Below are 144179 nucleotides of genomic sequence, written 5' to 3' on the forward strand. Positions count from 1 at the left end.
GACACTATGGCCTATTTACTACCTTACCTCCCTTATCCTACCTAATTTGCACACACTGTATATTGACTTTTTCTATTGTATTATTGACTGTATGTTTGTTTATTCCATGTGTAACTCTGTGTTGTTGTTTGTGTCTCACTGCTTTGCTTTATCTTGGCCAGGTCGCATTTGTAAATGAGAACTTGTTCTCAACTAGCTTACCTGTTTAAATAAAGGTGAAATAAATAAAATAAAAAGTGCTTGTCAAATTATGAATGAGAGACTGATGAAGTGTGTGCAGCCTGCACAAAAAAACCAGAGCTCATGCCTTTCATGAGACTTTTTTCAAATCATCATTAGAGTCGCATCATGAAGCCTGAATGTAGAAAAAATCTAAACATATAGCCCAACGTTTGTATCACAACTAAAGTTGCATAAATAACTCTAAAATAAGCATATAGGAGGACCTGTTACTTTGTTAACCACTCAACACAGAACAGCCGCATGCGAGAATTCCCTCAAATCGTTTGGAGAAAATATCCTTTCTATTTTATTCAGCTATGTTCAATTGTATTCTTCACACTATAAAATAATGCCACGGAATTCTAAGCAAATCTTGTCTGTTAAATGAACTAGTGTAACCAACAGCCATATGGCATAGCCAGATCAGGGCCTAACATAAGGACAAGTCAGAGTATGCTATTCTGTTCATCTGAAATAGACTACATTTTCTTCATATAATGTTTCTTTAGACCTGTCAAAAATAAACAATGGACTTATTGGGATGGTGTAGGCTATATTAAATGGATTTATTAGACTTTTTTAAATGTAGATGTGCCAAAGGTCTGCATCAGTGTCTTGTAGTCTATGCATAGAAGCCAGGAGATGCATAAAGTGTTTATGTTAATCAACGGACAATTACAGTGAGACCGGCAGTTATTTGCTTGACACTTACCGGCTGACAAAATGTTATGACCACCACAGCCCTAGGTGTGTTGGACACAGTCACTCATATATAGAGGTCTATGTCTGCATTCATGATTTCTGTAACTGTTAGCTTACCTGTGTAATATTGACATCAGCTCAGAAACATTTGTTTCGCAAACATGGTCCTGTTTTATCAATTGCTGTGCTGATCAATGGGCAGTTAATATATATCTTAAAGTTATATGTGTGTTTGTATTTATTTTTGCAATAAACATGGTGACACTACAATAATACACATTTACAATAGGCCTGTATCTAAAAATACATACAGCCTAATGATATATAGTGCCAGTCAAAAGTTTGGACACACCTACTCATTCAATGGTTTTGCTTTATTTTTACTATTTTCTACATTGTAGAATAATAGTGAATTCATCAAAACTATGAAATAACACATATGTAATCATGTAGTAACCAGAAAAGTGTTAAATAAATCAAAAAATATTTTAGATTCTTCAAAGTAGCCACCCATTTGCCTTGTTGACAGCTTTGCACACTCTTGGCATTTCAGCCACACCTGTTGCTGACAGGCAGGGGCACAACTTTCACTGGGGATGGGGGGACATGACCCCCACACATTCTGAATTGCATTTTTGTCACCCCCAGATGTATTTATTGAAGAAAAAAATATTTAACCTTTATTTAACCAGGTAGGCTAGTTGAACAAGTTCTCATTTACAACTGCGATCTGGCCAAGAATAAAGCAAAGCAGTTTGACACATACAACAACACAGAGTTACACATGGAATAAACAAAACATACAGTCAATAATACAGTTGAAGAAAATCTATATTCAGTGTGTGCAAATGAGGTAAGATAAGGGAGGTAAGGCAATAAATAGGCCATGGTGGCGAAGTAATTACAATATACCAATTAGACACTGGAGTGATTGATGTACAGAAGATGAATGTGCAAGTGGAGATACTGGGGTGCAAAGGACCAAGATAAATAAATAAATACAGTATGGGGATGCGGCAGTTGGATGGGCCATTTGCAGATGGGCTATGTACAGGTGCAGTGATCTGTGAGCTGCTCTGACAGCTGGTGCTTAAAGCTAGTGAGGGAGATATGAGTCTCCAGCTTCAGTGATTTTTGCAGTTCGTTCCAGTCATTGGCAGCAGAGAACTGGAAGGCAAGGCGGCCAAATGAGGAATTGGCTTTGGGGGTGACCAGTGAAATATACAGTGGGGGGAAAAAGTATTTGATCCCCTGCTGATTTTGTACGTTTGCCCACTGATAAAGAAATGATCAGTCTATAATTTTAATGGTAGGTTTATTTGAACAGTGAGAGACAGATTAACAACAAAAATATCCAGAAAAACGCATGTCTTCACCACGCTGTCTGTGTGGGTGGACCATTTCAGTTTGTTCATGATGTGTACGCCAAGGAACTTAAAACTTTCCACCTTCTCCACTACTGTCCCGTCGATGTGGATAGAGGGCTGCTCCTCTGCTGTTTCCTGAAGTCCACAATCATCTCCTTTGTTTAGTTGACATTGAGTGTGAGGTTATTTTCCTGACACCAGACTCCGCGGGCTCTCACCTCCTCCCTGTAGGCCGTCTCGTCGTTGTTGGTAATCAAGCTTGATGATTGAGTTGGAGGCGTGCATGGCCACGCAGTCATAGGTGAACAGGGAGTATAGGAGAGGGCTGAGAATGCACCCTTGTGGGGCCCCAGTGTTGAGCATCAGCGGGGTGGAGATGTTGTTACCTACCCTCACCACCTGGGGGCAGCCCGTCATGAAGTCCAGGACCCAGTTGCACAGGGCGGGGTCGAGACCCAGGGTCTCGAGCTTCATGACGAGTTTGGAGGGTACTATGGTGTTAAATGGTGAGCTGTAGTCGATGAACAGCATTCTTACATAGGTATTCCTCTTGTCCAGATGGGTTAGGGCAGTGTGCAGTGTGACTGCGTCGTCTGTGGACATATTGGGGCGGTAAGCAAATTAGAGTGGGTCTAGGGTGTCAGGTAGAGTGGAGGTGATATTGTCCTTGACGAGTCTCTCAAAGCACTTCATGATGACGAACGTGAGTGCTACGGGGCGATAGTCATTTTGCTGAAATCTGACAAGCCGAATTACCTTAGCTTTCTTGGGAACAGGAACAATGGTGGTCGGGCAAGAAATTGTCATTTTTTCCTAATGCTAACGACCCTGTTCAAAATCCTGTTCAATAATCTGGTATATGGTTCTCGGTAACTGCTGGATGGCTTATGGCGAGAGGCGGGTGTGTTGTGTACCTCCAGTCTAGTTGATTTGCAAATCTTCATCAACATTGTTGTCATATTGGCTTAGGTATGATGGTAGGGAGATTTGAATTTAACATTGAGTTTCAACCAATGCACATACTATTGTGGAGTCTATTGTCCCCACAGTGATGACCAGTACATGACCAGTTAGTTAGACATACTGCTCTGATCCTGCTCCTTGGACCTGTCTTTCTAGTCCAGAGGAGAAAGGAGGGCAGAGGCTGATCAGAGTGACAGAGACAGGGACATATTACATCTCTGTTAGATGATCCATGAACAGAGGTAAGTTAAACACACCTGAAACAACCTGTTCAAGCTCCTCCATGGCGCCACTTCATAAACACACATCTCAGTTACAGCTGACAGAGTAGCACTTATATATTTCACAGATATCACTGATTTGACAGCAAGGAAAAATAAAAAAAATATCTGACTGATAGTCTTTCAAATTAACAAGAGTATTACAGTATACAGTGCCAAGCAGCGTACTTTACACAAATATTTAGTTCTGTGTAAAACAACATTGCTCTCTTTCTTTGAAAAACTTAACAGTAAGTTAAGTGACCATAGCATGATTTCATTTGGCCCCTCATATATAGATTTATGAGTCTGGGAAGTATTGCATCATGTAGCTACGCTGCCTAGCTAACTGAATCTAATAATGTTTATGAATGGTCCATCCTTCTCATCCTGCAGTGAGTGATAGGAAAATAGAGAGTTTATGAACCGAAGCAACAATAGAGTGGTGAATGAAGCAAAATCCTCTCGCTCTTTCTCTGAATTACGTAAATGCAAACCTCAAAGTAATGTTGACCCTGACAGGGGAATCAAAGCCCTGAGTCATGACCATGGCAGTGTTAATTTAGGGTTAGAGGAGGTCTGTCAACACTTCTCTCAGGTCTGAAGAAAAACCACAGAGACAGCCAGAGTGAAATCTGAGCCCTGAGAAAAAGGTGTGGAGAATCTACTGAGTAGGAACTCTGAGTATACGCCAGATATTCTCCATAGTTCTGCCAATCACACTATGTTGTATCAGCCCGACTGGTCCTGAAAGCGTGTATCTTGCAATTGTACTGTATGTATGCATGTTTGTGCATACATTCATGTGTATGTGCTCGAGCTTGACTGTGTGCCTGTGTGGATGCTACTGTACAGTAACTGCATGATCTGTCGGCCTCTGTCCTTGTTTATAGCCTTTTGATACACTCCCATAATGAAGATAAGACCTGCCAGGCTGAGGGAAGTCTGTGGGTGATGTGCCCTGATGTGGTGAAGGGTTCTGAGGTAAATGTTAAGGTGGTGAAAGGTAGGCAGGCGAGAGGCTCTGAGATCAGTCCTTTAGGAGTCAGAGGTTTGTGTGGACCAGGACATGGTGCTACTGGGTCACAATGTGGTGAGAGATCTCTGAGGAACAGAGGAAATGTGCCTAGTCAACAACACGAGGAGCAACAGGTGACAGTGTTGACCTGGTGGTCTAAGCTCAAAATACTTATAGTTGAGAACTCCAATGTTCAGGTTATCCACATAAATACCCTACATGTAGGCCTACATATCTGCCTCAGCACCCCAATTGTGATTGAAGTTGCTCCCTTCCCTTGATCTAGTCATGTCGAACAGCTCCATCTAGTGATAAATTAGCTAATGTCATTCAATCATAGAGTGAACATCTAGAGTTGAACTCTATATTTATACCAGAGTTGTGGACTTGAATCACATGACTTGGACTGGAGTCTGACTCCAGTCATGACTTTTATGACGAGACTGGACTTGATAGACAATAACATAACTTGAGACTTGATTTGGACTTGGAGCCTCAAGATTTGGGACTCAACTTTGACTTGAGACTGATTACTTTATTTTATTTGTCCAGGTTTTGTAATGTTTTATCACTCATTTTGTTGCACAGAGTCTACGTGGATTACTCTACATGCTGCCAAAGACAGTAGCCGCAGCAACGCCCTTGCAAAAAAACTGAAACAGATTGGCTAGTGAAACTTACACTCTGCACTCTGATTGGACCAATAAACTGTCAATCAACACAGGTAGGGCGGTAAACTAGCAAACAGATTGCCGATTTTCTGTACCGATATAGGATCGGATGCAGCAAAAACTTCAAATTATAGGAAGAGAGGATTGCCATAATAAATGAATATGCAGCGCCAAAAAACTGTTTGGTGATCAAGAATACTTTGCAAGCTCATCAGCAATAGGGCAACAATTACTAGCATAGGTCTACTGGTATTTTGGTACGTAACAACTGCTTGAAATGTATAATTTAATGCATTTGGAATTTGTTTAAAATGAATTATTACTGTGCCAAAGATGCACCACAGGCGCGGCTTTTCACCTGCGCTCTACAAACTCCCGCCAGTGGAGAGTGCTTTTTTTTATTGTGCTCATGAATATTCACCAGACTCATGAGGTAGAAGTTCTGTTTATTTAATTCAATGTATGGTTTCCTTTGTTCCATTGGAGGTTCCTCAGAGGAGGAAGGGGAGGACCATCCTCCTCTGTGAATAATTTATTACCAGTGACTCGCTCAATACGGAAGTGGTCAGATGATGCGGATGCTACGCTACAGGACAGTTTTGCTAGCACAGACTGGAATATGTTCCGGGATTCATCCAATGGCACTGAGGAGTATATCACCTCGGTCATCGGCTTCATCAATAAGTGCATCGACGACATAGTCCACACAGTGACCGTACATACATATCCCGAACAAGAAGCCATGGATTACAGGCAACATCTGCATCGAGCTAAAGGCTAGACCTGCCGCTTTCAAGGAGCGGGACGCTTATAGGAAATCCCGCTATGCCCTCAGACGAACCATCAAACGAGCAAAGCGTCAATAAAGGATTACGATTGAATCCTACTGCACCGGCTCTGAAGCTCATCGGATGTGGCAGGGCTTGAAAACGATTACGGACTACAAAGGGAAACCCAGTGACGCGAGCCTACCAGACGAGCTAAATACTTTTTATGCTCGCTTCGAGGCAAGCAACACTGAAGCATGCACGAGAGCACCAGCTGTTCTGGAAGACTGTGTGACAACGCTCTCTTTGAGCAAGAACTTTAAACAGGTCAATGTTCACAAAGCCGCGGGGCCAGACGAATTACCAGCACGTGTACTCAAAGCATGCGCGGACCAACTGGCAAGTGTCTTCAATGACCGAGTCTGTAATACCTACAGTTTCAAGCAGACCACCATAGTTCTTGTGCCCAAGGAAGCAAAGGTAACCTGCCTAAATTATTACCGCCCTGTGGCACTCACGTCGGTAGCCATGAAGTGCTTTGAAAGGCTGGTCATGGCTCACACCAACAGCATCCTCCCGGATACCCTAGACCACTCCAATTCGCATACCGCTCCAACAGATCCACAGATGACACAATCTCAATTGCACTCCACACTGCCCTTTCCCACCTGGACAAAAGGAAGACCTATGAGAGAATGCTATTCATTGACTACAGCTCAGCGTTCAACACCATGGTGCCCATGAAGCTCATCACTAAGCTAAGGACCCTGGGACTAAACACCTCTCTCTGCAACTGGATCCTGGACTTCCTGATGTGCTGCCCCCAGATGGTAAGGGTAGGCAACAACACGTCTGCCACGCTGATCCTCAATACTGGGGCCCCTCAGGGGTGTGTACTTAGTCCCCTCCTGTACTCCCTGTTCACCCACGACTGCATGGCCAAACATGACTGCAACACCATCATTAAGTTTGCTGACGACACAACAGTGGTAGGACTTATCACCGACAACGATGAGACAGCCTATAGGGAGGAGGTCAGAGACCTGGCAGTGTGGTGCCAGGACAACAACCTCTCCCTCAATGTGAGCAAGACAAAGAAGCTGATCGTGTATTACAGAAAAAGGCAGGCTGAACAGGCCCCCATTAACATCGACGGGGCTGCAGTGGAGCGGGTCGAGAGTGTCTACATCACCAACAAACTATCATGGTCCAAACACACCAAGACAGTCATGAAGAGGGCACTGCAACACCTTTTCCCCCTCAGGAGACTGAAAAGATTTGGCAGGGGTCACTAGATCCTCAAAAAGTTCTAAAGCTGCACCATCGAGAGTATGCTGACCGGTTGAATCACCACCTGGTATGGCAACTGCTCGGCATCTGACCATAAGGAGCTACAGAGGGTAGTGCGTACGGCCCAGTACATCACTGGGGCCGAGCTTCCTGCCATCCAGGACCTAGATACTAGGCGGTGTCAGAGGAAATCCCCAAAAATTGTCAGAGACTCCATTCACCAAAGTCATAGACTGTTTTCTTTCCTACTGCATGGCAAGTGGTACCGGAGCGCCAACTCTAGGACCAAAAGGCTCCTTAATAGCTTCTACCCCCAAGCCATAACACTGCTGAACAATTGTTCAAATGGCCACCAGACTATTTATATCCCCCCCCATTTGTTAAGTACAGTGCTGCTACTCGCTGTTTATTATCACTTCACCCCTAACTAACCTCGACTAATCTGCACCCCCTCACATTGACTCGGTACCAGTACCCCCTGTATATAGCCTCGTTATTGTTATTTTATTGTGTTACTTTTTATTATTTTTTACTTTAGTTTATTTGGTAAATATTTTCTTAACTCTTTCTTGAATTGCACTGTTGGCTAAGGGCTTGTAAGTAAGCATTTCACGGTAAGGTCTACAGTTGTTGTATTCGGCGGATGTGACAAATAAAGTTTGATTTGATCTGATGAGAGGAGAGCGCATAGCTGCGAGAAGGAATATAACGATCAAAGGGATCATTCAAACTGTTTGTATGTGGCTGCTATGAAAGTGAACTGTGTTTGCGTGTGAACAGGGGTGTATTCATTCCGCCGATTCTGCTAAAGTTTTTGAAATACAAGCAAACATAACGAAACGGGGATAAACTTACCTGAATTTGTCCAGTAGAAACTCTTGTTTCCAACTGTTGGACTACTGATTACACCCAGATCAGCTATATGCAGGCAAGAGTGTGCAAGGCAGTATTGAATGTGTCAATGTCTGTCATCTTGATTACTCAAATTTCTATCAACCTATGTTGTAAACTTCCATTCATAGGCTAAGTTGTAGCTAGCAACCTCATGATGGGCATAGGGAACATTTTAGTATCATGTAGTACCTTAAACCTATCGATGTTATGTTAACCTGGGTGAATGGAATATGAATGACAGTCATCCAGTATGCTGTAATTGAAATAAGGCCATGCTCATGATCATCCTCCCACATCTTAAATGCCAAACACCGCCACTGCTTTGTTCATATTTCACAGGTTATGTCGGAGTTCCGTGTGTCTTTTGCCACGTTCAAAACAAATGGGAACTCGGAAAATTACGAAATCAAATCATGACGTCAGTGATCTTCAGGTCGGAAAGTCGGAGCTCTAGAAAGAGGCCCGAGTTCCCGAGTTGGAATCCCGAGTTGGATGACCGTTCCAAATGGTTTTTCCCAGTCGGAGCATGTTTTTTCAGTTTCCAGTTGTTTTGAGCGCACTGAAGTCAGAAGTCGAAAATGTCCGAATTCCCAGTTCCGAGTTTCCAGTTGTTTTGAACGTGGCATATGTCTCTGTCATTCTGGTTGTGCGTAATAAAGGAGCGCGCGCGCCTTAGGGCGCAGAGAAATGGGCTACGTGGCCTGCGCTCCACGCTTTGGAGTCAGAACGTTGAATAAGAGAAAATGATTGTTCCATGGTGTTGAAATATCATTAATAATGATTAAGTCTGAATATGACGAATGTAACAATGGATGTGGAAATGGCCTTTTACATTGTAGTACCAGGTTATTGGTTGTAATTGCCAATTGGGTAATTGTATGGTCCTGGGGGCCACGAGCTTATATTATTTAGGCCTACCTGTTTGCCGGCTTCGATTTGGTTTTTCAAGAGGAGGTTAAAGTCTTGCCCTCTACTTGTCTGCTCAGATAGAACAGGTTAAGCCTGATACAGAGGCTATTTCTTTCGGTCTATTGGCTCTGTATATTTGGTAAATCTACGTGTATATTCTGTACTATAAAGTGGGTTGTTCGAGACATGAATGTTGATTGGCTGACAGCTGTGGTATATCAGACCGTATACCACGGGTATGACCATTTTTACTGCTCTAATTACATTGGTAACCAGTTTGCAATAGCAGTAAGGCACCTCGGGGGGTTGTGGTACAAGGCCATTGCTAAGGGCTGTGTCCAGGCACTCCACGTTGCGTCGTGGCTAAGAACAGCCCTTAGACATTGTATTTTGGGCATATAGCACACCCCCTCAGGCCTTATTGCTTAATTAAATATAACCCGCTTTCAGCATTGGATCAGCAAGACCTGTAAATAAATCTACACTGAGCATGTCAACCTGCCTTGCCTTCTGCTGATTTCATGCCCTTACAATTGCCACAAGGTCCCTATTTTACAATTACATAGGCAAATCAAAATGTGTTGTAGACAAAATAATGAAAAGGGCTGTCTGGTAGCCTCAATAAATAGACGACAATGATTTGTAGTTGAACAAGTTGTTGCATGTATATGTATTTTTTTACTTGACTTGAGACCCGACTTGAAAACTTGTGACTGGACTCTTAGAATGCACGACTTGGACTTGACTTGAGTTTTGACCCGTTCTACTTGGGACTCGAATTGAGACTTGGATCTTGTCACTTGAGATTTGCGTGTGACTCGAATAATAGTGACTTGGTGCCACCTCTGATTTATACTGTATTTTTATAAAACATTTGTGAATTCCAGTGGGATCAAATATTATGGTCCACGTATAGTAACAACCTTATCAATAGGCTAATAAATAAAATTGACCAAATTCACCATAAAATCATTTCACACTTGCACAATGTTATTCAAATTGTATTATCCATCACGCTGTGTAGTGTGCTCTTCATTGATCGAAGTGAGGTTTCTCATGCGTTGTATTTCCTGTAACCTGTCTGTGACTCCACTGTTAGCAACTTCACGTGTAGTGAAGAACCTCATCAAAGGATCTGCCGCTATGTCTGAAAAAACGGAGGTTGATTTAACCGGAACTAAGCAAAACACCGGTGTATGGCTAGTAAAGGTATGTTGCCTAAAATCTAATTAAACGGTAAGTCATATCCATACACATATTGGTCACACTGACGGGTTTGTTAAGGAATAGCCTAGCATTTAGCTAGCTAAATTACCACCTCCGGTCTCTTTTTAACTTTTGTTTGACCTGATCAGGTTCCCAAGTACTTGGCCCAGCAGTGGGCCAAAGCATCCGGAAAAGGAGAAATTGGAAAGCTCAAGATTGTAAAGTAAACACTGACCATTAGCTATAACTCCACATTGTTCATTACTGAAAACATATTTCTGCTTTTCAGAGGGGTTCAACACTACCAGACATAGAAATGTTGACTTTTGCAGTGGACATCATGCTCAATTTTGTAGTTGGTGATGCTAGTTATAAATGGTCCGAAATTCAGTAACATGGTTCTTCAGGAATCAGCTGTCTAATGAGAATTAGTGTAGCCTATATTGTAGTTTCCTGAAAGTAAATGCATTTCCCCTCCCCCCCATAGGAAACAAGGAAAAACAGATGTAAGTATGTTACTTGTTGCCACAAGGTGTCACTGTAAACCCATACACTGTTCCTTGTCCTCAGTAATACCTCAAACTTCTGGAAGCGTTCTAGAAAACAGTAGCTGTATTATTAGAACATAATTTTCATTATTGGAAGTCATGTTTATAGATTCATAAACTATGATTAGTTGAATCAGAGGTTTTACTGCTTGGTTTGAACAAAAGCCTGCATCCATGCTGGTATGTTAGCGGATCCAAAGGTCTGTGGTGTTTCCTTTAGGTGTCGTTCACCCTGAATGAGGACCTAACCAGCCTGTCTGCCCTGGGGGAGAAGGCAGCGTCTGTACGAGCTCCCCGGGACCACCCATTCTCCATGCATAGTGTGGGGGGGCAGACCCTGGCTGTGTTCACTGAGACCTCTGCAGGTAACAGTCTACTGTACTGCCCTGCTCTAGTACTGGTAAAACACCATGGAGATATGTTTCATTTTCAGTTGACGGTATATGGTGCCTTTTGAGTTGGTGAATCATAAATATTCAAGAGATGAGACTCTTTGAGATTAATCAGATTAGATTTGGGTCGTCATGCTCAAGCAATGGAGAGATTCATCATCAAGACTTCTCATTTGACTTGTCTTAAAAGATATAGCTGAAATGTCGACAAACTATTTTATACTCTCCTGATTTTGCCTTGCTCTATTGTAGACAGAGTTATTACGATTACTCTAATGCACAGATTTTTTTTTAACCCTTTAAAATGTTATATAAAACTATTGCCATCAAATAGATATACCCAACTTTATTTTAAACAGCCTACTATAGAGACACAGGAGAGGAGTGCTTCTTTGGTTTATAGTTAATCCATGAGGTTCTCTTTGATCATTGGATGAAATAATATAGAACAAAAATAAATTGATTAAGATCACTTTGTTGGTCAAACCGAAATTTGACTTCCACTTTTAACCCCTCAAAGACACAGATCCAGGTTTTTGTAAAGGTGCAGGGGGCTGCCACACTGGGCTCCCAGTGGGCTGTTGTTGTGTGGGGTTTGCTCAAGGACACAACAACAGGTAGTGGTATATAGGATTTGATATCAGCAACCCTTCCGCCTGCCAACTCACTTCCCGTCAGACCCGGGATTGGAACTGGCAACCCTTCGGTTGCTGGCTCGCCTCTCTAATTGCTAGGCCACCCACTGCCCTCATGAGCCATATGCTTGTTGTGCACCGATGCGTTGCGACTACAACGGCCTTTATCAGCTGGATAGTAAACAATGTAGTGAAAAAATTTGAAAGCCTTTATTGTTTTCCGCTTATGCAAGAATAAAAAAAACGCACCAATGTGTCGCGGCTACAACGGCCTTCATCAGGGTGACAAAGAATAGTGGTGGAAAAACAGGTGTGTATATATACCAACTCACACCAAACTTTTGACTGGTACTGTATGTAAAAAGGCGCATTGCTACGTTTTGTAGAAGAAAAAAATAACATTAAAAGGTTCTACCCAATGACATCGTCAAAAGTTAAAACTTTTTTTATTTACTTTTTTTCCCCTTCTTAATCCTACCCTGTGATGTCACAGAGAAGCATTTTTTTAGGACTTTTCTTATCTTTTTAACCACCGATCATAGAAACACATCGTTTTCACATAGTGCCTTCAGAAAGTATTCAGACCCCTTACATTACACCCTTCTAAAATGTATTACATTTTTTTTAAATCCTCAGCAATCTACACAGAATACCCCATAATGACAAAACGAAAATGGGTTTTTAGAATTTTTTTGCAAATATATTAAACAGATACCTTATTTACATAAGTATTCAGACCCTTTGCTATGAGATTATAAATTGAGCTCAAGTGCATCCTGTTTCCATTGATCATCCTTGAGATGTTTCTACAACTTGATTGGCATCCACCTGTGGTAAATTCAATTGATTGGACATGATTTGGAAAGGCACCCACCTGCCTATATAAGGTCCCACAGTTGACTGTGCATGTCTGAGCAAAACCAAGCCAGGAGGTCAAAGGAATTGTCCGTAGAGCTCTGAGACAGAATTGTGTCAAGGCACAGATCTGGGGAAGAGTACCAAAACATTTCTGCATCATTGAAGGTCCCCAAGAACACAGAGGCCTCCATCATTCTAAATGGAAGAAGTTTGGAACCACCAAGACTCTTCCTAGAGCTGGCCAAACTGAGCCTTCAGGGGAGAAGGGCCTTGGTCAGGGAGGTGACCAAGAACCCGATGGTCCCTCTGGCAGAGCTCTAGATTTCCTCTGTGGAGATGGGAGAACCTTCCAGAAGGACAACCATCTCTGCAGCGCTCCATCTATCATGTCTTTATGGTAGAGTGGCCAGACACAAGCCACTCCTCAATAAAAGGAAGATGACAGCCCACTTTCATTTTGCCAAAAGGCACCTAAAGACTCTCCAGACCATACGAAACAGTATTCTCTGGTCTGATGAAACCAAGATTGAACTCTTTTGTCTGAATGCCAAGCGTCATGTCTGGAGGAAACCTGCCACCATCCCTACTGTAAAGTATGGTGGTGGAAGCATCATGCTGCGGGGGTGTTTTTCAGCGTCAGGGACTGGGAGATTAGTCAGGATCGAGGCAAAGATGAACGGAGCAAAGTACAGAGAGATCCATGATGAAAACCTGCTCCAGAGTGCTCAGGACCTCAGACTGGGACGAAGGTTCAACTTCCAACAGGACAACGACCCTAAGCACACAGCCAAGACAATGCAGGAGTAGCTTCGGGACAAGTCTCTGAATGTCCTTGAGTGGCCCAGCCAGAGACCGGACCTGAACCCGATCAAACATCTCTGTAGAGACCTGAAAATAGCTGTGCAGCGATGCTCCCATCCAACCTGACAGAGCTTGAGAGGATCTGCAGAGAAGAATGGGAGAAACACCCAAGTACAGATGTGCCAAGCTTGTAGTGTCATACCCAAGAAGATTCTGCTGTAATCGCTGCCAAAGGTGCTTCAACAAAGTACTGAGTAACGGGTCTGAATACTTATGTAAATGTGATACTTAAAAATAAATAAAAAAAATACATAAATGTATAACCAGTTTTTGCTTGTCATTATGGGGTATTGTGTGTAGATTGATAAAGAAAAAAAAAAACTATTTAATCAACTTTAGAATAAGGCTGTAACGTAACAAAATGTGGAGTAAATCAATTGATCTGAATACTTTCCAAAGGCACTGTATGTAGACACTGGTATGATTCTAGAGACAATGAATATGAGGTTGGAAAGTGGAGGAATTGCCCTTTAACCCTGGCCACCTCCTGGCTGTGTTGGGTCACAAAGTAGATTTGCTTGGGTTTTTTAGGCCTGTGGGTGTGTTTTGAGAAGACTTTCTCTTTCCAGAGATTTTGCTTTGGTGAGAGACTGGTTTAGCATTCTTGGTTGTATCCCCGTTGCTGAGACCTGGAATACATTTTCACAGCTTTTTCCTCAAAATCCTCCTTCCTGTCACAAATACGGCGTGGCGGGGTGAAAACTGTCCACACTGAGGATATTGCGGCCCGTACGTTTCCTGTAAATGGTGATGTGGAGTGAGCCATTCTGAGTTAAGATTTTCAAATCCAGAAAGTTAATTTGCGTTTGACTGTATTCTAAACTCACCTTCAAATTCTCATTGAGGGAATTGACAGATTTGAATTCTAACAATTCATTTTCTAATCTAGAGAGCGCTAAAAGGATGTCATCAATGTATCTGCCATACCATACCATACAATTAAAAAAAGGGTTAGGGATGGATCAATATTTACGGAATGGTTACCTGTAGGAAATGGGGGAGGGTCATGCTTTTTCAATTTCAGTCAAGGGAGGGTTTATTTTTTTATCTAGTCCAGCGGAGGGTCATGTAATTGAAATGTTTAATATTTGTCAGTGTTTTAGAAATAGTTGCTTATTTGGCTTTTTATCGATGTGTGCCCGATGCCGCACCTCATCTGTGATTCTCTGCTGGGCGCGCAATATCAAGTGCGCCTATTGGCTATTTAGTGTGGTCTCAATCAAATGATCCATAGGCAATAGCCTACGAAGTGCATGCTCAGAGAAGCATAGATCAAAGTTATATTTCTAAGAGAGCTGCTGGAATGGTGTCAATAAAACTAGGCTGCATTACACACTGCAATGGATATTCCAAACCTGAGCCCCGTCTTGCTTTGCTCTTGTTGATCAAACTTTTGTATGTGCTGCCTAATCAATGGCTGTGCTCATGGTGCTGAAAGTAGGCAAATTCGAGTAGGCATAATTAATTTCAACAGTCTTTATTTTAATTAGACTTTACTAACAACAAGAGGGCTTTGTGTTAGAGCCTGTTTCTTCCTATTTAAGAAATGAGATAGGCCTACCTGTTTTACAGACTAAATTAGGCTATAGGCTACTATATCCATAGGTCTGTTGGTCAACTCCTCCACCCACCATGCACTTTTTAAATAGCCTACCTCCATGTCAGTGAAGGGCTGTTAAGTTAAAACCAAGACTCAAACTGAGGGGGTATGCAAGGGTATGCCATAGGCCTGCCTTTTCTGAAAGAAAATGGCAAAAAGCACAGGCCTACCACTTGTTAGCTTAAGATTTTGACGAAATCTGTCACTATCAATTGATTAAACTATTCACTTTTTGTACAGTGGATGTTTAAACCCAGACAGCTTTACGGGGATTACTTGTGACCTTCTCTCGTTGGGTTAAGCCACGGAAGAAGAGTAGCCAGCAGTTAAAGTTTACAGTGTTCTGCGTTGGTAGGCCTACTCTGTCTGTAGGCCTACTCTGTCTGGGGTGGAAAGGTAGGCCTACTCTGTCGGTGGGGGGGTGGAAAGGTAGGCCTACTCTGTCTGGGGTGGAAAGGTAGGCCTACTCTGTCTGGGGTGGAAAGGTAGACCTACTCTGTCTGGGGTGGAAAGGTAGGCCTACTCTGTCTGGGGTGGAAAGGTAGACCTACTCTGTCTGGGGTGGAAAGGTAGACCTACTCTGTCTGGGGTGGAAAGGTAGACCTACTCTGTCTGGGGTGGAAAGGTAGGCCTACTCTGTCTGGGGTGGAAAGGTAGGCCTACTCTGTCTGGGGTGGAAAGGTAGGCCTACTCTGTCTGGGGTGGAAAGGTAGGCCTACTCTGTCTGGGGTGGAAAGGTAGGCCTACTCTGTCTGGGGTGGAAAGGTAGACCTACTCTGTCTGGGGTGGAAAGGTAGGCCTACTCTGTCTGGGGTGGAAAGGTAGACCTACTCTGTCTGGGGTGGAAAGGTAGGCCTACTCTGTCTGGGGTGGAAAGGTAGGCCTACTCTGTCTGGGGTGGAAAGGTAGACCTACTCTGTCTGGGGTGGAAAGGTAGGCCTACTCTGTCTGGGGTGGAAAGGTAGACCTACTCTGTCTGGGGTGGAAAGGTAGACCTACTCTGTCTGGGGTGGAAAGGTAGACCTACTCTGTCTGGGGTGGAAAGGTAGGCCTACTCTGTCTGGGGTGGAAAGGTAGGCCTACTCTGTCTGGGGTGGAAAGGTAGGCCTACTCTGTCTGGGGTGGAAAGGTAGACCTACTCTGTCTGGGGTGGAAAGGTAGGCCTAACTTTTGAAAGTGCCATGTTCAGATTCCTAATGACATCTCCGATTTAAATTATTTGCAAACAGGGACAGTTTCGTGAGCAAACAAGACAAATTGATTTGGCATTGGAGAAATATGATCAAATTCTTGGCCTGTAATTTCAGTAATTTGTGAGATACTAAAAAATATTCTGCTAAATCTACATAAAATGACGTAGAATTGCTTGACATTTTTATAGAAGGCAATATTTTTCCTCAGACCTGCAAATAGGATGATAGATTCATGCAATGCTTTTACTATAAAGGAGATCTCTCCAACCCTACTCTTGTCCACAGTGGTCTGCAATTCCACAACCTTCTGACCCGCAGCCCTGTGTGCTATCAAAATTCCTGTGTTGCCATGTAATGCTTACAGGACGAAGAACAGTTTCTGAAACTGCATACCTAAGGCTCAGGTCTGTGCAAGAAGTGAGCTTAAACGGTAGACATGTTCTCTGCTATCTACTTTGTTTTAATTATTATTTTAGGTACATGGGAGGTTCACTTGTTTTTTTTAAACGTTCAGGGAGGGTTTAGGTAAAATGTACTTTTTCATTTCAGAGAAGTCCGATTTTCTCCATGTAACCCTTGTATTATAAATAATGTTCACTCTCTTAGCAGAACAGAGAATAAACTTCTCTTCCCAAAGTCCCCATAATAAGTTTGGGTAGTTCAAAGCAAGCCCTCATAGCAGTCTCCTTCTCTTGTTTAGTTCCACTCTGTTAATTGAAGAAAGTCAGCAGGGAGCGTATTTTCCTCTGGCCTATGTTTGAGATAATGCTTTGAAGCCTCCAGACCTTCATTGTGTACAATATTGGTGTAAAGGGATTCAACATCCATCGTTACCAAGTAGGAAGATCCAACATCTTTGAGCTCAGATAGCTTGTTAAGAGTATGAGTGGTATCTTGAAGGAAAGAGGGAAGTTTGGCACAAAAGGCTTAATGTAGAAATCAATGTACTTGGAGGCAGGCTCTGATGTAGTTTCATTGTTGCTGATGGGCCTTCCAGGAGGTTTATGAGGATCCTTGTGGACTTTTGGTAACATGTAGCAGCACGTTAACCTAGGGTGGGCAGGGACTTTTTCCACATTTTGTTACGTTAGCCTTATTCTAAAATGGATTAAATAGTTTTTCCCCTCATCAATCTACACACAATACTCCATAGTGTCTAAGCAACTTATTTTTTTCTTAATTTTAGCAAATCTATAAAAAAAAATGTTTTTTAAAATGAAATCACATTTACATAAGTATTCAGACCCTTTACCCTGTACTTTGTTGAATCACCTTTGCCAGCGATTTACAGCCTGGAGTCTTCTTGGGTATGATGCTACATAGAGATGTTCGATCGGGTTCAAGTCTGGACTCTGGCTGGGCCACTCAAGGACATTCAGAGACTTATCCCGAAGCCACTTCTGCGTTTGTCTTGGCTGTGTGCTTAGGGTCGTTGTCCTGTTGGAAGGTAAACCTTCGTCCCAGTCTGAGGTCCTGAGCACTCTGGAGCAGGTTTCATCATGGATCTCTCTGTACTTTGATCTGTTCATCTTTCCCTCGATCCTGACTAGTCTTCCAGTCCCCGCTGCTGAAAAACATCCCCACAGCATGATGCTGACACTACCATGCTTCACCATAGGGATGGTGCCAGGTTTCCTCCAAATGTGACGCTTGGCATTCAGGCCAAAGAGTTCAATATTGGTTTCATCAGATCAGAGAATCTTGTTTCTCATGGTCAGAGTCCTTTTAGGTGCCTTTTAGGTGCCTGAATACTTACGTAAATAAGGTATTTCAGTTTTTTTATTGATAATACATTTTGCAAAGAATTCTAAAAACCTGTTTTCACTTTGTCATTATGGGTTAATGTGTGTAGCTTGAGCAAAATACATTTTGAATAGGGCTGTAACAAAATGTGGAAAAAGGGAAGGGGTCTGAATACTTTCAGAATGCATTGTATCACTAAACTCTTGTTTCATATTCTCCAAAGGGCTAGAAGACAAAGGCAGGTAATAGCCAATATTGTTGTACTGTCTATAGCCTTCCTGCTCATACAGTATTTGTCCCTCTCTTATACAATAACAGACCCTCCTTTGTCAGTACTGTGATTCTCAGAAAGCCATTTAATGGTTGAATTTTTTATTTGGTGAGATTACCTCTCTACACCTTTATTCTTGTTCACAAATCTACACCGTGAGACACGATATAACGGCATTTAAAGGGATACTTTTGGATTTTGGCAATGAGGCCTTTTTTCTACCAGAGTCAAGCAGATACAACTTTTATGTCTCTGTATGCTTGGCAAATTAAAATAGAGTTCTTACGTCTCAAAATACAGTTCTGTCAACGTCCTGTTTCAATTTGTTCTCAAAGGGGAGTTTTTTTCCCCCACAGAATCAATATGGGCAATTTCTGATTTGATCACCTCTGTCTTTGTTTAAGGAATCGATATCTTCGTTTAGCCTACTGTGGCACTTAACGCCGTCTCATGTGCATACACAGTATCAGCACACACACCCATGTATTAATGATCTATTGGATGATTCTCAAAAAACACAGAGAGGGCACATCCACAGGTCGATATAAGATGGCGCCGGTGTTCCTAACCAATTGTGTTTTTTTGTTTGTTTCTTTGCGTTGTTTGTAACTTCTGTGTGTACTTATTTTGTACATAATGTTGCTGCTGCTGTCTCTTATGACTGAAAATAACTTCTGGACATCAGAACAGTGATTACTCACCACGAACTGGAAGAATCCTTTTTTTCCTTTAACGGGTCCGACGAGCCCGACGTGAATACTGCTTTCCCGGGAACAGGCCCAGATCCCCCTCATTTGCGTGAAGAGAAGGTGGAGAAAAAGGGGCCGGAGGTCGAGCTGCCTTCTGAGAATTTGTTGGCGATCAAATCAAATCACATTTATTTTTATATAGCCCTTCGTACATCAGCTGATATCTCAAAGTGCTGTACAGAAACCCAGCCTAAAACCCCAAACAGCAAGCAAAGCATGTGAAAGAAGCATGGTGGCTAGGAAAAACTCCCTAGGAAAAACTCCCTAGAAAGGCCAAAAACCTAGGAAGAAACCTAGAGAGGAACCAGGCTATGAGGGGTGGCCAGTCCTCTTCTGGCTGTGCAGGGTGGATATTATAACAGAACATGGTCAAGATGTTAAAATGTTAAAATGTTCATAAATGACCAGCATGGTCAAATAATAATAATCATAGTAGTTGTCGAGGGTGCAACAAGCACGTCCGGTGAACAGGTCAGGGTTCCATAGCCGCAGGCAGAACAGTTGAAACTGGAGCAGCAGCACGGCCAGGTGGACTGGGGACAGCAAGGAGTCATCATACCAGGTAGTCCAGAGGCATGGTCCTAGGGCTCAGGTCCTCCGAGAGAAAGACAGAAAGAGAGAATTAGAGAGAGCATATTTAAATTCACACAGGACACCGGATAAGACGAGAAATACTCCAGATGTAACAGACTGACCCTAGCCCCCCGACACATAAACTACTGCAGCATAAATACTGGAGGCTGAGACAGGAGGGATCAGAAGACACTGTGGCCCCATCCGATGATACCCCCGGACAGGGCCAAACAGGCAGGATATAACCCCACCCACTTTGCCAAAGCACAGCCCCCACACCACTAGAGGGATGTCTCCAACCACCAACTTACCGTCCTAAGACAAGGCCGAGTATAGCCCACAACGATCTCCGCCATGGCACAACCCAAGGGGGGGGCGCCAACCCAGACAGGAAGACCACGTCAGTGACTCAACCCACTCAAGTGACGCACCCCTCCCATGGACGGCATGGAAGAACACCAGTAAGCCAGTGACTCAGCCCCTGTAAAAGGGTTAGAGGCAGAGAATCCCAGTGGAAAGAGGGGAACCGGCAAGGCAGAGACAGCAAGGGCGGTTCGTTGCTCCAGCCTTTCCGTTCACCTTCACACTCCTGGGCCAGACTATACTTAATCATAGGACCTACTGAAGAGATAAGTCTTCAGTAAAGACTTAAAGGTTGAGACTGAGTCTGCGTCTCTCACATTGGTAGGCAGACCATTCCATAAAAATTTAGCTCTATAGGAGAAAGCCCTACCTCCAGCTGTTTGCTTAGAAATTCTAGGGACAATTAGGAGGCCTGCGTCTTGTGACCGTAGCGTACGTGTAGGTATGTACGGCAGGACCAAATCGGAAAGATAGGTAGGAGCAAGCCCATGTAATGCTTTGTAGGATAGCAGTAAAACCTTGAAATCAGCCCTTGCCTTAACAGGAAGCCAGTGTAGGGAGGCTAGCACTGGAGTAATATGATCAAATTTTTTGGTTCTAGTCAGGATTCTAGCAGCCGTATTTAGCACTAACTGAAGTTTATTTAGTGCTTTATCCGGGTAGCCGGAAAGTAGAGCATTGCAGTAGTCCAGCCTAGAAGTAACAAAAGCATGGATTAATTTTTCTGCGTCATTTTTGGACAGAAAATTTCTGATTTTTGCAATGTTACGTAGATGGAAAAAAGCTGTCCTTGAAACAGTCTTAATATGTTCTTCAAAAGAGAGATCAGGGTCCAGAGTAACGCCGAGGTCCTTCACAGTTTTATTTGAGACGACTGTACAACCATCCAGATTAATTGTCAGATTCAACAGAAGATCTCTTTGTTTCTTGGGACCTAGAACAAGCATCTCTGTTTTGTCCGAGTTTAAAAGTAGAAAGTTTGCAGCCATCCACTTCTTTATGTCTGAAACACAGGCTTCTAGCGAGGGCAATTTTGGGGCTTCACCATGTTTCATTGAAATGTACAGCTGTGTGTCGTCCGCATAGCAGTGAAATTTAACATTATGTTTTCGAATGACATCCCCAAGAGGTAAAATATATAGTGAAAACAATAGTGGTCCTAAAACGGAACCTTGAGGAACACCGAAATTTACAATTGATTTGTCAGAGGACAAACCATTCACAGAGACAAACTGATATCTTTCTGACAGATAAGATCTAAACCAGGCCAGAACTTGTCCATGTAGACCAATTTGGGTTTCCAATCTCTCCAAAAGAATGTGGTGATCGATGGTATCAAAAGCGGCACTAAGATCTAGGAGCACGAGGACAGATGCAGAGCCTCGGTCTGACGTCATTAAAAGGTAATTTTCCACCTTCACAAGTGCAGTCTCAGTGCTATGATGGGGTCTAAAACCAGACTGAAGCGTTTCGTATACATTGTTTGTCTTCAGGAAGGCAGTGAGTTGCTGTGCAACAGCTTTTTCTAAAATTTTTGAGAGGAATGGAAGATACGATATAGGCCGATTAGTTTTTTATAATTTCTGGATCAAGATTCGGCTTTTTCAAGAGAGCCTTTATTACTGCCACTTTTAGTGAGCTTGGTACACATCCGGTGGATAGAGAGCCGTTTATTATGTTCAACATAGGAGGGCCAAGCACAGGAAGCAGCTCTTTCAGTAGTTTAGTTGGAATAGGGTCCAGTATGCAGCTTGAGGGTTTGGAGGCCATGATTATTTTCATCATTGTGTCAAGAGATATAGTACTAAAACACTTTAGTATCTCCCTTGATCCTAGGTTCTGGCAGAGTTGTGTAGACTCAGGACAATGGAGCTTTGGAGGAATACCCAGATTTAAAGAGGAGTCTGTAATTTGCTTTCTAATGATCATGATCTTTTCCTCAAAGAAGTTCATAAATTTATTACTGCTGAAGTGAAAGCCATCCTCCATTTGCGAAGGCTGCTTTTTAGTTAGCTTTGCGACAGTATCAAAAAGAAATTTCGGATTGTTCTTATTTTCCTCAATTAAGTTGTAAAAATAGGATGATCGAGCAGCAGTGAGGGCTCTTCGATACTGCACGGTACTGTCTTTCCAAGCTAGTCGGAAGACTTCCAGTTTGGTGTGGCGCCATTTCCGTTCCAATTTTCTGGAAGCTTGCTTCAGAGCTCGTGTATTTTCTGTATACCAGGGAGCTAGTTTCTTATGACAGATATTTTTTAGTTTTTAGGGGTGCAACTGCATCTAGGGTATTGTGCAAGGTTAAATTGAGTTCCTCGGTTAGGTGGTTAACTGATTTTTGTCCTCTGACGTCCTTGGGTAGGCAGAGGCAGTCTGGAAGGGCATCAAGGAATCTTTGGGTTGTCTGAGAATTTATAGCACGACTTTTAATGCTCCTTGGTTGGGGTCTGAGCAGATTATTTGTTGCAATTGCAAACGTAATAAAATGGTGGTCCGATAGTCCAGGATTATGAGGAAAAACATTAAGATCCACAACATTTATTCCATGGGACAAAACTAGGTCCAGAGTATGACTGTGGCAGTGAGTAGGTCCAGAGACATGTTGGACAAAACCCACTGAGTCGATGATGGCTCCGAAAGCCTTTTGGAGTGGGTCTGTGGACTTTTCCATGTGAATGTTAAAGTCACCAAAAATTAGAATATTATCTGCTATGACTACAAGATCCGATAGGAATTCAGGGAACTCAGTGAGGAACACTGCATATGGCCCAGGAGGCCTGTAAACTGTAGCTATAAAAAGTGATAAACCCCCAATTGCCTTCCGTTCTGCTAGCAAACGTGCAATCTTAAGAAAAGAAAATCGATGACCTACGCGGAAGATTAAACTACCAACGGGACAATAAAAACTGTAATATCTTGTTTCATGAAGTCGTGGCTGAACGAAGACATCAACATACAGCTGGCTGGTTATACGCTGTATCGGCAGGATAGAACAGCGGCATCTGGTAAGACATGGGGCGGCGGACTATGTATTTTTGTAAATAACAGCTGGTGCATGATATCTAAGGAAGTCTTGAGGTTTTGCTTGCCTGAGGTAGATTATCTCATGATAAGCTGTAGACCATACTATCTACCTAGAGAGTTTTCATCTGTATTTTTCGTAGCTGTCTACATACCACCACAGACCGATGCTGGCACTAAGACCGCACTCAATGAGCTGTATTCCGCCATAAGCAAACAGGAAAACACTCACCCAGGGGCTGCGCTCCTAGTGGCTGGGGATTTTAATGCAGGGAAACTTAAATCCGCCATACCAAATTTCTATCAGCATGTTAAATGTTCAACCAGAGGGAAATTAAACTCTAGACCACCTTTACTCCACACACAGAGACGCATACAAAGCTCTCCCTCACCCTCCATTTGGCAAATCTGACCGTAATTCTATCCTCCTGCTTACAAGCAAAAATGAAAGCAGGAAGCACCAGTGACTCAGTCAACAAAAAAGTAGTCAAATGAAGCAGATGCTAAACTACAGGACAGTTTTTCTAGCACAGACTGGAATATGTTCCAGGATTCTTCCAATGGCATTGAGGAGCACACCACACCAGTCACTGGCTTCATCAATAAGTGCATCGATGACGTAGTCCCCACAGTGACCGTACGTACATACCCCAACCAGAAGCCATGGATTACATGCAACATCTGCACTGAGCTAAAGGCTAGAGCTGCCACTTTCAAGGAGCGGGACTCTCACCCGGAAGCTTATAAGAAATCCCGCTATTCCCTCTGATGAACCATCAAACAGGCAAAGTGTCAATATAGGACTAAGATCGAATCGTACTACACCGGCTCTGACGCTCGTCGGATGTGGCAGGGCTTGCAAACCATTACAGACTACATAGGGAAGCACAGCCGACGAGCGTCAGAGCCGGTGACACGAGCCTACCAGACGAGCTAAACTACTTCTGTGCTCGATTCGAGGCAAATAGCACTGAAACATGCAAGAAAGCACCAGCTGTTCCAGAAGACTGTGTGATCATGCTCTCCGCAGCCGATGCGAGTAAGACCTTCAAACAATTAAACATTCACAAAGACTGCAGGGTCAGACGGATTACCAGGACGTGTACTGCGAGCATGCGCTGACCAACTGGCAAGTGTCATCACTGACATTTTAAACCTCTCCCTGTCCAAGTCTGTAATACCAACATGTTTTAAGCAGACCACCATAGTCTTTGTGCCCAAGAACACTAAGGTAACCTGCCTAAATGACTATCGACCTGTAGCACTCACATCTGTAGCCATGAAGTGCTTTGAAAGGCTGGTCATGGCTCACATCAACGCCATTATCCCAGAAACCCTAGACCCACTCCAATTTGCATACCGCCCTAACAGATCCACAGATGATGCAATCTCTATTGCACTCCATACTGCCCTTTCCTACCTGGACAAAAGGAACACCTATGTGAGAATGCTATTCATTGACTACAGCTCAGCGTTGGACACAATAGTGCCCTCAAAGCTCATCAATAAGCTAAGGACCCTGCCCTCAAAGCTCATCAATAAGCTAAGGACCCTGGGACTAAACACCTCCCTCTGCAACTGGATCCTGGACTTCCTGACGGGCCGGCCCCCAGGTGGTAAGGGAAGGTAACAACACATCCGCCACGCTGATACTCAACACAGGGGCCCCTCAGGGGTGCGTGCTCAGTCCCCTCCTGTACTCCCTGTTCACGCATGACTGTACGGCCAGGCACAACTACAACACCATCATTAAGTTTGCCGATGACACAACAGTGGTAGGCCTGATCACCGACAACGACGAGACAGCCTATAGGGAGGGCGTCAGAGACCTGGCCGTGTGGTGCCAGGACAACAACCTCTCCCTCAACGTGATCAAGACAAAAGAGATGATTGTGGACTACAGGAAAAAGAGGACCGAGTACACCGCCATTCTCATCGACGAGGCTGTAGTGGAGCAGGTTCAGCGCTTCAAGTTCCTTGGTGTCCACATCCCCATTAAAGTAACATGGTCCAAGCACACCAAGACAGTCGTGAAGAGGGCACAAAAAAACCTATTCCCCCCTCAGGAGACTGAAAAGATTTGGCATGGGTCCTCAGATCCTCAAAAGGTTCTACAGCTGCACCATCGAGAGCATCCTGACTGGCTGCATCACTTCCTGGTACGGCAACTGCTCGGCCTCCGACCTCAAGGCACTACACAGGGTAGTGCGTATGGCCCAGTACATCACTGGGGCCAAGCAACCTGCCATCCAGGACCTCTATACCATGTGGTGTCAGAAGGCCGTAAAATTGTCTGACTCCAGCCACCCTAGTCATAGACTGTTCTCTCTGCTACCGCATGGCAAGCAGTACCGGAGCGCCAAGTCTAGGTCCAAGAGGCTTCTAAACAGCTTCTACCCCCAAGCCATAAGACTCCTGAACATCTAATCAAATGACTACCCAGACTATTTGCATTGCCACCCCTCTTTACACCGCTGCTACTCTCTGTTGTTGTTGTCATCTATGCATAGTCACTTCAATAACTCTACCTACATGTACATAGTACCTCAACTAACCGGTGCCCCCGCACATTGACTCTGTACCGGTACCCCCCTGTATATAGTCTTGCTATTGTTGTTTAACTGCTGCTCTTTAATTACTTGTTACTTTTATCTCTTATTCTTGTCTGTATTTTTTGAAACTGCATTGTTGGTTGGTTGCTCTTAAGTAAGCATTTCACTGTGTCTACACCTGTTGTATTCGGCGCATGTGACTAATACAATTTGATTTGAAAAAGTGAAGGGGTCTGAATATTTTACGAATTCCCTGTATATGCTAAAGGGTATGTGTGCATTCCATCGAGGGCATAGTGGAACAGTAGGCAGGCAGTTATTCAGTCAGCTGACTGTCTGTGTGTGAACATTTCCTGCTGATTATTCCTGGCAACACGTGCCTCCTTTGTGAGAGAGCAGAGCAAAAGGTGACAACGTCTCTCTGAGAAACAATGACTTTTCCTGCCTGAACAATACGCTGCTGCCACTTCTGGCTGGATGGTGTCCATCTAGCTTTCACACCAACCTCGGCACATCCACCCAGCTTCTCACCCCATCAGACACTGCATATTTGTTATATTCCAGCAACAGCCCTTGCTTGATGAATTGAATGTCTTCTATCTAGAGTTGAGCCTGAGAGTAGAGACATGTCCAGTAGGAGAGGGCAGGGTAACTGTCTGCCATCCCTCCCACTCTGGACTTGGCTTCTCCTCTCATTACAGACAAGGACAGAACAGACAGAGAGACAGGAGCTCAGTTCTCTGCCTGGCAAAACTCACATGACAGCTCCAGTAGAGAGACTGGAGAGAGAGAACTGAGCAGGTCTGAGGGGGTTTGGCTCTCTTTGATCTTTGTAGTTAATATAAATGTGTTGACTGCAGAACTTCTGGTGAATGGAGCTAGATAAGACCTATTTCTAGTATACTGTAGGCTACTGTACACAACAGGCACGGTGATGAATCCGGTCCAAAATGAATACATTAAACTTTGGGCTTGAAATGGTATCACTTTATCAGGGATTTTTCACCTAAAGAAAAGCTAGACAGTCAGGGAGAATAGAAAAATCACAAAACAATACATTTAGCAGTGTTCATTTTGTTATTTTGTTTGAGCAAAAGAACACCGCATTATCCAAGGAAAAAATGCATAGAATTGCAGGAAACTAACTTTAAAACTGCCACATTTCCTCAGCTACATGGCAACATGTATAGAATTGTAGGAAATTTGCTTTAAAACTTCTAAATAAAATCTCATCTCCATGGAGAAAGGTGTATAATTGCAGGAAATTAGCTTAAGATTTCTCTATAGTGCCAAGATGGCTGCCTCTAAAATGTAACCTCTCTGATGGCCCGAACGTGCTCACTGCCTCGGATTCAGACTGCTACATTTCTTATAAGGTGCGTCTGATCCTACGAGAGAGAGAGGCAGCGAAGACAGACAGACCGACAAAGAACATGACAGCGGGGAATTTTTCTCAAAGCAATTAGATGCACTCAGGAGACAGCCTGGATTTGTGTACTGTATATCAGCATCACTCATCCACTCCAGAACAGGTGGGCTCTTTCTGCTGTGTGTAATGCAGTATGATTATCTCCAGACAAGAGTCAAAGAGGTCTTGGCTGACTGCGTGTCTGCAGTAATAGCAGAGTACTATTAGTGTTATTAAAAAATTCTCTTTCTCTCTCTCTACAGGGAGAATCTCTATGCTCTGCTCACCAGACCTGGCTGCTCTGTTTTACCGTAGCTTCTGAAACTACTGGAACATTAGATGGAAGTAGTTTCACCCCTGACCAATTGCAATTAAAAACTTACTGAGAAAACCACAACCCGTAGGAGTGGGAGAGATACAAAGGGAGAGGGCGGGAGGGATGGGAGAGAGCGGGAGGGAGGAGAGAGGGGGAGAGAAAGAGAGGAAAAAAAGAGCTGGTTGGGGGGTGAGAGAAAGAGAGCAAGAGGGAGGAATGGCTTTCTAACAGTACATACAGCTGAGCCTATTCACTGCCAGCTTCTGTAGCCTGTTGCTAAGCAACCTCTTAATCAATACCTGCTGCGTGCCAGAGCTGTGCAGAACGCAGAAAAAAATAAAACACTTAAAGACATAAAATTACATGAACCTACTACAACTGACATTCCGCGCTTGGCTTCTGTAGGAATGACATCATTAATGGACGCAATTAGCGCTGTCTGTGTTGATATACACTGAGTGTAGAAAACATTAGGAACAACTTCCTAATATTGAATTGCATCCTCTTTTTCCCTTAGAACAGCCTCAAGTAGCCAGGTCATGGACTACAAGGTGTCGAAAGCATTCCACAGGGATGCTGGACCATGCTGCCTCCAATGCTTCCCACAGTTGTGTCAAGTTGGCTGGATGTCTTTTGGGTGGTGGACCATTCTTGATACAAACGGGAAACTGTTGAGTGTGAAAAACCCAGCAGCGTTGCAGTTCTTGACACACTCAAACCGGTGCGCCTTGCACCTACTACCATACCCTGTTCAAAGGAAGGACTTAAATCTTTTGTCTTCCCCATTCACCCTCTGAATGGCACACACACACAATCCATGTCTCAAAAATCCTTCTTCAACCTGTCTCCATCCATTCGTCTACACTGATTTGAAGTGGATTTAACAGATGACATCAATAAGGGATCATAGCTTTCACGTAGATTCAAATGGTCAGTCTATGTCATGTAAAGAGCAGGTACAGTATATCCACCTATGGTATATCAAATCAAATTGTATTTGTCACATGCACCAAATACAACAGACCTTACAGTGAAATGCTTACTTAGGAGCCCCTAACCAATAATGCAGTTTAAAAAAAAATACAAATAAGAATAAGAAATTAAGTAACAAGTAATTAAAGAGCAGCAGTAAAATCACAATAACGAGACTATATACAGGGGGGTACCGGTACAGAGTCAATGTGCAGGGGCACCAGTTAGTCAAGGTTATTGAGATAATTTGTACATGTAGGTAGAGATAAGTGACTATGCATAGATGATAACAACAGAGTAGCAGTGGTGTAAAAGTGGGGGGGGGGGGCAATGCAAATAGTCTGGGTAGCCATTTGATTAGATGTTTAGAAGCCTCTTGGACCTAGACTTGGCGCTCCGGTACCGCTTGCCGTGCGGTAGCAGAGAGAACAGTCTATGACTAGGGTGGCTGGAGTCTTTGGCAATTTTTAGGGCCTTCCTCTGACACCACATGGTATAGAGGTCCTGGATGGCAGGAAGCTAGGCCCCAGTGATGTACTGGGCCGTTCGCACTACACTCTGTAGTGCCTTGAGGTCAGAGGCCGCGCAGTTCCATACCAGGCAGTGGTGCAACCAACCAGTCAGGGACTGAGCACGCACCCCCGAGGGGCCCCTGATTTGAGGATCAACGTGGCGGATGTGTTGTTTCCTACCCTTACCACCTGGGGGGTGGCCCGTCAGGAATCCAGGATCCAGTTGCGGAAGGAGGTGTTTAGTCCCAGGGTCCTTAGCTTATTGATGAGCTATGAGGGCACTATGGTGTAGTCATTTAGGCAGGTTACCTTAGTGTTCTTGGACACAAAGACTATGGTGGTCTGCTTAAAACGTGTTGGTATTACAGACTTGGGCAGGGAGAGGTTGAAAATGTCAGTAAAGACACTTGCCAGTTGGTCAGCGCATGCTCGCAGTACACGTCCTGGTAATCCGTCTGGCCCTGCGGCCTTGTGAATGTTTACCTGTTTAAAGGTCTTACTCACATCGGCTGCGGCGTCACACAGTCTTCCCGGAACAGCTGGTGCTCTCATGCATGTTTCAGTGTTATTCGCCTCAAAGCAAGCATAGAGGTAGTTTGGCAGGCTCATGTCACTGGGCAGCTCTAGGCTGTGCTTCCCTTTGTAGTCTGTAATGGTTTGCAAGCCCTGCCACGTCCGACCCGGTGTAGTACGATTCGATCTTAGTCCTGTATTGCCGCTTTGCCTGTTTGATGGTTTGTCGGAGGGCATAGCAGGATTTCTTATAAGCTTCCGGGTGAGAGTCCCACTCCTTGAAAGCGGCAGCTCTAGCATTTAGCTCAGTGCGGATGCTGCCTGTAATCCATGGCTTCTGGTTGGGGTATGTACGTACGGTCACTGTGGGGACGACGTCATCGATGTACTTATTGATGAAGCCAATGACTGATGTGGTGTGCTCCTCAATGCCATCGGAGGAATCCCGGAACATATTCCAGTCTGTGCTAGAAAAACTGTCCTGTAGTTTAGCATCTGCTTCATCTGACCACTTTTTTTACATTTTACATTTTAGTCATTTAGCAGACACTCTTATCCAGAGCGACTTACAGTAGTGAATGCATACATTTCATTTCATGCATTTGTTTTGTACTGGCCCCCTGTGGGAATCAAACCCACAACCCTGGCGTTGCACACAGACCATGCTGGCATTGCAAACACCATGCTCTACCAACTGAACCACAGGGAAGGCCGTTATTGGTGCTTCCTGCTTTATTTTTTGCTTGTAACCAGGAATCAGGAGGATAGAATTATGGTCAGATTTGCCAAGTGGAGGGTGAGGGAGAGCTTTGTATGCGTCTCTGTGTGTGGAGTATAGGTGGTCCAGAGTTTTTCTTCCTCTTTTTCCACATTTTGTTATGTTACAGCCTGATTCTAAAATTGATTAAATTGTTGAAAAAATCCTCATCAATCTATACTCATTACCCCATAATGACAAAGCGAAAACAGATTTTAGAAAATGTATTACAAATAAAAAACACCTTATTTATATAAGTATTCAGACCCTTTGCTATGAGACTCGAAATTGAGCTCAGGTGCATCCTATTTTCATTGATCATCCTTGATGTTTCTACAACTTAATTTGAGTTCACCTGTGGTTAATTCAATTGATTGGACAGGATTTGGAAAGGCACACACCTGTCTATATAAGGTCCCACATTTGACTACATGTCAGAGCAAAAACCAAGCCATGAGGTTGAAGGATTTGTCCGTAGAGCTCCGAGACAGGATTGTGTCGAGGCACAGATCTGGGGAAGGGTAGCAAAAAATGTCTGCAGCATGGAAGGTCCCCTAGAACGCAGTGGCCTCCATCATTCTTAAATGGAAGAAGTTTGGAACCACCAAAACTCTTCCTAGAGCTAGCCGCCCGGCCAAACTGTACAATCGGGGGAGAAGGGCCTCGGTTAGGGAGATGACCAAGAACCCGATGGTCACTCTGATAGAGCTTCAGAGTTCCTCTGTGGAGATGGGAGAACCTTCCATAAGGACAAGCATCTCTGCAGCACATGACCGCCTGCTTTGGGTTTGTCAATAGGCACCTAAAGGACACAGACCATGAAAAACAAGATTCTCCGGTCTGATGAAACCAAGATTAAACTCTTTGGCCTGAATGCCAAGTGTCACGTCTGGAGGAAACCTGGCATCATCCATACGGTGGAGCATGGTGGTGGCATTATCATGCTGTGGGGATTTTTTTCAGTGGCAGGGACTGGGAGACTAGTCAGGATCGAGGGAAAAGATGAACGGAGCACAGTACATAGAGGCCCTTGATGAAAACCTGCTCCAGAGCGCTCAGGACCTCAGACTGGGGCGAAGGTTCACCTTCCAACAAGACAACAACCCTAACCACATAGCCAAGACAATGCAGGAGTGGCTTCGGGACAAGTCTCTGAATGTCCTTGAGTGGCCCAGCCAGAGCCCTGAACTGAACCCGATCGAACATCTCTGGAGAGACCTGAAAATAGCTGTGCAGCGACGCTCCCAATTCAACCTGACAGAGCTTGAGAGGGTCTACAGAGAAGAATGGGAGATGCTCCCCAAATACAGGTGTGCCAAGCTTGTAGTGTTATACCCAAGCAGACTCGAGGATGTTATCGCTGCCAAAGGTGCTTCAACAAAGTACTGAGTAACGGGTCTGAATACATTTAGTAAAATGTCTAAAAACCTGATTTTGCTTTGTTATTATGAGGTACTGTGTGTAGATTGAGGGGAAAACAACTGCTAAATCCATTTTAGAATAAGGCTGTAGTGTAACAAAATGTGGATAAAGTTAAGGTGTCTGAATACTTTCCGAATGCACTGTACCTAGCCGCCACCCCCCCCCCCCCCCCCCCCCCCCCCCCCCCCAACCCATAGAAAGAAATCTTATGTATTTGGACAAATCTACCTATTGTGTATCAAATTAGTCAGAAGTTTTAAAGTATTTGTTCCCATATTACTTTTAGGAGCTTGTGACTCTACAGATTCATTTGAAGTTTGTTTTGGTTGTGTTTTGGGTTATGTTTTGTTCAATAGTAACTGAATGGGGAATGATGACTGGAGTAATTTTCTTTCTGAGTAGATGTTTCGAAAATACTTTCAAAATGAATCCTGATAATGACGTGATAAAAAAATCATGAATTATGATGAGCGAGATGCCGTTCAGCGGCGACAACAAAACATGCTATCCTCTCACCATTACCAATAACAGGGGAGGTCAAATCAAAATCCATTCAAAGTTTGTTGGCCATGCACACAGTTTAGAAGATGTTATAGAGGATGCAGAGAAATGCTTATGTAACTAGCTCCTAACATTGCAGTAAAATGTCAATCAAGTACACAAATAATCAACAATTTATAGGGAAAAAAACGTAGTAATTTTTGGAGGCGTATGTTCCTACACTATAAGTGAATTTGTCCAATTAGCTTACTTATGATTTCTTCAAATTGGAGGACTAGATACATAGTGCTTTATTTCTAAACGGTAAAACAGATATGTATAAAAACACCCTCAAATAAAAACATTCTGTACTGTCACCTATTATGAACAGTCATTTCTAAAATATGAAATGATTTGTAGAGACACATTTGCAAATGTAGCTTTACTGTCCAAATGCATGTGGAGGGGAGTGCATGTATTGGGTAGATAATGTACAAGTGTGTGTATATATTGGGCCTGTGTAGAACATAAAAATATTCTTTAGAATGTACAGATATTCTTTAGAATATCGAGGTTTAGAGGTTATTTAGTGCTTACTGAAGGCTGGTGATTTATTTGAGAGAGACCGCAGCATGTGGCTCAGCTCCACTACAAAGTGATTGATTCAGCTGTGTGTGTGTCTCTCTTTCTCTGCCTTTCTTTCTCTGCCATTCATATGACTCCTCTCTCCTTGCCTTTTTTCTCTCTCCCTTCTTTCTCTTCTCTCTCTCCTCTTTCTCTATGCCTCCCTCTCTCTGCCTCTTCCTCCTCTACCCTCTTTCTGCCTCTTCTCCCTCTGCCTCTTCCTCCTCTACCCTCTTTCTGCCTCTCTCCTCTTCCCTCTCTCTGCCTCCTCTCCTCTCTCTGCCTTTTCCTCCTCTTTCTCTCTGCCCTCTCTTTCTCTCTGCATCTTCCTCCTCATCTTTTTCTCTGCCTCTTATCCCTCTTCCCCCTCTAGCCTTGGCCTCTTGTCAGTCTAGGTTGGCTGTAGTTGACCCGTCCATTAGAATCATTCCAGGGGTAAGGATAGTTAGGAATGTTAGTTGTTTCCCTTAGTTACGCATAGCCATGGAGACACCTACTGCCATAAGGAACAGGCTCTGTGTGTGTGTGTGTGTGTGTGTGTGTGTGTGTGTGTGTGTGTGTGTGTGTGTGTGTGTGTGTGTGTGTGTGTGTGTATTAGAGGGAAGAAAGTCAGTGTGGAGACAAACAGTGAATATTAATCTGAATAATAATCAGCTAATGGGTTGCCTCTGTTTTTTAATAAGCTGTGTGCTCTCTGTATTTCTGTCTTTTTCTCTCTCTGTTGTTCTCTTGTTCTGTATTCACCCCCACCCCTCTCTCCCTGCTCCCACTGCTTCTTCCTCTCCCCCTCTTCCTCCATCTCTTTCTCACTCTCTCTGCCACCTGTGGCTGAGATGTTCACCAATCTGAGCTAACAGCTAATAGGCACAGTGGTACCTCATCAAATTTGGATGGGTCTCAAAGGCAATTAAAAAGCTCTTAGGTTTGATGTCCCCCTCAGCATACTGCTGGCTCCGGGAGCATCGTGTTGTCTCCAATGCCAGAAGAGAGAGTGTGCGTGCGTGGAGCTTGAGTCTGCTGTGGTGGATCAGAAGGGATGTGTTCAGTAGTATGAAACATAGAGACAGTGTTCACTGTGTGTGTCATGGGTAGGGGGCTGTAGGTCTGAAGAAAGAGCGTGCTGCAACAGATGGTTTCTGGGGTGTTTCGAGACGCAGGCTAAGTCGAGGTGGGCGTATTATGTGGTCAACACTACAGCTACTGTACTTAAAGCATAGATTGAGTTTGGTTATTTTAGTTCCTAATATTCTGTTCTCGCACCATCTGTTGCCTTGTGTCAGAAGGGTTCTGTCAGAGATGAATTACAAGATGGTAAAACAATTAGCACTGTGTGGCAGGGGAACTCTGTTTAAGACCAAACTAAAGGAAACGTGTCTGCTTAGTCAGAGTGCACCGAATCATACTCTACCACCAGTACTCAGTACAAACATTTCATGGAAAACTGGACCCACTGCTCAACAACAACCCCTTTAGCACAGTTTGGGGAAATAACTACACAATTATTGATTCAATATGTTTAGTCTTGTTGTGGAATGTAGAAATGGCCTAAATGCATAGTGAAATAATTGATAGTACTACACATTTTAAAGCTTGAGATATGGATGTAAAAAGAGGTACACCTTGAGGGAAGAGAGCAGCATTTATTGAAATGCCTTCCTGACCCACTTCTTAAAATATCAATAGTCTCCATGGTCTGGGGAGCATAAGTCTCAGAGGCCCTGGGATAAAGACACCAGCACAACTGTCAATCACTGACCTCACTCACCAGTGATCACTAACTATATGAAATGTTGGCTTATAACATTGGGCTCCCGAGTGGTGCAGCGGTCTAAAGCACTGCATCTCAGTGCAAGAGGCGTTATTACAGTCCCTGGTTCGAGTCCAGGCTGTATCACGTCCGGCCGTGATTGGGAGTCCCATAGGGCGGTGCACAATTGGCCCAGCGTCGTCCAGGTTTGGCCGGGTAGGCCGTCATTGTAAATAAGAATTTGTTCTTAACTGACTTGTCCAGTTAAATAAAGGTTAAATAAAAAAATTATAAACGTAGCGAAATGGGAAAAGAGATTTAATATAGGAATTCAGATTTGATTATGATCCTTTCAGGTAGGTTATTACATTAAAGATGTAGGATCTTAATTTGAGCCAGTTTGCTACAGCAGGATAATAATCCTTCAGAAACAGGAAATGTGAATTATTATATGGATTATAAATAATTTACATTTTAGTAGGGGTTGATACATTTTTCTTAAGGATAAATCAAGTCTGAAATTTCAAAGTGGAAATTATAAACGTCAGAAGCCTTTTTTAAGCCTCAAATACACTGCATGTTTTACCTTTCCTGAATTGAAGGAAAGTTCTGCAACGGTGATCAAATTAAGATCCTACATATGTACGTCAAAACACTGCATGTCTGTTGAGGGTTTGGTTTGAGGTTACTGCTCTGTGATGTTGGGCACTGATGCATGTTCCAGTACACTAAGCTGACTTTCTAGTTAATAAGGAGAGTTGAAGTTGCTAACTCTATTATAGTTCTACGTCTGATACATTAGTTCCCAGTCTATTCTATTAAAGCACTATGGTCAGCTCTATCTGCCTTAATGAACTGTCATTATGTTGATGCAATTTATTATGATATACAAGTCCCCTTGTACTGTATATAATAGAGTAGACACAAATGCCAGCATGACTTGTGGAAAATATTAGAAAATATAATCATGCCGATATTAATGACTTTTATTTTGTGTGAAACAAAACATTCACATATCCAAAAGAACACACATTGTCACTTACTCACTCACAGCACTTACAATCACAATGTTGGTGTCTGATTTGAAAATCTTCACTGCACATGCATCATGCTAGATTTGAACCTTTGGGTCTAAACTCTCTGTGCTTGTCTGCTGCAGGGCATTCACACTGACCTCCCTTTCATCTAGTCAGGCAAGTTGCTGCAATAAAATAATAGTTTTTTTGTCCAATGATCAGCAACAGTCAGTCAGTCAGTACAGTGTTCAACTGTACCTCTCCCCTCAGAATCCAGAGAAAGGCTTGGTCACACAACTCAACTCAAAACACAGCAACCAAAAACACACACTGTAATACCTCACGGTGCACACTAAGGCTGGTTTGAAGGGGAAAGCAGCCTGAATGGAAAATTCAGCTTATGTATGCGTAATTCAGTAGGAGGCTGGTCCTCTGAGAGGTTGTGTTCTGTCCTGCAGCAGTGAGGGTGGTCAAGGAGGTGGATGCTCTCTCTCGACTCTCTCTGAGGTTGGACTCCAGACAAAGTGCAGAGAAATGACTGTCCTGCATCAGTTTCAATCTAGGGGCTAGGGGTCAATCTGGAATCAGACACCTTTCTCCTTCCCTCATCCCTTCGTCTCCCTCTTGTTTCCCTCACTACCTACTGTACATGCCCCCTCTCTCCCAGTCTTCCCCTCTCTATCCACCTCCCTGTTCATTCCCTTCCTGATCCCTCTCCCCCATCTTTCCCTCTTCCCTGCCTCTCCATCCTCTCTTACTTGACAAAGTGCAGAGCCTCTGCGGCCACCACAGATCCCTTGCTGCTGTCCAGAGAGCTGATTAGAGAGAAGCCAGCCTTCAGGGCCAGCATCACCGTCTCTAGCTTCAGACACTCCAGGGTACACAGGAAGGTACTGTCCTGCTTCAGCACCAGCCTGGAGCCAGGGTCCGACTTGATGAAGTGGCGGAACTGGATCACGTTGGACGACACCTCAAACTCCTCTGGGAAGCCGTCCAGCCGGCTCTTTGAGATCTGAACCAGGCGCCCTTTGATCTTGTCGATGAAGGAGGGGTCGCTGCAGTACACCTTGAAGCCCTGCGACCTCTCGTCAGTCACCTCCAGGAAGGCGGGCTCCCGTTGCGCCGCCCGCATCCCCTCCCACTCTGAAATGGCCTCCACCAATCCGCTGAGGCGGTAGAACTCTGCTTCTCCTCTCAGAAGGCCCACCTCTCGGAAGTCGTCGGGCAGCTGCAGGTCTCCGGTCCGCAGGAAGTTGAGGATGTGTCTGAACACTGGGCCGTCGCGGTCGATGAAGGGGTTGCCCATGGAGTCAGTGTGCTGGATGGGCTTCCTGCCGCTGGCCAGCTCCTCCAACACTGACCCCTGGTGGCGGCTGAGGGTGGTGCGGTGCGCGGCATAGAGAAAGCCCCCCACGTTGAGAGTGATGGTGCCTGAGGAGGGCTTCTTGATGCTCTTGCTGGGCTGCAGCAGGTCTGGGTTGATCTGACTCAGGTCACTGTCCATCCTTCTGAGTTTCCATTCCATGCCGCTCCCGCTCAACAACTGCAGTCTTTTTTGTCTGTGTGTGTGTGTCCTCAGGATAAGTGTGTAGCGTGCAGTAACAAAGTGTGTGTGTGTTAGTGTATGGGAGCGTCACGGAGAGGTACTGACATAGAGAGGAGTGCAGAGCGCACTGGTAGCAGAATGAGTCTGCCTCTACTTGTCTCTCTCTCCTCCCTCTTACATCCCTCCCTCCCTCACTCTCGCGCTCTCTCTCTCTCTCTCTCTCTCTCTCTCTCTCTCTCTCTCTCTGTGTTGGAGGAAGAGAGGGGGCCAGTGTCATCCTCCATCATAAGGTGGGAGGAGAGAGTGTGTGCGCTTTAGAGAGAGAGAAAACAACAGAGTAGAAAGAGTGGCAGGTGCACTCGCCCCTCTCTCATCCTCTCTAAATCTCCCTGTCTTCTCTCTTTCCCCTCTCTCTTCTTCCTCTCATCCCCCTCTTTTCTTCCACCCTCTCTTTTTCTATTTCTCTCCATCTTCCCTCTTTCCCCCTCTCATCCAGCCCCCCTCTCTCTTTCTTCCATCTCTCTCTACTCCTCTCTCTCTCCTTGTCTTCGTAATTAGCCCTCTCCTAGCTGATGAAAAGGTTCCTCAGCTGTGCTTCTGCACGTGAGAGCAAAGGAGGCCGTGAACACACACACTCTATATACGCTTGCAGATACACGCCAACACACACACAGGACATTGTCATGGCTGGGAACTTGAATAACAAACCTCTCTCCCCAACCCCTAGACTGAGAGAGGGGAGGTGGCAGTATCTCTGTTATAGAGACTTGCTGCAGTCAGATATATGTTAGACTATGTTTACAGCTTTATTCAGGGTGGCATTACTGGCAGCATGGTTGGCACATTCGCTGGCAGTGTGATGGGGATAAATGGGCAGATTGTGTCTATTTACATAAATGGACTGATTTCTCTCTCCAAGATTGCGTACAGTTGGTTAAGATCTCCCTGTGTGCTTTTGTGGGAACAGCCCAATTACTGGTGAATGCAGGCAGGGTCTTTGATTTGTCCACATCTTCCTTGTATCCAGTTGACTGGAAGGTAATTGGGTCTAAACCTAGTGTCATGTCTCTGTTACTATGCCAACGGTCTCTGTTACTGCTCTATAAGGAAGACCGAGGCTTGTTTATTATTATGGTCATAGACTTGTAGTGTTAGCCTCCAGAGCATGGAGCAAGGGGCTTAATCAATATTGTACACACACATATACACACACATATATCTCAAAAGTATGTGGATTCGGCTATTTCAGCCACAATAATTGGCAGGGTTGCACATTTTGGGGAATAGGTGGAAGGTGGAAACTTTCCGTGGGAATATATGGGAATTAATGGAAATAATGCAAATTAATATTAATACCATTTAAATGTAATGTTTTTTTCATTGGATATATTTACCATATCATATGGAGACAAACATAAGGTAAAAGGTTTATCATAAGTACACATAATTGCAAATTATTAAATCCTTCCAATATAAATACATTTTAAAAAACAATTTAGTTACAAATTGAACTTTAATTAAATGAGTTGACTCTTCACATGGGTTGATTTCACTGAACAACAAAAGAAAGGGAATATTGAATAATCCCCAATGATCCATCGCATTTCCCAAAAATGTTTTCAACATCTGTAAAATGATAGTCTAGAAACTAAAGCTTTGGTTGTCTTCCTCTCAGGCTTCCATGTCTTCTCCCTGGACCTCCTCAATGTCCACCTCTTGAACATCAGACTCTGAGGCCTCATCTTCACTGTCACTTAACAACCTTGTTAAGGATGGCTCGTTCTCAGGCTCAAAAAGCCTAGAATTTGCCCATATGGCCACCAATTTTTCAACCCTTGTATTGGTCAGCCTGTTGCGTGCTTTGGTGTGTGTGTTCCCAAACAAGGACCAGTTGCGCTCTGAGGCGGCTGATGTTGGTGGGATTTGGAGGATGATGGAGGCAACAGGGGAAAGAGTCTCAGATCCACAAAGTCCCTTCCACCAGGTGGCTGATGAGATATGTTGGCACGACTGCCATATTGCATCTCCATCCCAAAGCCCTTGCTTGGAAGTGTACTTCACCAGACTGCCAAGAACCTTGCCCTCATCCAGGCCAAGGTGGTGAGACACGGTAGTGATGACACCATAGGCCTTGTTGATCTCAGCACCAGACAGGATGCTCTTGCCAGCATACTTGGGGTCCAACATGTACGCTGCAGCATGTATGGGCTTCAGGCAGAAGTCCTCACGCTTTTTGATGTATTTCAGAACTGCAGTTTCCTCTGCTTGGAGCAACAGTGAAGTGGGCAGCAAGGTACAGATTTCTTCGCTTACATATGCAAGCAGAATCGGAACATCAGACAGGATGGCATTGTCTCCCTCAATCCGTGCAATGGCTACTGCTATAGATTTCAGGCTGCTTACCACTCTCTCCCAAAATACATCATCCAGGATGATCCTCTTGATGAGGCTGTCCATATCAGCAGACTGTGTTATGGCCATTTCTTGGAGAGACTCCTTCCCCTCCAGGAGACTGTCAAACATGATGACAACACCATCCCAATAGGTGTTGCTGGGCAGCTTCAATGTGGTGCTCTTATTCTTCTCACTTTGCTTGGTGCGGTAGATTGCTGCTATAACTTGATGACCCTTCAACTACCTAACCATTTCCTTGGCTCTCTTGTAGAGTGTATCCATTGTTTTCAGTGCCATGATGTCCTTGAGGATGTCCTCGTTTTCAGTGCCATGATGTCAGTGTATGAGCAGCACAGCCAATGGGTGTGACGTGAGGGTAGGACTCCTCCACTTTAGACCAAGCAGCCTTCATGTTCGCAGCATTGTCTCTCACCAGTGCAAATACGTTCTGTGGTCCAAGGTCATTGATGACTGCCTTCAGCTCATCTGCAATGTAGAGACCGGTGTGTCTGTTGTCCCTTGTGTCTGTGCTCTTGTAGAATACTGGTTGAGGGCTGGAGATGATGTAGTTAATTATTCCCTGCCCACAAACGTTCGACCACCCATCAGAGATGACTGCAACACAGTCTGCTTTCTCTAGGATTTGCTTGACCTTCACTTGAACACTGTTGAACTCTACATCCAGCAAATTAGTAGATAAAGCATGTCTGGTTGGAGGGGTGTATGCTGGGCGAAGAACATTCAGAAATCTCTTCCAATACACACTGCCTGTGAGCATCAGAGGTGAACCAGTTGCGTACACAGCTCAAGCAAGACATTCATCAGCATTTCTCTGACTACGTTCCTTCAGTGAGTCAAAAAACCTTCTGATTCCAGGAGGACCATGAGCTGTTGCTATTGATAAGGTGTCTGATTCATCATTTTCACCTGGAATAGAAGTAGAGGGACTTTTGTCAGATGTTGCTTGTTGTGAGCGCTGAGGGAACTTTATGCACTTGGTCAGATGATTCTGCATTCTTCACATATGATTTGGCACAGTATTTGCAGATGTACACAGCTTTTCCTTCCACATTAGCTGCAGTGAAATGTCTCCACATATCAGATAGTGCCCGTTGCATTTTCCTATAAAGATTAGGGGAAAAAATGTAAAAAAAACAACAAATACAATTCCATTTAATAGCTAAGCAGTTAGATTAAACAACTACTTTGTAAGATAAATGTTTTAAAATGAAACATGTATGGAAACAGTTGAATTAACACTCCTCAGTTAGCAGGCTCAAGCAAGCTAAAACCCACATGGTATCAAAAACTAACTAGCAGAAATTAAGTTAAAAATTATTTAAACACACTTTGCTGTAGACTACTATTTACTAGTTAACAAAAAATAATGTATGCCATATAAAATATATTCACCCCACCCAGTATTGTAATCAAAATTTACCAGAAAGCATGCAGTCCTTGGCTCAGACAGTGTAGTAGTGTGGGCTCAAAAGCATCTCATTAGTGTGCAAGAGCTTGAGAATCAGCTGTACATGTGATGGAAGACCGCACTGTGCAGGCAGAGAGTTGCAATTCCATTGAATTGGGGATTGTTCAACCAAAATATGCCACAAGACCTAGAATTGCCTGATGTGTATCCCACAAAAAAGGTTCACTGTTATAAGCTAACTTTTTGGATGAATTTAAGCAAAATACCCCAAATTCCTGGGCTTAACTTCCCATAGAAAATTGCCGGAAAAATTCAGGAAATTTACCGGAAAGTTTCTGACCCTTTGCAACCCTACCCATTGGTGACAAGTGTATAAAATTGAGCACACCGCCATGCAATCTCCATAGACAAACATTGGCAGTAGAATGGCCTTATTGAAGAGCTCGGTGACTTTTAACGTTGCACCGTCATAGGATGCAACCTTTCCAACAGGTCAGTTTGTCAAATTTCTGCTCTGCTAGTGCTGCCCCGGGCAACTGTAAGTGCTGTTATTGTGGAGTGGAAACGTCTAGGAGCGACAACACACAAGCCTAAGATCACCATGTGCAATGCCAAGCATCGGCTGGAGTGGTGTAAAGCTAGCCACCGTTGGACTCTGGACCAGTGGATAGCGTTCTCTGGAGTGAGGAATCACGCTTTACCATCTGGCAGTCCGACGAACAAATATGGGTTTGGCGGATGCCAGGAGAACGCTACCTGCCCCAATGCATAGTGCCAGCTGTAAAGTTTGGTGGAGGATGAATAATGGTCTGGGGTTGTTTTTCATGGTTAGGGCTAGGCCCCTTAGATCCAGTGAAGGGAAATCTTAACGCTACAGCATACAATGACATTCTAGACGTTTCTGTGCTTCCAACTTTGTAGCAACATTTTGGGGAAGGCCCTTCTTGTTTCAGCATGACAATGCCTTACGTGCACAAAGCAAGGTCTATACAGAAATGGTCTGTCGAGGCTGTTATAGCAGCAAAGGGGTGACCAACACCATATTAATTCCCATGATTTTGGATGTTCAACGAGCAGGTGTCCACATACTGTATTACACACTACATGACCAAAAGTAAGTACAATGTTTCTTTCTACATGGGCTGACTGTGACAAACTGCCTGGACAATGTATACTCATGTCACTCATGGTATCTAAGAGTGTGTGTGTGTGGGGGGGGGGGGGGGGTTATTGACAGGTTGGTCCCTAAGGAGAGGGAGAGAGAGAAACAGAGGGACTGCGTCTGTCCTGCAGGTGATGGGCTGTCAGTCGGACAGTGATGTTACTGGACCCCCTCTTCTCTCTTCCTTCATCTATCACACACATACACTCTCCCTTGGGGGCAGAAGTTAAATTGAAGTAAACAGTGACATCGATGTCAGGTTTTGTGTGTATCTAAAAAGGGGGATGTCTTTTCTCTCAGTGTGAAGTCTGTTTGATGGAGCTGTCTACAGTTAAACAGAAGGCTCTGGTGTGTGTATGCTGGTGTTCAAATTTAAATTAAACCAAGCAATCACCCCAGAATCCAGGTGAAGAACATTCCCCACACACTCTCAACAGAGAGACAACCTATCCAATAGAATACCACTCCCTGCTGTCTCCAGAAGTGGAGGCACAACTTCCATTCACTCACCCCCTTAAATATATGTACCTGTGGACAATCAGTGTGGCAGTCTGACAAACCTTTCCATTCAGTTCATTTTGTGTGTGTGTGTGTGTGTGTGTGTGTGTGTGTGTGTGTGTGTGTGTGTATAAATGGGTAACGGTGCCATTTTCGACTTTAACTCGTTGAAGAAAGATTTAGCTCAGAGTATCAGAATCAACCAATAGGAAGCTTTATGCAAAAAACATTTTAATTTTAATTGGGAGGTTCCGAGTTGTTGTGAAAGTAGCAAATGAGCCTATGATCCCAGAGTGATGGCTCACCACGGTGACGTCTGTGACACATCGGCGATCAGCGAGGCGGCTCGACCGCACCGTGGTGCTTTTTAATCATAATGTGATTAATGGAATCATCCCCGCATTAGAATTGCAAACGAGGCAGTGGAACAGCGGAGAGGGGATAGTGGGTGGGTGGATGACCTGCGTTCCTTCCCAGCCCTATCACACCATCATTACCTGAGATAATTGTTCAACATCATGTCGGAATCTATTTGATTTCTTTTCTTTTTAATGAGAGCAGTAATGAGCGCAGTAATGGGGACTCCCATCAGTAAAATCACTGTCTCTTTTCATTAAAGATGTTGAGTTATTCATAATGCTGCTGGCCAAGTCAGAGCTGTAACGTTATATCACAAACTGCAGTGAAGCTGGCATAGCAACAGTAGCCTTGAAGAACATAGATGGTGTGTGTGTGGCAGAGGTGGTTAGGTAACCTTGCCTGAGACCTGTAGACTTGCATAAGGCTCCCTAAGCTAATGCCTGGCCTTTAGCTCAGCAGGCTAACACGGTTTAGGGCTGTACAGACAACCCGGGTTCAAACCCAATTAGTCACATTCGTTCTCTCTCTATGTCAAAACACTTTGATGTTGGCTATATTCTAGCGAATATCTCCACTAAGGGTGCTGAAAATGTCCTCCGGTGGGTTTGATACAGGTAATGAAGTAAATGAACCCCTCACAACAGATTCTTGATAAAGATGTCTTTTCTCTCCCTTCTGAAAGCCCTACCAGGCTGTGGAGAGAATAGTGGTTCTATAGTATTACGTATCCTCATCATATCTAAGTGTCCCCCCCCCACCCCACATGGGAAGTCATTTATAGATCTGGTAGTCACAGGGAGATGGCTTTGGGCATGCAGTCAGCTTACATCTCCTCCACTATTGAGACATGTTTGGCTGCTTTTCCAAGGCTGTGTTGTGTGGTATAGTAATAGTGTGGTGTGGATTGTCAATAGGACAAAAACCACAATGGGGCCAACATTAATGAGCAGGTTCATAAGGTGTTTGTTTGTGACATAAGGTTAAGGTTAGAGACTACCGTGGTGGTCTGAAAGATTCCTGTACGCAGGCTGATAGTAGTAGTCGATCTAGTCAACAGGTTTCCTCACAGGTTCTTTCTGTCTCTCTCTGTCTCTCTCTGTCTCTCGCTGTCTCTCGCTGTCTCTCTCTGTCTCTCGCTGTCTCTCGCTGTCTCTCTCTGTCTCTCTCTGTCTCTCTCTGTCTCTCGCTGTCTCTCTCTGTCTCTCTCTGTCTCTCTCTGTCTCTCTCTGTCTCTCGCTGTCTCTCGCTGTCTCTCTCTGTCTCTCGCTGTCTCTTGGCTTTGTCGCTGTTCTGTCCCCTCAAGGATGAATACTGCAATTTACTAACACATTCCTCCCATAGCCACTTTTCTATCTGAGGGTTTTTGGTAGTATAGCATCTATCTGAAATTCACCAGAGGCTTGAGAAATCTGAAGACTCCTGGAATATTCAGATACGGAGGGAGGTGTCTAGGGAATATCAGTGGGAGTGGGGGGTGAGTGTGTGTGCTTTCTAGATGGAGGGTCCTTAGAGCAGATTAGAGGTTAGAGATGGTGGGAGAAGATGAGTGGGCGGTAGCTTGACCTTCTCACCTTTCTTTCTCCTCTTCTCTCTCCTCCCATTTTCTTTCCTCCTGTTCCTCTCCCTCTTAGCACGACAGCCTTGAGCAACAAATGCTGTGGCCATTCCACCTCTCACTGTGCCCTCCTCCTCCTCCTCTCATTCTGTTCTCTTCTCTTTCTGCTTCCTTCCATCTCTCTCTCCATCTCTACATGTGCAGCTTTGCTCTCCTACATACCAGTGTCCCTTGGGACCTGCAGGTTTTATCCTAATTCATTCCACACTAAACAGACATAAACCCTCATCACTCTCTGTCTTATACAACCCTACAGGAGAAGAGGCATGAGCAGACTGATGAGAGAGGTATAGAGTAGGGGATAGGTTGAAAAAGAGAAGACTGGAAGAGGGAGAGGGAGCCTTGAGTGGAGAAAATGAGATCGAGAGGAGATCTACAGTATACTATTCTCTCCCATACGACCCTGACCCAGATGATCCCAGCCAGTGGCCTGTGAGTGACTAGAGAGGGAGATGGAGGCAGGCAGCTCTGAAGTTGAGAAATGCGTTTGTGTGTAAGTGTGTTTATGGAGCTGCGCCGAAAAGTGTTTCAGCCCTTATCATGCAATAATTGCACAGAATGCATCCATTTGTGAAAAAGGTGAGGAATGAATGTTAGTGAGTGCGTGAGATCTGTGACATTGGACTGACTGTGATGTGATTTCTCTGGAGCCACCTGGTAAAAGTGCACAGATTTTTAATCGCACCAACAAACGCTAACTGGATATTTTCTCAGTAGAACAAAACCTGATTAGCCAAAAAATGCAAACGGACACCAACTGGACTTCAGTGGTTGTTGGCTGTTCTTTGGCGTTTGTTGGACAGTCTGGACAGAGTGTACTATTTATCTCTGTATGACAGTGTCTCATACAATTGTGTGAACCTATCCCGGCCCCCTTGTTAGACACACACACACAGACACACAATTTTGATTTGCTATCCTTGTGGGGACCAAAGAATTGATTCCCATCAAAAATCCATTTTTTTTAACCTAACCATAATCTTAAGCCTAACCTTAACCCCATATCCTAAAACTATGCCTCCCCATTTGTCAGAATTTTCCTTGTTTTACTATCCTTGTGAGGACTTCTGGTACCCACAAGGATAGTTACACACACACACACACACACACACAATGACAAAGAAAACGCCAAATAGATTAATCACTACATTTTGAAATGACAAGCTGTTGATGAGCAGGCCAGTGGCAGTTGGAGATTTGGAGTGTTGTGGAGTACTCAGCTTGGGTGGTGCCACCTATTTCACCTGTTTCTCTACTGATTCATTCAAGTGATTCAGTTCAGTCAAATATAATTTGGGCTGCATGTTTAGTATGGTGCTGAAGGATATTAAATAACACTTTTAGGTCTGTTGTATTGAAAGAACGAATACAATGTGATGTGTGTGGGTCCTTAAAGGAAACGTATTGTCTTTGTTTCAGATAAGATCAGTCTGGAGGGCATGGTGGTACAGAGAGCGGAGTGCAGACCAGCCGTCAATGAAAACTATATGAAACTGAAGAAGTGAGTGAAACAAAATTCAATACAATTTCAATATAAAGTACCAGTCAAAAGTTTGGACACATCTACTCATTTCAGGATTTTTCTTTATTTGTACTATTTTCTACATTTTAGAATAATAGTGAAGACATCAAAACTGTAAAATAACACAAAATAACACACATCTCAACATCAACTGTTCAGAGACTGCGTGAATCAGGCCTTCATGGTCGAATTGCTGCAAAGAAACCACTACTAAAGGACACCAATAAGAAGAAGAGGCTTGCTTGGGCCAAGAAACACGAGCAATGGACATTAGACTGGTGGAAATCTGTCCTTTGGTCTGATGAGTCCAAATTTGAGATTTTTGGTTCCAACCGCCGTGTGTTTGTGAGATGCAGAGTAGGTGAACAGATGATCTCTGCATGTGTGGATCGCACCGTGAAGCATGGAGGAGGAGGTGTGGGGGTGCTTTGCTGATGACACTGTGATTTATTTAGAATTCAAGGCACACCTACAGGTTGTGTAAGGACTGTTTGACCAAGGCGGAGAGTGATGGAGTGCTGCGTCAGCTGACCTGGCCTCCACAATCACCCAACGTCAACCCAATTGAGATGGTTTGGGATGAGTTGCACCGCAGAGTGAAGGAAAAGCAGCGAACAAGTGCTCAGCATATGTGGGAACTCCTTCAAGACTGTTGGAAAAGCATTCCACGTGAAGCTGGTTGAGAGAATTCCAAGAATGTGCAAAGCTGTCATCAAGGCAAACGGTGGCTACTTTGAAGAATCTCAAATATATAAAATATATTTTGAATTGTTTAACACTTTTGCTTACTACATGATTCGTTATGTTATTTCATAGTTGTGATGTCTTCACTATTGTTTTACAATATAGAAAATAGTAAAAATAAAGAAAAACCCCTTGAATGAGAATGTGTGTCCAAACTTTTGACTGGTACTGTAATTAGGTGACAGTAAAATAAAGCATCACCAATAGGCTATTTCTCCTGGCTTCATTTCTGAGTGAGATTAGTAGATGTGGGAGGAACAGTAGCCATAGCGATCTCCAAGAGAATATCTAATAATGGTGTATAACTGTTCTCAATTCAGTTTTATGGTAGCAGAGGTTGGCAGGGATTGCTATAGCAACTGTTCCTGTGTGCTATGGCAACTATTCTCTCTCCTGTGTGTTATTTTTATATTTTTTATGTATTAGGGGGTAGATCAGCTTTAATATTGCAGATAGAGTAGCTTCCATCAATGTAATTGTCTGCATCATTTCCAATCCTCCATATTTATTTATATATATTATATATATAAAAATTACAGTGCCAGGCAAAAGTTTGGACACCTACTCATTCAATGGTTTTTCTTTATTTTCACAATGTTCTACATTGTAGAATAATAGTTAAGACATCAACTTTAAAATAACACATATGGAATCATGTAGTAACCAAAAAAGTGTTTAACAAATGAGATTCTTCAAAGTAGCCACCCTTTGCCTTGATGACAGCTGTGCACACTCTTGGCATTCTCTCAACCAGCTTCATGAGGAATGCTTTTCCAACAGTCTTTCCCACATATGCTGAGCACTTGTTGGCTGCTTTTCCTTCACTCCACGGTCCAACTCATCCCAAACCATCTCAATTGGGTTGAGGTCGGGTGATTGTGGAGGCCAGGACATCTGATGCAGCAATCCATCACTCTCCTTCTTGGTAAAATAGCCCTTACACAGCCTGGAGGTGTTTGGGGTCATTGTCCTATTGAAAAATAAATGATAGGCCAACTAAACGCAAACCAGATGGGATGGCGTATCACTGCAGAATGCTGTGGTAACCATGCTGGTTAAGTGTGCCTTGAATTCTAAACAAATCACAGATGGTGTTACCATTAAAGCACCCCCACACATCACACCACCTCCGCCATGCTTCACGGTAGGAACCACACATGCGGAGATCATCCGTTCACATACTTTGCGTCTCACAAAGACACGCGATTGGAACCGACAATCTCAAATTTGGACTCATCAGACCAAAGGACAGATTTCCACCGGTCTAATGTCCATTGCTGAGAGTTTCTTGGCCCAAGCCAAGTCTCTTCTTCTTATTGGTGTCCTTTAGTAGTGGTGTCTTTGCAGCAATTCAACCATGAAGGCCTGATTCACAAAGTCTCCTCTGAACAGTTGATGTTGAGATGTGTCTGTTACTTGAACTCTGTGAAGCATTTATTTGGGCTGCAATTTCTGAGGCTGGTAACTCTAATGAAAATTCTAAAAAACTGTTTTTTATGGGTTATTGTGTGTAGATTGATGAGGGGGGGAAAAAACATTTAATCAATTTTAGAATAAGTCTGTAATGTAACAAAATGTGGAAAAGGTCAAATGGTCTGATTACTTTCCGAAGGCACTGTATATATAAATTATTATAAAAAAAAATATTTTCCTTTATTATTTTCCCCTAACCCTACCCTAATTGGAGTAAACTAATGGACAACAACTCTTAAGCTTATACATACCATATACATTTTATGGACACAATGCATTTTACAGTTATGTTTTGTTTGTTTTTAATACCATCCTTCAGCTACCCTCAACCCATTCCGTCTATCTCCGAAGACCATCCAGTTTTATTTCTATTTGCCATATATTTTTAACTGTGCTGTTTCACAAAAGCTCTGAACCTATATACATTTTATGGACACAGTATATTTTACAATAGTTATCTTGTTGTTTTTACTCCCACCCTTCAGCTCCACTCAACTCCTCCCATTTATCTCTTAACACCATCCAGTTTGTATTCCTATTTGCCATATATTTTTCAACTGTGCTGTGACGTTTCACAAAAGTTCTGAACCTTTCTATTCTCATAGTTTCTACAGATTGTAAATTAAAGATACCAAATTTGCTAAAAGTATTATTATTATTGATCGATTGACTATGACTTTTCAAATCACCCAGCAGTGCAATTTGCAGTTAGCTCCAGGTAAATGTTGCAATTCTTCAGCCATTCCTGGACCTGTGACCAAAAAAAGCTACATATGGACACCACCAAAACAAATTATTTTAAGGATTGTCTCTGCACAGCAAAATCTGCAGAGCTGGGATGGTTGTATCCCCCATATACAGTTCAAGTCGGAAGTTTAGATACACTTAGGTTGGAGTCATTAAAACTCATTTTTCAACCACTCCACAAATTTCTTGTTAACTAACTATAGTTTTGGCAAGTCGGTTAGGACATCTACTTTGTGCATGACACAAGTAATTTTTCCAACAATTGTTTACAGACAGATTATTTCACTTATAATGCACTGTATCACAATTCCAGTGGGTCAGAAGTTTACATACACTAAGTTGACTGTGCCTTTAACAGCTTGGAAAATTCCAGAAAATTATGTCATGGCCTTAGAAGCTTCTGATAGGCTAATTGACATCATTTGAGTCAGTTGGAGGTGTACCTGTGGATGTATTTCAAGGCCTACCTTCAAACTCAGTGCCTCTTTGTTTGACATCATGGGAAAATCAAAAGAAATCAGCCAAGACCTCAGAAAAGATTTATAGACCTCCACAAGATTGGTTCATCCTTGGGAGCAATTTACAAACGCCTGAAGGTACCACGTTCATCTGTACAAACAATAGTACACAAGTATAAACACCATTGGACCACGCAGCCGTCATACCGCTCAGGAAGGAGACGTGTTCTGTCTCCTAGAGATGAACGTACTTTGGTGCAAATCGATCCCAGTACAACAGCAAAGGACCTTGTGAAGATGCTGGAGGAAACGTGTACAAAAGTATCTATATCCACAGTAAAACGAGTCCTATATCGACATAACCTGAAAGGCCGCTCAGCAAGGAAAAAGCCACTGCTCCAAAACCGCCATAAAAAACCAAGACTACGGTTTGCAACTGCACATGGGGACAAAGATCATACTTTTTGGAGAAATGTCCTCTGGTCTGATGAAACAAAAATAGAATTGTTTGGCCATAATGACCATCGTTATGTTTGGAGGAAAAAGGGGGATGCTTACAAGCCGAAGAACACCATCCCAACTGTGGTTTCAGCATTATGTTGTGGGGGTGCTTTGCTGCAGGAGGGACTGGTGCACTTCACAAAATAGATGGCATCATGAGGATGGAAAATTATGTGGATATATTGAAGCAACATTACATTTTTACATTACATTTAAGTCATTTAGCAGACGCTCTTATCCAGAGCGACTTACAAATTGGTGCATTCACCTTATGATATCCAGTGGAACAACCACTTTACAATAGTGTATCTAAATCTTTTAAGGGGGGGGGGGGGGGGGTTTAGAAGGATTACTTTATCCTATCCTAGGTATTCCTTAAAGAGGTGGGGTTTCAGGTGTCTCCGGAAGGTGGTGATTGACTCTGCTGTCCTGGCGTCGTGAGGGAGCTTGTTCCACCATTGGGGACCAGCCAACAGCGAGTTGCAGTAATCCAGACGGGAGATGACAAGTGCCTGGATTAGGACCTGCGCCGCTTCCTGTGTGAGGCAGGGTCGTACTCTGCGAATGTTGTAGAGCATGAACCTACAGGATCGGGTCACCGCCTTGATGTTAGTGGAGAACGACAGGGTGTTGTCCAGGATCACGCCAAGGTTCTTAGCACTCTGGGAGGAGGACACAAGGGAGTTGTCAACCGTGATGGCGAGATCATGGAACGGGCAGTCCTTCCCCGGGAGGAAGAGCAGCTCCGTCTTGCCGAGGTTCAGCTTGAGGTGGTGATCCGTCTCATCTCAAGACATCAGTCAGGAAGTTAAAGCTTGGTCACAAATGGGTCTTCCAAATGGACAATGACCCCAAGCATACTTCACAAGTTGTGGCAAAATGGCTTAAGGACAACAAAGTCAAGGTATTGGAGTGGCCATCACAAAGCCCTGACCTGAATCCTATAGAAAAATTGTGGGCAGAACTGAAAAAGTGTGTGAGAGCAAGGAGGCCAACACACCTGACTCAGTTACACCAGCTCTGTCAGGAGGAATGGGCCACAATTCACCCAACTTATTGTGGGAAGCTTGTGGAAGGCTACCCGAAACGTTTGGCCCAAGTTAAACAATTTAAAGGCAATGCTACAAAATACTAATTGAGTGTATGTAAACTTCTGACCCACTGTCAATGTAATGGAAGAAATGAAAGCTGAAGTAAATCACTCTCTACTATTATTCTGACATTTCACATTCTTAAAATAAAGTGGTGATCCTAACTGACCTAAGACAGGGAATTTTTACTAGGATTAAATGTCAGGAATTGTGAAACTGAGTTGAAATGTATTTGGCTAAGGTGTATGTAAACTTCCGACTTAAACTGTATATAAACATTCTATTGGTTGCAAGAATTTTTTGTAATCATTTAAATTGAAAAATTCTACTTTTTGAGTCCAGTGTCGTTTTGCGTATCAGTTCATAAACCATGTAGCATGGAATTGGTACATCAAAAATCTCTTCCTAACTATTTTGCCATTTATATGGCGCAGCTGTAAAAAAAAAAAAATGGTTCCTTTATATTAAACTGATATACCGACAAGTTCTTTACTTTTCCCCCTTCAACTTGCTTCTTCCATTTTTGCGGTAATGGTGCAATTAGTTGGTTGTAATTTTGGGTAGAGCCTCTCCCTGTGTGTTTGAGCACATGCATGTCTGCCTTGGTATGTGCACAGCAGTGCCAGTACTGTACATTATACTAAATGGCTATATGCATTATTCAACCATTGTACAGCATAGTGGATGCTATTGTTCTGCTGTGTGTTCTATTCACTGCTCTGCCCACTGGGTTGATTCTCTCAATGAGACCCTATATCTTCATTCATTTTAATAATTTCTCAGGTTCTCTCAAACAGTTCTGTGACTGTTCTAGAATGTACCCTATACTGTATCCTCCTCTCCTCAGATTACAGATTGAGGTGTCTACCAAGCCCCAGCGTCTGACCGAGCAGATGGACAAGGCTGTCACCAACAACTTCAAGCCTGTATCCAACCATGTTGCTAACGTAAGAACACTACCATATCACACGTTAAAATCAGTGTGTGTCTGCTTGCATGCTCCTGAAGGTTCCATATCTTTGTAGTGTTGGATCAATACACATTTGGAACTGTAACGTGCACTTCTACCATGCTCCCTCCTTGCTCCTGTGTGGGTTTTCCGTGGGTTGTTTTGTGTAGGTGGAGTATGAGAAGAAGAAGAAGGCTGAAGGTAGGATGGTGAGGGCAGACAGACAGCAGGTGATGGACATGCTCTTCTCCGCCTTTGAGAAACACCAGTACTACAACATCAAAGACCTGGTGGAGGTCACCAAGCAACCTGTGGTTAGTCACACACAAACAGCAACCTGTTCACTGTCCTGTCTGATTTCATTTCCATAAGTGAGTATGCGCTGCGAGCGGTTCTGCTCAGCCTTCCAAGATCGTTTAGACTCCACCACTGTAACCCTCGTTCTCCAGGATCGATTACACTCCACCACTGTAACCCTCGCTCTCCAGGATCGGTTAGACTCCACCACTGTAACCCTCGCTCTCCAGGATAGATTACACTCCACCACTCCACCTCTGTAACCCTCTCTCTCCAAGATAGATTACACTCCACCACTGTAACCCTCGCTCTCCAGGATCAGTTAGACTCCACCACTGTAACCCTCTCTCTCCAGGATCGGTTAGACTCCACCTCTGTAACCCTCGTTCTCCAGGATAGGTTACACTCCACCACTGTAACCCTCGTTCTCCAGGATCGATTACACTCCACCACTGTAACCCTCTCTCTCCAGGATCGATTACACTCCACCACTGTAACCCTCTCTCCAGGATAGATTACACTCCACCACTGTAACCCTCTCTCTCCAGGATAGATTACACTCCACCACTGTAACCCTCGCTCTCCAGGATAGATTACACTCCACCACTGTAACCCTCTCTCTCCAGGATAGATTACACTCCACCACTGTAACCCTCTCTCTCCAGGATAGATTACACTCCACCACTGTAACCCTCTCTCTCCAGGATAGATTACACGCCACCACTGTAACCCTCTCTCTCCAGGATCGATTACACTACACCACTGTAACCCTCTCTCTCCAGGATAGATTACACTCCACCACTGTAACCCTCTCTCTCCAGGATAGATTACACTACACCACTGTAACCCTCTCTCTCCAGGATAGATTACACTCCACCACTGTAACCCTCTCTCTCCAGGATAGATTACACTCCACCACTGTAACCCTCTCTCTCCAGGATAGATTACACTCCACCACTGTAACCCTCTCTCTCCAGGATAGATTACACTCCACCACTGTAACCCTCTCTCCAGGATAGATTACACTCCACCACTGTAACCCTCTCTCTCCAGGATAGATTACACTCCACCACTGTAACCCTCTCTCTCCAGGATCGATTACACTCCACCACTGTAACCCTCGCTCTCCAGGATCGATTACACTCCACCACTGTAACCCTCTCTCTCCAGGATAGATTACACTCCACCACTGTAACCCTCTCTCTCCAGGATAGATTACACTCCACCACTGTAACCCTCTCTCTCCAGGATAGATTACACTCCACCACTGTAACCCTCTCTCTCCAGGATAGATTACACTCCACCACTGTAACCCTCTCTCTCCAGGATAGATTACACTCCACCACTGTAACCCTCTCTCTCCAGGATAGATTACACTCCACCACTGTAACCCTCTCTCTCCAGGATCGATTACACTCCACCACTGTAACCCTCGCTCTCCAGGATAGATTACACTCCACCACTGTAACCCTCGCTCTCCAGGATCGATTACACTCCACCTCTGTAACCCTCGCTCTCCAGGATCGGTTAGACTCCACCACTGTAACCCTCTCTCTCCAGGATAGATTACACTCCACCACTGTAACCCTCTCTCTCCAGGATCGATTACACTCCACCACTGTAACCCTCTCTCTCCAGGATCGATTACACTACACCACTGTAACCCTCTCTCTCCAGGATAGATTACACTCCACCACTGTAACCCTCTCTCTCCAGGATAGATTACACTCCACCACTGTAACCCTCGCTCTCCAGGATAGATTACACTCCACCACTGTAACCCTCGCTCTCCAGGATCGATTACACTCCACCTCTGTAACCCTCTCTCTCCAGGATCGGTTAGACTCCACCTCTGTAACCCTCGCTCTCCAGGATCGGTTAGACTCCACCTCTGTAACCCTCGCTCTCCAGGATCGGTTAGACTCCACCACTGTAACCCTCTCTCTCCAGGATAGATTACACTCCACCACTGTAACCCTCTCTCTCCAGGATAGATTACACTCCACCTCTGTAACCCTCTCTCTCCAGGATCGGTTAGACTCCACCTCTGTAACCCTCGCTCTCCAGGATCGGTTAGACTCCACCACTGTAACCCTCTCTCTCCAGGATAGATTACACTCCACCACTGTAACCCTCTCTCTCCAGGATAGATTACACTCCACCACTGTAACCCTCTCTCTCCAGGATAGGTTACACTCCACCACTGTAACCCTCTCTCTCCAGGATCGATTACACTCCACCACTGTAACCCTCTCTCTCCAGGATCGATTACACTCCACCACTGTAACCCTCTCTCTCCAGGATAGATTACACTCCACCACTGTAACCCTCTCTCTCCAGGATAGGTTACACTCCACCACTGTAACCCTCGCTCTCCAGGATAGATTACACTCCACCACTGTAACCCTCTCTCTCCAGGATAGATTACACTCCACCACTGTAACCCTCTCTCTCCAGGATCGATTACACTCCACCACTGTAACCCTCTCTCTCCAGGATAGATTACACTCCACCACTGTAACCCTCTCTCTCCAGGATAGATTACACTCCACCACTGTAACCCTCGCTCTCCAGGATAGATTACACTCCACCACTGTAACCCTCGCTCTCCAGGATCGATTACACTCCACCTCTGTAACCCTCGCTCTCCAGGATCGGTTAGACTCCACCTCTGTAACCCTCGCTCTCCAGGATCGGTTAGACTCCACCACTGTAACCCTCGCTCTCCAGGATAGATTACACTCCACCACTGTAACCCTCTCTCTCCAGGATAGATTACACTCCACCACTGTAACCCTCTCTCTCCAGGATCGATTACACTCCACCACTGTAACCCTCGCTCTCCAGGATCGGTTACACTCCACCACTGTAACCCTCTCTCTCCAGGATAGATTACACTCCACCACTGTAACCCTCTCTCTCCAGGATAGATTACACTCCACCTCTGTAACCCTCTCTCTCCAGGATCGGTTAGACTCCACCTCTGTAACCCTCGCTCTCCAGGATCGGTTAGACTCCACCACTGTAACCCTCTCTCTCCAGGATAGATTACACTACACCACTGTAACCCTCTCTCTCCAGGATAGATTACACTCCACCACTGTAACCCTCTCTCTCCAGGATAGATTACACTACACCACTGTAACCCTCTCTCTCCAGGATAGATTACACTACACCACTGTAACCCTCTCTCTCCGGGATAGATTACACTCCACCACTGTAACCCTCTCTCTCCAGGATAGATTACACTCCACCACTGTAACCCTCTCTCTCCAGGATAGATTACACTCCACCACTGTAACCCTCTCTCTCCAGGATAGATTACACTACACCACTGTAACCCTCTCTCTCCAGGATAGATTACACTCCACCACTGTAACCCTCTCTCTCCAGGATAGATTACACTACACCACTGTAACCCTCTCTCTCCAGGATAGATTACACTCCACCACTGTAACCCTCTCTCTCCAGGATAGATTACACTCCACCACTGTAACCCTCTCTCTCCAGGATCGGTTAGACTCCACCTCTGTAACCCTCGCTCTCCAGGATCGGTTAGACTCCACCTCTGTAACCCTCGCTCTCCAGGATCGGTTAGACTCCACCACTGTAACCCTCTCTCTCCAGGATAGATTACACTCCACCACTGTAACCCTCTCTCTCCAGGATAGATTACACTCCACCTCTGTAACCCTCTCTCTCCAGGATCGGTTAGACTCCACCTCTGTAACCCTCGCTCTCCAGGATCGGTTAGACTCCACCACTGTAACCCTCTCTCTCCAGGATAGATTACACTCCACCACTGTAACCCTCTCTCTCCAGGATAGATTACACTACACCACTGTAACCCTCTCTCTCCAGGATCGATTACACTACACCACTGTAACCCTCTCTCTCCAGGATCGATTACACTACACCACTGTAACCCTCTCTCTCCAGGATAGGTTACACTCCACCACTGTAACCCTCTCTCTCCAGGATCGATTACACTCCACCACTGTAACCCTCTCTCTCCAGGATAGATTACACTCCACCACTGTAACCCTCTCTCTCCAGGATAGATTACACTCCACCACTGTAACCCTCTCTCTCCAGGATCGATTACACTCCACCACTGTAACCCTCTCTCTCCAGGATCGATTACACTCCACCACTGTAACCCTCTCTCTCCAGGATCGATTACACTCCACCACTGTAACCCTCGCTCTCCAGGATAGATTACACTCCACCACTGTAACCCTCTCTCTCCAGGATAGATTACACTCCACCACTGTAACCCTCGCTCTCCAGGATCGATTACACTCCACCACTGTAACCCTCTCTCTCCAGGATAGATTACACTCCACCACTGTAACCCTCGCTCTCCAGGATCGATTACACTCCACCTCTGTAACCCTCGCTCTCCAGGATCGGTTAGACTCCACCTCTGTAACCCTCGCTCTCCAGGATCGGTTAGACTCCACCACTGTAACCCTCGCTCTCCAGGATAGATTAGACTCCACCACTGTAACCCTCTCTCTCCAGGATAGATTACACTCCACCACTGTAACCCTCGCTCTCCAGGATCGATTACACTCCACCACTGTAACCCTCTCTCTCCAGGATAGATTACACTCCACCACTGTAACCCTCTCTCTCCAGGATCGATTACACTCCACCACTGTAACCCTCGCTCTCCAGGATCGGTTACACTCCACCACTGTAACCCTCTCTCTCCAGGATAGATTACACTCCACCTCTGTAACCCTCTCTCTCCAGGATCGGTTAGACTCCACCTCTGTAACCCTCGCTCTCCAGGATCGGTTAGACTCCACCACTGTAACCCTCTCTCTCCAGGATAGATTACACTCCACCACTGTAACCCTCTCTCTCCGGGATCGATTACACTCCACCACTGTAACCCTCTCTCTCCGGGATAGATTACACTCCACCACTGTAACCCTCTCTCTCCGGGATAGATTACACTCCACCACTGTAACCCTCTCTCTCCAGGATAGATTACACTCCACCACTGTAACCCTCTCTCTCCAGGATAGATTACACTACACCACTGTAACCCTCTCTCTCCAGGATAGATTACACTCCACCACTGTAACCCTCTCTCTCCAGGATAGATTACACTCCACCACTGTAACCCTCTCTCTCCAGGATAGATTACACTCCACCACTGTAACCCTCTCTCTCCAGGATAGATTACACTCCACCACTGTAACCCTCTCTCTCCAGGATAGATTACACTCCACCACTGTAACCCTCGCTCTCCAGGATAGATTAGACTACACCACTGTAACCCTCTCTCTCCAGGATAGATTACACTCCACCACTGTAACCCTCTCTCTCCAGGATCGATTACACGCCACAACTGTAACCCTCTCTCTCCAGGATAGATTACACTCCACCACTGTAACCCTCTCTCTCCAGGATCGATTACACTCCACCACTGTAACCCTCTCTCTCCAGGATAGATTACACTCCACCACTGTAACCCTCTCTCTCCAGGATAGATTACACTCCACCACTGTAACCCTCTCTCTCCAGGATCGATTACACTCCACCACTGTAACCCTCTCTCTCCAGGATCGATTACACTCCACCACTGTAACCCTCTCTCTCCAGGATAGATTACACTCCACCACTGTAACCCTCTCTCTCCAGGATAGATTACACTACACCACTGTAACCCTCTCTCTCCAGGATAGATTACACTCCACCACTGTAACCCTCTCTCTCCAGGATAGATTACACTCCACCACTGTAACCCTCTCTCTCCAGGATCGATTACACTCCACCACTGTAACCCTCTCTCTCCAGGATCGATTACACTACACCACTGTAACCCTCTCTCTCCAGGATAGATTACACTCCACCACTGTAACCCTCTCTCTCCAGGATAGATTACACTACACCACTGTAACCCTCTCTCTCCAGGATCGATTACACTCCACCACTGTAACCCTCTCTCTCCAGGATAGATTACACTACACCACTGTAACCCTCGCTCTCCAGGATCGATTACACTCCACCACTGTAACCCTCTCTCTCCAGGATCGATTACACTCCACCACTGTAACCCTCTCTCTCCAGGATAGATTACACTACACCACTGTAACCCTCTCTCTCCAGGATAGATTACACTCCACCACTGTAACCCTCTCTCTCCAGGATAGATTACACTCCACCACTGTAACCCTCTCTCTCCAGGATAGATTACACTACACCACTGTAACCCTCTCTCTCCAGGATAGATTACACTACACCACTGTAACCCTCTCTCTCCAGGATAGATTACACTCCACCACTGTAACCCTCTCTCTCCAGGATCGATTACACTCCACCACTGTAACCCTCTCTCTCCAGGATCGATTACACTCCACCACTGTAACCCTCGCTCTCCAGGATAGATTACACTCCACCACTGTAACCCTCTCTCTCCAGGATAGATTACACTCCACCACTGTAACCCTCTCTCTCCAGGATAGATTACACTCCACCACTGTAACCCTCTCTCTCCAGGATCGATTACACTACACCACTGTAACCCTCTCTCTCCAGGATAGATTACACTACACCACTGTAACCCTCTCTCTCCAGGATAGATTACACTACACCACTGTAACCCTCTCTCTCCAGGATCGATTACACTCCACCACTGTAACCCTCGCTCTCCAGGATCGATTACACTCCACCACTGTAACCCTCTCTCTCCAGGATAGATTACACTCCACCACTGTAACCCTCTCTCTCCAGGATAGATTACACTACACCACTGTAACCCTCGCTCTCCAGGATAGATTACACTACACCACTGTAACCCTCTCTCTCCAGGATAGATTACACTCCACCACTGTAACCCTCTCTCTCCAGGATAGATTAGACGCCACAACTGTAACCTTCTCCAGGGTGCTTCACAGGGAGAACAGCATGTCAGAGTGAACTATAGTAACCTGAGGCCTGATTAGTCATACCGTAATAAGTTGAACAGAATCAGAACACATACTGTAGACCTGTATCTGGAGGAGGAATGTCAACTATTACCCACTATTGACATCTGGTGGACATTATCAACAACAACAAATGGCTTTTGACACTAAGAATAACAGACTCGCCTCACTGGTAGATGCTTCTAGTTTTCAGAGTAAGGGTGCAGGCTGTAGCTGTGTGAAAATGGATACTGTAGAAAGAGCCTCTCTCCTATAGACATATATAAATGAGATTCTGAGAGATGTTTGTCTGTGTGTTTCCTGTAGACCTACTTGAAGGAGATCCTGAGGGAGATAGGAGTCTACAACGCTAAAGGGACGCACAAGAGTACATGGGAACTGAAGCCAGAGTACCGTCACTACCAGGGAGGAGAGGAGGAGATAAAGAGTGACTAGCCCAGAACAGAGCACCCTGTCTGGGATACAGACATTGACCTGAGGGCCTACCATTACGGAAGTCTTTGTTCTTTTGTCTTTTACTTTATCCAAAACTGATACCCAAAACTACATGATCACAAAGGGTCTACTTTTTATCAGCTGTTGGTAGGATGGTGTGTGGGGATCTTGCACTATGAACCAGACTGAAACACTTGCCTTAAAGCAACACTCTTTTGGATGGGTTCTTTTCTATGTCGTTTGGTGCAGCTTATAGAAATTGTAATATTTTTTTCCTTCACTTTACTTACAGAAGCTGAAACTTTGCACTATCATTTGTAAATAATTAATAAAATAATGTAACTACCGGTTTCGGAATATTTGACATTTTCTTTCAATTAATGTGACAGAACAAGCGTTTGAGGGAAACTACACTATATATACATAAATACAAATGAGTGGATTTGGACATTTCAGCCACACCCGTTGCTGACAGGTGTATGAAGTGGAACACACAGCCGTACAATCTCCACTGACAAACATTGACAGTAGAATGGCCTTACTGAAGAGCTCTGACTTTTTTTTAACATGGCACCGTCATAGGATGCCACCTTTCCAACAAGTCAGTTTGTCAAATTTCTGCCCTGCTTGAGCTGACCCAGCCAATTGTTAAATACTGTTATTGCGAAGTGGATACGTCTAGGAGCAGCAACGGCTCAGCCGCGAAGTGGTAGGCCACATAAGCTCACAGAACAGGACTGCCGAGTGCTGAAGCGTGCAGCGCGTAAATATCGTCTGTCCTCGGTTGCAACGCTCACTACAGAGTTCCATACTGCCTCTGGAAGCAACTTCAGCTCAAGAACTGTTCATCGAGAGCTTCATAAAATGGGTTTCCATGGCTAAGAAGCTGCACACAAGCCTAAGATCACCATGCGGAATACCAAGCGTCGGCTGGAGTGGTGTAAAGATAGCCGCCATTGGACTCTGGAGCAGTGGAAATGCGTTCTCTAGAGTGATGAATCACGCTTCACCTTCTGGCAGTCCGACGGACAAATCTGGGTTTGGTGGATGCCAGGAGAATGCTACCTGCCCCAGTGCATAGTGCCAACTGTAAAGTTTGGTGGAGGATGAATAATGGTCTGGGGCTGTTTTTCATGGTTTGGGCTAGGCCCCTTAGTTCCAGTGAAGGAAAATCTTAACGCTACAGCATACAATGACATTCTATAGGATTCTCTGCTTCCAACTTTGTGGCAACAGTTTGGGGAAGGCCCTTTCCTGTTTCAGCATGACAATGCCTTACGTGCACAAAGTGAGGTACATACAGAAATGGTTTGTCGAGATTGGTGTGGAAGAGCTTGACTGGCCTGCACAGAGCTCTGACCTCAACCCCATTGAACACCTTTGGGATGAATTGGAACGCTGACTGCGAGTCAGGTCTAATCGCCCAACATCAGTGCCTGACTGCAATAATGCTTGTGGCTGAATGGAAGTAAGTCCCTGCAGCAATGTTCCAACATCTAGTGGAAAGCCTTCCCAGAAGAGTGGAGGCTGTTATAGCAGCAAAGGGGGGACCAAGTCCTTATTAATGCCCATGATTTTGGAATGAGATGTTCGACGAGCAAGTGTCCACATATTTTTGGTCATGTAGCGTATTTATTCAAGAAAAAGGCCAATGGTGTAACATCAAAAGATATTTGATGAATCTAATGACTGTTGCATCTACATTTTCTGACAAAATAACACTAAATTTGTGTAGGTTTTATCCAGTGTTTCATTTTTCACAACTCATATCAGGAAGTCCTAAGCTATCCCACTATTTTTAGTAAGGGTGTCACATCTAATGTAACTGTAAACCAAGCAAATGGAGGCCTGTGAGTTAATCAACAATAATAACCAATTAATGAATAACCTATCAGTGGACTGAAACATTGTCTTCGCAGAGTTTAAAAAATCATCCCACAGCAAACTGTGTGACATATAGAATGTCCCAGATAGAAATTTAACATATTGTGTATTCTGCATGACAGAGACATATCTGCTCTACTCTATACATTTCTATCCGAATGTTCTGATCGGTACTTCCTGAATATACCAGTTAACAGAACACTGCAATACTCAAAGTTGAACACCATAATCAATAAGATCAATACCGTAACACTGTCACAGCACCCCTTCTGTCAACCCCATAGACATGACTTGGTTTGGGCATCATGTAATACTTCCATTCCAAACGTAATGCAGAGGAGTCGTCTGGTTGGTCCCTGGTCGTGGGTCAGGTGAGACGCAGCAGCTAATAGAAACAAAGTTCTGAGACCTGAGTATTACTATGAAAGAGAGGAGGAAGGACAGTGGTTATAACACACAAGTAGACTGGTTATAACAAGTGTTATTATTACACAAGTAGACTGAACTAAAGGGACTTGCGCATTTCTCCATCTCCAGGCCATCTTTGAAGGGAGTGATGCCGTCCTTACGGATGTCCAGCAGACCAACCATACCATCTGGGTTCATAGACTCACCTGTAAAATAAAAAAATACAGTGGGAGGGAGGATGGAGAGAGAGGGTGGGTGGAGAGTGAGGTGGGAGCAGGAGGGTAGAGTGAGGGAGAGAGATTGGGGAAACGGAAACAAGGAGATAAGGGCGAGACCAAATGAGTGAAAGGGAATCGGCGTAATGAATACACCCCAGGTTCTCCTCAAGTCTAGGAGTACCCAGCAAGCTCGGGTAGAACATGTGTAACTGACTGGGCTATTAGGCAGTAGTAGATGTAGTTGGTTACCTGGTAGTTCTTCATGTTGCCCATGATCATCTTGATCTCCTCCTGAGCTCCAGTCGTGAAGGGCTTCACTCCATCTGGGTTGTTCTCCTCCAGCTTAGCCTTGATCATGTGCGCACACACACACACCTTAAATTGTATTTAATTTCACATAGTGACTTTTTAAAATTTACAATTACAGCTTTGCGGGGTGCAAAGGGGGACTGATAGGGCTAACCTAACATCACACATACACCCCTCAATAACACACTCACGCCTTCATGCAGTCCTTGATATATCCCTTGTATGAGTCCTTGGTGAAGGATGTCTCTTGCAGTTTGTGGTTGAGGACGATGTCCACTCCACTGACCGTGCTGGACTCACAGACGTCATCCTGCACTTCTGCCGACACATTCGCCCCCAGCAAAGAGTCATCAATGTTCTCGTTCTACTGACCATCTGAAGGGAGGACGGGGAGGACCGGAGGAAGATAGGAGGGGGGAGAGAGAGAGGGGGATGGGGGAGGGAAGGGAGGAGAGGAGAGTGAGTGCTGAGTCACTCAGTAGTTGGGTCTCAATACTGTCAAACACCTTATTGTGGCCTCCCGAGTGGTGCAGTGGTCTAAGGCACTGTATTGCAGTTGCTAGCTGTGCCACTAGAGAGCGTGGTTTTAGTCCAGGCTCTGTCGCAGCCGGCCGCAACCCATGGGACGGCGCACAATTGGCCCAGCGTCGTCCAGGTTAGGGGAGGGTTTGGCCGACAACGATGTCCTTGTCCCATCTCACTCTAGCGACTCCTGTGGCGGGCCGGGCGCATGCACCCTGACACGGTCGCCCGGTGTACGGTGTTTCCTCCAACACATTGGTGTGGCTGACTTCCGGGTTAAGCGGGCATTGTGTCAAGAAGCAGTGTGGCTTGGTAGGGTCGTGTTTCGGAGGACGCATGGCTCTCAACCTTCACCTCTCCCGAGTCCGTACGGGAGTTGCAGCGATGAGACAAGACTAACTACTACCAATTGGATACCACGAAATTGGGGAGAAAAAGTATAATAATAAAACACCTTATTGTACTTCAAGACCATCTGATAGGACTAGTCTTCATAAACTCTGTTTTAGTGCAAAGCTATGAGACGATACCCAACTTAATTACTGGCTCCAAATCCTGATACCCCTCATCTGTCAGCCCCAAAACTCATAGAGCATATACCTGCATTGGAGACGCATCCTTTCCCTGAACTTCGAATAAGATCCCATTTGGTGATTCTTTGATCTTGTAAATATCTGAACATTTCATCCCCTGCAATAAAAACAGAATGAATTAAAACCACATTAATAGTTCAAAGTTACATTTGGTTTGCCTCAGACCTTGTACAAACTTTCCCCAGGCTAGGGCCAAGCCCTGCTGCCGCCGGCTAACATAGCTGAGCTTGCTCACTATTTGTTAGATGGCTGACAGAAAGGCTACAGACGCTGCTGTGGTACTAGCAAGAGCTGCTAGATTTACAAAGCTAACATAACTAGATTAGAAGCATACCATTAAACTAATAGTATGTGTGCAAATGACCTGTGGGTGGAAAGTCGACTGTACAGTGATTGAGTGTTTTGGTGTTAGTTGACCATGCCTTTTGACAACATGCACATGGAAAGCAGCTGCAGACTGGCTACTGAACAAGCTAATATCCACATATTAGCTGCACCTGTTTAGTTTATTATAGGATGTGCACGACCTAGCTCATAGCGTTCACGATAAGTAAATATTCACCTGTTGTTACATTGCCAAACCAAATGGGTCCCCTTTATTAAAAGCCCCAAAAATCTAATCACATTTTGTCACATGCGCTGAATACAAGTGTAGATCTTACAGTGAAATGCTTACTTACAAACCCTTAACCAACAATGCAGTTAAGAAAAAATAAGTGTTAAAGTATTTACTAAATAAACTGATGTAAACAAATAAATCAACTTGTAGAAAAAGGAGGAAGGGAAGCGCTGCTAAGGTACACAATAGTAGATTTTGGTAGACAGAAGGTGCTCTTTGGTAAAAGCGTACATTTTAAAAAATGTTGATGAATGAATAAATAAATACAAATTTTTAAAATGAAATAGAAAAATGTAAAGGACGAAAGAGCAACAATAAAATAACAGTAACGAGGCTATATACATGGTGTACCGGTACAGAGTCAATGTGCGGGGGCAAAGGTTAGTTGAGGTAATTGAGGTAATATGTACAGTGGTGGAAAAAGTACCCAATTGTCATACTTGAGTAAAAGTATAGATACCTTAATAGAAAGTTACTCATAAAAGTGAAAGTCACCCATTAAAATTCTACTTGAGTAAAAGTCTAAAAGTATTTGGTTTTAAATATACTTAAGTATCAAAAGTAAAAGTATTAATCGTTTAAAATTCTTTATATTAAGCAAAGCAGCGGGCCCATTTTCTTGTTTTAAAAATGTACGGCTAGCCAGGGGCACACTCCAACACTGACAATATTTACAAAAGATGCATTTGTGTTTAGTGAGTCAGCCAGCCCAGAGGCAGTAGGGATGACTGAGTGTTATCTTGATTAGTGCGTGAATTGGACAATTTTCCTGTCCCGCTAAGCATTCATAATGTAACTAGTACTTTTGGTGTCAAGGAAAATGTATGGAGTAAAAAGTACAATATTTTCTTTAGGAATGTAGTGAAGTAAAAGTTGTCAAATATAAATAGTAAAGTACAGACACCCCAAAAAACTAAAGTAGTACTTTAAAGTATTTTTACTTAAGTACTTTACACCACTGAATATGTGCATGTAGGTAGAGTTAGTGACTATGCATAGATAATAAAAAGAGAGTAGCAGCAGCGTAAAAATGGGGAGGGGGGTCAATGCAAATAGTCTGGTTAGCCATTTGGTTAGTTGTTCAGGAGTCTTATGGCTTGGGGGTAAAGCTGTTAAGAAGCCTTTTGGACTTAGACTTGGCGCTCCGGTACCGCTAGCCGTGCAGTAGTAGAGAGAATAGTCTATGACTAGGGTGGCTGGAGTCTTTGACATTTTTTAGGGCCTTCCTCTGACACTGCCTGGTATAGAGGTCCTGGATGGTAGGAAGCTTGGCCCCAGGGATGTACTGGGCCGTACGCACTAACCTAAAGTAGTGCCTTGCGGTCGGAGGCCGAGCAGTTGCCATACCAGCCGTTGATGCAACCAGTCAGGATGTTCTCTGGTGCAGCTGTATAACTTTTTGAGGATCTGAGGACCAATGGCAAATCTTTTCAGTCTCCTGAGGGAGAATAGGCGTTGTCGTGCTCTCTCTAGTGTGTTTGGACCATGACATTTCGCTGATGGAACTTGAAGCTCTCAACCTGCTCCACTACAGCCCCGTCGATGAGCATGGGGGCGTGCTCGGCCCTCCTTTTCCTGTAGTCAGCTTGTGTATTAGTGTAAAATAGGTTATGGTAAAATCATACACAACTGAGGTTACGTGTGGGCCTGTGCATGGCCTTTGCCTTTGGTTTCACAGCACTGGGAACCATGAAAGACCCCGTCAGTTAATTCTGAATACAGATACCATGATACAGATATATTCGTCCATACCAGTGATGATGTCCTTGTAGATTATCATTTTGTCGGTTTGAAGTTTGGAATTCAACACACACGGAGTCCCCCCCACGGAACTGATTCAATTTTATCAGAAAATAGCGTCACGTGTCCTGCGCGGTCTTCTGTGCTGTTTAGTGATGATGTCATTTATATTTGTGCCCTCTGGCGGAGAGAAATATATCTACAGAACGATAAATGCATTTCAATGATTCAAATTGTAGATGCTATGATGTTATAAAATTCCAACTAGTTAATTTTCAAACATTTTGTAACCTTTTGTCTTAATACAACTGAGACTGGAGTCATGTTTGCTTTTCTATTTATTGGTTAGAAAGGAACATTGTACGAGTTTAGCCCAGGTACTGCTTACATCAGAAAGCTGAGTTCATCATTACAGCATTGAAATTGTTGTTCTCTTCACATAGGGAAGAGCAGGAAGCCACTGAATATGTTACTGTTAAGAGAATCATTACAAAGTCCATGGCCTGACGCATGTAGACCACATCTCCCTCCTCCAGCTCTAGAGACAATACATTAGACATTAACTCATTATAGCCATTATGTTTAATGGGTTCCTGTCACGTCCTGACCATAGAAAGCTGTTATTTTCTATGGTAGAGTAGGTCAGGGCAAGACAGTTTTTTTTTTCTAGTTTAGTTTTTCTATGTTGTCATATTCTAGTTTTGTATTTCTATGTTGGTTTTGTTTGGGATGATCTCCAATTAGAGGCAGCTGGTCCTCGTTGTCTCTAATTGGAGATCATACTTAAGTAGGGATTTTCTACATGGGTTTTGTGGGAGATTGATTTTGAGTAGGTGTATTTTGTAACGCTGCGTAACGGTTTGTTGTTTTGTTCGTTCAATTTATTTTGTATGTATCGCATAGTTTCATAGTGAAAATAAAATGTGGAACGACACACACGCTGAACTTTGGTCCGCTTCTCCTTACGACAACCGTGACAGTTCCATTACAAATAAGTTGTTGGTCATTATGGTAAAGTTATACACCCACAGGCGCGCAACTTTGGTTTTGGAAGTGGGGGGGCATAATTAAAAATCTAATAAAAATGCATTTAAAACAAATTGGGGGGTAGATCAGTTTTAATATTGCAGATTGTAGCTTCCATCAATGCAATTGTCTGCATCATTTCCAATCACCCATATATTTTTTATAAATATATTTAAGTATATCTTTGTGCATGACACAAGTCATTTTTCCAACAATTGTTTACAGACAGATTATTTCACTTATAAATCACTGTATCACAATTCCAGTGGGTCAGAAGTTACCATACACTAAGTTGACTGTGCCTTTAAACAACTTGGAAAATTCCAGAAAATTATGTCATTGCTTACAAGCTTCTGATAGGCTAATTGACATCATTTGAGTCGATTGGAGGTGTACCTGTGGATGTATTTCAAGGCCTACCTTCAAACTCAGTGCCTCTTTGCTTGACATCATGGGAAATCAAAAGAAATCAGCCAAGACCTCAGAAAAATAATTGTAGACCTGGTTCATCCTTGGGAGCAATTTCCAAACGCCTGAAGGTACCACGTTCATCTGTACAAACAATAGTACGCAAGTATAAACACATTGGGACCAAGCAGCCGTCATACCGCTCAGGAAGGAGATGTGATCTGTCTCCTAGAGATGAACGTACTTTGGTGCGAAAAGTGCAAATCAATCCCAGAACAACAGCAAAGGACCTTGTGAAGATGCTGGAGGAAACAGGTACTAAAGTATCTATATCCACAGTAAAACGAGTCCTATATCGACATAACCTGAAAGGCCACTCAGCAAGGAAGAAGCCACTGCTCCAAAACCGCCATAAAAAAGCCAGACTACGCTTTGGGGACAAAGATCGTACTTTTTGGAGAAATGTCTTTTTCTACTTTTTTTTATGTCTCAAGGGAAAGGTTTGAAAAACAAAAGTTAAATGAAAACACACATACACTTACACATTAACACACAGAAACAATACACCCTCCATATAATTCATATCATAGGCCTAAGTACTGTAGAGCTCTTTTTACTTGCACACAATATAGCTGGGTCAGCCCGTCTTGCCCCTAGGGGTCCACGGCCCTGAAGCGCCTTAACACACCCCACTCAGCTTGATGATCTTATTGAAACATTCATTATTGGTTTCTGGTGTGTTTGGCAAAGGCCAGAGTGACAACAGTACAGTAGATCCTCAGGGCCTGGACTGGGCAGCCCAGCAGCTAGGGATTGCATAAATCTCCCCTGCCGTGGGCATGTTTTCAATACAGACTCCTTTTGTCGTACAGTATTCCATATAAGGCATCCAGACCTTATGAAAGTTGCACTGTATACCCTTAATCTTAAAACAAATCTAGTGATACTGAACATAACTTGACATTTCTTCCATACATTGTGGGAGGATAATCAACCTTCCAATTAATGGCAATGCATTTATTAGCCACTATAAATGCTAGGTTACAAAGTTTCTTCTGATAAGTCTCCAGTATCAACATTTCCAAGCAAACAAAAACAGCAAGAAGGGAGAATCTGTAGACGTGCTGAGATAAAAGAACATACTCTTTGCCAGAATTCAGCCAGCCTTCACAAGACAACAACATATGCAAATATGTCCCCTTTTGTGCTTTACACCTCCAGCAGAATACAATTTCTGAGTGCATGATATTCAGTTTCACTGGCATATAGTATGTTCTATTGATGGTCTTAAACTGCAGTCATTTATGTCTGAGATTATATGAACATGACGGAGCTTTCTAACATATCTGTATCCATTCATCATCATCATCAATAGCGTCTCCCAGGTCTTCCTCACATTTTTGTTTTTACATGTTTTATGTCATCGGGAAAACCTCTATCAACCCTTGATACAGTTTGGAAATCAACTTTGGGGGTTTGTCAGACTGCCTTAAAATAGCATCTGGCTTGTTCAGTGTTTGCTGGACCGAGTTAATAAACTGTTGTATCTGCAAAAATTCACCTCACCTCTGTCACAGACTGGTATTGCCTGTCTGCCTGACTCTGCTGAGACCCCTGTCACAATCTGATCCTCCTACAATGAGGCACGACAAAGAATTACCTTGGTGTACATTTATACATTTTATTATCCAGGAATAGAATCAATGGTTCAATAATTGAAATGACCATTATTTCCAGATCCCAGACTGTAGCTTTAAGCTGCTGTCATGTAGCTACTGTAGGTCTACCCATCAATTCAAGATGGAACTTTGATCATTCACTGAATATACTGCAAAATTCACCTGAGCTCCGTAGACTTGTCTTCCCTGGCTGTCTGACCCTGCGCTGTCACCATCTGATCCTGCTAAGACATGAATACTATTTATTTTGAAACGGTCCTCTTTCTGCTTTCTATGCGTTAGCCTACCTATTGTATTAAAATCACATATTTTTCGCATTATTCATACACACAGAATTCGCTGCTTCAACTTCAGTAGCCCACCTGTCTTTGTTGGGCGTGAGAGTTCAAGTGCGGATAGTATGTGTGGTCTCATTGAAATATAGTAGGTTGCCAACATGGGCGAAGAATCACGTGGCAGTTCATTTGAATATGAAATGAATTTAAATATGATTAGACTGTAGTTCACTACAGTGTCTGTAAATAAATATTGATCATGAAAAGAAGTGTAGGGCGCTCAACTAATGTGAATCGAAGTGCAATCAAAACATGTAATCATAATGTAAAAGGAAAGGGCACAACGCCCACATTGGTGTTATGGGTGTAAGATGTCACAGTGATGCCATCTGTTGGTAAATGTTAATTACTGCAACTCCAGTGTTTTTACCGGTGTGCTTGAAATACCCGGATGAACAAGACTGGTTACTCTCATCAATGCCTCTGTCTCGTCATTTAACATTCAAATAATAGGTTACTATGGTGAGCGAGCGTTGCGCCTTTTCATTTTCTAAGAGTATAGATTACCCATTAATTTGTCTCTGCCTGCAAATCGTCCTCCTGAAAGGTAGGCTATATACTATAGGACTATGCAAAACGTAACAAGGGTCGCTGTCATCATTCTTGCTGCCTCCAGTTCAGTAGCCATACCCGCGATATCAGGTGCGCATGTGGTCTCAATTAAATAGAGTAGGCTATAGCCTATGTATACATGGGCGGAGAAGAACGGGCCAGTTATCTTTCCTAGGAAATGCACTTCCTAAGTATGCCTATGTTTAGGCTATAGTTCAGTACATTGCCTAGAAATAGGCCCAAATATTGATCACCCATTTCCCTCCGTCATCCCACTCCTAAAAGGTAGACTATAAAAAAATAGCTCAAGAGAAAGTGCAAGTCTCTCCAATTCTGCTCTCTTCAAACTACATATAGCATATTGGCTGATACAACCCAGTAATACTATGTAAGGGCCATTTGTGAATCTGGTAATATAACGTATTTCTTACATTATGTTTGCGGATTTGATATTGCTTATAGGGCACAAAATTGCTTGGACTACGGCTGCAAGTGAGCTGCGTCACATACGCCTAAAATAAAGGCTGTAGGGTTAGGGACCAGTTCTTGCGGTAGCGGGTTGGAGTCGGCGGGTGCGGGTGGGAGCTGCATGAAGAAATCGGTCCCGCAAACTTCTACTGTGCACCATGACAGTGAAGCCTGTAAAGTTTGAGCTGTTTATTACTGTGTCAGTGTGAAAGTAGGGAAGTAGCTAGGGAAATTGACAGATCAATAACATTATATTGACATACTGACTAATACAACGCACATTGCACAGACAAAACGTAATATCAATCTTCAATTGTTTGGCCGACGGTCTAGTTTGATTGAGGCAAAAATAATGGCTTATGAAAGCCAACTTTTGGCCAGCTCTGTCACTAACAGTACATCAACTGGCAAAAGCTTGCCAAGTTCATTTAGTTATGAAAAGTCGAGAGGGGATGAAACATTAAAGTTTCATATCAATACTAGCTCAAACTGCTAAAATAAACACTAGTTTCGTTTTTTTCTGTTAAGTTAAACAGCGGTTACCTTGCCAGCTACATCAAGCAACTAAAGAGTAGCCAGTTTCTATTCCTTTTACAACTTGGTGAAAGAGCACAACTCGTACACTGAACAATGCTCAACTCTCTTGTCAGGTGCTGGTGCAGCCAGCCTCCCAGAAGCTTTGGCTTCACACAGCCTGTCAGCCCGCTCTGTGGTGTTCAAATGGTCCTAAATCCAGTCCTATTAACACTCCATCCTACCCGACCACTCCGAGGCGTCCACATGGTCCTAAAGCATACCTACCAATGTTGTATCACATTCCAATTATAAAACTGGGGGGAACAAAAATACAATTTCAGAATGTGGAGGGGACATGTCCACAGTGAAAGTTGCGCCCCTGCCTAGAGGTACTGCAATACCAGGTCGATGAGTGGAGTGGACGGAGCAAACCCCTATTCCAAAAATCAATGTAATTTATGGTTCCCAGATAGGGTGTGGAATCGCAACGGCCCCTTGCGGTTGAAGGTTCTATTCCGAGACGGACTCCGAATACTTTGAAATCTTCCAAACTTTGCATCGTCTTCAGTCCAGCCCGTCGAAGAACAGGAAGTTACCAAACCACAGAAGATGAAAATATGTCGGTTTCAGCGATGGCTTTATGGGATCGCTAGCAACTTGTAAACATTTACCCATTACTATAAGTGGTAATGTTAATTATTACACATTGAATGCTAAGCCAATTATATGACTGTTGCCTCCCGTTTAAGTTCATTGTGGTGGTCACTAGCTACAGTTGTGTCTTCAACCTAGCTTTTAGCTAGCTAACATTAGTTGCTCTGCAGTTGCTATAAAGTTAGAGAAACATGTTGAGAAAAAAAGTTACTAAACAAAACATGTTTTATTAACACCTGAAACAATATATTTATCCTGTCTTGAATGAAAAGGTCATATTTTGAAATCTCCCAAAATGAAAGTGATCTCTAACAAGACAGACTCTCCTCAATCTTGCGTTACAAACACTACACTTGTCTATTCAGTATGGAAAACCGTCTGGGTCTTTGCGTGTCAAAAAGATACACTTCAAATAACACTAGTTGACACGTCAAATAAGCTTCTTTACCAATCAGGACCTGAATATGACTCCACGTCACATAATAATTTAACACGTTCATTAATTTTGTACGTAGGAATAATTACCTCCTTAATAAGTTAATGAGGTTAGTTACAACTAAGGTTGGATTGAAAACCTACAGGAGGGTAGCTCTCCAGGAACAGGGTTGGAGTGAAAACCTACAGGAGGGTAGCTCTCCAGGAACAGGGTTGGAGTGAAAACCTACAGGAGGGTAGCTCTCCAGGAACAGGGTTGGAGTGTGAACCTACAGGAGGGTAGCTCTCCAGGAACAGGGTTGGAGTGTGAACCTACAGGAGGGTAGCTCTCCAGGAACAGGGTTGGAGTGTGAACCTACAGGAGGTTAGCTCTCCAGGAACAGGGTTGGAGTGAAAACCTACAGGAGGGTAGCTCTCCAGGAACAGGGTTGGAGTGTGAACCTACAGGAGGGTAGCTCTCCAGGAACAGGGTTGGAGAGCCTTGGACTAATGGATCTAGTTCTTAGCTCAATGCATTTGAAATTCGATAAATCACTACGAAGGTGCAGTTCCCAGAAGTGGAGCTGTCACTTAATCCAATGGATCGGAAGCCTTATCTCATGTTGTTCTAATTAAATGATAATGGCTGAACTTAATTTGTTCTTAATGTAGGACATCAAATTATCAGATTTGGATGAGTTGGCTGCAATATGGCAGCAGTACTTCAGTCAATATCAGTAAAGGATATCGGTTATTAGTGAAGTGTCAGTAAAGTGTTTCTAAAAAAAACTAAACCTTAACACCAAGACAAGCAATATGGATTGTTTAATTTAATTTTAATGATCATTAAGTGAACAATAACAGCCAATATGGAAATACAGTGCATTTGGAAAGTATTCAGACCCCTTGACTTTTTCCACATTTTGTTACATTAGAGCATTATTATAAAATGTATTAAATAAATAAAAATGTAGCGTCATACCCAAGAAGACACTATGGTGTAATCACTGCCAAATTGTGTTCAATTCAATTTTCTCCCTCCATATTTTTTTATCAAATGAACTAACCATAGCAGTATACACACATTAGAATGAACATTAATCTATTCTTTGTGGGGTTAAATTACAAACTGTTCTATATTTTATTATCTAAGCAAATGAAACACCCCAATCCATCCATTCTGTCTGAGATCCAAAACAATCCATTCACACAGGGCTGGCTCCTGGCTCCAGGCCCCTAAAACCCTCAAACTTTTACAGATGCGCAATTGAGCACAACCTGTCGGGTTGTATCACTGCCTGGTACGGCAACTGCACCACCCGGTACCGCAGGGCTTTCCAGAGGGTGGTGCAGTCTGCCCAATGCATCACTGGGGGAAAACTACCCTGCCCTCCAGGACACCTATAGCACCCAATGTCACAGGAAGGACAAAATAGAAACTCAGTCGGGGTCTCAACTTACTGTTGAGAGTTAAAATAGTAGAATACACAAGATCTTTGTCAGTCACTGACAGTCACTCAATTAGCCATGTCAGCTAACAATTGTTTGACCTGTTAGTTAGTCCATTTATTTTGTTAAGTCACTCGCACTCAGATATTATTAGCATATTATTTGCAGTCTTTGCAAAATGTGTAGAATTGCAGGAAATTTGCTTTAGAACTGCAGATTTTTTTCTCTCTGCCCCATGCTAAAATAAATAGAATTGCATGAAATGTATTATACACTGCTCAAAAAAATAAAGGGAACACTTAAACAACACAATGTAACTCCAAGTCAATCACACTTCTGTGAAATCAAACTGTCCACTCAGGAAGCAACACTGATTGACAATAAATGTCACATGCTGTTGTGCAAATGGAATAGACAACAGGTGGAAATTATAGGCAATTAGCAAGACACCCCCAATAAAGGAGTGGTTCTGCAGGTGGTGACCACAGACCACTTCTCAGTTCCTATGCTTCCTGGCTGATGTTTTGGTCACTTTTGAATGCTGGCGGTGCTTTCACTCTAGTGGTAGCATGAGACCCACACAAGCACCCACACAAGTGGCTCAGGTAGTGCTGCTCATCCAGGATGGCACATCAATGCGAGCTGTGGCAAGAAGGTTTTGTGTCTGTCAGCGTAGTGTCCAGAGCATGGAGGCGCTACCAGGAGACAGGCCAGTACATCAGGAGATGTGGAGGAGGCCGTAGGAGGGCAACAACCCAGCAGCAGGACCGCTACCTCCGCCTTTGTGCAAGTAGGAGCAGGAGGAGCACTGCCAGAGCAAGAGGAAGGCATTGATGCTATGGACTGGCCCGCCCGTTCTCCAGACCTGAATCCAATTGAGCACATCTGGGACATCATGTCTCGCTCCATCCACCAACGCCACGTTGCACCACAGACTGTCCAGGAGTTGGCGGATGCTTTAGTCCAGGTCTGGGAGGAGATCCCTCAGGAGACCATCCGCCACCTCATCAGGAGCATGCCCAGGCGTTGTAGGGCGGTCATACAGGCACGTGGAGGCCACACACACTACTGAGCCCCATTTTGACTTGTTTTAAGGACATTACATCAAAGTTGGATCAGCCTGTAGTGTGGTTTTCCACTTTAATTTTTAGTGTGACTCTAAATCCAGACCTGCATGGGTTGATAAATTGGATTTCAATTGATTATTTTTCTGTGATTTTGTTGTCAGCACATTCAACTATGTAAAGAAAAAAGTATTTAATAAGATTATTTCATTCATTCAGATCTAGGATGTGTTATTTTAGTGTTCCCTTTATTTTTTTGAGCAGAGTACAATTGCTAAGCTTCTCTTTACATCTAACTAAGACTAAAAACTCCTCTGCAAAACGTCAAAATGAATGACCGAGTTCATGAGTTATCTTCAATTAATTCTGACTATTTTGAGGAAGCTACAGCATCCCAAAATGGACAAACAGTACTATTGCCACTTTTTTTGCGTTTTTCAAGCAAATGTCTTTTAAGGGAGTATATGAGCATGCTCGTTTGGTTCGCTAGGCGCCAGTCGAACTGAAGCATGCTGAAGCCTTGAGGGCCTGTCATGCCAAATAATGTCCCCCAACCAAATAGTATCCCCCTCTATGTCACAATGGGATTCGATAAACTATTAGAGTCTGTTGCTATATCAACGGTGTGATGACCTAATGATTAGAATTTTGGAGCTCATTACAGCCTAAATTACGTTCTTTTCATCATTGCTATGCAAACAAGACAGATTTCTGCTACAATTTCTCTGTTTAAACAAGTTTTATTTAGCTAATAAAATGAAAACATTGATTCAATTTTTTGGTTTAGTGGGCAGATTATTGGGCAATCAGACTTCACTAGATGCAGAACTTCATCTGGAGGGAGAGGAGAGAAAGAGTTAAAGGATGAGGAGAGGAAAGCGGCAGAATGAAGAGATGCTTGATCAGGTGCTGTGGCTAGTTCTTCCTGTCACTTGTCCTCGACAGGCAGCCAGTCTCAGTCAGGGGTTCAATGCCTCGATCTAGGTTGGGCAAAATTAAAAATGGCGGTGTTCGCTTTAGCAATCTCACTAGTATAAAGACCTCCTCCATTCCTGCCATTATTGAAAGAGATTGTGATACCTCACATCTCAAAATTGGGTTACTTAATGTTAGATCCCTCACTTCCAAGGCAGTTATAGTCAATGAACTAATCACTGATAATAATCTTGATGTGATTGGCCTGACTGAAACATGGCTTAAGCCTGATGAATTTACTGTGTTAAATGAGGCCTCACCCCCAGGTTACATTAGTGACCATACCCCCCGTGCATCCGGCAAAGGCGGAGGTGTTGCTAACATTTACGATAGCAAATTTCAATTTACAAAAAAAAAAACAACAATGACGTTTTCGTCTTTTGAGCTTCTAGTCATGAAATCTATGCAGCCTACTCACTCACTTTTTATAGCTACTGTTTATAGGCCTCCTGGGCCATATGCAGTGTTCCTCACTGAGTTCCCTGAATTCCTATCGGATCTTGTAGTCATAGCAGATAATATTCTAATTTTTGGTGACTTTAACATTCACATGGAAAAGTCCACAGACCCACTCCAAAAGGCTTTCGGAGCCATCATCGACTCAGTGGGTTTTGTCCAACATGTCTCTGGACCTACTCACTGCCACAGTCATACTCTGGACCTAGTTTTGTCCCATGGAATAAATGTTGTGGATCTAAATGTTTTTCCTCATAATCCTGGACTATCGGACCACCATTTTATTACGTTTGCAATTGCAACAAATAATCTGCTCAGACCCCAACCAAGGAGCATTAAAAGTCGTGCTATAAATTCTCAGACAACCCAAAGATTCCTTGATGCCCTTCCAGACTGCCTCCGCCTACCCAAGGACGTCAGAGGACAAAAATCAGTTAACCACCTAACCGAGGAACTCAATTTAACCTTGCGCAATACCCTAGATGCAGTTGCACCCCTAAAAACTAAAAACATCTGTCATAAGAAACTAGCTCCCTGGTATACAGAAAATACACGAGCTCTGAAGCAAGCTTCCAGAAAATTGGAACGGAAATGGCGCCACACCAAACTGGAAGTCTTCCGACTAGCTTGGAAAGACAGTACCGTGCAGTATCGAAGAGCCCTTACTGCTGCTCGATCATCCTATTTTTCCAACTTAATTGAGGAAAATAAGAACAATCCGAAATTTCTTTTTGATACTGTCGCAAAGCTAACTAAAAAGCAGCCTTCGCAAATGGAGGATGGCTTTCACTTCAGCAGTAATAAATTTATGAACTTCTTTGAGGAAAAGATCATGATCATTAGAAAGCAAATTACAGACTCCTCTTTAAATCTGGGTATTCCTCCAAAGCTCCATTGTCCTGAGTCTGCACAACTCTGCCAGGACCTAGGATCAAGGGAGATACTAAAGTGTTTTAGTACTATATCTCTTGACGCAATGATGAAAATAATCATGGCCTCCAAACCCTCAAGCTGCATACTGGACCCTATTCCAACTAAACTACTGAAAGAGCTGCTTCCTGTGCTTGGCCCTCCTATGTTGAACATAATAAACGGCTCTCTATCCACCGGATGTGTACCAAGCTCACTAAAAGTGGCAGTAATAAAGCCTCTCTTGAAAAAGCCGAATCTTGATCCAGAAATTATAAAAAACTATCGGCCTATATCGAATCTTCCATTCCTCTCCAAAATTTTAGAAAAAGCTGTTGCACAGCAACTGACTGCCTTCCTGAAGACAAACAATGTATACGAAACGCTTCAGTCTGGTTTTAGACCCCATCATAGCACTGAGACTGCACTTGTGAAGGTGGTAAATGACCTTTTAATGACGTCAGACCGAGGCTCTGCATCTGTCCTCGTGCTCCTAGATCTTAGTGCCGCTTTTGATACCATCGATCACCACATTCTTTTGGAGAGATTGGAAACCCAAATTGGTCTACATGGACAAGTTCTGGCCTGGTTTAGATCTTATCTGTCGGAAAGATATCAGTTTGTCTCTGTGAATGGTTTGTCCTCTGACAAATCAATTGTAAATTTCGGTGTTCCTCAAGGTTCCGTTTTAGGACCACTATTGTTTTCACTATATATTTTACCTCTTGGGGATGTCATTCGAAAACATAATGTTAAATTTCACTGCTATGCAGACGACACACAGCTGTACATTTCAATGAAACATGGTGAAGCCCCAAAATTGCCCTCGCTAGAAGCCTGTGTTTCAGACATAAAGAAGTGGATGGCTGCAAACTTTCTACTTTTAAACTCGGACAAAACAGAGATGCTTGTTCTAGGTCCCAAGAAACAAAGAGATCTTCTGTTGAATCTGACAATTAATCTGGATGGTTGTACAGTCGTCTCAAATAAAACTGTGAAGGACCTCGGCGTTACTCTGGACCCTGATCTCTCTTTTGAAGAACATATCAAGACTGTTTCAAGGACAGCTTTTTTCCATCTACGTAACATTGCAAAAATCAGAAATTTTCTGTCCAAAAATGACGCAGAAAAATTAATCCATGCTTTTGTTACTTCTAGGCTGGACTACTGCAATGCTCTACTTTCCGGCTACCCGGATAAAGCACTAAATAAACTTCAGTTAGTGCTAAATACGGCTGCTAGAATCCTGACTAGAACCAAAAAATTTGATCATATTACTCCAGTGTTAGCCTCCCTACACTGGCTTCCTGTTAAGGCAAGGGCTGATTTCAAGGTTTTACTGCTAACCTACAAAGCATTACATGGGCTTGCTCCTACCTATCTTTCCGATTTGGTCCTGCCGTACATACCTACACGTACGCTACGGTCACAAGACGCAGGCCTCCTAATTGTCCCTAGAATTTCTAAGCAAACGGCTGGAGGTAGGGCTTTCTCCTATAGAGCTCCATTTTTATGGAATGGTCTGCCTACCAATGTGAGAGACGCAGACTCAGTCTCAACCTTTAAGTCTTTACTGAAGACTTATCTCTTCAGTAGGTCCTATGATTAAGTATAGTCTGGCCCAGGAGTGTGAAGGTGAACGGAAAGGCTGGAGCAACGAACCGCCCTTGCTGTCTCTGCCTTGCCGGTTCCCCTCTTTCCACTGGGATTCTCTGCCTCTAACCCTTTTACAGAGGCTGAGTCACTGGCCTACTGGTGTTCTTCCATGCCGTCCATGGGAGGGGTGCGTCACTTGAGTGGGTTGAGTCACTGACGTGGTCTTCCTGTCTGGGTTGGCGCCCCCCCCCCCCCCCCCCCCCCCTTGGGTTGTGCCATGGCGGAGATCGTTGTGGGCTATACTCGGCCTTGTCTTAGGACGGTAAGTTGGTGGTTGGAGACATCCCTCTAGTGGTGTGGGGGCTGTGCTTTGGCAAAGTGGGTGGGGTTATATCCTGCCTGTTTGGCCCTGTCCGGGGGTATCATCGGATGGGGCCACAGTGTCTTCTGATCCCTCCTGTCTCAGCCTCCAGTATTTATGCTGCAGTAGTTTATGTGTCGGGGGGCTAGGGTCAGTCTGTTACATCTGGAGTATTTCTCTTGTCTTATCCGGTGTCCTGTGTGTATTTAAATATGCTCTCTCTAATTCTCTTTCTCTCTTTCTGTCTTTCTCTCGGAGGACCTGAGCCCTAGGACCATGCCTCAGGACTACCTGGTATGATGACTCCTTGCTGTCCCCAGTCCACCTGGCCGTGCTGCTGCTCCAGTTTCAACTGTTCTGCCTGCGGCTATGGAACCCTGACCTGTTCACCGGACGTGCTTGTTGCACCCTCGACAACTACTATGATTATTATTATTTGACCATGCTGGTCATTTATGAACATTTTAACATTTTAACATTTTGACCATGTTCTGTTTTAATATCCACCCTGCACAGCCAGAAGAGGACTGGCCACCCCTCATAGCCTGGTTCCTCTCTAGGTTTCTTCCTAGGTTTTTGGCCTTTCTAGGGAGTTTTTCCTAGGGAGTTTTTCCTAGCCACCGTGCTTCTTTCACATGCTTTGCTTGCTGTTTGGGGTTTTAGGCTGGGTTTCTGTACAGCACTTTGAGAATATCAGCTGATGTACGAAGGGCTATATAAAAATAAATTTGATTTGATTTGATTCAATAACATGGGACTGGTTAAGTTGGAAGCCCTCTCACCACGTCAAGGTACAGGCCGAGAGAAGGATTTTGTTTTTAATTAAGGCCTTTAACCACCTACTCTATATTTGTAGTGCTTGACCTGATGGGGCTTGGATAGGTGTAGCAATATGGTGCTGACTCAAACCGGCTGTGTAATGGACTCCGGGACACTTCTGCTATATTACATACACAAATCTAGAACCTCCAGATATGCAAACACTAACTAGAAACCAATGTCAAATTCCATACCAACCCTTGCCTAAAATTTGATTTGGAATTGGACACAAAAGATTAATGGCTAGGGAGAAGGGGTTAAGGACCAGTAAGTCTGTAACTGGGCAACTGAACAGTCAATTGAAAATGTTACTTGCAATGAATACATTTAATATGCAAATGTATTAATTTACAGCCAATTCAAGCAAGTTTCAAATATTTGCCAGCAAACAAATGGAAAAATATACAAATGTTTACATGCTTGTAAACATGACTTGGAATACAAGACAAATACATATGGTATATACTTACCAACTTCACAGCCAATGTCTGCAAAAAAACATCTTTGTAATATTGTTTTAAATTTGTATAACAGGTTATTAAGGTTATTTACAATAACATATAATATACAACAAGATGCAATGTAGTAAAATAGCTACCGTCTTGAGGTGGGGAGCCGGCCAAGCAGTGAAAACAAGGGTGGGGAAAACATCGGACGAAACAGATGACGGACGATAGACACGATGAACAGACAAATTCATGCACATTGACAACATGAGACAAACAAGACACATGAAAATGCTTGCCGCATCTCCTGCACCGGGCCACCTTCTTACCTTTTCTCACGTATTTCCGCCAGAAGCAGTGGACGCTGAACTCTGGGTAGAGTGTGGACACCTTCGAAGGCCTGGACCCAGGATGAGGACTGGAATCGGGACTGAGAAATGGTGCCAGGTGCCCAGCATGAAAACAAGTAAAAATATGTTTTCTCATGGATTTCTGATGGTATCGTGTCATGGAGGGTTCCTCATCTCTGCAGAGAGTAAGACTGTTTGCAATAGCAAGAAAATCGCACATCAGTAAATAAACTTGGCTATTTATATAGTTGGTGACAGAATATAGCCTGTAATGTTATTACCTTGTTCCAGAGTTCACGACCTAGGTCACTCAAGATGACCTCAGGTAACAACACCCTCTTTGAAGAAGTAGGTGAAGATCTCCCACACACGGATTGCCTCTCTTGCTGCGTTGTTGGACCCCATCCTTTTAACATCCTGCAAAGCAGCAGACTTCTCCTCTGACACACAGTGGCAAGCTACAGATCCCCTCCTGGTCCTCGTGTCCATCCTCATGAAGTTATGCAGGACACAGGTAGCCTTCACACGCCTGAATTCCTCCAGGAGGCAGTCCCAGATGGCCTTGGTCACCCAACCTTGCAGTGCCATACACGGTAACTGTAAGCAGGAATCTCCAGTTACAAGGTATCTGTAGGAAGATGGAATATAATTTAACTATTAAACTTTTACATCCCCAGGTCATTGTGGACTACTAAAGTATAATATCCCTTATACCAAATCATGATAACATTGGATTGATAGATGCATGTGCACACATAGGATCATATCAAGGATAGCATCACAAATTACTACATAAATACCACTTGAAGCTTGATGATGAGTTTACCATTTGAATCAGCTGTGCAGTGCTAAGGCAAAAACAAAAATGTGCACCCCTTTGAGTCCCCAGGACTGAGAACCACTGCTCTTTTGGGGACATCTTCATCTGCAGACAGGCTTTCACAGCTCTCTGTATCTGAGGACAGAAAACCTCACAAGAAATATACTTCATTATACTCAAATTAGAACACACTGAATATTATGTTACTATTATCTCCATCCTCACTTCTAGGGACTGGAACTACACAAAAGTACCTGCACTATCCAGAATAGCCTACTTTCTCACTTTGACAGTTGGGGCTGCTATCCTTTCACCCATTCGCCATGGAGGCTGTTAGCTAGCTAGCTACAAATGCATTTACAGTTTTTTTACAGTGATAAATAGATCAAGATGGCTAGCTAATATGAAGTTGGGTAGCTGGTGATATTTAATTCACTTAGCTAGCTATCTATACAGTATGTACAGTATTCTTCCTAGGTTTTGGCCTTTCTAGGGAGTTTTTCCTAGCCACCGTGCTTCTACACCTGCATTGCTTGCTGTTTGGGGTTTTAGGCTGGGTTTCTGTACAGCACTTTGAGATATCAGCTGATGTAAGAAGGGCTATATAAATAAATTTGATATGTAAAGTTGGCTAGATAGCTAACTACTGTTAGCTACATTAGCAGACTATTTGAGTTAGCCTGCACCGTAGCTAGTTAGCTAATAAAACAGTGGTTTTTTTTTTTACATTTTAGAAATGTATTTACTTATTTGAATAAGTTCTCCCAGCCATGTGGACGATTGGAAACGGGGCAGCAAAGTTTGTCACCAGAGAGTTTTAGAGCATATTACTATGTAACTATTTACCCTTTTCATAACCAGACCTCCATACAAATGTGCCTTGCTCAATTCTTGACGCACAACTGAAGGTGTTGCTATATGCTCCCATATGATGCCAGCACGCCCACAAGCGAACCACTCTGGCCGGACTAAGCGGCACGCGGCAATTTACCGCTTGCTACTGAGCTAGCGCTTCTGAGGTGAAATAGAACTGCCGGCGTCCGCCTTCCTTTGCAACCTCTACGAGGTAGCCGAGCAACCAGCATAGCAACGAACGCGTTGGTTCATTACGTAATCCGGTCATAATGTTGCAAGTTCTAGCAACAACCCTAGCAACAGAAGTTAGAACTCATGTAATCCCATTGTGATGTAGAGTGGGACATTATTTGGCATGACAGGCCCCCAAAAGGCTAGGACCGGCCCTGCATTCACAAGTACACCTTGTCCCATATATTATCAGCACATTTATAGTAGAGGTCGACCGATTAATCGGAATGGCCGATTAATTAGGGCCGATTTCAATTTTTCATAACAATCGGAAATCGGTAATTTTGGACGCCGATTTGGCCGATTTTTTGTTTGTTTTTTTATTATTATTTTTTTATATATATATATTTTTTTTTGACCTTTATTTAACTAGGCAAGTCAGTTATGAACACATTCTCATTTTCAATGACGGCCTAGGAACGGTGGGTTAACTGCCTTGTTCAGGGGCAGAATGACAGATTTTGACCTTGTCAGCTCAAGGATTCAATCTTGCAACCTTACGGTTAACTAGTCCAACGCTCTAATCACCTGCTTTACATTGCACTCCACGAGGTTACGCGAATGCAGTAAGAAGCTAAGGTAAGTTGCTAGCTAACATTAAACGTATCTTATAAAAACAATGAATCAATCATAATCACTAGTTAACTACACATGGTTGATGATATTACTAGTTTATCTAGCCTGTCCTGCGTTGCATATAATCGCTTAGGTACACGTTGCTCCAACCATAAACATCAATGCCTTTCTTAAAATCAATACACAAGTATATATTTTTAAACCTGCATATTTAGTTAATATTGCCTGCTAACATGAATTTCTTTTAACTAGGGAAAATGTGTCACTTCTCTTGCAAACAGAGTCAGGGAATATGCAGCAGTTTGGGCCGCCTGGCTCATTGCGAACTGTGAAGACTATTTCTTCCTAACAAAGACAGCAATGTAACAGGAATAACGTTTTGTTTTTGAGATGATAGTTGCCGGATTCGACCATATTAATGACCTAAGGCTCGTGTTTCTGTGTGTTATTATGTTATAATTAAGTCTATGATTTGATAGAGCAGTCTGACTGAGCGATGGTAGGCACCAGCAGGCTCGTAAGCATTCATTCAAAATAGCACTTTTGTGCATTTTGCCAGCAGCCCTTCGCAATGCATTGCGCTGTTTATGACTTCAAGCCTGTCAACTCCCAAGATTAGGCTGGAGTAACTGATGTGAAATGGCTAGCTAGTTAGCCGGGTGCGCGCTAATAGCGTTTCAAACGTCACTCGCTCTGAAACTTGGAGTAGTTTTTTCCCTTCCACTACATGGGTAACCCTGCTTCAAGGGTGGCTGTTGTCGATGTGTTCCTGGTTCGAGCCCAGGTAGGAGCGAGGAGAGGGACAGAAGCTATACTGTTACACTGGCAATACTAAAGTGCCAATAAGAACATCCAATAGTCAAAAGTATATGAAATACAAATCGTATAGAGAGAAATAGTCCTATAATTCCTATAATAACTACAACCTAAAACATCTTACCTGGGAATATTGAAGACTCATGTTAAAAGGAACCACCAGCTTTCATATGTTCTGAGCAAGGAACTTGATTTTATTGATGTATTATATTAAGTTAAAATAAGTTTTCATTCAGTATTGTTGTAATTGTCATTATTACAAATAAATAAATAATCGGCTGATTAATCGATAGCGGCTTTTTTTGGTCCTCCAATAATCGGTATCGGTATCGGCGTTGAAAAATCCTAATCGGTCGACCTCTAATTTATAGGCATTAAAACCAGTGCTACAATAAGAAGTCACAGACATTCAGCCTATTTCGAAGAGAAAATGAATCTACAGTGGTAGTAGGACTAGTTTGCTTTGAAATCCGTAATTCTGAAAGCGTTCATGCAATGAAGAAGGAACGCCAAAGTAAAAGCAAATGCAGACATACCCTACATAGTTCAACTCATCTCAGGCTCAACCTTTGATCAGTGACAAATGTTAAAATGATTGTTGTTAGACACCAAGATCAGGGGAGAGCGCGAACGCAGTCCCCCACTACCATAAATTATGCAATCGAGATTTCCACATTTGGGAAATTCGCAGGGGTCAGCACAGCCGGAGTGCAATGGCTGAGCCTCACCCTGGGTGAACCGCCTTCTTGATCACGGTATCTCCCTTGCCAGGTAAGTATGAGTTGTACACATCGGTGGAGGGGTAGTCATTCTAGGGCAAATGTTTTTGACTAACGGTTACCACTTTGGCCCCAGATAATAAGGCATCATATCGACCAGGGTTTAATCACGTTCATGAATACAGTTGTGGAGAGAGCGGCGGAGAAGCGATTAATTTTAGTTTTACTTGGTTATATCACTGTCCGACTATTTTCCCATCATGCAACACGGTAGAAATTAAATTTGCGTTTACATTTTAATATCTACACATGTGTCTGATATCACAAAAGTATGCGATATACCAAAATGCTGAAATCACGTTCGTGCACATAAAGCCAAACGAATGACACCAACTATTTCTGGTGTTTCGTAGCATTCCAGGAATTGTAGGTATTTCGTCGTTTCTTGAAGCTTGTGTTCTGCGCTCGGTAAAACATGTTGCAATTACACCATTGACCACTGGGTGGCATAAAACCCTCAGATATTGGGTAGAGACAGTAGTCTACCAATTCATCCACAAAACAGAGTATAGGCTAGCTGGGCTACAGTAATAGTAAGTGGGATAAATGTTTTTCTTAGCGGTAAGAAACACTTATTTATGCGTATGCCATGCACATACTGTGTCAAAATAGCCTGACTATTATATGTGGGCGTTTTGACCTACCATAGCTGAATGTACTACTTATTGTTTTTCATAATTTTTATACTTAGTATTTTAGCTGGCTGTATTTTGTGAATCGTAGGCTACTTCCCAATCTGTGTTTCATTGTTGTAATAAAAAGTTCTGTAAACCGATATTTTTGTACAATGACATTGCAAAGAGTCATGCATCCAATTGTGAGTAGATAAATTATTTTCAGCCAAGAGGCAAACGCACAACATTCAATAGCTGATCTTTTACTTTCAACACTGTTATTTCCCCAGGTAGGGTGTGCACCGTTCCAGAAGGTCCTGGATTGGTGAAAATAAGTGCAGAGCCACCAGGGACCTGTGGAAGGAAGCATCTCCTGATCTCCCTGTGTCTGCCAGCGGAGAGGATCTCACTCCCCAGCTCGTGCTGTATGGGGTGGTCCGAATGCCTATTCCATCGAAGGCCTTCACCAAGCTCTGGCCCACCCTCACGTGTCTGAATGATGCACTGTGGTCCTCCCGCAACCTGCTGGTAGCGAAACGAGTAGAGGCCACCCCCCAGGCAGTGGCAATGGTAGCCACGGAAGCCCTGGGGAGGTACAAAATAAAGGGGGCCTCGACCCCAGGCGAAAGGACCCCCACAACACCCAAGGTCCCGGCGGCCACGGCCTGACAGCGCTGTGGCGCCTAGGTGAGGGATCTCCTCTGGGCCCCGAAGGACAGGATGGTAATTGATTCGGAAGAGTAGGAGAGTTTGATAAGGACTCAGCCCGTTCCTGTACAAAGGACCGAAGACAGCTTTTTAACGAAGTGACTTTTGAACATGTTTTCATGTCTTAAAAATGTTTTACTTTTGTTAAATCATTTGTACACATTTTAAATGGCGTTTACAGATTGGATGTTTATAAGAAAATGTGCTTTTATTCAAGGTTGTGTTATTGGTTTTAAATGAACAACATGTACTTTAACTAATTTAAATGTAACGTTCAATGCCGTTTTTATGTGTATAAATGATGCAAAATATATATGGGCTGTTTTTAAAGGAAATGTATAAATAAAAACTTTTCCAACAGAAAAACGTGTGAAAATAACGGACAAATCCAAAGACTTCTGACAAATTCATGAATATCAACAGTATGTCGACAGTTTCACATATACAGCACTTTCTTTTTTTGCAGGAACTGACACTGATAAGAATAATCTCGAACGGGACACTGCTAGCAAAGAAAGATCTGACTCTTTGATCCGATTAAATTGTATTTATTTTAACAACATTAGGGGGTGCACCGTTCCGGCCTAGAGGTACTGCAATACCAGGTCGATGTGTGCAGTGGACGGAACAAACCCTTATTCCATCTCCCAGTTCCAAAAATCCATTTAATTTATGGTTCCCAGATAGGGAGTGGAATCGCAACGGTTGAAGGCTCTGTTCCGAGACGGACGCCGCATCCTTTGAAATCTTCCGAACTTTGCGTCTTCTTCAGTCCAGACAGTCAGTCGAAGAACAGGAAGTTACCAAACCACAGAAGAAGATGAAAATATATCGGTTTGGGCAATGGCTTTATAGGATCGCTAGCAACTTCTAAACAATTACCCATTCCTAAAGGTGAGTACAATTTTATTGGTAATGTTAATTATTACACATTGGCTGTTAAGCCAATTATATTATATGACTGTTGCCTTCCATTTAAGTTCATTGTGATGGTAATGCCGTTTGTTTTTTTATTATAATTATTAGGTGGAAGTCGCTAGCTACAGTTGTCTTCAACCGAGCTTAGTTTTTAGCTAGCTAATATTAGCTAGCAAACTGTTCTGCAGTGGAAGCTAGCTTGACTTGCTATAAAGTTGGAGAAACAAGTTGAGAAAAAAGTAACTAAACAAAACATGCTTTATCACCTGAAACAAAACAATATATTTATCCTGTCTTTAATGAATAGGTCATATTTTAAAATCTCCCCAAATAAATGTGATCTCTAACGAGACAGGCTCTCCTCCATCTTGCGTTGCAAACACTACACTTGCCTATTCAGTAACGTTAGCTTAGCAAGACTCCGTGAAGATGATGCACGGCGTAATGAAACACGTCACGATGTTTAGGGGCTCTATTCAATCCGTATCGCTGAAGCGTTACAGATTCAAGGCCCTTTAAAATCCGTAGATGGAAAGGCTTTCCCAAAATCCGTCTCAATCAAATGTTAACTACAAAGTAGCCAGTGCTTACCCGGCAGATTGATATAATGATTATTTACATCAATCAATGGTTGGTGGCACCTTAATTGGGGAGTACGGCCCGTGGTAGTCGCTGGAGTGGAATGGTATTAAATACATCAGACAAATGGTTGCCAGGTATTTGATGCCATTCCATTTGCTCCGTTCTGGCCATTATTATGAACCGTACTCCCCTCAGCAGCCTCCTGTGCATCACATGTGTGCTACAAAAACACTGCTAAACAACAACTTACTGCTAGCCTCTTGCTAGGTGTGCACTGGAATTAAAGGGTAACTACACCCAAACATTTTAATTCTGTAATTTGTCACAGACCGCAAATGTGGTCTCCTGATGTGGTTTAGGCATTGTTTTGCACTTACAACATCCAATTTAGTGTTTTTTTTCTATTTAAAAAATATATGTAATTTAGAAAAACAGAAAAAACAAGGGAAATGGAAAGCTGGAAAAACAGAATTTTGGATATAACTAAATGGAATCAGGCTAAAAATAAAATAGATTTTATAGGGCCCCCTACAGATTGCGTGATAGAAATGTCAAAGTAATTTCCGTTTAAGCCAAAATATGCAGCATTTACCGTGAATGCAGTCTCTGCTAATACGGGATTTTCAATCATGGTGTAATGCTGAACTTCCGCGATACAGTTTGAAGAGAGTCCTGAATCTGTCAGTTGCTGGGCAATTAAACTTCAGGCACACGTTTCAATGTAATGTATTCTCCAAAAGTAATTCAATCAATTTTCTCCCTCTTCTTTTTGATCAAATGAACTAACCATAGCAGTATACAGATGTAACTTATTTCTGTTAGAATGAACAGCAATCTATTCTTTATTGTGGGTTTAAATTACAAACTGTTCTATATTTTATTATCTAAGCAAATAAAACACCCCAATCCATCCATTCTGTCTGAGAGCCAAAACAATCCATTCACACAGGGCTGGCTCCAGGCCCCTAAAACACTCACAAACTTTTACAGATGTACAATTGAGAGCATCTTGTCGGGCTGTATCACCGCCTGGTACGGCAACTGCACCGCCCGCAACCGCAGGGCTCTCCAGAGGGTGGTGCAGTCTGCCCAATGCATCACTGGGGGCAAACGACCTGCCCTCCAGGACACCTACAGCACCTGATGTCACAGGAAGGCCAAAAAGATCATCAAGGACATCAACCACCCGATCCACTGCCTGTTCACCACGTTATCATCCAGAAGGGGAGGTCAGTACAGGTGCGCCAAAGCTGGGACCGAAAGACTGAAAAACAGCTTCTACCTTAAGGCCATCATAAGCCATCACTAGCTGGCTTCCACGCAACCCTGCACCTTAGAGGCTGCTGCCCTATAAACATAGACTTGGAATCACTGGCCATAATAATGGAACACTAGTCACTTTAATAATGTTTACATACTGCTTTACTCATCTCATATGTATACACTGTATTCTAGTCTACTGTATTTTAGTCAATGCCACTCCGACATTGATTTGTGAGTATTGTTGTGAATTGTTAGATACTACTGCACTGTTGGAGCTAGGAACAAACATTTCACTACACCCACAATAACATATGCTAAATATGTGTATGTGACCAATAACATTTGATAAGCAGTCACTTAGGGCCCTGAACAAAAAATCTATAAAATAATATATTTTTTATATATAAAAATAGGAACTCAGTCGGGGTCTCAACTTACTGTTGAGAGTTAAAATAGTATAATACACAAGATCATTGTCAATCACTCAATTGTCCATGTCAGCTAACAATTTTTTGATCTGTAAATTAGTCCATTGATTTTGTTAGCCGCTCTCACTCAGATATCAATAGCATGGCATAAGTCTTGGCAAAATGTGTAGAATTGCAGGAAATTTGCTTTAGAACTGCAGATTCTCTCTCTGCCCCATGGCAAAATGAATAGAATTGCATGAAATGTATTCTAAAATTGCTAAGCTTCTCTTTGCCCCATGGCAAAATGTGTAGAATTGCAGGAGAAAAAAAAAAAAATGGTCCGCTGTCAAGAAGGGGGGCCACTGAAATGTTTTGACCGCTTAAAAAGTCTGCATGCTTCCCAGCTGAATCAGTTTGGAAGAGTTCTTGCATACATTATGATTACATTTTGTGACATTTTTGTTCGTTTTGGACTTCGGTGAGGGATTTTTGGGCACATGTTTTCTGGAGGCAAGTCGAAGTTGGTTGCGGAAGTCTTGTTGTGGTTAATTTCTTTACAATCAGGTGAGACAAACTTATCACACAAGTCAGTTATACTTAAACTAAATCTTTATTCACTTATTAATAAAGGAGCAGGTCAATACAACACACACATTTTTTATTTCATTTTATTTCACCTTTATTTAACCAGGTAGGCTAGTTGAGAGCAAGTTCTCATTTACAACTGCGACCTGACCAAGATAAAGAAAAGCAGTGCGACACAAACAGAGTTACACATGGAATAAACAAACATACAGTCAATAATACAATAGAGAACGTCTATATATTGTGTGCAAATTGTTTTAGAATTTTGTTTATTTCACCTTTATTTAACCAGGTAGGCAAGTTGAGAACAAGTTCTCATTTACAATTGTGACCTGGCCAAGATAAAGCGAGGTGGGTTTGACGATGGCTATGAAGCGAGGGCCAGCCAACGAGAGCATACAGGTCGCAGTGGTGGGTAGTATATGGGACTTTGGTGACAAAACGGATGGCACTGTGATAGACTGCATCCAATTTGCTGAGTAGGGTGTTGGAGGCTATTTTGTAAATGACATTGCCGAAGTCAAGGATCGGTAGGATAGTCATTTTTACAAGGGTATGTTTGGCAGCATGAGTGAAGGAGGCTTTGTTGCAAAATAGGAAGCCGATTCTAGATTTCATTTTGGATTGGAGATGTTTGATGTGCGTCTGGAAGGAGAGTTTACAGTCTAACCAGACACCTATATTTGTAGTTGTCCACATATTCTAAGTCAGAACCGTCCAGAGTAGTGATGCTGGACGGGTGGGTAGGTGTGGGCAGCGATCGGTTGAAGAGCATGCATTTAGTTTTGTTTGCATTTAAGAGCAGTTGGAGGCCACGGAAGGAGAGTTGTATGGCATTGAAGCTTGTCTGGAGGTTAGGTAACACAGTGTCCAAAGAAGGGCCAGAAGTATACAGAATGGTGTCGTCTGCGTAGAGGTGGATCAGAGAATCACCAGCAGCAAGAGCGACATCATTGATGTATACAGAGAAAAGAGTCGGCCCAAGGATTGAACCCTGTGGCACCCCTATAGAGACTGCCAGAGGTCAGGACAACAGGCCCTCCGATGTGACACACCGAACTCTATCTGAGAAGTAGTTAGTGAACCAGACGAGGCAGTCATTTGAGAAACCAAGTCTGTTGAGTCTGCCAATAAGAATGTGGTGATTGACAGATTTGAAAGCCTTGGCCAGGTTGATGAATACAGCTACACAGTATTGTCTCTTATCAATGGTGGTTATGATATCGTTTAGGACCTTGAGCGTGGCTGAGGTGCACCCATGACCAGCTCGGAAACCAGATTGCATAGCGGAGAAGGTACGGTGGGATTCTTAATGGTTGGTGATCTGTTTGTTAACTTGGCTTTCAAAGACCTTAGAAAGGCAGGGTAGGATAGATATAGGTCTGTAGCAGTTTGGGTCTAGAGTGTCTCCCCCTTTGAAGAAGGGGATGACCGCGGCAGCTTTCCAATCTTTGGGGATCTCAGACAATACGAAAGAGAGGTTGAACAAGCTAGTAATAGGGGTTGCAACAATTTCGGCTGATTGTCTAGCCCTGCTGATTTGTAGGATAGAGACCAGGGTCTGGCCCTGGGGTCATCTCTCCCAGGTACCTAAAAGAACAGAAGCAATAACTCATGCTCTGGAATGCGGTCTCTTTAAGTTTTATCACCCAAAAGACATCAAATCTTCTGTCAGTGTTTAATCTCCCAGAGGCCCACTTTCAGTTCACACAGACATAAAACAACCATTTGATGCAATAAAAGTTTAGAGTCTACACCCATTCGTTGGTGATTGGTCAACAGTAGGGATTCTTCAATAAAGTTTTTGTCATTCAAGAAGAGACGACTCACTTTCATGCACATTTTTTCATTGAGAAATACTGCATCAAACACTTCCTCAAAAGGGTCAGAATTAATCGAAGAAAACTCAAGAAATCTGTCATTCACTTTGACATCTTTGCTGTAGAGTTCTTAGTGGCGCAATTTTACATCTAACTAAGATATCATGTAAAATTACACGACTAAGAACTCCTCTGCAAAAAAATGTCAAAATGAATGATCGATTTCTTGAGTTATCTTCGATAAATTCTGACTATTTTGAGGAAGCTACAGCGTCTCAAAATGGACAAACAGTACTATTGCTGCTTTTTTCTTGTTTTTCAAGCAAAGGTCTTTTAATGCGAGCACAATCTTTTGGATCGCTTCGCGCCAGCCGAACTGAAGCATGCTGAAGCCTTGAGGGCCCCAAGAGGCTATGACCTGCCCTGCATTCACAAGTAGAAGTTGGCCCATATATTATCAGCACATTATAGGCATTTAAACCAGTGCTACAATAACAAATCACAGACATTCAGCCTATTCCGAAGAGAAAATTAATCTACAGTGGTAATCGTAGGACTAGTTTGCTTTGAAATCCGTAATTTTGAAAGCATTTATTCGATACCTCAGGCTCAAACCATCATGCAGTGACAAAGTTTAATTGGATTTTTATTAAACATCAAGATCAGCGGAGAGCGCGAACGCAGTCCCCCACTACCATAAATTATGCAATCGAGATTTCCACATTTGGGAAATTCGCAGGGGTCAGCACAGCCGGAGTGCAATGGCTGAGCCTCACCCTGGGTGAACCGCCTTCTTGATCACGGTATCTCCCTTGCCAGGTAAGTATGAGTTGTACACATCGGTGGAGGGGTAGTCATTCTAGGGCAAATGTTTTTGACTAACGGTTACCACTTTGGCCCCAGATAATAAGGCATCATATCGACCAGGGTTTAATCACGTTCATGAATACAGTTGTGGAGAGAGCGGCGGAGAAGCGATTAATTTTAGTTTTACTTGGTTATATCACTGTCCGACTATTTTCCCATCATGCAACACGTAGAAATCATGCGTTTACATTTTAATATCTACACATGTGTCTGATATCACAAAAGTATGCGATATACCAAAATGCTGAAATCACGTCCGTGCACATAAAGCCAAACAAATGACACCAACTATTTCTGGTGTTTCGTAGCATTCCAGGAATTGTAGGTATTTCGTCGTTTCCTGAAGCTTGTGTTCTGCGCTCAGTAAAACATGTTGCAATTACACCATTGACCACTGGGTGGTTTACGACCCCCAGAATATTGTTTATAATTTTAATACTGAGTATTCTGGGTGGTTTACGACCCCCAGAATATTGTTTATAATTTTAATACTGAGTATTTTAGCTGGCCCAATCTTCTGTTTCATTGCTGCAATAAAATGTTCTCTAGGCCAGGTCGCAATTGTAAATGAGAACTTGTTCTCAACTTGCCTACCTGGTTAAATAAAGGTGAAATAAAAATAAATAAATAAATAAAAAGGCCGATATTTTTGCGCAATGTCATTTCAAAGAGCCAATAATTTGATTGTGAGTAGATCAATTATTTTCAAACAAGGGACAATGTCTGATTGTTTTTACTTTCAACACTGTTATATCCCCGGGTAATATCGAAGTATTACTGTGCATGTAAACATATTTATAAATAACCTCACAATGTTAGACAAATGCGACCGAGGTGAAGACAGATTCAGGTTGGATATTCAACGGATATTTGTGCTTTCAAACCTCAATAGCTTTCAAACCACTTGAGCCACAGACTCCAAATAAGTGTCATGATGTTGGAAAAATTGCACAGGTCTGCGTTTTGTATTCCTAGTTGAATCAGTACAAACCTTTTTTTTTTTTACATTTGAATTTCAATAGCTCCTTGATCATGTGACCTACTGACTTCAAACAAGGTTCAGAACATAGTCAGTGGGCCTACACATTGCATACCCATTAGTTTGTCCATTATCATCTCACATGTTTTTACATACATTTTTCAAACTTTCTAATTCCAATAGCTCCTTGGTCATGTGACCTACTGACTTCAAACAAGGTTCAGAACATAGTCAGTGGGCCTACACGTGGCACACCAGTTGGTTTGTCCATTTTCATGTCACACATTTTTATATACATTTTTTAAACTTAATCATTTCCATAGCTCCTTGGTCATGTGACCTACTGGACTCAAACAAGGTTCAGAATGTCCACTCAGTGGGCCTATACGTTGCACACCCGTTAGTTTGTCCATTTTAATCTCACAAGATTTTACATAATTTTTTCAAACTTTCTAATTTGTGACCTACTGACCTCAAACTACTTTCAGAATGTCCACGGACTGGTGGAGACGGGCGCCGTGAGGCGTCCAGTGCGGTGACACTACCGATCCCGGAGAAGCTGGCGGAAGTCCCGGGGAGAGTTCTCTTTTCTTTGTGAAGGGAAGGGCACCCTGGAATGGGTTCGCCCCAAGAGAGGGGCCCTAGCCCTGGAAAGCGTTGCGGTTCTGGTGGCGTCCGGTGAGCTTTCGCTGGCCCTTGAAAATCTGGGGGAGAGGGTGTAAATCTCGCGCCGGGCCGTACCAATATCCGCAGCAGGTCTCCAAGGTGAACAGCCTCTGGCATGTTAGAACAATGTATGTAAGGGAAGTCGGCAAGTCAGATCCGTAACTTCGGGATAAGGATTGGCTCTAAGGGCTGGGTCGGTCGGGCTGGGGTGCGAAGCGGGGCTCGAGCCGCGGCTGGGGGAGCAGTCGCGCCGTCGCCCTCCTCTCGCCACCATTGGAAGTTCGTTGTGCAGCCCATCTCGCGGTATATCGTGCGTGGTCTCGCAAGGGGCTGCGTGCGGGGGTTCGTCCGTGGGCCGAAGGAGGACCGGGGGTGGGTTCTCGCGACGGTACTCGCCGGCCCAGTTCGCGCTGGGTCACCAGCGGGTCGCATCGGCCGGCGCCTAGTAGCTTACTTAGAACAGGTGCGGACCAGGGGGAATCCGACTGTTTTAATTCAAACAAAGGACCGAGGTGGGTGTTGGCGCAATGTGATTTCTGCCCAATGCTCTGAATGTCAAAGTGAATAAATTCAATGAAGTGCTGGTAAACGGAGGGAGTAACTATGACTCTCTTACGGAGTCCTTAGCCTTAGTAAGGGAGATAACGAGGTAGCCCTAAAGCAGGGCTCTTCCAATCCCTCCCTGTATGTCACCTGTTTTCAGGTGTCGCTAACGATGCAAACCAAACGGGAGTTACCACGGTACTAGTCCGTACGCAAAGAGAGTCCTGCAGATGGTGACAGCTGTTGATCATTAAACGGAAGGCGGCAGTCGGTCCTGGAATATGGGGCTTTTGGTCAAGCATGAAAATGTGAGGGAGGCTCCCCCAGACTCAATGATTTGCTGCAAGGCTCTTGTAAATGAATCCTGACCTTGACAGGAAGCCAATTAGAGAATGATGGCTCGAACGCATCCCTGGCTTTGGCTGGGAGGGGGAGTTGTCCTGGGAGACGGCTGATGAAACTGTCCTACTGGCATCTGTCTGATCACAGAGCGGCTGTGGTGAAACGTTTAATCACGCGTCCCCTGTATATTTAGCTAACTCTAAACCGCGAAGGTTTGAATTGAATGCTGCCTTCGGCTGGACCCGCTAACAGTGGAGCACTAAATAGAGATGGAATGTGCTTAGCGGTTATGGACACTGCCAGGTCTCACGTCCGCCTGGGTGCGGGACTCTACACATTCTATGTGGGAGCTCTTCTTGCCGCCCCTCTCCTGATGCTCACTGCATGTTTGTGGGGAACCTGGTGCTAAATCACTCGTAGACGACCTGATTCCGGGTCAGGGTTGCGTACGTAGCAGAGCAGCACACTCGCTGCGATCTATTGAAAGTCAGCACTCGGTCCAAGCTTTTGTCGGGGACGGAAGGCATCTTCCTCCACCATCCTCCTTCTTTACTTATGGGTTACCAGGTGCCTGCAGAAGGGCCAGGGTCCAGAGGCCAGACACAGAATGTGAGAGAGCCCAGGCAGGCGGGTAGAAGGCGTAAGACATTGACATGGGGCTCTGGATAGGTAGGGGGCTAGGTGGTGGTCGCCCATCAGCCGGGGCCCGTCCTCTGGTGGGACTGTGAGTCAGGTTGGGACTCGCTGTAGAAGTCAAAGGGTCACCAGGTGCACAGCAGGAATATACATTTTTTTTTACATTTTAGTCATTTAGCAGACGCTCTTATCCAGAGCGACTTACAGTAGTGAATGCATACATTTCATACAAATTGTTTTTTCTTCTTTTTGCACTTGGCCCCCCGTGGCAATCGAACCCACAATCCTAACTTTGCAAACACCATGCTCTACCAACTGAGCTACGGGGAAGGCTAGACGTCTTAGAATATAGACGTCTTAGTGTCCGGGGAGGGGTGCGGGTGCCCCGGTACGCCTGGTGGGCAAGGTTATGGAGATGGCTGAGCCCCGGCCGGAATGCGGTGATGCCCAATGAGAGGGGTGTGTAAATTATGTGATTTGTGATTTCATGGGGAGCAACAGGCAGGTAGAGTGGGGCCAGGTGAAATTGGGCCAGGTACATCCAGGTGTAAGTAAAAATACCATATAAAGCCAAAAAATAAAAACACAGTAGAAAATATACATGAAAATCCTTGTTCTTTCAATCACATTCATGTCTCTACTCACCCTGTCTTCCTCCCTTTCTATGTCTTGATTTGACTTATCACTAGTGAAGTGCAACATTCTATCAAATCAATCAACTGGATCTGTTCCGAAGCTGTCTTTTACGAACAGGAAACATTTTATCAACTAGCCTATTCCATGTCCAGAGTTCCCTGCGCCAGTGAGCTCGATACAGACAGCTGTTTTTGCGCAAGGGAAAGAAAGGTATTTTATGATGTTTCCACTCTGTGAAGTGAATAAAAAATGACTGAGAAGCTCAGCGTATTAGTGGTGACTAGTGTCCACTGTACGTATACATCGTATTTTGGCGAATTTAGTTCGTCAAACGGGAACTTTTGGCATACTAACTATATCCATACCATGACCAATAAACATACTATATACTAAATTCACGTCACTAATAGTACAGTTAGTATGAGGATTCGAACACAGCTGAAGACGATCAGAAATCATAAAAAAAAAAAAATATATATATATATATATATATAAAAACATACATTTTTAAAGTGAAATGCCATGGCAGCCGCGGTGCAATTTAGAAGTAGCCCAAAAACCTGCCTCCCACGCACTAGCGGTTCTGGAGGGGGGCCAGTGCCCGTGAGAACAATTTTGGACCCCCTTGTGGCACACCCTAAATGTGGAGTATGAAATAGTTTTTACATAACTAATGCCTGCAATGCAGTGAAGAAAACGATATGACAACAATAACGTCTAATGTAACTGGCCCCTCTAACAGTACAACTGGCCCCAGCTTGGCCCCCCCAGTTGAAATGGTCTGAACCGCCACTGCTCCCGCGACCAATACATTTGCAACTGCAGCATCGGGTAGTTCAATATGGCAGTGAAACCGGGAACATGGCAACCCTCCTCGAGTCACGTTACCACGGTAACCGCCCAACACTTAAAGGGGCAGGTGAGTATTTTTGTGTATCTGATATTTCGGGTAAAAGACAAAAAAAACTCAAATTAAACAATATACCAATACTTCTTACTAGTTATACATTTGTTTTATAAACATCACAAAGCATGCTCATCTGTTTTGTTGGTGTAATTTCAGTGAACAAAAATATTTTGGCTGGTAAAAATGATTATCTACTTGATACAGTGGCTGGTCCAAAATTTTATTTTAGGCCCCAACTCCGAATTTTAAAAAGTTCCGCAGACAGTGTGTTAGCTAGGGTTGGGGTCAATGCTGTTGGTGGCTAGCTGACCATCTTGCTCAATATCCTAGTGGCATGTTAGCTAAAACTCTTAAAATATTAGCCTAGCTAGCTAGCTAAACAATGTAGCTATATTCAGATTTCATACCAGTATTCACCTAGTCCTAGTAGCTATTTTCAAATAATTGTTTGATATTCATGTTGCTCATTAAAACGCAAGCACAATAGCTTTTTAATTTTTTACATTTTTCAAGTAGCAAGCACCTGTGCCCTCTGCTTACCTCATCAAACCGGCAGTGGGAGGATCCCGGTGAGCTGTTATGAAAAGGTTATAACCACTCCCCACTGAATAAGCTTCATTCCAGATTCTCAGGATTTTAACACATTTATAAAATATAGACAAACAGTATTTTAATTGTACAGATATACTTTTTTTTGCCAGGCAGCCAGCCTTTTATGTGCATCTTATCTTCAACTTGGCCCATTTGTAATGTTCAGTAAAAAAGTGAATAAGCTTAATTCCGAAACACCTCTTTAGCTGTTCACTTGTAAAACAAATACATTAAATATACAGTACCAGTCAAAAGTAGGTTGGGTGATTGTGGAGGCCAAGGTCATCTGATGCAGCACTCCATCACTCTCCTTGGTCAAATGGCCATTACAAAGCCTGGAGGTGTGTTTTGGGTCATTGTCCTGTTGTAAAACAAATGATAGGATGGCGTATCGCTGCAGAATGCTGTGGTAGCCATGCTGGTTAAGTGTTCCTTGAATTCTAAATAAATCACTGATGGTGTGGGGGTGCTTTGCTGGTGACACTGTCACTCTCGAGTGGCGCAGCGGTCTAAGGCACTGCATCTCAGTGCTAGAGGCGTCACTACAGACCCATGTTCGATTCCAGGCTATATCACAACCGGCTGTGATTGGGAGTCCCATAGGACGGCGCACAATTGGCCCAGTGTCATCCGGGTTAGGGTTTGGCTGGGGTAGGCTGTCATTGTAAATAAGAACCTGTTCTTAACTGACTTGCCTAGTTAAATCACACCTCCTCCATGCGTCACAGTGGGAACCACACATGTGGAGATAATCTGTTCACCTACTCTGCATCTCACAAAGACACGGCGGTTGGAACCAAAAATCTCAAATTTGGACTCATCAGACCAAAGGACAGATTTCCAGTGGTCCATTGCTCGTGTTTCTGGGCCCAAGCAAGTGTCTTCTTATTGGTGTCCTTTAGTAGTGGTTTCTTCGCAGCAATTCGACCATGAAGGCCTGATTCACGCCGTCTCCTCTGAACAGTTGATGTTGAGATGTCTGTTTAACTCCGTGAAGCATTTATTTGGGCTGCAATTTCTGAGGCCGGTAACTAATGAACTTATCCTCTGCAGCAGAGGTAACTCTGGGTCTTCCTTTCCTGTGGCGGTCCTCATGAGAGCCAGTTTCATCATAGCGCTTGGTTTTTGCGACTGCACTTGAAGAAACTCGAAGTTCTTGACATTTTCCAGATCGACTGATCTTCATGTCTTAAAGTAGGTTGGGTGATGGTGGAGGCCAAGGTCATCTGATTCAGCACTCCTTTCTCTTTGCTTATTTGAGCTGTTCTTGTCATAATATGGACTTGGTCTTTTACCAAATAGAGCCATCTTCTGTATAACAACTCTACCTTGTCACAACAAAACTGATTTGCTCAAACGCATTACGAAAGAAAGAAATTCCACAAATTAACAAGCCACCCCTGTTAATTGAAATGCATTCCAGGTGACTACCTCGAAGCTGTTTGAGAGAATGCCAAGAGTGAGCAAAGCTGTCAAGGCAACGGGTGGCTACGTCAAAGAATCTCAAATATTTAGATTTGTTCAACACTTGGTTATTACATGATTCCATGTGTTATTTCATAGTTTGTCTTCACTATTATTCTACAATGTAGAAAAGTAAAAATAAAGAAAAACCCTAGAATGAGTAGGCGTCCAAACTTTTGACTGGTACTGTATATTTGAAATCTAACAAGGTTCAGTTATAAAGCAACTTTATTTTGTAAAGACCATCTCCAGCATTTATTTATTGACAATAAGAATTGTTAACCAACCATAAAATATGTTTAGTATGTCACCACTCCCAAATTGTTAGACTTCATATTCCTACCTTTTAGTTTAAGACAGGTGTAGTCTCTCAATTTGCACATTATGAAATCATTGTATAGCCTACACACAAACAAAAACACACCTAAAAAAGTATACACCGGCAGCAAGAGGAACACAATACCAAACAAACATTGGTTGGGTTTTTAAAAAGGTTGCAATAATCTCAATTAAGACTTAATTACACAAAACAAAAATTGGGTTAGGGAGCTTATGAAGGAACCAGCACTGTCAACTCTTATTGGAACACATGCACACACACAAAAAGAGTCTGGGGATTCACACAGGGACATGCAGCCCTCAGGTTGCGGCAGGGAGAAAGTGCAACACTCATCAGAAGGAGACTCTGGCCCGGTCTCAAATTAAAGCAAATTCCCCCCGTAGTGCACTACCAGAGCCCCAAGTATCATTTGATATCTGCCTACTATAACTGTGCTCAGTTTGAAATGCTATAACTCCCGAGTCCATGACCAGAGTGAAGGCCAATAGCCATCAAGTCAGTGACTACATGTTCAGCCCTACAGTGGAGTTGTCTAATCAGTGACCAAAGCCCAAGCTCTACAGTTGTCCACATTCAGTGATGACAATCTTCTTGCTGGGTTTGCCAGTCTTGGTGCCCAGCTCTCCCATTCTGCGGACCACATCCATGCCCTCTCTGACGAAGCCAAAGGCCACGTGTTTGAAGTCCAGGTGCTCAGCCTTCTTCAGTGTGATGAAGAACTGGGAGTTGTTGGTGTCTCGGCCACGGTTAGCCATGGACAGCAGCCCCGGGCCCGTGTGGCGCACGTCAAAGTTCTCGTCCTCAAACTTGTTCCCGTAGATGGACTTCCCTCCTGTCCCGTCCTGGTTGGTGAGGTCGCCACCCTGAGTACAGACAGAAAGCTGTTAGGAAATACTTATCTGATGTGTCCCTATCAAGATACAGATAAAAGCTAAATTAGAGCTGTGGTTTACAAACTGTTTTTGTGTTCCAAGAGGCACTGACTGACCTATTTGGGAAACATGGTATTGAAGGTTATGAAAGCATGTTGGTGGTTCTGAGTATTGTCTGGTTTCAGTTTAACCTGGTCATCACTAGTTAACATAGCCACAAAGTCATAAACCACACATTTCTACAACTTATCTTCTTAAAATCAGATTTTAAACCCAACAACAACCTTATATTAAGACCAAAAAGCAAATGTGTTTTTTCATGAATTTTTACAATATAGCCAATTTAGACTTTGTGGCTGTGTTATTTAATGGAAACCGTCCAACCCCACACCGGCACTCCCCCCTCACCTGACACATGAAGTCCGGTATGATCCTGTAGAAGACAGAGTTGCGCAGCCCGAAGCCTTTCTGTCCTGTACACAGCGCTCTGAAGTTCTCAGCAGTCTTGGGGACAATGTGAGAGAACAGTTCTATGGTGACCGTTCCCAGGGGCTCGTCGTCAGCGGAGATGGAGAGGTACACCTGGGGGCAGAGTTTCATATAGATTATTTTACAGGACATCATTTTAGTAAAACACACAAATTATTTTAGGTGGAGGGGACAAAAGTCGTAGGCTAGGCACTCCACCTATACAATAGCAGGCACGGGAAACACTGACCTGGGGGTTGGTGTCTCTGGAATGTTCCTGGACCCTGGACATCTGGGGGGAGAGGGCCGAGGCCTCTGATTGGCTCATACGGCTCTGACACTCACAGAAGGTCTTCCTGAAACACTCAGCCAGTTCTGCTGTCTTGAACTTGGCTGCCAACTGCTCCACCTTACCCTCACCCTCTGGAGAGAACACAGGATCAATACATTTATCAAGTCATCAACTATACAAGAATCAATATATTTACATAGCGCTGTGTATGGCGGAGCTGTGTGTAGACCTACCTGCAAAGTCGGTAGCGGTCCAGACGAGGGCTTGGTTGGAGGTGTTCATGGGTTTGAGCTCCATGCTCTGGCAGATGGTGTGATTGGCACACACCTTCAGCACCTGCTCCCTCCTCATCAGCACCCGGTAGAACCTCTTATCGGGGTGGAAGAGAATCTTGATGTCTCCCACACCCCTCTCCTTCCACTGGCCCAGGTCTCTCTCCCAGCGGTACAGCTTGGTACGCTCCTTAAACAGGATCTCCTCATCCTCCTCCCCTGACTTAGTCTCCACCTAGACAACACAGTTACGCACAGGTTAATCAGGAGGGTGTAAGTTTACAGAACTTGTATAGAAATGTATCAAATAGAACAGGCAAGATTCTCTGTCACAGATAGAATGTAGTCATGACAGCTCTAGAACAAGCCTCCACCTAAAACACATTTACAGTCAGCTATAATGACGTGGAGTCTCTGCTTGGCATTCAGGAGATAGATTGGGGGCAAGGCCCTGCAATAGCCTAGCGTCCTGTTGAGGGGGCGTACATCACGCTGCATCACGCTTCAGAAAACAGGTGATAGGCTCCTGTACCTATGAGGTGTTCCGGCTCGCACAAGCCAAGGCTACTTTACTTTCTAATGATGACATTCCCAGTAAGGTTAAGTGGAATTAGATTAGTAGCAGTGCATTGATAAGTACCTCTGGTAGGGTGACTATGGGATCAAAGTGAATTTCCACATTATTAGCATCCTCTTCATGACTCCTCTCCTCCCCTCCTTCAGCTTTGGGTGGGGCTGCAGCTCCAAACAACGTTGCCCCGGCATTCGCCCACGAGAAGTTAGAATCTAACAAGGAAACATTTTACAAACTGAAATGTTTGTTTTTACTTAAACATAGCTCACAGTTGTGTCATGGAAACTTGTAAAACCTTAAAATTAAGCACATATTGAATTTCCTTCAGTCAATTGTATTCAGAAAAATGTAGAAGTGCCAACCTTGTTTTCCGAAGGCGAATTCACCCCCGGTGTTCTGTGCCAGATCAGCGAAGGAGATCCCTTCCCTTCCCAGATCACTGAAGCCCAAGGAGCCAAAGGAGTTTGGAGCATCTGTAAAGGAGAAATAAAGGATGAGAAGACAGGTTGCTGTACTGGTGTCAGAAGTGAGATTGTGCTGCTGTGAGTATATCAAATGTATTCACAAGAGGGACATGCTCTTCCTGATCAGGTGTAGAATGCAAAGGGCTCTGCAATGATAAATATCTCATACCCTGAGTAACGGTTGTAGTAAATGTCGACGTGGAGTCCGGCTCCGAGGTCTTCTTGGTAGACAGGTCTATGGGGCTGCTGCTGGTAGCAGCTGGAGTAGAGTCTGACTGATCTGGAGCCTGCTTACCACTGCTGGTTGCAGGGTTTGGAGTTTGACAAGAAACACAACTGCTTGCAGACTCCTCATTTCTAACAAGACATGCGTCACACTCCCACTGCCCTGGCTTTTTGACAAACTGTGCACCAAATCCAAATGAGGCAGTCACCAAAGCTGGGGCACTAGCAGCAGGTTTTGCTGAAGGGTTTGAAGTTTGAGCCTGCTCCACACTGCTGGAGACTGCAGTCTGAGACTGCGTTGGAGTGGAGTCTGACTGATCTGGAGTCTGCTGGACCTCTGCCTCCTGGATGGTTACCGACTGAGCTGGGAACTCAGCCTCTGCTGCAGAGGATTGAGCCTCTGCCTCAGACAGATCTGGAACCTGTACGTGGCTGCTGGGGGACTGATCTGGGAACTGTTGTTCTGGCACTGTATCGCCGGTGCTGGAGGACACAGCCTCACATGAAACAGGGTGTGCGCTTCTCTCTGCGTCCTGAAACACAACCAAAACATCAATATTTGCTATAGTAGTTTTAATTTCTTATATCCTAATGCCACATAAGATGTTCATCTACATGTGCAAACAAATGAATATATTATAGAAGTCTCTTGTGCTTTGCATACCTCTGTCTTGAAGTCCTCTGGCTTGTCTTTCTCTGCCTTGCCGCCTACACCACAAAAAGTTGGAGGCAGCTGCAGCGGCTTGGCTTTCTGCTCCTCATCTGGAGTAGACCTCTTCTCCCGCACCACCTCAACCTCCGGGTACAGACCCTCAGCACCCATCTCGGCCTGAGCTGCTGAGAGGAGTAGGTTATTGGAGAGGTAACTTGAGAAATTTCACCAACCTATCAATGGCTATTCATACCGCTCTCTATAGCCACTTTGGCTATGAAACTTACCAGAACTTGCAGCCTTTCTCTCAGGAGGATCCTGATACAGTTTTCCATTCAGCGCTTTAACTGCAGTCTCAAAGTCCTCATCTGCAACACAAACTAACGTTAGTAACACGGTCAACTACAATGCGGAAACCTTTGCTCCTACAAGTAGAAAAGTTTTGCAAGAGAGTGTTGGTGTCATTTCTCACCGTCCGTCTGGTCGTCACTAGTGTTTCCTGGTTCGTTCTGGTAGCAGAAGAAGGTGAGAGGCAGCAGGAGTTCCCTGGCCAAAGCAGCCTGCTCCGCAGTCGGCTGCCTCTCGTACACCACCTCCACCTCACCGTCATCAGCAGCCTTTGCCTGGGGGGGTGCTATAACACAACAAAGAGTGAGACAACTCAGGAGACCCCCTTCCTACAGAACAGAGACATTGAAGGCAGTAACAGAATGATACAACTTTATTAACCTCCAAGGTGAATTTGTATAATATAATCCCAAATTACTGTACAATAAATGGATCGACTGAACATTTTAAGACTTGACTCAACTATGCTGCAAGGTTGTTTGGTACTGTAGGGCAGACAGGCTAACAGTTAATATCCTAAAAAAATTTTCACCTGCTAAAAAGTCACAAAACCATTTCACTAAGGAGGTAGTTGCATGTCTAGGGTTAGTTCCAAACCGAAACACATGCATCTCAAAATATTGACATCATGCATTTCGCCACACCAAGCAAGCAGTCTCATCTCTGAGAATGCTTTAACTATTGCGGAAGTGAATATCGAAGGCATCAAACATTAGAACAATGGATCTACAGTATACTGTACACATGAGGCCAACCATAGAGGATTCTATGCCAATTAGCTTAATACAAACATCCCCATAAAATTCTGTCAGTTTAACGTAGAGACACAAAGTATGTGGACACCCCTTCAACTTAGTGGATTTTGCCATTTCAGCCACACCCATTTGACAGGTGTATAAAAATTGAGCACAAAGCCATGCAATCTTCATAAACAAATATTGGCAGTAGAATGGTCAGTACTGATGAGCTCAGTGACTTTCAACGTGGCACCCGGTCAACTGTAAGTGCTGTTATTGTGAAGAGGAAACATATAGGAGCAACAACGGCTCAGCCGCGAAGCGGTTGGCCACACAAGCATAGTGCCAACAGTAAAGTTTAGGGGAGGAGGAATAATGGTCTGGGGCTATTTTCCATGGTTCCAGTGAAGGATGCTCTAATGCTACTGCATAAAATTACATTCTAGACAATTCTGTGCTTCCAACTTTGTGGCAACAGATTAGGGAAGGCCTTTTCCTGTTTCAGCATGACAATGCCGCCGTGCAAAAAGCGAGGTACATACAGAAATGGTTTGCCGAGATCGGTGTGGAAGAACTTGACTGGCCTGCACAGAGCCCTGACCTCAACCCATCGAACACCTTTGGGATGAATTGGAATGCCAACTGCGAGCCAGGCCTAATCGCCCAACATCAGTGCCCGACCTCACTAACGCTCGTGGCTGAATGGAAGCAAGTCCCCGCAGCAACGTTCCAACATCGAGTGGAAAGCCTTCCCAGAAGAATGGAGGCTGTTTTAGCAGCAAAGTGGGGACCAACTCCATATTAATGCCCATGACTTTTGGAAGGAGATGTTCGACGAGCAGATGTCTACATACACTACATGGCCAAAGGTATGTTTTCTTGCATTGGATGCGTCTCAATCTGCAACCCACTGCATCCACTTATGTTGCACTTCCGCATCTGCAGTGAAAGGTGACAGAGAGTGGTGTTTGGCCTACAAACTATTGTAGACCAAAGATGACTCTTACGAATACGGAGGTGTTCTCCGTTTTGATCTACGACCCCCACAAGCATCTTGGGACTCGTCTGAAGTCGGTACAGACGATCTGCCAACTTCTGTCTGTAGCGTCCGGACAGTTTGGGCTACATACTGTGGAAAGGTGAGACACGAACATGTTGTTTTTGCTCTAGGATGGCCAGAGCCCTTACAAGACTTGTCTGAAGGTCCCCCGGTACCAGTTCAATTTTTTTCCCCCCTGATCTTTCTTATCCGTCTCAGATATAGGACAGACACGTTGTTCCATGTAGTAAAGCTGTTATTCTGTGTTTGTGTGGGGCTAATAGCAGGCCAAATCAAATTTGATAAATTGTTTATTTTGATACTTCAAGCGTGCATAAAATTCAAAATCATTTTATTTGATCTTTGGTATGACCTTAGATGACCATCCAGTGGTAGAAAAACAAACGCTTGTAACATACAGCAGCACATTCTACCTGGGTTTGAAATCTGGGACGTACTGTAAATCTCTGGACCGAACCAGACAAGGTGTTGCCTTTCACACTGTTGCTACCCATCCTGGACTAAAAATGTGTGTGACGTTGAAGAGTGTGTGTGACAGTACATTCCTGTCAGGAAGCATGGCTGGAATCTCCCCGTGTCTCCTTTCAACAGAAGAACTCTATCCTCTTCAACACTCCACTGGCCGTTACCAGGAACTTAATCCTTTCACCTTTCTATTAGCTAAACAGCTAGCCTAACTTTTATTCGCAGTAAGCCTAACAAGTAAAGTTTGAAATGTGTTCCACCCTCTTGTAGCTTTAGTGACACTTGTCAAGGAGTGCCCTCAAACTCAACTCTGGACCTCAAAGTCAGTTCAACTGCATTTTTTCATTGTTCCCCTCTAATCAGGGACTGATTTAGACCTGGGACACCAGGTGTATGCAATTAATTATCAGATAGAAGAAAAAAAACAGCAGTCTCTGGATCTTGTAAGGTAAGCGTTGAATACCCCTGCTTTAGAGTAACAGTACCTCTTGAGTATCAGATGGCATGCAGCTCGTTAGGTTGTTGTACTAAAGGTTTGTATGTTCCACTCGTTGCATGCGGGTTAAGACCGGCTACAAAGCAGGCCCAGCCAGGTGACAACTGTGTAGGTGACGTGTCACAGCACACACGCAGTGCAGTGACAGAGTACCTGGGGGCTCAAATTGGGTGGATGAGGTGCTGGTCCAAAAAGCCATTGGGTTATCTTTGAAAAGCCTAAAATCCAATCCTACAAAATAATGGTTGGCAGGTGAGACAAGCTGGAATTGGGGGGGAGGGGGGGTTGGATTAAGAAATTAAAGTGTGTTGAAATGCGTCTTCAGTGAGATTCAAGTTGATCATTACATTATCTAAGTGTAATGGATTCTACAATCTTTCTATATTCTGTCCTGTCTCCATGAAAATGTAGCCTGCTATAATTCTTTGAAAATGGAGTGACTGCATTATCCTTAGGGGATTTGATTACTAGGCAAGTGTACAGTACAAGTGTACTGGATTATATACCGTAATTTCCGGACTATAAGCCGCAACTTTTTTCCCACCCTTTGAACCTCGCGGCTTAAACAATGGATATGGATTTTTCACGCTTTCACATTTAAAAAAAAAACATTCTGTGACGTGCTCAGATTTTTGGCGGCATGAAGCTTTCATTAGACCAATGAAATTGCCGAACGGGTTAAAGTCGAACAACTTTTTTGTTTACTGTTTAGATTAAATCGAGCGCACTCAAACTTCCCATCATTCTGATTACGGTAGTCATTTTGTCACCCTGATTCCTGGGGGCACAACAAAGTATTTGCAGCCACTCGACATCAGTGTAAATCGTGCATTTAAGGTGGCGCTCCGTGTTCAGTGGGAGGCTTGGATGACAAGTGGGGAGAAATCCTTCACTAAAACGGGCCGCATGCGAAGTGCAACTTATGGTCAAGTATGCCAGTGGGTCCTGACAGCGTGGAGCATTGTCAAAAAATCCACTATCATCAACGGGTTTCGAAAGGCTGGACTGCTGCGTGTTGAAGAGGGCTCAGCGGGGGATTTGCCTCCGGATGAAAGTGACGAGAGCGACAATGAAAACGATCCAATATCGCATGAAGCAATTCAACTCCGAGTGATTTCAGTGGTTCAGTGGTTTCAGTGCACAGGAGGAGGAAGATGGTGACCAATGACTTTCTTGGTAGGCTACTGTTTACTGCTAATTTTTTATTTTTTGTTACAAGCCGTGTTTCGATAAAGCCTGTGTAAAGTTAATTTGTTTCAATGTACCGGTGGGCACCTGCGGCTTATAGACATGTGCGGCTTATTTATGTTCAAAATAATATATATATTTTTTAATTCAGTTATATTCGGCTTATATTCAGGTGCGCTTAATAGTCCGGAAATTACGGTAATTGATTACATCTGCTATCATATTTTAAAAACTATATCATTATATTACAAGAGTGAGGAAATAGATGTAAATTAGGCTAATGGGAGTGATTGGGTTAAGTTTGGTTCTGCTAACAACACAGTGTGGGCTGGTGGAAGAAGCAATGAGATGAACCAATGGGGCATGACTGGAATCACAATGGGGTCAAATTGTGAGACAACGCCATTGTGGGGGGGGGGGAAATCACCATTCAAAAACAAGCAGTTCACACTGAACCACAAGATCAACTAAGAAAGGATAACAATAAAAGGCTTACCCTTTTCTGGGATTTTGAATGCAGGTGAGGGCTGGGAAGTCCAACCGCTGTCTTTAGCCTTGGAGATTTCTGAAGAACCATCCTCCTTGGACAACGGGAGGCTGCTGCCAAAGATCTTCTGGAGAGAGTGGGTTCCGAAGAAGAACTTGGGAGGAGACATCACCATCTTAGAGGGGTTGAGAGGGCTGTGTGGTGTGGAAGTGGAGGCCTTGCTGTCAGGGGTGTGGAAAGTCTCAGAAGACAGCTCTGTCCTTTCTCTGGTGGTCTCCTCCAGGATGGCCACAGCAGCCTGTCCACACACTGTCATCCCTGGAGCTGTTGCTACCTCCTGAGGAGGGGTCTCACAGGAGGCTATGGGAGTGACCAGAATCTCATTTTCTTGGGCGGTTTTAGCCTCATCAAAGATGTCTCTGAAAGAGTTGGCCACATCCTGCAGTTTAAATCTCACTGCCAACTGCTCCACATTTCCCTCAGCTACCTCAGCAAAGTCAATGGCACTCCAGACCCAGGCCTTCTCAGCACCCTTCATGGGCTCCAACTTCATAGAAGACGTGACCCAGTGGTTGGCGCAGATCTTCAGGACTTGGTCCCGCCTCATGAGGAGTCTGACTCGTTTGGTGTCGTAGTTCTGCAGTATCTTAAGGTCTCCGATGCCCCTCTCCTTCCACTGGTTCAGGTCTTTGTCATAGCGGTACAGCTTTGCTCTGTGGCTGAAACACACGTTTTCATTCTCCTCTCCAGTGGAGATCTCCACCAGGTCTGGCAAAGGAACCACAGGCTCAAAGTACAGGCCATCCCTCTCCTCCTCCTGGGTCACGTCTTGCTCCTCATCCACAGACACCCCACTCTGGTTCAGCTTGGCCGGCGACTTGGTAGGACTGATGACAGGCTGGAAGCTGAAGTTAAAGCCAGCTGTGGATTCTCCAAAGCAGAAGAGGTTCTTCCTGATTGGGCTGCTTGCTAGGGGTGAGGCGTAGACAGATGTGTCAGCACTGTCGTCCAGAGCCTCCTCTCTCAGGTCATAATTGTCCCATTCTAAGGTAGGGCCAGTGCTCTCCACGTGGGGCTTGCTGATCAGACCTGAGGTGTTACTGGCTGTCGTGATATTAGCTTGGCTGTCGTCCTCCTTGATCTTTGTTTTGTCATCAGTCAGGAAGGATTTAAGGTCTTTCAGACCGGACTTCATCTCCTCTGCCTTCTGGATGAGATGTGCAGTTCTGCCTGTGTCGACAAGCTTGTGAGGAGTCTGCAGTGGAATGTCCAACAGGAGCCTCTGACACTCCTCAAACTTAAGCTTGAACTCCTCAGCCAGCTCTGGGGTTTTAAACTTGGCGGCGAGTTGCTCCAGTTTAGCATCTCCTTCTGAGAAGTCATTAGCAAGCCACATCCAAGCTTTGTCGGAACCAGCCAAGGGCTTCAAGTTCATGGTGGTGGTGATCCAGTGGTTGGCACACACCTTCAGGACCTGCTCTCTCCTCATCAGCACCCTCAGCCTGCCATTGGTAGCATTCTTTAGGAACTTGAGGACTCCAACACCCCTCTCCTTCCACTGGCTGATGTCTCCGTCAAACCTGAAGAGCTTTACTCTCTGTGAGTAAAGGGCCTGTTCATCCTCCTCTCCTGTGACCAGGTCCACTTTATCAGGCATCTGGACCACAGGTTCAAACTGGATATCGTCATTCTCTTCTGTTTTGTATATTTCCTCTTCATCCTGGTCAGCGGAAGTGTCTGCCCACTGGTTTGACTGAAGGGATGTGAACAGCTGCTCGCCACCTTGGGTGAAGCCTTTGCAATTGGAATCGGTCTGTCCAAACTTGAAGTCTCCTTGTGAGTTCTTAGCCAAATCTGCAAAACTGAAGTCATTGGGTTTGCCATTCTCATCCTGATCGGTGTTGTCCACTGAAGGCACTGATGCAGATATACTGACGCCAGATTCCTTCTCTTTTTCTCTGTGCTGCTCTGCGATATTCTTCAGGAACATGGACGCAGACCCTGAAGCAGGAGTCTGAGTTTCATCTGGTGGGGTTCTCTTTGCCTCTTGAGTGCCAAACTTAAAGCCACCTGCTGGGATGGGCATATTGAAAGAGAAGCCTGCAGCACTGGAGCCACTGCTTTCAGCCTGAGGGGTCTCAAACTTGAAGGATGCAGGGGAACCTTTATCAACTTTGCTTGTGCCAAACTGAAAAGAGCTGTCACTGTTGAAGTTTGCTTTAAACACATTGCCTACAGGCTGAGTAGATGTACTTTGACTCCCAAAGCTAAAGCTGAAGGATGAGCTGGAGGGGGTGGCTGTGCTCTTAGCGTTGGGATTGGGTGTCTGACAGGAGACACATTGACTAGCAGAGCTGTCGTTTCTGACTAGACATGTGTCACAGTCCCACTGTCCCCCCTGTTTGGCAAACATGGCCCCAAGAGAGGGAATGTTGCTAGCATTGGGTGTCTGGCAGGAAACACACTTAGAAGCTGATGCATCATTCCTCACTAGACAGGTGTCACAGTCCCATTGTCTGTCCCTCTTAGCAAAAAGATCACCAAAGCCTGACACGGTTGGCTTTGGTGGTTGTGCAACCTCAACTGTTGATTTTGCTGAGGGATTTGGAGTTTGACAAGAAACACAACTGTTTGAGGAGGCCTGGTTTCTTACAGCACACATGTCACAGTCCCACTGCCCTGGCTTTTTGCTAAACTGCGCACCAAATCCAGAACCTACTGGATTGGTTAAGGGCTTTGATGCTGCTGCTCCATCTACAACCGTTTTGGCTGCAGGGTTTGGAGTTTGACAAGAAACACAACTGCTTGAGGAGGCCTGGTTTCTTACAGCACACGTGTCACAGTCCCACTGCCCTGGCTTTTTGCTAAACTGCGCACCAAATCCAGAACCTACTGGATTGGTTAAGGGCTTTGATGCTGCTGCTCCATCTACAACCGTTTTGGCTGCAGGGTTTGGAGTTTGACAAGAAACACAACTGCTTGAGGAGGCCTGGTTTCTTACAGCACACGTGTCACAGTCCCACTGCCCTGGCTTTTTGCTAAACTGCGCACCAAATCCAGAACCTACTGGATTGGTTAAGGGCTTTGATGCTGCTGCTCCATCTACAACCATTTTGGCTGCAGGGTTTGGAGTTTGACAAGAAACACAACTGCTTGCAAATTCTTCATTTCTAACGAGACACGTGTCACACTCCCACTGCCCTGGCTTTTTGACAAACTGGGCACCAAATGGCATGGTTGAGGGCTTTGATTCTGCTGCTACTCCTGCTGTGGTTTCTTTCTTCATAACAAACTGGGCTCCAAAACCAGCAGCAGGTATAGAAGTGGTGCCACTGGTTCCAAACGTAAAGGAGGAGGGTATCTGAGCTCCAAAAGCCCCAAATCCCTTTCCAATAGATCCTGCGCTGCTGGTGTCTTTTGACAAGTCAGCTCCAAATCCAAAAGTAAATCCTCTCACTGAAGCTGCCCCACTAGTAAAGCCTTTGGTTTCAGTAGCCAGTTTGCGGTCTGTCTCTGACAGGGAATTAGGGTTGGCAGTCTGACAGGCAACACACTGCATAATTGTAGCAGGATTTCTTACATAGCAGACATCGCAGTGCCACTCCCCGTCCTTCTTTGCAAACTGGGCAGCAAAGTTTGTCACCTGAGGAGCAGATGAATTAGGAGAAGTTACTTTCCTATCTGGCTGATCTTGCCGCTTTTCTGGAGATTTGGGAACTATCTTCTGAGCCTCTTCAAACTTTGTTTTGAAGAGCAATGCCTCGTCTGCCGTTTTATACCGGATGGCCAGTTGCTCAGGCCTTGGTTCCTCATCTGCATAATCAATGGCATTCCAGACCCAGGACTTGTCAGAGCCAGCAATTGGTTTCAGGAGCATATCTGGCGTGATGTAGTGGTTAGCACAGATCTTCAGAACCTGCTCCCTCCTCATCAGCAGACGCACTTTCCCTGATGTATTGTGCTTTAGGATTTTGACTATGCCGATGCCCCTCTCTTTCCACTCCTTTGTCTCTGCGTCAAATCTGAACAGCTTGGACCTGTTACAGAACATCTCCTCTTCTTCCTCCTCTCCAGTCTTCACATCTACTTTGTCAGGGAGGGGCACAATGGGCTCAAAGTGAGGCCCATCCTCATCCTCCTCCACATGTGTGCTGTCGTTATCGCTCTCCGGTCCTTTCTCCACCGCTGTGTTTTCCAGCCCAAATAGTGGCTTGGTCTGATCAGTGAAACTAAATGGCTGTTCAATTTTTTCAAACAGGTTTGGTTTGTCCCGACTCTGGGCTGCATCAGTGAAGGAGAAGCCTGCCACGCTTTTAGTGCCAAAGCTAAATATCCCTCCCTGGCTAGGAGGCTCCACCTCTGAGGGGCCCTCCGATTTGGTGGGAATGTCTGATGTCAGAAGCCCCAACAGGTTCTCACTGTTTTTGGCTTTGAAGGTAAAGTCCCCATCATTGGATTTGAAGTTGGAGTTGAATTTAAAGGCAGCAGATGATGGAGTGGACTGGGCGACTACTCCAGCACCAAAGCCAGGCACCTTAAGAGGCTCAGCAGGGACCTGCTGGCCAAAGGCGATCTTCCCAAAGTCCACAGGCTTCCCCTCAATGCTCTTTGGTGGTTGGACAGGTCCGACTGAGGGCTTGGTGAAGTAGCCAGGCTCGGGGAGGGGAGGGTTGGTGGTGGGCTGAGAGTGGCCGTAGTATTCCTCGCTGTATGGGGAGAGTAGACTGGTTGCTGGTGACTCAAAGTGGAGGGGGGTGCCGAAGACCTGGTCTTGAGGAGGGTAGATGCAGGCTGGTGTTGACTGCAGGGGAGGAGTGTTAGTGGGCTGCTGGTAGGCATACATGTGCTGCTGGGGTGGCAGGCGGTTGACTCCATACACAGGAGCCTGAGACAAAAGGAAAATTCATTAAAACCTAATTCATACTTGCCACCGAAAATACTCTCCCACTTCAAGTATCTAAACCATTCTGAATGTTCAAAGAAAAATCAAGGTATAAACACCTACTACCTTTGTTGGGGTAACATTGGCTGCAGGACGAAGGAGATACTGTCCGGAGTTATAAGCAGGGGATTGATTGAAATACATAGATGGGGCCTGTGTGGTGGCAACTGTAAACAAAAAGAGAAAAGGTTATAATCAACGGTCATAATTTTATATCCTAGCAACATTGCTATTTCAGTATTCCTAATAATACAGCCCGAAACGACACAACCCAGTTGTGTACTGTGTTCCTACCGGTGAGGGGTGCTACATGGAAGGTCTGTGTTGGGGGGAAGCCCTCCTGCATGCTCTCAGCCCCATACCCATACATCCTTTGGTGGGGTGACACCATGCTGTCTGACGAGTTATGTCTCAGGTCATGGACCTCATTCTGCAACCCAACCACACAACACTTAACACAGAAACCATGCATGGACATCTATAATTGAATTAATAGGCACACTTGACATGGGCAACATCTCCCATATCCTCAATGACAATGAAGCCAGGGCTGACCTTAAGGGCCTCCACCTGCTGGCAGAGCATCTGCAGGAGGGACTTCTGGTGCTCCGCCCAATGAGGTGGCGTCTTGGGGAAATCAGGAAATGGAAGAGGAAAGTTATATTTTCATTATATTTTTCATGTCAAGGTATTTCTATTATTTAGGTGAGAAAAAAACCTGTACAGTAAATCTAAAACTGAAGTACATGAATGTCCATGTTTAAAAAGCATCAGTGTCTCACAGTGTACAAAACATTAGGAACACCAGCCCTTTCCATGACACACTGACCTGGTGAAAGCTATGATCCCTTATTGATGTCACCTATTAAATCCACTTCAATCAGTGTAGATGAAGGGGAGGAGACAGGTTAAAGAAGGATTTTTAAGCCTTGAGACAATTGAGAGAGATTGTGTGTGTGAATGGGCAAAACCATTTAAGTGCCTTTGAACGGGGTATGGTAGTAAGAACCAGGTGCACCGGTTTGAGTGTGTCAAGGACTGCAACGCTGCTGGGTTTTTCCACATTCAACAGGTTCCCCGTGTGTATGAAAAATGGTTCACCACCCAAGGACATCCAGCCAACTTGCGTCTGTGGAAAGCATTGGAGTCAACATGGGCCAGCATCCTTGTGGTACGCTTGACACCTTGTTGAGTCAATGACCTGACAAATTGAGGATGTTCTAAAGACAAAACGGGGTGCAACTCAATGTTAGGAAGGTATTCCTAATGTTTTGTACACTCAGTGTATGTTTACAAGTCAACATTTATCATACCATGTGTCTTTTGGAGGGAGGGACAAAGCTCTTGCTGGGGGAAGGGGTTAAAGGGGCGAATTTGATTTGAGAGACTGAGGCAGCAGGCTCAGTAAACTGAGGGCTGAAGTGGACCGGTCTGCCCTCTTCATCCATCGCTTCTCCAACCTCCCCTAGCTGCTGGTTCACATCGTTCAGGAGATCCATCACCTCTTCCATTGAAACAGGCAGCTGGAACAACACACAGTGAATATGATTGAATGTCATGCTTCCAACTCTTAAATCTTTGACTACATGTTTTTGGCAAATAGTCATGTGTATAGATGCCGTATATTGAAGTGTGTAACCTTGTCCATGTCGTCAGCATTGGCATTGTAGATCTTGGAGAGGTAAGTTCTGAACTTCCTGAGGAACATGACACACCTGTCCCGAGTCTCCTCCACCCCACTACCAGCCTCCTCAGACAGACGCTGGAAGATCTACACAGAGATATCAAAAGACAATTCATAACAAATGCATTTTCTATGGTAAGACATTAAAAAAAAGAGATACAAATGCTGCCTGCACACAAAATTATTTATTTTGCTGGCAGCTGCACTAGAAGGTATGGCACTAATGCGCAGAGTGGGAAAAGTGCAGGGGATTGACTACCAGAGCAAGGTAGAGCAGTGAACCTCTCACTACATACCCTAGCTAGGTGCCAGTTAGATGAGATGTTGTTGATTGTCTCCAGAGTAGTGATGGCCTCCTCGGTCCTCCCCTCGACGTCCAAGAGGGTTGCAAACGCTATCATGGCCTCCTCCTCAAAGCCCTTCACTGATGGGATCTGAGATTAACACGCAAACGCAACCTCACTAACCAATGAAAATAGAGCAATGCATACATTAAGCCTGGACTCGTACATTTTCACGATTGGCATCAGTGATATGAAAAATCTACACGTGTCAATGCTTTAACTCAGCAGACTAACAAGTATTGTGGAAAGCTGGGTTCTAATCCAGTCGGTCAGAGAAGCAGCTGTGTTGGTCGCTCACCTGTATGTCTCTAGAGGGGAAGTGTATAAAGAGGGGGTCCAGGGGTTCAGGGATGCTGCGTCTTTGCTTGATCTTGTCCAGCAGGGGGAGCACCACCTTCCAGTAGTGGACACTACGCCCTATGTACTCCTTCTGGTCATAGTAGGAGTTCACACCAACCCCCTGGCAACAACACAGCAGGTGTTAAATCTAAATGCAGAAATGGCAATGCTCCAAATCATCCATTATAACTAAGCACTCATCGTTCTGAGTCGCATTCTCAGAAGTAGTTTCAAGCAGACATAATTTACTGTACCAAAGGGAAATTGCTGATGTGTAATATTCTGACTAGACCAAGAGTTATAAATAATGACCATACACTAATTGGAAGTTATAAATACTATTGAGTAAATGGCGGAGGAAATCATTTCAGACAGAAAAAGGCAGGTCTGCCGTCTGGCTGAGGTGTATACCGTTGAGCTGAGGTGCTGGGCCCAGTGTATGGGCAGGGCTGGTTGAAGGCCATGTTTCTCTCCAGCTCGAAGGGTGCTTAGTCCATGTTGAACAGTCATCCTCAGTTTGGCTGACATGCCAGGCCTAAAAAGAAAAAAAAGGGGGGGAAAAAGACCGTATTATACATACTAGGACTACAGACAGAAGCAGAACCATAGTCATGTTAACCACAGGGCAATCAGTCAGCTTGATTTCTCCATCCCGGGCCTTTACATTTTAACACAACTTATATGATATCTGTGATCAGTTCAAGTGAGGGAGGAGGGAATGGTGCCTGGGTAACTTTTACAGAGCTAGCTTGGGTAGTAAAACGCTCGATTTCAGCCATCTATCATATAAGTATAGCGATGAACCTGTAGTGACTCACGCAGCTTGTTTGTGTATGAGGCTGTAGACAGCGTCCCACCATTCCCTCTGTCTGTCTGTGGAGAGGAGGCGGAGGAGGGGCAGAGGCAGGCAGCGGGGCTCATGGAGTTGCTGTTGACCAGTAGAAGTGATCCTGGCCCTCTCCTGGAGCTGGGTGTGACTGCACCACACCACCCCACACAGGAACACCTAGAGAGGAGGGAATCCCCCCAGTGTATTGCATTAGTTCTTAGAGCAGTGGTCACCAACCGGTCGATCGCGTTCGACTTGTCGATTTCCAAGGCATTTCTTGTCCATCGCCAAACATTTCTGTAAAAAACCCAACGATTAATCCTTGTGTTCCTATTTCTTTTTTTTTATTAGTCTCGGGCTGTTGGTGGTAGGTGCAGCCTATTCAGCTGCCCTGCGCACCAGGTAGGCAAACTGTTGCCATTTCATGTGTCTGAAGGTACAAACTCTGCTTTCCCGGTGGGCCTGGAGAGGAAATCAAGTGCACTATGCCACCACTGGCCAATCAGATGACCGAGTCTGCAGTAACGTAGCAGGCATAATAGAAATCCTCGGCAGAATTGATACTGAGATTTCTAAATGTTGAAAACGATGACTAGAGAAAGACAACGAATACAGCAGAACTGCTGTTTTTATGAGTTCATGTTTAAGTTCTTACTCAGCACTGTCAACACTTTGTATTCAACACTTTTATAACCAATAAAATGTGCGTTCTTTTTCCACTCAGCGATACAACAAGCAGCACAGCAGTAATGAACGAGTAGCAAAGTGTATCTATAAGCTTGCGTTATTGTTAGCGGCTTGAGTCTTTTTTACATGGAGGAATATTTCACTTTCTCTGTTCATAGGAGTAACAACGAATTTGAGCATTAGGCAGAAATAATGTGGTGCGACTCAAGTTCCTCCATCAGCTGGAAGACAGAGTCCATTTTTGGTCAGTGTCAGCAGAGGGATGTTGACAGGTGGACCCTCAGTCTGCTGCCCTCTCCCTCCACTGAGACTGACCATCAGATGCAGGCACCATCAGCACAGTAAAATAAAAAGCTAATTATTTAAATGTATGCTCACTCAGCTGTGCCTCACAAGTAATACAATGGATCCATTACTGGTGTGATCATATAGCCTACCTAAAAAAAATATATATATATATATATATATATTTATGTCCCGAACAACAATTCAAGCAGGTAAATTCAAGCAAAGCCAATCCGCGGTGAAAATGTATTGGGCCTACAGCTTACTCCACAAACCTCATTGCTATTGTACTGTTTTTAATTGGTTAATGTTGCATAGGCTTACATTTTTTAAGTCATGTTAATAAAAAAATTCAGAGCGGTAGATCTCGGCATGCATTTTCACTCAGAAAGTGATCTTGACTCAGAAAAGGTTGGTGACCACTGTCAGAGTATTCAAGCTCTTTGTACGAATGAAAAATGAAGCAAAAGAAAACAATCAACAATATCATTCGAAGGACACTATTAGAAGATTGTTACAAGGCTGTTGAGCCTTGTAGAGACATATTGTTGAGCCTTGTAGAGACATATTGTAGAGCCTTGTAGAGACATATTGTAGAGCCTTGTAGAGACATATTGTAGAGCCACCCCAGCCACACCCACCTCCAGGTCGAGCAGGCAGATGGACTCAGGTGTGTTGGTGTCCAGTTTGGACGTCTCCAGGATGAGCCTGGGGAACAGCTGTTTGAGCCAGTCCCTCAGAGCAGGCCTCTGGGCCATGAGAGACCACTGGAGACCCAGCCAACACAGCTGCTGGAGGTCCCCTCCTTTGAGCTGGATGGAGCCTGAAGACAGGAGAGAAACAGGGTTACACAGGAAACTTGTGAGATCAGCTCATCTCCTGTTGTGTAGACCCACACACATCATACCATTGTCCCATTTGATGAGGTCAGCTATCGCTGGAGCCTGTGTGTTGATGGAGCGGATGTCGTCGTTGCCGATGAAGGAAGTACCAGCTGGAGCCTGAAGCCCAAACAAAAGCTCAAACAGAGAGCCCTGACCACTACGGTTACCAAACGCCTCCACCACCTCTCTGACAAAGGTATGCGTGTCAGGGTTGAGGTTAAGCAGCATGTGTCCAGCCTGGCTCTGTCTGTCACTGGCCAGCAGCTCCAGATGCTGAGGAGAAGACTGGTCCCCTTTAGTCGCCTTGCTCTTCAGCCCCGGGACCTAAATAGGAAGAATGAAAAGAAGTTGGATACAACATGAAAGACACTGTCATTTGCTAAATACAAAGCATCTAGTTTGTGTGCATTACCTGGTAAGCCAGTAGATAGCAGAGAGCAGCCAGGTCAATGACAGCCCTCCACTGCTGTTCTCTTTCCTGAGCCATCTTCAGCAGCAGAGTGCCAGCATGCAGGTACAGATGTCCCCTCATCTCCACATAGACCTCATTCAGATCATCTGTTACACTGCATGCTGTCTTCTTCAGGCCCTGCATCGCACAGTCAAAACTACACAGAGCGAGACAGGTGTTAAATAAGGTACGAAACACACGCACACACTGCTACTAATCTAGTAGGACTCTACAGAGTGACGCTCTAATGCAGAAACTCTGTTGGTAGACTAAGCATGGATTAACTATAGCCAAGTGCCAGCAGTCACGTTTCCCTGCCTAGCCTGGTTCTGTCAAACACACACCTCCCGAGGGCCTTGATGCTAGGCTGCAGTCCTTTTCCCGACAGGGTCAGTCTCAGCAGGCTGCAGTGGGCCAAAAGTAGCTCTCTCTGCAGATGTCTACTCGTCTTCTCATTGGATGAAACACTGGGCTGGCCTAGGAAATCCTGAGAAACACCAAATTAAGCACTTTACTATTGTACATGTAATTCCATAAGTGTATATTGTATTTTGTGAGCATCCTGCTGACCTGTAGAGTGTGTACTACAGTAGAGTACCAGTCCAAGCTGGATCTAAGCAGGCCTCTCTTCTCTGTGGCCAGACAGTGTTTGACAGCCTCCTCCAGCCTGCCATCAGAGGAGAACAGCTGAACCAGCTTTATGTTGATATGGGCATCGCCAGGTCTCTTAGTCAGCTCTGCCTGCAGCAGGTCAAACAACTGGTTCCGTCCCTGCTGGCCCTGTCGATTCAGTAGCCGCTCCTATAGGGGGTAGAAGGAGCATTAGCAAGGATTGTTAAAGAGCAGATTTTTTTTTTAAACAGCTGATTATTTTTTTAAACAGAAGTGTCTAGTCCCGGGACCAGTCTGCTGCACAACAACTGTTCCTGAGGGGAGAGAGGGGGCGAGGAGGGCATATGCATCAAACAGCTGCCAACTCAACAGGCAGGTAGTGATCTTGGGACAACCCTGTGCCAGTTTCTAAACAATCCTCCAGTCACAATGCAGGCAGTCTTTAACCTTGACACACTATTTCAGGTTAGCCACACAATTTAAAAAAAAAAAAAAATGCTTTTAATACAGGAAATCAATACTGTGTTAGAGTTCTTACCTTGAGGTTGAAGACAGCAGGATTTGCAGGCAGCAACTTGGCAGCTTTCTCCACCCAGAACTCTGCTCTGCTGTCTCCCTCTGTCTTACTGACCAGCAGCTCAGCCACCTTCAAAACCAGGTCCCTCTGGGCTGGGTTAAGGTCCACAGACCGCTGGACACACAATTAAAGACTTGAAAGCATCTTTACACTGTCAGATAGTTAGGTTTGCAATTGGCATAGCTGTTTTTTGTTTTATTTTTTTTAGGGATCAGCTTTAATATTACAGATAGAGTATGACTTCTACCAATGTAATAATTTCCAACCACCACATTTATTTAGCTGTTTCTTCAAACAAATAAATTATATAAAACTGGATGACTGACAAAGCCTAATGGACACTATAACATTACTAAGTAAGTGAGCAACTGGCAGGAATATCAGCTTGCCTTGTAACATCCTACGGCCTTGTTGACATCTCCTTCCCTCTCATAAAGCTGGCCCAAGAACTTGTGTGCTTTGGGATCTCTCTCCGCCACCGTCAGGTATACCGATACATGTCTAAAAGAGGGGACCAGACATTCTGAATAAACACACAAAAGATGTAGATACCGACTTCAATATGTCAATGTGTTCAGGGCATACCTTTTCGCAAGTTCATACTCCTTAGCCTCGAAGTATAATTTAGCAAATAAAAATCCTTTAATTGGTTTCTGTGGAAAGAGAACATATGAAGGCCTAGTTTAAAATAAGGTTAAACTCATATATAGTTATAACAGCTAGTTAACTACTGAAGACAGACATGGTTACCTATTGTATTTTGAAGTTCACTAAAAACTTTGGTAGCCAACTAACTTAGTTGCCTAATACATACGAAAATCGTACCAGCTTTCTGGAAATTCCACAAGTTAGCTAGTTGGATCCATTGAAATATAAAAAATTGCTAGCTAGGGGGGGGAAAAGGCGATCATGGCTATCTGCATAGGAAGAGTGACACACAACTAACTAAAGGGCATGAGATGTTTCAAAATATAGCCAGCCCTGCTGCCCGCGCGTTTTCCACACACGGAATTCTTCATTGCGATGGATGAACTTGAGAAGTGTCACATTTCCCAGCCTAGTTAGCGAACGTTAGTTAGCTATCCAAAATGAAGGATCCATTAGCTACTTGTTGTTTCAGATTTAGTCTGTGGCTAGCTAGTTACTTTAAATGCTTGCAGTACTGCTAACTATCATACCAGGCCACGATGGCCGTTAGCTTAGCTAGCTAATACACGCAGGATGAAGTGAAGCCGGTTGGACTCACCTCTTTGAGTGAAGGAGAGGAACTCTGTACTGAATAAATATAGCGTTCCACTTCGGCCTTACTTCGCCGCATGGCTGTGTAAAGCGTATTTTCTTGTTATTTCAAAACTAGAATTGCACAAAATGACAAAAATCGGCAGGAATCCTTTTCTCCACTCTTGCCATGGGAACGTCAAATGGCAGCGGTACTCACGTGGTTCCAACCAAGAGCTGTGATTGGTGGAGACTTAGCCAATCACATTTGAAAAAGTACACACTGAACGTGTACTGTCCGAAGGCTGGTTCAATATATTGAATACAAATACAATAGCCTATACTTCATTAGAGAAAAGGTGCAATCTGTTTTTGTTATTGCACAAAAATAATCGCGTTAGTAGGCTGTAGTTATCCAGGCTGTATCACAACCAACCGTGATTGGGAGTCCCATATGGCCGGTGTAGGCGACATTGTAAATAAGAATGTGTTCTTGCCTAGTTAAATAAAGGTTAAATAAATATAATTACTGTAGGATCTCATGTGATGGTCAATATTTGATTTCGCATGCGTTTTCAGACAAACATTCAGATTCCCTGAAATTAAGCAAATAATACTTTTTAAAAAACAACAAATGCACAAAGAAACATGTAGCAGGATTTTTTATTATTCAGAAGACAATAAATTGAATATGATGACATCTAGAAACAAACCAAAATTAAAGTAACATGCATAAGGCGAACACTAATCAAGGCTTTGAATGTAGCATAGCATATTATATTGTAGTACGGCAGAGGAATAACATAGGGTTTTAAAATTCCCATTTAGCAGTGGAATGTGGAATTGTCTCACTCTATGCAAAACAACACATTTCTTCCAAGTAAAGTTTAACACGGCGGCAAACTAAAACTCAACTAAACTCATGTTTTCAACAGGGATATGATGCTTTTCTCTCTAAAACGGCAGTTCTCTACTTCCTATGAGCATCTAGATAGAAGTCACACTGCCATAAGAGGATAGCTGAGCTTATACACCTAGGAAAAACACATTCATACATCTTACAGTACTCTTACATGCGCTTTCATCTAAAGTAAAAGGAAAAAGACATTGCAGTTACAAGCAGATCCTAAATCGATGGAATTGTTTGTATCTGCTATGTTTATTTTCCCCTTTTAAAAGACAATGTAATGCATGACATGTAAAGAATGGAGAAAAGTATTTTCAGATATTATTTGATTCCATTACTGTTGATAAAAGTGGGTTATGTTTATTCTGGAAATACTGTCAAAAACATACAAACATCTGTTATCCAACAGTTTACAAAACACCCTTCAGTGACATAACGTCTTACATTTTTACTGTCTGTGTGATAAAAGCACAAAGGAAATGTGACAATTGTGAAATAATATGAATAGAACAATATAACACCACACAATGTTGTGGACACACAAAAAGCTCTATATGAGATATGCATACACGTGTCACCTTATTCAGTACTATCTTTGGATAATATTTCAATACATCCTGAAAAATGTACACAAACCTCTGGTACGAATATGACTTGTCTCTATATGACCTCAAATGCTGGGATGGAGGCTACTCTCTCGCTCAAGAAGCTGCCTAGCAGATCTGGCTCAAATAGCACTGTACATACATTAGATACTATCAAATACTTGACATACTCTTGATGTAGCTTACCGGTATGCAGGGTGGCAAGAGTCTGCAATTTTGGCAGAATTCCAATCGTTCCGTTTTACCATGCAACTCCTTTAAGACTGTTAGAAAAGCATTCCTCATGAAGCTGGTTGAGAGAATGCCAAGAGTGTGCAAAGCTGCCATCAAGGGAAAGGGTGGCTACTTTGAAGAATCTCAAATATAAAATATATTTTGATTTGTTTAACACTTTTTTGGTTACTACATGATTCCATGTGTTATTTCAGTGTTGATGTCTTCACTATTATTGTACAATGTAGAAAATGGTACAAATAAAGAAAAACCATGGAATGAGTAGGTGTGTTCAAACTCTTGACTGGTACTGTATATTAAACCCAGTTCTGCTGCACAGTAATGTGATTGAGAGTAGCATCAGTAGCATAGCCCAGGTGTCTGTCTGTTTCTACTTGTTTGGCATGACAATGATAAAGTAGTTGGCTAAGGCAGAAACAGACCAGCACACTGGCAGTAACAACCTTATTAATACTCTTTATTCTTATGATGAAATACCAGGATACTGATGCATACTTAAATAAACAAGTTGGGTTTTGAAGTGAAATTTTAAGCTAAAATAACAATTAAATATATGAGATAAGCATCTCAAGGATAAATATGAATATAATATGAATATGTCTTTAGACAAAGGCACTGATTTGGGGAGGACTCTTCTTTGTGTACTGTAGGTCTCTCTGCTCATGGGTTGTCACTATTTGGCCAAGCATGAAAAGATTGAAGGAAACTGCAAATGTGATTTATCAACAACATAACGCTAATCCATAACCTTACACCAAGAACAAATAGCTCATGTGGTTGCTCAAACATTCTGATGATATCACTTTTGTCCATTCTAGCATGGCCATCTAGTGACTATAGGCTTCCGGTCTGTCTGGGTCTGTCCGTCTGTCTGGGTCTGTCCGTCTGTCTGGGTCTGTCCGTCTGTCTGGGTCTGTCCGTCTGTCTGGGTCTGTCCGTCTGTCTGGGTCTGTCCGTCTGTCTGGGTCTGTCCGTCTGTCTGGGTCTGTCCGTCTCGGTCCGTCCGTCCGTCTCGGTCTGTCTGTGTCTACTTCCGGCCCACTGTCTCCGCCAGCTTCTTCAGCCTCTTCTTAAGTTCCAGAGGAAACTTCTCGTAACACTTCTTACACACCGGCTTCATGTCAAACTCCACAAACTTGTTCCTGTAAGGGAGAGACAAAGATACTGTAAGAGCAGGGTTCTGACTGTCATTGATCTATATCAAGAGGTGAAGGTGAAATAAAGAGTCCTACACTCTAGCACTACTTTCTCTCCTGCTCCCTCTCTTCCCCTTCTACTCCCTCCCCTCCACTCCCTCATGTTCTTTCCCCCTCTTGCTCCTGGAAAGAGGTCCTTTGAGCATATTCAACTCTACAGTGTTCAGGCTTTAGCAGGGAGAGCACATGTGAAACACATTGCCACCTGAAAAAAAATCAGACAGCAAGTCAAACATCCAGTACACAGAGACAGGAAAGGATTAGTGTTTTAACCATAAACTGGTGAACAAAGCCTCATCTTTACACTGATCTGAGGAAATGCACACTACCGTACTGTACATGCCTCTATCCTCGACCAGCTGATCAGAGAGAACTTCTGGTCAGATTATTACAGCATTACGTTAAGACAAGAGTGTGTCTGGCCATATAGAATAACCATTTCCTGCAGAGTTTCTAAATATGGTCAACATTGCACGGGAAACCGGAACTGACGCAAAGAACAGCTTAGGCGATTTTACCAACCTGTACCGGTAATTATTTATGATCTGTAACTAATCTCTACTGTTGATTGTTCTTACTCTAAAATGGATCAATTACAGTGATGGTGAAAGTGATGAAATCAAAAATGCATGATTCAAAGTTATTGTTTAACACATATTTGATCTCTGTGTCTAAAACCTTCAACTGACTTGTCAGAATGGATGAATGAAAAACAGATAGGAAACATGAAACCATAAAAAGTAAAATCACAACACATGAAAAAGAGAATGAAAGGAGATGAAAACGAACCAATGAATGGAAAGTGGAAGTGAGGAGAAAGGAAGGAGAGAGGTTTACAGACACATGGGCATTTTCTTCTTCTTTTCTTTTTCTTGTTTGGCAAGACGGCGCTTCATGTCGTCTGGCAGGCGCTCGTAACAGTGTTTACACACAGGCTTCAGATCCACCTCTACAAACTTATCCCTGGTAGGACCAGGAGGGAGGAGGAGAGAGGAGGAGGAAGGATATGGACAGACAAACAGGGACAAGTGAAACAGAGGGACAGAGAGAATATAGGAATACACAGATAGATGGAAAAGCTACAGGTACAGTGTAACAGGTATAGTAGAGACAGATGAGAGAGACAGAAAAGGACAGTGCTAATGCTTCAGAAACCCTACAGTCTCAAAGATTGTCTTACATGGTTTTAGACTGTGTGGTGTTGGGTTCTAGTTTGAAATACTTGCTATACTAGAAGTTAATGGTTACATGTATGAGGAATGTATATGGTGGGGTCAATGGAGGCTGGATAAGAGCCATGAGCCTGGAATATTACTAAGTAAGGGAAAAGGCAATCACATGGTTGCGGTCACTAATAAGGGTAGCTGTGGATTAGCTGGTGGGCCGAGGTAAGGTCATATGAAGGGAGAAGGAACAGTTTATTACCCACATCCCTTAACTTCCTGCCTAGCAACAAAGATGTCGTGTTCAGAGAAAAGCAGGGGACTCCGCCTAAAGGAGAGTATATATATACTTGTGCTGGTGGAAACATGTTTTGTCTTATGCAGCTGTGTGACCCAGTGGATGAATGAACTTGGTTTGAGTTTTACTATGTTTATTTAGAATCTAACAGTGGGATCACAGGATGTTTTTGCTGTGTTAACACAGTCAGCCTGACTTACTTTAGGGTGAGCTTGGTGTTGCAGGTGGAGCAGGCGAAGCAGTTGACACACCATGCCTTGTTCAGGGCTGACACCACTGGAACACACAACACAAACACGCACTTCATAACAAGTAATGCATACACTAATATGACATACAATATGTTTAATATGACAATATTAGATGATGAAATATAATATCCTACCATCACCCTCAATGACACGGTTGCAGTGGTAGCAGACATCTCCAAAGAGCTGTAGGAGAGGAGGGGAGGAGTCAAAGGCCTCACAAATCACTTGTTTACAAATGACAATTTCTTTACTGCATTTTCAATAGAACCATGCAATTTACTTCAATGTCTACAGTATTTTGATGCATCAGTACCAATAAAATAGAGATAAATACTGTACATTTATACATCTACCACTAGATGGCCCCACTGAACTAAACAAGACTGGAGGTCTCATTCACATTACATACAGCAAGATGCAATCATTCTCCTCAGGCTCATATTCATGTTCAAAGATAAATAGAATACAGTGCCTGGATTGGATAAAGTTACTGAGTAGAGATGTGATTGTGTGACTTCTCTTTCCTTGGGCTGTGTGCAGCCTTCCCCTATATTACCTGGTTGTAGTGAGTCTCACAGTAGGCCAGTCCTTTGCGTTCGTAGTGGCGATGGCCCAGGAAGGGTTTCTCACACTTAGCACACACAAAATGCTGCAAACACACACAACATGGCCCCACACAACAGGTTAGTACAGACAGACCAGCACAGGTCAGTTCAATCCAGTTCCATCTAGCTCAGTTCAGACCTATTAAGAGTCAGACCAGACCAGTCTAGTCTGAGATTAGTGGGTTCAGAGGGCAGCAGGAGCACCCCCCTGTGAAGCACTCACCCCAACAGACAGACAGACAGGAGCCTTGTGTGTGTGAGGGGGGTTCCACCAGGGGACAGAATGGAGCACAGACAGAGCAGGACAGGATGCAGCCAGAACAGGTCTCCTAACTAACCCCTCACCATGTTAAAGTGTTTTTCACAGTAGGCGTGGTCCCCACGCTCATAATACGGGTGGCCGTGAAACGGACGTTCACACAGAGCACACACATGGTGCTGCAGGAGGGAGGGAGGAGCGATAGCAAGTAGGAGAAAAGTAGAGAGGAAAGAAGGCAGCAGAGATATAAATAGAGGAGTGGCAGAGGGAAAGAAAGAGGAAGGATGTCCTCCATTCTGAGATAGTCCAAACATGACCACAGAGATGATACGAGAGCAGGGTAGAAATACCCCAGAGGAGGCTAGAATATCATTCATTCCACATACAAACTCCCTTGAATACATTTCTACTTTGATGTTCTGAGGAATTATAGTTATTCAGAGACAATGAAAGACAAAGCAGGGCATACCTGAAGAATATAAAGTATTCTGCTTTGTAATAATCACGTCATGGCTACAAAATACTATAATTATATACAATACATTTAAATCTAAATGTTCTGTTCCATAACATTGCAACCTTCTGCAACAGTAGTGATGTGCAGTTTGTGAACGATTCGTTCTTTATTAACTATTTTTACTGACTCAAAAGTCATGATTTGTTTTTCAGAGTAACTTGTTCATTTGGCATTTGTTTGACCTGCTGGCCACAATGACTCCTACAGCAGGATTGATACACACTCCTCCGGCCCTGCGGCTCCAGAGATGTGCTCTGACCTACAACTGTCTATCATGTGCGCGTAGGAAAATAGATCATGTTGCAGGCAGCATAGAGAAGAAGGCATGTGTAGAACTGATAATTGATCGCATTGTGCATGAATGAATGCAATACATTGATTATTGAATGTTTTGATGGACACAGCTTTGTAAACATACACAGCCTGCCAAACTTGAGAATGAATCGTTCAAGGGGCTTCTGCAGTACGGGAATGATATTGTGCCCATCTCCCTCGCGCACTCAAGTAATTGCCTTCCGACAAGTGTTGTTCACAATATAGTCTGATTGCGGCTTGTAGAATCATGATTCTCATTTGAGTTTTCAGTTCATTGTTCGCCGGTAAGGGGGTCCTGCGTGGTCTGGGCATTACTGAATCAAATGAACGAAATGAGTAGAAAGGTTTGTTCTTATAACGAGTTGAAAAGATGAGTCAGTATAAAGAGCCAAACTTCCCATCACTACTGAATAGGTCCATATTGTACGAGTGATGTCATCATACCTCGACGTGCCACTGCTTGCCCATGGCATTGACCACGCGGCCCTCGATGGGTCTCCTGCAAGCGCCACAGATGGGAACACCCATCTTGTCATGGCAGGGCAGGCAGTAGAGCTCTCCCTTCAGCTCCCTGGCATCAGCAGTCAGCTCCTTACTACAGGGGAGAAGAGGGACCATTACATCATCACTAACTATATCACTCTTTTCCATCGTTTTGGAGAACAAAGACATTGTTTTAGCTAGTTCCGTGACCTGAGACACCAGGTTACACAGGTAGAATAGCTCAACTCAAGACTAAAAGCAAGTGATAAAATCTAAAAGCAGTAGATATTGCAGCCCCTGAGTAACGGAGTGGTGAAGAACTGTAACAGTGGAACGCTGCTGACCACACCTCTCTTCTCAATTTGTGATATTCAATGTGTTAGTATGAGTCATCACTGAGTCAGCTCCTTGCCTAATCTGGTGTTCCCTTGTGTGTGTTTGTGCATGCGTGTGTGTGTGATGCTGACTATGCTTGTTTTCTTTAGCATCCTGCCAACAGTGTGCCCCTCTATGCTTTCTGGTCTTGGTGAGTCCTACCTTATTAGGGGATAGTAAGTGCACTGTATTCAAAACACAAACACACACACCCAGTGGCACTGATGCATAGGGGAATGAGTCGCCTGCACTGACTTCCTGACTGAATACTCATTATCACAAGCTCTGCCTCAAGCATGGGACAGGCTGACAGCTGTAGGTTTGTTTAAGAACAGACAGAATTACAGGAAAGGTTTGGTTAGATTGGAGGTGCCTCTCAACTGCCATCTAAAAGAGCTACTCAGATAATCATTCTTCTATCGTCACTCACTCTCTCCCTGATCTCTACCTCCCTCTGCCTTCTTCCTCCCTCTCTCTCTCCCTGCCCTCTTCCTCCTCCTCCCTCCCTGCTCTCATTTGGCAGACTTTACAGGGGTAAACACTAGTGAACCTAACCCTGAGGAGTCCCACCCTGCTACAGAGAACAAACCCTGTCTATAACAGCTCTTGAGTTTCTACCACTGACAGGCTACAGTTCGTGTATAGGTTGCATAGACGTTAGTGTAGAAGTTGTGTTTATACTAGGTTGTGTAGAAGTTGAGTAAAGATATGTTAGTGGTTATATACAGACCACTAGGTTTGTGTAGCGGGTGTGTTAAGTTTGTGTGGTGATTTAGCAGTGGTTGTATTTAGGTTGTATGCAGGTTGTATAAATATTGTGTTTTGGTTGTGTAGTGGTTATATATAAAGTTCGCGGAGTTGTTTCAAGTGGTGTAAAGTACTTAAGTAAAAATACTTTAAAGTACTACTTAAGTCGTTTTTTGGGGTACCTGTACTTTACTATATATATATATATATATATATATATATATATATATATATATATATATATATATATATATTTGACAACTTTTACTTTACTACATTCCTAAATAAAATAATGTGCTTTTTACTTCATACATTTTCACTGACACCCCAAAAAAAGTTACATTTTGAATGCTTAGCATGACAGGAAAATGGTCTAATTCACACACTTATCAAGAGAACATCCCTAAATGGATGTCAGAGTGTTGGAGTGTGCCGCTGGCTATCCGTAAATTAAAAAATTAAAATAAATTGTTCTGTCTGGTTTGATTAATAAAAGGAATTTCAAATAATTTATAAGTATATTTGAGCTATTACATTTACTTAAGTAGATTTAAAACCAAATACTTTTACTCAAGTAGGATTTTACTTGGTGACTTACACTTGAGTAATTTTCTATGAAGGTATCTTTACTTTTACTCAAGTATGACAATTTGGTAATTTTTTCACTACTGGTTGTTTCTATATTGTTTGCATGTGTACCCGCAGTTGTTGCAGTTGAAGTGGTCGGGGTGGTAGGGGTCGTTCTTGAACAGCAGCGGCTGCTCCTCGATGATGGCGTGGCACTTCTGACAGATGTACTTCCCCAGACCACGGGCCTTCTCACGGTTATGACACGGGCGACACAGGTGTCTGAGGGAGAGAGATACATGTTAATAAAGAATGAGATCAGCCTGTCCCAGAGGCTGAAATTAAGTTGCTACATTCAGTGGCGTGTATTCATGGATGTCAAGGGAAGCCAGGCTTCCTCAAAAAATGTACCAAGAAAAAAAAAAAGAGATTTTTTTTTTTGTCTCTGCGTTTCATAATTATCCTTCAATTTGCAAGAGACAACGAATCTGACCAGAGAAGGCATCTGAGCGAGCGAAACAGCGCCCCTCTGTCTCTGTATGTGTAGGCCATCTATCTGATGCTGTCTGGTCCAAAAGAGTATGACATTGTTGCCGCCCAAAGCACTGAATGCAAGGGAAGCCAGCGAGCATTTCAAATCCAATCTTATGTCACCAAATACAACAAGTGTAGACCTTACCGTGAAATGCTTACTTACAAGCCCTTAACCTGTTTAGGATAGGGGGCAGTATTTTCACGGCCGGATAAAAAACGTACCCGATTTAATCTGGTTATTACTCCTGCCCAGAAACTAGAATATGCATATAATTATTTGATTTGGATAGAAAACACCCTAAAGTTTCTAAAACTGTTTGAATGGTGTCTGAGTATAACAGAACTCATATGGCAGGCCAAAACCTGAGAAGATTCTATATGGGAAGTGCCTTGTCTGACCATTTCTTGGCCTTCTGTAGCCTCTTTATCGAAAATAGAGGATCTCTGCTGTAACATGACATTTTCTAAGGCTCCCATAGGCTCTCAGAAGGCGCCAGAACGTTGAATGATAACTCTGCAGTCCCTGGGCGAAAAACAGTAGGGGTTTTGGAAAGTGGTCGTTCTGAGAACAATGACACTGGAGCGCACGTGCATGTGAAGACTCCATTTTCTATTTTCAGTGTTTGAACGAAAACAAGGTCTCCCGGTTGGAATATTATCGCTATTTTACGAGAAAAATCGCATAAAAATTGATTTTAAACAGCGTTTGACATGCTTCGAAGTACGGTAATGGAATATTTTGACATTTTTTGTCACGATACGCGCCGGCGCGTCACCCTTCGGATAGTGTCTTGAACGCAAGAACAAAACGCAGCTATTTGGATATAACTATGGATTATTTGGAACCAAAACAACATTGGGTGTTGAAGTAGAAGTCCTGGGAGTGCATTCTGACGAAGAACAGCAAAGGTAATAACATTTTTCTTATAGTAAATCTGAGTTTGGTGAGTGCCAAACTTGGCGGGTGTCAAAATAGCTAGCCATGATGGCCGGGCTATCTACTCAGAATATTGCAAAATGTGCTTTCACCGAAAAGCTATTTTAAAATCGGACACCGCGATTGCATAAAGGAGTTCTGTATCTATAATTCTTAAAATAATTGTTATGCTTTTTGTGAACGTTTATCGTGAGTAATTTAGTAAATTCACCGGAAGTTTTCGGTGGGTATGCTAGTTCTGAACGTCACATGCTAATGTAAAAAGCTGGTTTTTGATATAAATATGAACTTGATTGAACAAAACATGCATGTATTGTATAACATAATGTCCTAGGAGTGTCATCTGATGAAGATCATCAAAGGTTAGTGCTGCATTTAGCTGTGGTTTTGGTTTTTGTGACATTATATGCTAGCTTGAAAAATGGGTGTGTGATTATTTCTGCCTGGGTACTCTCCTGACATAATCTAATGTTTTGCTTTCGTTGTAAAGCCTTTTTGAAATCGGACAATGTGGTTAGATAAAGGAGAGTCTTGTCTTTAAAATGGTGTAAAATAGTCATATGTTTGAAAAATTGAAGTTTTTGGATTTTTGAAGTGTTTGTAATTCGCGCCACGCTCTATCATTGGATATTGGCGAGGTGTTCCGCTAGCGGAACATCTAGATGTAAGAGGTTTTAACCAACAATGCAGTTCAAGAAATAGAGTTAAGAAAATATTCACTAAATAAACTAAAGCAAAAAAAATTCTAAAATCAAATAAAAAAGTAACAGCTAGATGTAGAAGGCTAATGTTAACTAGCTAACTGTTGCCCAGGAAGGGAAGTTAGGCTGCTTACTTTCATGGGAAACAGTTTTAGCTAGCTAACTAGCCACCGGAGCACAACAACACAACAAGATGCACAACGAGTTTCTGTCAGTGACGTATGTCTTCGATGCAAAGTGACTGGATTTTAGCAAAATCCAAACTGCCGTTTTACACTGCTGCTACTCGCTGTTTATTATCTATGCATAGTCACTTTACAAATTACCTTGACTAACCTGTACCCAGGTACATTGACACCGTACCAGTAGCCCCTGTTTATAGCTTCGTTATTGATATGTAATTTTCTTGTGTTACTTATTATTATTTTATTTACTTTATTTAGTAAATATTTTCTTAACTACTTCTTGAACTGACTGCATTGTTGGTTAAGGGCTTTTAAGTAAGCATTTCACGTTGTATTCGGCGCATGTGACAAATACAATATGATTTGAAATGCTCGCTGGCTTCCTTTGCGTTCAGTGCTTTAGCCAGGTAGCCTAGGACAGCAAAAAAATGATCCGTGTACTGTATGACAGAGTGATAAACCGTTTCTTCAACATGAAAGAAAGGAGGATGACATTTGCCATCTCTCTACAAGTAAGGTGAGTCAACATGTTTTTTCTACTTGCACGCGCGCACACACAGAAATCAGAACCATGGCCTGCCGCATCATATTTAGCTTATGTTGATTGGGCAAAATCTTTTTTGTATCTTTTAGTTGTCACGGTATTAGACTAAGCATAGGTGATTTTAAGATGTTAAAAAGGTGCTGGAATAGTGGAGGCGGCGCCTGTTTTTTTTTTGCGACTTGCGGAAACTCTCTGTGGTTCTAAATCAATAGTTGTTTTGTGGTCTGAAAATGTCTGAAAAAATTAACTTAATTGACATTGCTGTAGGTCATGTAACTGTTTGTTACATACAATATGCTTTGTGGACTTCACCGGACAGAGGTTGCTTTCCAGTTTTGTGATAAAACAAAGGTGTGGTTGAATTCATTTAGCCATTGTGGCTTCTTATTGTCTCGGCCTTAGACCTATATATCACAGTCACAAGGCATATGAACTAACAGGTTATAGAGCAAACAATGCAATTGTCACAACATATAGGTTGTAATATGGCTTTTCTTTCTGGTTTGGCTTCCCCATTGACTATACCCACGCACCGCTACTGGCTACATTAAAACTATGGTGGGGTGTAAACAGTGTGTGGGATTTCTCCTTGCTTTCTAAAAGCTATAAAGTGGAAAAGTTGCTGTCCCCTGGTGTTAGATCAGTAATGGCTGATAAATCATCCAGCCCAAGTCTCTGGACTGACCTGCCGGCGTTCTTGACGAAGCCCACGTCAGCCAGCACGGCCTGGCAGAGGTCACAGCAGAAACAGTCAGGGTGCCAACTGTTGTTCATCGCCTTGATCACACGACCAATGATAAACTCCCCTGTTAGGAGGAGAAGAGGAGGAAGAGAAGAAGGAAGTCAGGGACAACACACTGGCAAGACTATAACATCCCCCGTGCACACACATATCCACCTGTTAATGTTAGGGCCGGGACAATACCGGTATAAACGTTAGTATGATGGCAAAGAACATTTCTTTAGGAAAACAGGCCTAATGTTGGAAACAAACATCATTTTTACCCCAAGCTAATTCACACACTATTTTACATACAGCAGACTTTTAAACTTTTTGGTCTGCTTTATGTTGTCATTTTTGCCAAGTAATAAAATATTGCGATACTGGTACCGTCCTGGCCCTAGTTCATTTAGAGAGAAAAAAACTACTGGCGGTAAAAGTCTACACAGTTGTGTCTAGAGCTCAAGGTGAAGGAAGCAGGGTTAAAAGGAGACCAAACATGACCTTCACACAACACAAACATGTGTGATAGAGAGATATATATATATATATATATATATATATATATATATATATATATACTGTTGACGCTGAGACTGGTGTTTTGCGGGTACTATTTAATGAAGCTGCCAGTTGAGGACTTGTGAGGTGTCTGTTTCTCAAACTCGACACTCTAATGTACTTGTCCTCTTGCTCAGTTGTGCACCGGGGCCTCAACTAGTCTAAAGAATACTCAACTAGTCTATAGAAGGCCAGTTTCATTGCTTCTTTAAAATCAGGACAACAGTTTTCAGCTGTGCTAACATAATTGCAAAAGGGTTTTCTAATGATCAATTAGCCTTTTAAAATTATAAACTTGGATTAGCTAACACAACGTGCCATTGGAACACAGGAGTGATGGTTGCTAATAATGGGCCTCTGTACGCTCATGTAGATATTCCATTAAAAAAAATTAAAAATAAAAATAAATTAAAATTAAAATAAATTTTAACAAAAATCGGCCGTTTCCAGCTACAATAGTCATTTACAACATTAACAATGTCTACACTATATTTCTGATCAATTTGATGTTATTTTAAAATGGACCAAAAATATGCTTTTCTTTCAAAAACAAGGACATTTCTAAGTGACCTCAAACTTTTGAACGGTAGTATATATATATATATATATTATTTTGTTTAATTCACGCCTGCACTGTTGGAGCTTAAGAATTTCACTCTACACTGTAACTAGATCTGCAACCCTGTGCACGTGACTACATTAAAATCTAATCTAATGCTGCTGTGTAGGTGCAGTTCCTGTACTCACCACATTGGTGGCAGCAGGGAGCAAACAACATCTGGAAGTCGTGCTCGCAGTACTTCCTGCCCTCAAACTGCAGAAAAAAAAAGTTAGTTTCAATATAGTTTAGGTGTAGTCTGGATGGGCTGCCGGGAAGGCAACTGTTGTCTTACAGTCAGGAAATACATGATGATCTTATTTTATTAGTTACAGTCTATGTGCTTCTGGATCAATCAATACAGAACATAAGGATCAGAACCAGTCATTGATTAGAACATACTGTAGTCATAGATACACCTGTGCCTCTACAGATCTGTCTGTGGCTTTGATCTTCCTTTCAGAGAAGAGCTCTGGGATCCCTAGGGTCAGCTGGATGTGTCTGGCCTCCTGTCTATTCTGCTGGCCACTGACCAGCCAGACAAGCCTCTAATGGGCCAGTAATGCATTGGGCGGAGTGCTGTGAGTTTGGGAGTCGATCCAGCTAATACACTATACGTAATATTGAATTTGTGACAGGAGGGAGGCTAATGCAATAATTGTCTCTAAGACAAGGGGTTTAGGGTTTATTTCAGGCTGGAAAATGTATAGGATGAGATGGGTGAGAGGGAGAGGTAGAGCAGAAGAGAGGGTATGATTGTGAGAGGGTATGATGGTGAGAGGGAACAGAGAGGGTATGATGGTGAGAGGGAACAGAGAGGGTATGATGGTGAGAGGGAACAGAGAGGGTATGATGGTGAGAGGGAACAGAGGGTATGATGGTGAGAGGGAATGATGGTGAGCGGGAACATAGAGGGTATGATGGTGAGAGGAAATGATGGTGAGAGGGAATGATGGTGAGAGGGAACAGAGAGGGTATGATGGTGAGAGGGAACAGAGAGGGTATGATGGTGAGAGGGAACAGAGAGGGTATGATGGTGAGAGGGAACAGAGAGGGTATGATGGTGAGAGGAAGAGAAGAGAGAGAGAGGATATGATGGTGAGAGGGAACAGAGAGGGTATGATGGTGAGAGGGAACAGAGAGGGTATGATGGTGAGAGGGAACAGAGAGGGTATGATGGTGAGAGGGAACAGAGAGGGTATGATGGTGAGAGGGAACAGAGAGGGTATGATGGTGAGAGGGAACAGAGAGGGTATGATGGTGAGAGGGAACAGAGAGGGTATGATGGTGAGAGGAAGAGAAGAGAGAGAGAGGATATGATGGTGAGAGGGAACAGAGAGGGTATGATGGTGAGAGGGAACAGAGAGGGTATGATGGTGAGAGGGAACAGAGAGGGTATGATGGTGAGAGGGAACAGAGAGGGTATGATGGTGAAAGGGAATGATGGTGAGAGGGAACAGAGAGGGTATGATGGTGAGAGGGAACAGAGAGGGTATGATGGTGAGAGGAAGAGAAGAGAGAGAGAGGATATGATGGTGACAGCGGTAACGTAAGAGAATGTCACCTCATAGAAGAGACCTTCGGGGAACTGTTGGAAGCACTGAGCACAGACGAAGCACCCCTCATGGTACAGCTCCCCGTTACTGTTGACGATCTTCTCCGCCGGGGCAAAGCCACTCTTACAGCGCTCACACATCGCATTGGCCAGGGCATTGGCCATGTTGCTGAGAGGAGAGAGAGAGGTGAGAAAGGGGGTGAGAGTTATCTTGAGTTTCCCTTTTCTCTTTTCTAAAAAAGGGAAAGAACAGGTAATTGAGTAACGTCACAATGTAGAACCCTCTTGGCAAGGTTTTATCAGCAGCCACACCACGGCTGAAGCACCCATCATACAGAAAGAATAGTTTCTCTCTGACACAACACACCCAGCTGGAGGCTGTATTCAGGGTTTGGATATCAGGGTGGGGGGAAATGAGTGAGCTGAGATCCCACACATTCCCTCACACACACACATATGGATTCTCAGGTCAGTTCCCACAGTAACCTCTGGTGTTTGTTGGTCTGTCTCTGCACACCATCGCTTCAGGCGGAGAAGGAAAAGCAGGACAATCTAGATGCTGTGTTTTGAGAAACAGGGAGAAGCGCCCTCCCATTTGTCCTGAATTAACACATACTGTATCAACAGAGATGCACGCTGTACAGTCACAGCACTGACTGAGTGACTAAGTGACTGAGTGAGTGTGTAGCCCAATAAAAGCCAATATTGCACAAACCCTGCCAAGGAACACCAGGTTCAAAAACGGTTTAAATTGGAACTTGCAGCCATAGTGAAGGGTATGTGAGAGACTCTGTGTACAGAGTGTGTGTAGGGAGGAGTGAATTAGTTCAAATAAGGGCATCTCTCCCCATCTCAGAGCTACAGGGCAGCCTGCTACTCCTGGTCCCACACAAACTCAAGTCCACGTTCATATCACCAGACCTAATGGGTAACAGATGGGTTTTTCAATGACAGCCAGGGAGTTGTCTCTCCAAACAGCCTGTTGTTATTAGTCAGACTTAACAAAATGAAAGGAGAGAGAGAGGGGCAGGAGGTGGAGTAGGGAGGGAGGGAGGGCTGCTTTGTTTAAAAGGTCAGAATTCCAATGTGTGTCCAGGAGAAACACACGCTCACACATGAACGCAAACTCACACACTACATGACCAAAAGTATGTGGACACCTGCTCGTCAAACGTCTCATTCCAAAATCATGTGCATTAATATGGAGTTGCGCCCCCCCCCCCCCTTGCTGCTATAACAACCTCCACTCTTCAAGGAAGGCTTCCCACTACAGTTAAAGTCGGAAGTTTACATACACTTAGGTTGGAGTCATTAAAACTCGTTTTTCAACCACTTCACAAATTTCTTCTTAACAAACTATAGTTTTGGCAAGTCGGTTAGGACATCTACTTTGTGCATGACACAAGTAATTTTTCCAACAATTGTTTACATACAGATTATTTCACTTATAATTCACTGTATCACAATTCCAGTGGGTCAGAAGTTAACATACACTAAGTTGACTGTGCATTTAAACAGCTTGGAAAATTCCAGAAAATTATGTCATGGCTTTACAAGCTTCTGATAGGCTAATTGACACCATTTGAGTCAATTGGAGGTGTACCTGTAGATGTATTTCAAGGCCTACCTTCAAACTCAGTGCCTCTTTGCTTGAAATCATGGGAAAATCTAAAGAAATCAGCCAAGACCTCAGAAAAATAATTGTAGACCTCCACAAGTCTGGTTCATCCTTGGGAGCAATTTCCAAACGCTTGAAGGTACCACGTTCATCTGTACAAACAATAGTACGCAAGTGTAAACACCATGGGACCAAGCAGCCGTCATACCGCTCAGGAAGGAGATGCGTTCTGTCTCCTAGAGATAAATGTACTTTGTTGCGAAAAGTGCAAATCAATCCCAGAACAACAATAAAGGACCTTGTGAAGATGCTGGAGGAAACAGGTACAAAAGTATCTATATCCACAGTAAAACGAGTCCTATATCAACATAACCTGAAAGGCCGCTCAGCAAGGAAGAAGCCACTGCGCCAAAACCACCATAAAAAAGCCAGACTATGGTTTGCAACTGCACATGGGGACAAAGATCGTACTTTTTGGAGAAATGTCCTCTGGTCTGATGAAACAAAAATATAATTGTTTGGCCATAATGACCATCGTTATGTTTGGAGGAAAAAGGGGGAGGCTTGCAAGCCGAAGAACACCATCCCAACCGTTGCAGGAGGGACTGGTGCACCTCACAAAATAGATGGCATCATGAGGAAAGGAAAATTAGGTGGATATATTGAAGCAACATCAGTCAGGAAGTTAAAGCTTGGTCGCAAATGGGTCTTCCAAACAGACAATGACCCCAAGCATACTTCCAAAGCCCTGACCTCAATCCTATAGAACATTTGTGGGCAGAACTGAAAAAGTGTGTACAAGCAAGGAGGCCTGCAAACCTGACTCAGTTACACCAGCTCTGTAAGGAGGAATGGGCCACAATTCACCCAACTTATTGTGGGAAGCTTGTGGAAGGCTACACAAAACGTTTTTACTAGGATTAAATGTCAGGAATTGTGAAAAACTGAGTTTAAATGTATTTGGCTAAGGTGTATGTAAACTTCCGACTTCAACTGTAGATGTTGGAAAACTGCTGTGGGGACTTGCTTCCATTCAGCCACAATAGGTTGTGGGGTTGAGGTCAGGGCTCTGTGCAGGCCAGTCAAGTTCTTCCACACCAATCTCAACAAATAATTTCTGTATTGACCTTTCTTTGTGCACGGGGGCATTATCATGCTGAAACAGGAAAGGGCCTTCCCCAAATGGTTGCCATAAAGTTGGAAGCACAGAATCATCTAGAATGTCATTGTATGCTGTAGCGTTAAGATTTCCCTTCACTGGAACCAAGGGGCCTAGCCCAAACCGTGAAAAACAACGGCAGACCATTATTTCTCCTCCAGCAAACTTTACAGTTGGCACTATGCATTGGGGCAGGTAACATTCTCCGGGCATCCGCCTAACCCAGATTCGTCCGTCGGACTGCCAGATGGTGAAGCGTGATTCATCACTCCAGAGAACACGTTTCCACTGCTCCAGAGTTCAATGGTGGTGAGCTTTACACCACTCCAGCCGACGCTTGGCATTGCGCATGGTGATCTTAGGCTTGTGTGCGGCTTCTCGGGCCATGGAAACCCCTTTCATGAAGCTCCCGACAAACAGTTCTTGTGCTAACAGTTCTTGTGCTAGTTCCAGAGGCAGTTCGGAACTCGGTAGTGAGTGTTGCAACCGAGGACAGACTATTTACATGCGCTACGCGATTCAGCACTCAGAGGTCCCGTTCTGTGAGCTTTGAGTGGCCTACCACTTTGCGGCTAGACGTTTCCTCTTCACAATAACAGCACTTACAGTTGACCGGGGCAGCATTAGCAGGGCAGAAATTTTGGAAAGGTTGCCACGTTGTTGGAAAGGTTAGGAACTTTGAAAGTCACTGAGCTCTTCAATACACCAGTCAGCAACGGGTGTGGCTGAAATAGCAGAATCCACTCATTTTAAGGGGTGTCCACATACTTTTGTATGTGGATATAAATGCAACATGTAAAGTGGTGATCACCACATGTTTCATGAGCTGAAAAAAAGATCCCAGAAATGTCTCTACCATAAGCCGACTCCAGAGAATTTGGCAGTACGTTCAACCGGCCTCACAACCGCAGACCACCTGTAACCACGCCAGCCCAGGACTTCCACCTCCGGCTTCTTCACCTGCGGGATCGCCTGAGACCAGCCAACCGGGTCAGCTTCTGCACAAACTGTCAGAAACCATCTCAGGGAAGCGCATCTCGTTGTCCTCACCAGGGTCTTGACGTGACTGCAGTTCGGTGTCGTAACCAACTTCAGTGGGCAAATGCTAACCATTGATGGCCACTGGCACACTGGAGAAGTGTGCTCTTCATGGATGAATCCTGGTTTCAACTGTACCGGGCAGATGGCAGACAGCATGTAGGACGTTGTGTGGGTGAGCGGTTTGCTGATGTCAACGTTATGAACAGAGTGCCCCATGGTGGTGGGGGGTTATGGTATGGGCAGGCATAAACTACAGACAACAATTGCATTTTATCGATGTCAATTCGAATGCACACACATAACGTGACGAGATCTTGAGGCCCATTGTCGTGCCATTCATCCGCCGCCATCACCTCATGTTTCAGCATGATAATACACGGCCCCATGTAGCAAGGATCTGTACACAATTTCTGGCAGCTAAAAATGCCCCAGTTCTTCCATGGCCTGCATACTCACCAGACATGTCACACACTGAGCATGTTTAGGATACTCTGGATCGACGTGTACGACAGCGTGTTCCGGTTCCCGCCAATATCCAGAAACTTCACACAGCCATCGAAGAGAAGTGGGCCTGATCAACTCTATGCGAAGGACATGTGCCGCACTGCATGATGCAAATGGTGGTCACAACAGATACTGACTGGTTTTCTGATCCACGCCCCTACCTTTTTTTTAAGGTATCTGTGACCAACAGATGCATATCTGTATTCCCAGTCATGTGAAATCCATAGATTAGGGCCTAATGAATTTCAATTGACTGATTTCCTTAAATGAACTGTAACTTTGAAATTGTTGCGTTTATATTTTTGTTCAGTGTATATATGGCACTGCTCTCCCCTCAGAGAGACACCTGACCTTTCTCTGAATCTTATGTCCCTCTTGTGTCTTTCTTCCTACCGCTCTCATCATATAGTAACTGTATATCCTACAGCAGGATCAACACTACAGTAACTCACTACATTCCAGAGCACACAGAACGTATTCACACAAGATGTGGAATCAATGCAGAGGTTCAGTCAAGCTATTCTACAGCTATCATCACACTGTCTGATGTAATGTATGTACGTATGGGGGCCATATTGTCAGGACCCTGGTGTGACATCAGACAGAAGGAAGGACTCAGACGCCCTGTTCTGGCCCTGCAGGAAGGAAGTGACAAAAGCCTCAAGCATTTCCCCCATAGACAGAACGACTGTTAAGTCAGTGCTGAACTACTTGGTAAATACTTCTTGATACTAACTTAGTGAGTTTGTATCACAGGGAGACAGAGCGGTATCTCTCTCTCTTCCCCCCCCCCCCCCCCCCCCAACTGTCTCTAGTGCTCATGTTTAGAAAATGACCAGGTTGTCATCACACATCAGAGCTTCTGTTTTATTAACCATACTAGAGTATTAATGGCTATTCTGTCCCAATGGTTGAAAGATACTGTATGGTCTGTGCTGGAGTATCTGAGGCATCTAAGGATCGGACTTAGCCTCCCCGAATAAGTCAAAACGTCGAACTGTGACCCTCACTTCCTTATAGACTTGCTAATGATTAGCATTCCAGACATATTCACTGACTTAAGCTTGTTTGAAATGTGAAACATTCACTGATAATATATTTTTAATGCTGACAACATTGTCCCCAATGGCCAACATTATCTGAGTAACCCCCATTCTCACTATTCACAGGGGCACAACATAAAAAAGCTCACATATATTTAGCCTGCCCTCATCCCCTAGATACCTTCCTTTCACACACACAGACGAATGCACGCACACACTGACACATAGTTCTCATGCCTGCCGGCATATTTCACTTTGCATAACAAACTCCCCCAACATTAAAATAGCACAGGGTCTCTGAGCCACTGTCCACTACGTCACCATGGTACCGTGACCTAGAGCATGAAACCGGCCAACTGTGTGTTCGTCAAATAACACTTTATAGAATTCAGATCATCAAACTGTTCCTTACACTGCTATAATACCAGAATTCTTCCCATTCCTAACATTTCCAATACGCTTTTACAAACAAAGGTCAACGACAGTTAATTGTGATAACCTTAAACAATAAATCAACCGAGTGGGTTTAATCCCAAAATAATGTACACTAGTCAGATGTTATCACTGAATCACTTAGGTGACTTCAGAGATCCACTCAATCCTGTTACACACACCTCCTCCCCAGTGTGTAACATGTATCCTGGCTCCAGGACTTACAAGCGTGCGTAGAAGTCACAGAACTCCTTGTAGACTTTGACATCGCTTCGTCTCCTCTGCGACTTGGAGACAGGCAGCTCTGCCTCCCCACTGATGGCATGACGATGACCGTTAACAGTGTGGGGTTCAGGGTCAGGGGCCGCCCCATTCTCCGGGATGGTGGGTGGCAGCGGCCGACTCTGGACCTGAACCTCCATAGGACACGACTCGGTAGTCCAAATACTAGTTAGTACACGCTCCCAGTCCAAGACACCCTGCCCCAGGCCTATTCTTCAAATACAGGCTCTTTCCCAAACACTCAGTCCCAGAACAATCCAATCCAAAGGGCAGGATTACTAATCCAGAGAGATGGTCTGAGTAGCACTGAGACTGACTGACCTGACTTCACACAGATCCCTGATCTACCTCCCTCCGTCTCTCTCTAGCTCACACTCTCTCATTCCCTTTAACCCTCCCTCAACTCTCTCACACACCCTGTCTCTAGACGCTCTCTCTCTTGCCCTACCTCTCCGTGTCACCCTCCCTCCCTCCGTTAAGGGGTGTATCTAAGACTAGAGACAGACTAAGAGCCCACCCAGCCAGTGGACTAGAGCAGACATAGGTGACTGGACACACCCACACAGTGAAGGGGAGGCTTCACGGGGTGCCTGTCAGCTCTATCTAAAAGGGGCAGAGTATGAGTTGGATGTATATTATTAAGTGTTTATCCTTTATTCCACTGGTCAGTAGCTAAATTGGTATCATAATCCATATTTCATCAACATACAGTTATATGCATACTTTCATCATTACATACTGATCTGTTCTTAAATATGAATGAATGGGAGTTACGTTATTATCTTGTGTATTCATTTGTTCTCTTTCTGTTCCCTCTCTTTCCTCCCTGGATCCCTGATCACAGGTGATGAGTTGAACCTGTGACTGAGGGGAGGTGTATATGTATGTATGTATGTATGTATGTATGTATGTATGTATGTATGTATGTATGTATGTATGTATGTATGTATGTATGTATTTATTTGGGTGCTATGGGGTGGGGCTTCAGGTCTCCTGGGTTCACATAGTACTTATTGCCACCAGTACAATGTGTGTTATTTTCAGCCTGAGGGCCATGGATTTGTAATAAATATTTCTCAACGTTCGCATGAGACAACGTGGTCCCCCAATTCCTTTCATTGACACGGTCCACGCAACGGCTGGTCGTAACACACACATTCTCTCTGTACATTGTCACCTATAGAGATAGGTTGTGATTTCCCAGTTCCAGGAGAGATACAGATGGTTTGGCTCACCACATGGATCTGAGTCAGAAACACTACAGGCTGAGTTGAGCAACTCAGTGTTTTGCTCAAGGGAGCTTAAGGAATGAAAAATGAACTGCCATATGAAAACATTATGAACAGATAAAAGTAATCTCTGCCATTTCTAATCTAGTGAATAAACACTTACAAAAATGTAAACAAAAGTATTATCATTATTATTGTTATTATGATGATTATTATTATTATCTGCTCTATGCCATCAGAGTGATTAATCATTGTTTATGTGGCTAAATTCATCCCATCTTACAGCTCTGACTGCCCCTCCTTAAATGAATGACACTCCTACACCACCGAAAGGTCAGGAGAATAAATCTACTGGAGACACTATTCATCCTCTGTAAGAAAAACTATTTGTCCAGCTGAGAACCTCTTCAATTACTTTAAAACCAAGGCAGTGTCCCAGCTCCAAATCTCAATGCTGTGTGTAGTAAGCCTGTAGTAAGCCTGTGGGGCTCTAGCATGGAGCACTGTGGACATGTGTCTCTCCACAGAGTGTCAGACCATAAACCAGGAGGGCAGAGACATTCCTCTCTGCTATTCCAATCTTCTGCGTGTTTCCATTATTCTACAAATAGATGCCCGGGAAAGTCTCATCCCCAAACCAGGTTCTGGCAGCTGACGCCAGCCCCAGTGTATATGTGGGGCCAGCTTTACCCTTCTTCCTGTCACTGGTGAGAGCGGCTGCTGTGTGACTTACTGCAAGCTGGTTCAGACTCATACACGACACGGGTCCTGCTATTCTCACCACTGATCCAGATAAAGAATGGATTCAAATGGTCATAGGAAACAGACTGGGAACTACTGGTGTTGACTGACAGGACAATGGGACAGAGGGCGGGACCAAAACAGGAAACACTAAGCTGCCACCCTGATTACAGCATACGGATTATACTGAGGAGAGGAGTAGAGAGGAGTGTTTCCATGTGGTCATGTCTCTGTCGTTCAGGCCCTAGCCTATTCCTGACTACACAGTTTACATTCCACAACAACTGGTGAAGCATCTCTCTCTCTGACTTTTTCTGAGGGAGGGAGAGACAGAAGGATGGCGAGAGAAAAATGAGAGAGAAAGAAAAACGACAGAGAGAGAAAGCCTCCAGCGGGCCAAATCACTGCATTTCCCATGAAGCCCATATGAGCAACATGGAGGAGCCGGGAGCCCAAATGGAGGTTTATTATTAGAGAGAGAGGTTGCTATGATTTGCACGGGGGTGCATGGGGGTTGTGATCGTAGATTCTGCCAGATCCACTCTACT

At 43.9% G+C, this 144179-nt stretch overlaps 5 protein-coding genes and 2 non-coding genes across 16 annotated transcripts in view; 1 reads left to right on the top strand and 6 right to left on the bottom strand.

The window, feature by feature from the left end:
* The first annotated feature begins 10129 nt into the window (after positions 1-10129).
* Positions 10130-59904, top strand: gtf2f2b (general transcription factor IIF, polypeptide 2b). Its single transcript, XM_045707702.2, has 8 exons — positions 10130-10272; positions 10419-10492; positions 10757-10775; positions 11038-11182; positions 45816-45897; positions 51780-51879; positions 52052-52195; positions 59426-59904. The coding sequence occupies exons 1-8, from the start codon at positions 10207-10209 to the stop codon at positions 59552-59554; spliced, it is 759 nt and encodes a 252-aa protein (XP_045563658.1). The 5' UTR covers positions 10130-10206; the 3' UTR covers positions 59555-59904.
* kctd4 (potassium channel tetramerization domain containing 4) lies at positions 35347-37035 on the bottom strand. The gene has a single exon (XM_014173919.3). The coding sequence runs from the start codon at positions 36915-36917 to the stop codon at positions 36147-36149; it is 771 nt and encodes a 256-aa protein (XP_014029394.2). The 5' UTR covers positions 36918-37035; the 3' UTR covers positions 35347-36146.
* Positions 59905-61805: 1901 nt separating the features above from the next.
* LOC106586523 (translationally-controlled tumor protein homolog) lies at positions 61806-65887 on the bottom strand. Its single transcript, XM_082969231.1, is given in 7 exon segments — positions 61806-61823; positions 61958-62062; positions 62314-62439; positions 62561-62737; positions 63496-63571; positions 63573-63585; positions 65860-65887. Coding segments are annotated over 7 exon segments (543 nt in total).
* An 18350-nt stretch (positions 65888-84237) lies between these two features.
* Positions 84238-84401, bottom strand: LOC123730669 (U1 spliceosomal RNA). Its single transcript, XR_006762104.1, has one exon. It is a non-coding gene; the product is annotated as a U1 spliceosomal RNA (small nuclear RNA).
* Positions 84402-91964: 7563 nt separating this feature from the next.
* On the bottom strand, positions 91965-92128 carry LOC123730685 (U1 spliceosomal RNA). The gene has a single exon (XR_006762120.1). It is a non-coding gene; the product is annotated as a U1 spliceosomal RNA (small nuclear RNA).
* A 7014-nt stretch (positions 92129-99142) lies between these two features.
* On the bottom strand, positions 99143-120945 carry ranbp2 (RAN binding protein 2). 3 transcript variants are annotated; one of them, XM_014173928.3, is made up of 30 exons: positions 120753-120945; positions 120092-120159; positions 119896-120007; positions 119468-119620; positions 118888-119118; positions 118662-118804; positions 118279-118474; positions 117890-118190; positions 117624-117805; positions 116000-116187; positions 115593-115716; positions 115141-115302; positions 114795-114932; positions 114454-114585; positions 114128-114337; positions 113370-113441; positions 113109-113244; positions 112881-112981; positions 107882-112757; positions 106351-106428; positions 103564-103725; positions 103379-103459; positions 103104-103273; positions 102384-102972; positions 102113-102223; positions 101817-101962; positions 101138-101411; positions 100863-101035; positions 100553-100726; positions 99143-100135 (listed from the first exon to the last, which is right to left on the bottom strand). In XM_014173928.3, exons 1-30 carry the CDS (start codon positions 120822-120824, stop codon positions 99830-99832), a joined length of 9861 nt encoding a protein of 3286 aa, XP_014029403.3. In that variant the 5' UTR covers positions 120825-120945; the 3' UTR covers positions 99143-99829. The 3 variants fall into 3 exon arrangements, with proteins under 3 accessions (XP_014029403.3, XP_014029402.3, XP_014029404.3); XM_014173927.3 differs by having other exon boundaries at positions 103104-103276; XM_014173929.3 differs by lacking the exon at positions 106351-106428 and having other exon boundaries at positions 103104-103276.
* Positions 120946-121371: 426 nt separating this feature from the next.
* The window catches only part of LOC106586532 (LIM and senescent cell antigen-like-containing domain protein 1), a 43777-nt gene continuing 20969 nt past the window's right edge, over positions 121372-144179 (bottom strand). For 4 of the 8 annotated variants that reach the window (XM_014173937.3, XM_014173938.3, XM_014173936.3 and 1 more), the window contains exons 2-11: positions 135592-135751; positions 134177-134243; positions 132833-132953; positions 129379-129528; positions 127519-127669; positions 125935-126027; positions 125513-125561; positions 125328-125403; positions 124456-124629; positions 121372-123612 (exon numbers count right to left, since the gene is read on the bottom strand). In XM_014173937.3, coding sequence (XP_014029412.1) covers positions 124500-124629; positions 125328-125403; positions 125513-125561; positions 125935-126027; positions 127519-127669; positions 129379-129528; positions 132833-132953; positions 134177-134243; positions 135592-135751 — 997 coding nt within the window. In that variant the 3' untranslated portion in view covers positions 121372-123612; positions 124456-124499. Of the gene's footprint in view, positions 123613-124455; positions 124630-125327; positions 125404-125512; positions 125562-125934; positions 126028-126328; positions 126422-127518; positions 127670-129378; positions 129529-132832; positions 132954-134176; positions 134244-135591; positions 135752-141604; positions 142131-144179 lie in introns of those variants that run through there. The other 4 variants (XM_014173934.3, XM_014173933.3, XM_082969096.1 and 1 more) reach the window with 4 other exon arrangements.

This window comes from Salmo salar, chromosome 25, assembly GCF_965601325.2.
Source record: "Salmo salar chromosome 25, fSalSal1, whole genome shotgun sequence".
NCBI classification, from domain to species: domain Eukaryota; kingdom Metazoa; phylum Chordata; class Actinopteri; order Salmoniformes; family Salmonidae; genus Salmo; species Salmo salar.

Excerpts from the sequence above, each read along its gene's own strand:
- ranbp2 (XM_014173927.3), bottom strand. The coding sequence starts at position 120,824 with ATGCGGCGAAGTAAGGCCGAAGTGGAACGCTATATTTATTCAGTACAG. Across the intron at positions 119,621-119,895 it reads AGGCCGTAGGATGTTACAAG|CGGTCTGTGGACCTTAACCC; the intron begins GCAAGCTGATAT and ends TTGTGTGTCCAG. Across the intron at positions 100,727-100,862 it reads CCAGAGACACCAACCCCCAG|GTGTACCTCTCCATCTCCGC; the intron begins GTCAGTGTTTCC and ends CTCTGCCCCCAG.
- gtf2f2b (XM_045707702.2), top strand. The coding sequence starts at position 10,207 with ATGTCTGAAAAAACGGAGGTTGATTTAACCGGAACTAAGCAAAACACC. Across the intron at positions 10,273-10,418 it reads CCGGTGTATGGCTAGTAAAG|GTTCCCAAGTACTTGGCCCA; the intron begins GTATGTTGCCTA and ends TGACCTGATCAG. Across the intron at positions 51,880-52,051 it reads TATCCAACCATGTTGCTAAC|GTGGAGTATGAGAAGAAGAA; the intron begins GTAAGAACACTA and ends TGTTTTGTGTAG.
- kctd4 (XM_014173919.3), bottom strand. The coding sequence starts at position 36,917 with ATGGAATGGAAACTCAGAAGGATGGACAGTGACCTGAGTCAGATCAAC.